Here is a 124,451-nt window from a genome sequence, read left to right as displayed (position 1 = left end):
GTGAAGTTATTGAGCCATCAATAAGCCCGTGGAACTCACCGGTTGTGCTAGTTAAAAAGAAAGACGGAAAATGGGGATTTTGTGTAGATTATAGAAAACTCAATGAAGTCACGAATAATGACAGCTAACCATTACCACGCATAAATGACGCTCTCGAGACTTTACCCGGCTCGACATAGTTTTCCATGTATGATTTAAAAAGTGGTAATTAGCAGATGGATGTGATGGAATTGATGATTACGATCGTAAAAAGACAGCATTCAGCATAGGAGATGGGTTGTGTCCATTTTCTATGATGACTTTCGGATTATGTAACTCACCAACAACCTTTGAGTGCCTAATAGAGCATGTGCTAAGGGGAGTCCACTGGCAAACATCATCATATGGATGACATCATTATGGGTAAAAAAGAGGTTGTCTGTAAAGTCGGTTTACTGACGATAGTTTAACGTGATAACGTCATAAGAAAATACTGATTGAATGGTTGCATTTTTCAAAAGAAAATTTTAATTTTATTTGTTTGATAGATATTTTGTATGGATATAGAGAATGAGTTAACATTAACATAACATAACATAACATAACATAACATAACATAACATAACATAAAATAACATAACATAACATAACATAACATAACATAGCATAACATAATATAACATAACATAACATAACATATCATAACATAACATAACATAACATAACATAACATAACATAACATAACATAACATAACATAACATAACATAACATAACATAACATAACATAACATAATATAACATAGCATAACATAACATATCATAACATAACATAACATAACATAACATAACATAACATAACATGCTGTTCAAGCAAGGTAACGACGCCTGAGCAAGATAACGACGCATTTTTTGGTGCGTGCAGCCGGCTACATAGAATTATAAGACGTTATCACGTCAAAAAATAATAATAACATTAAAACAACAGGTATTATTAACAAACTTGGTTTTTTTTTTAATTCTTCAAGTAAATCAAATTAATAATAATCAATAAGAAGGCATATGCAAATACAAATACGTGAATTTATATATGTACATATGCGCATATACATACACATATACGCTCACTTAAGTAGGAGAGAGCAAGATGTCGTTCGTTTGCTTTGTTTGCTTTGTCGTTCGTTCCGCGCTTTCGCTTGCAGTTCATTCAAGGTAACGGCAATGAGCAAGGTAACGACACATGAGCAAGGTAACGGCAAAGAGCAAGGTAACACTAATGAGCAAGGAAACGGCAATGAGCAAGGTAACACTAATGAGCAAGGTAACGACACATTTTTTCGTGCGTGCAGCCTGTTAAATCGAATTATAAGACGTTATCACGTCAAAAGTTTAGCAACCATCTGTAAAATTTAGAAGAATACCTTCAGCGCATTGCCTCCGCGAGACTTCAACTGAGACCGAGGAAGTGTGCCCTGTTTAAAACAGAAGTCACATATCTTGGATATATGGTAAAATAAAAGCAGTAAAATATTGGCCACGACTAGGAAATGTGTATGAAGTACGAAGTTTTCTAGGACTATGCACGTATTACCGTCGTTTTGTTCTAGGATTCGCAAATGTTGCCCGGAGTTTCCACAAACTCCTTGTGGCACAAGGAACAGGACGAAGCGTTTCAGGAATTAAAAGAGCTGCGCCTATGTTAGCATATCTGGTCACGGGAGAAAAATATGTTACGGATACAGATGCTAGCACATACGGAAGAGGTGGAGTAATATCAGAGATCGTCACTAAGTAAGAAAAAGTGATTTCATACTGTAGCAGAGTCCTCGAAGAGTCGGAGATGGATTACTGCGTGACCAAACGAGAATTGTTAGCTGTGGTTGAGTGCGTAAAACATTTCCACAAATATTTGTACAGTCAACGCTTCTAGAAGTCTACGACTTCGATGCTCGATCGAAAAGGAGAACAACATTGAAATGCTGATCCACTATCTCGGCGGCCTTGTGCTATAGAGTATAAGCATTGTTCCAAAGTCGGGAGATCTATGGTGATAGTTGACATCAGATTGAGAATTCACAATGACATCAATGTTAGAGGAATTCCACATTGGCCCAAGTGGTGGTAATCTGGGTATCATCAAAACACTGGAGAGGATTAAGCAGAGGTTGTTCTGGTTAATGAGAACGTAAGGTAATAACAAGGAAGAAGGGCTCTAAAATGTGTTATAATGGCACTTTAAATACTTAATTCGCCTTGCTGTGGATGCATCCTGCCATTGACTACCATCCGCGGTAACTTCGGTATCTCTTTTGCTTTTGCTATTTTGTGGGGGGTGGATATTCAAATTTCAATGATATCGGAAACGAACAAATGGAGCAACAAGAAGAAGGGCACCTTGAGATTTAAACCAGCAAATCGCAAGAAAAAACAAATCAGCTGCTATCGGGAACTCGTCTTGTGTGGATTCACCTTGCTCCCATCTGTCATCGTCATGACGTCATAAATGAAACATTTGGTATCGAAAATAAGGAGTTGACAATAGAGCCCAGAATGATAAAATACTAGACTGAGCCTTCCAAATTCTTTGCGACGTCAGAACCCGAAAGTATACAAACAGAAGGAAAGGGAATTAGTTTGTAAATTGTTCGTGAAGAAAAAGAGTAAGTGAAAATAACTAACAACCGCAGGAAATTATCTACATGCACTGCATTTGAAACTTTTTTTATAATTCGTGTTTTCACTATTTAACATGCGGCTCTTTCATTTTATTACTTTGTTTAGTTTAAATTTCACAAATCACAATATCATACTGTATTTTGTAATATACAAGTAATTTTTCCTCCTTTTGCTTGTTTTATTCATATTGATATTGTCAATAGCGCGAAAACTTAAGTACATACCATGATTCAATTATAGATCTATGATTGAATCATGCTTAAGTACCTGTTTTCGGAAGACATCACCGTCTGTACTCAATTCGCCTTGAAATTAGGCAAGTTTATTTCAGAATGATGCCAGGTTGACCTATTTTCCTAAGCTTTTAACAAGAATGATAGAAGAGGAGATATTGCCTTAAGACTTGCTCTAAAAACGTTAAGAAGGAGTATGATAAAGACATTTGGGAACGGTTGTGTTAAATTGTAAAATAAACAGTATTTATAAATGTATTATCTGGAAATATTGAAAGAAACATACCGTGAGTGCGAGCGGTGCTGTATATATATCTGGCCTAACAATGGAAAAATTAAATTTGTGTTTGATCACGATTTGATTGGTTTTCAAAATATTATTCATTATGATCAATTCACTTTCGCTTTCTTTTGAATCAATTTTCGAAGGACTTTGCCTCGTTTCCGGGGCGTTTATTAAATTGTGAGCGATCCAACTCAAACACACCTTTTATACCACATGGTGATAATGCAAAATCTTGTTGATGCTCGTCACACTATGTTTGGCAGTTAGCGTCTGACAACACAGGAAGTGCTCAATGCTACAATGATAACTAGCAATCCTTGTATGTGAATAGAAGTTACTTGAGTTGGCTGTGGATCGAGGCGAAGTGGTGTTGTGATTTTCCTTTTTTTTTTTTTTGGCGTCGCATCCAAGAATCTGAACTGCCAAACTTAAGCAGAATAAGATAGTAGATCGTTAAAAGCGTCATCTCTCTCTCTGAAACTCTGTTTTAGCATATTATGTTTGGCTTCACGCTGTGCTCATCCTTATTGTAATTTTCCCTAGAAAACTGAATCTTCCATAATTAATATCTTCAAATCAATATATATATATTTAATTACTTCTATGGTGATTTCGAAACTTTTTGTTTCTGTCGAATTGGACGTGCATTGTCTTAAAAACCAATTTCACTTTTATGTATTAGATCGTTTTGAGAATTTAACTCTCAAATCACGTTAATAAGGAAAATGTCAATATATATTAATGTTATAGGTTGTTTATGTATGTACATACAATTATTAATTCTGAAAATTGATCTTTTTTTCAAAATAAGTCAAAAGACTGAGAAATATAGTTTTAAATTTTTTATTTTGAGGAATATTGGAAATTTGTTGAATAAAAGTTTGGCAACACTTCATATCGGATCGCCGATTTTCGCTGTCAATCCAATCGTCGTCGGCAAAAAGAATGAATTCTGAAAACAAAATGGAGGTCTGTAATTTGGTGCGTACTTCTTTGTACAAGTAGTGTGAAAAAAATTGTGTAAACGGTAAAATAAGTGTAAATTAATTAATAAAATTAGCAAAACTTTGTGGTTGAAAATGCCAGTTATTACTTGCAATAAACCTATTGTGATTCGATGGTGTAATTACAGCGATAAATGACTTTGAAAATTTTTCGATATAATTCAGCCGCAGACACTTGGTGAAAATCGAGAATTAGGGAGAAAAGAAGAAGAAAAATTTCTGTACTTCGCGTTGACGATGGCCAACGAAGGCGACGTTGGTTTTTTCGTTTTCTGCTTTTCAACGTTTCTATTTGGCAGCGTTTCTTCAACAAGCGACAGCAATAATTTTTCTTTTGTTTCGTATATTTGAAAAAATATTTAAAAACTTTTGAACGCGCGTGAAAAATAGAAAATTAAAAAAGTGCAATAAATGACTGTGATAAAAATAAATAGAAAACTACAACATAAGACAAACGAAGAATAATAATAAAAAAGTATGCGAAAAAACCGCATGTTAAAAGAAAATATTGTAAATAGGAAGATTTTTGGAAAATTGTGAAAAAAAAGATTCGAAGAAGTTGCAGTGTGAAAGGGAATGAAATGGATTCATTGTTTCCTGCTAACCAAGGCGCTTTGCATAATTGAAATCGGTGGTACTGGACTTATGTATGCATAATTGGTTGTTGTATTTGTATATGTATGGTTGACTGTTTGCGATGACCGTCGTACAGTGCCCGTAGCATAGCTCCTCTTTCGCGACCGCACATCGTACCTTACCCCACTTGATTTCATTTCATTCGAACTGCTTCGTTTGTCTCCGCGAGATGGCGACGGCTGCGACAACTGCAGCGTCAATGATTATGTTTGTGTTTGTTAGCAAAGTTGAAAATTAGTTGATTACCTTTTCTTTTTTAATTTCTTTCGGCTTTTTCCTGTCTAATTTCATGGTTTTTCCCCATCGATTTTTGTGCTACATCTGCGAAACCATCGCAGTAAAATTTGAATTCAATGTACATTGTAAATCTTATTCAGATTATTGTTTTCATATGAAACGATTTAAAAAAAAAATCGCATACGGAGCTGTGCCGGTCCAAAAGTATTACATCTCGGCATAAGAGTTGAAAGAGGTGTTTGACAGTATAATTATGGGTAATTCTGCTAGATACGGCACCAGAAGTATCTGTTTTATTCAAAATCGTGTGTTCGCCAATGTTCGTATATATACATTCGTTATAAAGTGCATTCAAACCGATGAAGAGAAACTTTTTTGTGGCCGTCATCGGGGAAATGTCGCCGAATACAATATTTCGTTTGTATGTATGTATTACGTATTACTTGCACCTGCACGAATCGTGAGCATGAAGCTTTCTCTACTAATAGCTATTGACATTGTTAGTCCCTGTTACTTCCTTTTGAAAATTTGCTGTGCTGACAGACTTCAAATAATATCACTAAATATGTTTATTACTTTGTGTGGTTGTTGTAAGAATTTCACATTTTTGAATAGTATGCTCGGTACGTTTCTTTCTATGTTGCCATCTGCTAGAGATATACTGATTTATTCAGTATGTTTACAATACTGGTAGCACTGTCGATATTGCAACTTTTTCGATGCAACATATTATTCATAAAAACATTTTGCATGCATACATTTCAAGAGCATTCTTAGAGTGGGAAATGAATTTTGCTGGAGAAAAATCGAATGTTGCGGTGAATTGGAAAACTTTAAAAAGTAACGAAAAAACTAAGTTGAAACCTTATTTTAATGCATGAGTTCGATTTCAACAACAAAATGGATTTAAGTATTAAGAAGCGGTTTGCTTGTTCATACTTTTCGAAAGACAGATGCAAAAACCACTGTTTGTCACACAAATTGCTTTTACTCTATTTCATTGTTCAACACTCTTACACACCTCTTGAAAGTCAACAACAACATAGCCGTCACATCGATTTTAGCATCTGTACGCATTTTATAATATACAGAGTGTATGTGCGCGCCACGCTGTGACGCTTCTTGTGTAAGTTGGATGTGAAGATACACACGCCACAGTTTCAACTGCTGATGTATTGTCATACATACATACATATATACATATAAGCACACGAAAATGAATAAGAGATCGTTATATATGCAGCCACATTTTGCTGTTGATTTTGTACTTTTATTGTAGTAAATATGTATGCCTGTACATGAACACATTCATATAAAACTACATATACACTTCGCTGGATGCTTAAATTGTATAAAGCATTAATTCGTATCTAAAACCAAATGCAACAATAACAGCAAAAGCAAGAAAAAGTCGTGGCCGACACTGGTAAGACTACACAGCCAACAATAACCAACAGCAAGTAATAGCACCAATCACTACTGCTCGTGAGAAGACAAAATACCTGGCTGGATTACTGGATTTACATAAAATATGAAATGAATTGAGGGAGCAAAGAGAAGAAAGAATATCAAACTAAACTAGGTTCGCGCGGATAGGTGTATATGAATATATGCTGATATGTACATATTATTCTTTATATGTACTTGCATGTATGCGAACGGCTATTTTGCAAGCTGAGAAAAGACAGAATCAAAGAGAAACGCCATAAAGTGACAGTTGACAAGTCGCGGAATACAAATACCTGCGACAATTATTCGAGGTGTACTTACCAGTAGTACAAAAACAATATTTACATGTATTTTGGTTTTTATTTGCAATTTGGGGGTTTGAATGTCAAAATTTCAATCAGAAAGTAAACTAAAAAAACAAGTCAATATGACATTCAAACCACAAAATCACTAGAAAAAAATCAGCTGCCCTACTGATAACATCTTGCCTAGATTCGCCCTGTAATTGATTTGCAGTTTGCAGCTTATAATATAATCCTAGAGAACACCTACACAACGCATAGTGTTTTAAGTTTTAGGACATTTAAATTAAACAAGACAATTCATAATGAATTTGTGTAACATATATATAAAAAATTCATCAGCAAACTTTTAAAAGCAAATAAATGTCGTCCATCACACAAATGATATATATTTTGATAAACTTTATATCTTGCACTGCTAATATTTTCCTAAGCTGTATAAATTCTGCAAGTCGTTTAGTCGTGGAGTGCACCAGATCCTGGCATTGACCTAGAGTGATTTTGAGCCATTTCTCCTGGATGATATGCCATAAGGAACAACTACTTTCCGGTTTTTTTTTTTTGCAGCCACCGCTGTGTTTATGATTACCCACATATTCTCTATTGGGTTTGGCCCGGGGCTTGGCGACGGCCACGCGAGAGTTTTTACAAAATTGTAATTTGCTACGAAATGTTGATGTACAAGATTTCCTAGTACATAATTCCAAATCGGCGGCCGCCGTAGCCAAATGGGTTGGTGCGTGACTACCATTCGGATTTCAGAGAGAGAACGTTGGTTCCAATCTCGGTGAAAGACTAAAAGAAATAAACAAGTTTTTTCTAATAGCGGTCGCCCCTCGGCAGGCAATGGCAAACCTCCGAGTGTATTTCTGCCATGAAACCAAAAAAGGGTGTACGCACCAATTATATATATGTATATACATATTTATAATATATATATATATATAATTCCAATCATTTTGTCTGGGATTTGTAAAATCATAACCCACGGGCCACCATGATTAACGGTTTTTTTAGTGTACTTTGGGATTCATTTCCAGCATACCGAACTTCCTCATTGGTCACATCATTGCACAGTGTTTTTTGGCTGGTTGTGTGGTCTTGGTTAGATGTACCTCCTCCGAGCGCGGATGTTCATTGTGTTTCGGTGAATTGGGCAGTTACCTAACGTGGACTAGAGTTTACTCACAGCGGAGGCAAAGTTGCAGGTCTTTAAGTGCTTCGCACATTTTTTCTGCGCAAGTTTACCAACCAGTTATCCTTAATACTATGATTCCCGGTATGGACTGGGCGTAAATGATAACGCTCGTTAATTAAGAGGCTTCTTCAGCCATGAGCACCTTAATAAAACTCTGTAGACTTTTTTCGTGTATTATTTTAAAATAAAGAAAGTACAATATTTATTTTCGTCCGTTCGCATATGCGTGGTACTTTTCGATTAATTCGCGAAATTAAACTATGCTCTCCAAAAGCTCTTTAGGACAGTTTCAGTACTTACTGTGATATGGAGGTATTTTAGAATAATTTCGGTTGACACGATCAATAATTTGCGATGGAGGTTTCCCGATTATCTCTCTTGAAAACTATCTGCACGATTAACTAGCATTGTGCAAAGCATTCTAAAATATTTTGAAGTTAGTAGATAGAACTCAAGTCACGTTCACTTGGAAAGTATTCTGACTATTCCAGCCAATTGAAATCAATGTGAAACGCTCCGACCAATACCAATCCAAATGAAATAATTTTTTATCTTAAAAAACAATACTTTATGAGAACTTAAAGAAAAATAACTTTCATAACAATTTTAAGTAACCTAACTATATAAACTACATAAAATACGGTGTACATGCACAACGGTTTTACATTTCGACCAAAAGAAAAAAAAAACTTTATAAGATATATTTCTTACACAAGTCATTACCATCGTTGAAGTGATATTTGTGCGATAATATGTAGCTCGGTTTTTGTCAAAGAAGAGCAAAGAGATACAGAGTAAATGATAATATACAGGTAAGTTTCATTTAGAGATATTTTGATCAATTGAGATGTGTATCTACATACGCGATTATATATTATATGTATACACAAACTTGCATATACATATTATAAGGCATTGATATGAGCAGCTGAGTGCGTGTACAGTTTTCATACATTCGCTATTGGCAAACCTGCAATTACTGTTTGCTTAGGCGAATCGTAAAATTTCGAGAAATTTACGACAATGGTCAGGCAGAAGTTGCTTTTTAGAAATAATTATGTATCTTTAACTGTAGCACACGTATTAATAACAACAACTACAACGCAAAAAAACGACAACGATGAATAACATCAAGCGCAAGCGAGAAACGATGGTGGCAATACAAATAACAACATAATAGCAACAGCAGTAATGGCAAAGAACAGATATACAGACAGCTATATAAAACTGGCATTCCACACAGATACACCCCTACAGTCGTACACTGCACACTAAGGTGGTCCGAATAAAATAATTTTTTACTTTCCTTGAATATTTATATCGTGAGTCAAATGGATGTTTTTTGCCTTCTGCCGTTCTGATTCAATAAGTTGTTCTCTATATTCAAAGTCAAATACGCAAATTAAACAACTAATTATTGTAAAATCTACATATCTAAAACTTTTCATCAGAATCTTTCGAAAATCATTATAGATACAGACATTTTTATTAATATCTATAAATAAAATTTTTTGTTTTTGATTGAAGTTCATCATGACGATACAGATATGATTGGTTGGAAGATTAATGCCTGGTTGCCAAAAGGGGTTATATTTTAGAATTTTTCCCAAAACACAACTTTTCAACTCGTAATGCCATTTAATCATTGTAATTTTCTCGGGTATATTGCTATATTGATTATTTCAGACGATTACATTGTCCATGTTGTTTGCACCATATAAATTCGTACAATTTAAAACACTATTTAACAATTTTTATTTCGCAAACAATTTTGAATCACACTAGTATATATAATTTTATATATGTGTGTATATATGCCAGCGTATGCAACATACCCTGGATACACGTGTTTGTTTGTATTCGCGTTTATGTCTATATGCATACATACATATATACATATGCATGACTATGAAGCGCTATGCAGATATCGACAAAAATTGGCTGACTTACTGGCTGTTGCTTTGCCATTGTGAGGGGAAGGCGGGAATTGCTTGAAAGGCAAGTAGTAAGAGTTCGTCATAAATGCGGCGGCGCGCGCAGTGTTGGCAAAAAAATTTCAATCAACTCTTAAGATAAAAAACGGCGAAACAACAGCAACAATATTAGGCGCGACAGCAACGTCATCAAAGGCGACGTCGAAATTTAGCAAAATATGTACATGCATTAGTATGTGTATGCGGAGAGAAAATGGAGAATTAAAGATTAAAAAATAATGCTCGTATAAGTACGAAGATAGCCACATTAAAAGCAATAACGAATTGCGAGTCTGTTGCTGTGATATGAACGGCGGTGGTGTCGGAGACTTCGACTTGCTCAAGATAATCGACATAGTTGCTTTATCATTGTCCGGCTTACGTTGTACCGCATGAATGGTGAGTAAAACGGTCGGCGAAACCTTGTCGTTATCTTTGTTGATAACCTCAGTTGTTTGTAAATTTCCAAATCGAAGATGACATCTGATGTGATTGCCAAATGATAGAATTTGCAGGCGATACAAATGTAATTATAATATTATATTATATCTTGATAAGTGAAGACAATACTTTTCGTATAAAATCATCTCACTGTTGTGGTAGAACTGTTAATAAGTACAAAAAAGATAAAGGCATTTATGTAGTCGCATGAAAATAAACTGAAACTATAATTTGATTTTGTACATTTTGTAGCTGTTTATAAACCTTATCTTTTCGACACGTAATGGTTTTCATTTTAAAATTTTTCTAAAATTCTTTCCACCGTTAGGGTTTGAGTCTCTATAGATATAAATATGTCTTGGGCCCATTCAACCGCTCTTGTGACATCGTACTTCTTAAATACACTCCCTCTCACTTGATTAATGCCAAATATTTTCCTTTTGTTTTTGCCTTCTATTCAGAGTCGACAAAACAAAATTGTTCTGATAATTTAATTATGTCCTAAGAAAAGTGATTGTTAAAAAATCTTTTTTCGGTAGTGGTGTAAAATGCAATCCTAATTTGCCCGGACAAGTGATAATTTTTTATTCACTTGATTAAGGAAGCAGATGAAACTACAGCGCACGCTCGATAACGTGAACGCTCTAAAGCGTGAACATCACAAAACGTGAACAGACATTTTTGTGCATTGACTACTCAAAAACGTGAACAAACCCAAAAAGCTCTATAGCATGAACAATAAACGTTACAATTATTTGAATGTAGCTTACATTGATCTCAAGTAATTCTGAAATTGGTGAATCCCCTATTTATAAAATAGGCATTTTATTCGCAATTGTATGTAAGGAGTAAAATGTTTCAGTTGCGGTTTTGGTTTTGCAAAGAGTGTTTCGTCGAAAGCAAGAATAAATATGAATTAATTGTAACGTAAACAAGAATAAATATGAATTTAAATGTGAAAAATATATTTACTTAGTCTTTGTGGGCATTCCAAAACGTGAACACTTTTGCTAACGTGAACTGCCTTGGCGTGAATTAGTTCACGTTATCGAGCGTGCGCTGTATTAAGATAAAAAGACGGTTGTAAAGAGTTATTTTTTTTAACAATTACTTGAAAAATGTGATTTGGCATAGTCATGAAGTGATTTATGGGAGTTTATAGAAATTAGATGAATCAATGAATTTTTTAATTTAGGATGGAATTATCATGAAGACTTGAGTTATTATTGGGTAAAAGTGTTAAAACCCAAGGAGTATATATTTGTTTTAAAAATCTATCCTTTAAACTACAAATAAACGAATTTAAGAATGGATAGAATTATATATAATCGATAATGAGCGGAAACCGATTCAAACATTTTAAAGCGCTTTAGCAATAAACAAGCAATATTTTTTTGTTATACCAGTATCCAAAAAAGGTTATAAAAGTTGATAAAATTATTGAAGCGAAAAGTCACGGAAACGTTCGACAGAATTCCAATCATTCCCATGGCATCCGGTTCTACGTTACCGATTTGACTCGGGGTTTTTCCCGACAAAGAGCTGCCGCCTCAGTAAACTAGCCATGTTATTGTTGCTGTTGTAGCAGTATACTAGCGGCACTACCAACCGCCGTCACAAAGCAAACCTCAACCGTTAGGAACTTATCGGTGCCACACAACTCCCCCACCATCGACCAACTCCAACTCTAGTGCGGGGACAAACCAGCAACTCTTGGCCTCCTGCACTGTCTGCTCCGTGTGTCAGACCAGAGTACCTCGGAACTTGACATCAGTCAAATGCAGTTCATGTATGGGCTGGTGCCACTTTCAGAAATGCTCTGGCCTGCGCACCGCTGAGTAGACATGTGACTACGTTGCCCCTGCTGTTGAGCCCGCACCCGCAACCGCCTAGCATCATCAGGTCGCAACAATAGCGGAACACACAGCAGGTCCAACGCAGAGGTCCCTAACAACCCGCGTTACGACAGTCTTACCGATGAGCTTCAAGCTTTGTCAATTTAAGTGTAACGGACTTACGAGCAAGATAGATAAGATAGTCGACTTTATGAGTCGACACGGAATCCCAATAGCTGCGGTCCAAAAAACCAAACTGCACGCTAGCTCCTCCCTGATAACCAGGGACGGCTATAATGTGCACAGACAAAATCGCGAGCGAGACAGTGGTGGTGGCCTAGCGTTCATAGTCTACCACACAATGCAGTATCGTCTCATTGACGAAAGCATCGACCGCAGGAACAGCACCTTGGTATGTTTAGGTATAGCTTTCCGGTCAGGCGATGCCGAGCTCAAAATTTATAATATACGAGTGTATATACCCCCTGTCAGCTGCTGCCCAGCAGGATATAACCGTGATATTGGTGCGCTCATCGTAGGTGAAGACCGCCTGGTTGTGAGGAGGCCCCAGCCCCACAGCAGCATGGTTTCCGTAGAGTCCACAGCACCACCACGGCACTCGCCGTCATAAACACTCACGTAAACCGTGGTCTAAACCAAAATCGCCCCTGCGAAAGGACTGTCCTAGTAGCGTTGGACCTACAAAAGGCTTTCGATACAGTCAGCCACGCCACGCTACTAGATGACATTTTACAGTCGACACTCCCGCCAGGGCTGAAGAGGTGGACCGCGAACTACCTGAGTGGTCGTCACTCGTCGGTGATATTTCGAGATCAAACTTCAAAACAGAGAAAAATAAAGCAAGGAATACCGCAGGGTGGTGTCCTTTCACCCTTTATTTTTAGCTTCTATATTTCGAAACTCCCCCAGCCACCAGAGGGATTCACCCTGGTCTCCCACGCCGACGACTGCACGATGATGGCGTCGGGCAATGACATTGATGGCCTATGCACCAAAGTAAACGACTACCTCGCCCGCCTTTCTCGCTTCTTCACTGCGAGAAACTTAAAACTTTCTTCCACTAAATCCACGGCGACCCTTTTTACCACCTGGACAAAGGAGGTCAAGCTGCAACTTCAGGTCCACGTCGATGATACCCCAATACCGACGGTAAATAACCCCAGAATTTTGGGAGTCACCTTTGACAGCTTGCTCTCCTTCTCAGCGCACACAACCGCTATTGCACTTGGGGCAAAGACAAAGAAATGTTGCTGTCGACTTTCAAAGCAATAGGCCGACCGGTTCTCAACTATGCCGCGCCTGTCTGGTCGGCTGGAACCAGTGATATGCAGTGGACAAAGCTCCAGACCTGCCAAAATACTGCAATTAGGACCGCGACAGGATGTCTCCTGATGTCCCCAATTCAACACCTGCATGACGAGGCTCACATGCTCCCTGTTAAGGAGCACAACAAAATGCTCGGCAAGCAGTTTCTACTAGGGTGTCACCGTAGGTCTCACCCATGCAGACACCTGCTCGAGCCTGAGCCACCTCCCAGGCACATCAGGAGAGACTTCCTCAACTACGCGGACGAGATCCAGGACAAAACAGACAGGCCACTCCAGGATCAGACAGTGTACAGACAGGCCATTAACGACATTCATCGGGAGACCCGATCATTTATATTAAAAAATAGCATTTTTCTTTGAATATCAAAATAACACCTCTTGTTGGAAAACCCTTTAGCATGTATGTGTCTATGAGTAAATGCAAATGCAAATGAAATTGTATATAGGTAAGTGTTTGTATTTCAGGTAGCACATAAAAAAAATTATATTTGATTAAATTGTGTTTTTTTTATCACTTTTTAAAGTTTCGTTGCGTCTTGTGGAATCTCCCCTTGTGTTTCCGTAACTGTTGTGTTTGTAATTAAAACGTCTGCTGCAATTGTTCAGTGTTGCCATCTTACAATATAAACAAAATTAAACGAGTCTTATTGGAGCCTTATTTTGGAGTTTTATTTGAATCTTTCTAGAAGTCGTATTTGTGAATGTTTTGTATGTATTGGAATTTAAAAGTAATAATACAAATACATAAGTAATACAGAGACCAGATATTCACAATACGCCAGGTCTTGCACAAGACTCATGAAAGGAGAATCGACACACACCATCTTTTCGTCGACTTCAAAGCTGCATTCGACACTACGAAAAGGAGAGCTAAGAAAAAAAGAGAGACGTATTATTCGACAGAAGAAACGAGAGGCCGAAATACGTGAGTGCGAGGAGCTTAAGATGCTGGCCAATAGGAACAACCCCCGAAAATTCTACCAGAAAGTTCGGCGGCTTACAGAAGGTTTCAAGACCGGGGAGTTTTCCTGTAAGAACAAAGACGGCGATCTGGTGGCCGACATCCAGAGGATTCTTAAATTATGGAGGGAACACTTTTCGAACCTACTAAGTAGTGATAGCTGCACATGTCACAGAGAATGTGAAGACCCCGATACCCCAATCGTTGACGACGGAATTGACGTTCCGCTACCCGACCATGACGAGGTGCGAAAAGCGATAACGCGGCTAAAGAACAATAAAGCCGCGGGCGCCGACGGACTGTCGGCTGAGCTATTCAAACATGGCGGCGAGGAGCTGGTAAGGTGCATGTATCAGCGCCTATGCAAAATGTGGTCGGATGAAAGCATGCCTGCCGATTGGAATTTAAGTGTGCTCTGCCCAATCCATAAGAAGGGCGATCCTGCAATTTGTGCCAATTACCGCGGGATTAGTCTACTAAATATCGCCTATAGGGTTCTAGCGAGCGTATTGTGTGAAAGGCTGAAGCCCACCGTCAACCTTTAACCAACTGATTGGACCTTATCAGTGTGGCTTTAGACCTGGAAAGTCTACCATCGAGCAAATATTCACAATATGCCAAATCTTGGAAAACACCCATAAAAGGAGGATCGACACACACCATCTTTTCGTCGACTTTAAAGCTGCATTCGACAGTACGGAAAGAAGTTACTTGTACGCCGCGATGTCTGAATTTGGTATCCCCGCAAAACTAATACGGCTTTGCAAGATGACGTTGCTCAACACAAGCAGCGCCGTCAGAATTGGGAAGGACCTCTCCGAGCCGTTTGATACCAAACGAGGTTTCAGACAAGGTGACCCGCTGTCGTGTGACTTCTTTAACCTGATGTTGGAGAGCATCGTACAAGCCGCAGATCTTGCCAACAAGTGCTACTTTGGACTAAGTAGGCAATTGTGTAGTAAAGTCCTCTCTCGATGAACAAAACTAACACTCTACAAGACTCTCATCATGCCCGTCCTAACGTATGGCGCAGAAGCGTGGACGATGACAGCATCCGATGAAACGACGCTTGGAGTGTTTAAAAGAGAGATTCTGCGGAAGATTTTTGGACCTTTGCACGTTGGCAACGGCGAATATCGCAGACGATGGAACGATGAGCTGTATGAGCTTTACGACGACACAGACATAGCGCAGCGAATAAAGATCCAGCGGCTACGTTGGCTGGGCCATGTCGTTCGAATGGATACAAACGCTCCGGCTCTGAAAGTATTCGATGTGGTACCAGCTGGTGGTAGTAGAGGAAGAGGAAGGCCTCCTCTGCGTTGGAAAGATCAGGTGGAGAAGGACTTGGCTTCACTTGGTGTGTCCAATTGGCGCCGGTTAGCACAAGAAAGAAACGACTGGCGCGCTTTGTTAAACTCGGCCAAAATCGCGTAAGCGGTTATCGCGCCAATTAAGAAGAAGAAGAACAAACGTAGAAATTGAGATTCAGCTCGTACTTAACCTGATGAAGTTTCGGTTGCCGACGGCGTTTGCTGACTCAAATTCTTCTAACAATCTACAACTCGTGTCGATTTATACTTATAGTTGGACTGACATTTTGTTTACTGACGAAGTTGTGGTTCATATGGCTTTCGTTTGACATGAAAAAACTGCAAAACTTTATTTTGTTTTCTCCTCGTCGAAACTTTTCAGGAAATGAACATTTTTGTTTTTATTCCCTGATAATATAAGATATATATAATACACAAGAATGATGAATAAAAAGTTCCGCCTTCCTAATTTACTGCGACGTCAAGTTTCGAGAATATATAAACAAAAGGAATGGGGATTGCATGTTTGTGAAAATTCAGTTTGTTTTGTTCATTTGTTTTGTATTGCGAAGGGAGCTGACCTCAGAGTAAAGTAACTGTTTTTTAATGACGCCACCTTCAGTAATCAGTTCGCCTTGTAAATTTTTTTGACATTCTTCCCCTACAGTTTTTATCAATTCATCTGTCAAATTATCCACCCAATTGAATTATTTTTGCCTGCACTGGTGTCTACAGATTTTTCACATTTGTTCCATTTGCTATGCCTGCCGTTCGAGTGACGATTTCTTTGTCAATCTCTAACTCCGACGTCACCTGTCGTACCTGGCGTCATATTTGCTAAATGCCAGCGCCATTGTTCCATACCCCCTTTATCCGTTTCTGGGCTTGGAGAATCTCGTAGCCTTGCTTTGCCGTCGTTCTGGCCATCAGTGCCGCAACTTGCCGCTCTGTGTTTCATACCAGCACGTGATTGTTTATTTCATTTTTAATCCACGATTTTACCTCACACTGCCTTTTTTGTTTGCACGTTTTCTCTTCTCGCCTGTTCACAGTTTTTGTAACTTTACTATATTTTCTTATTCTCCTATTCTCTATATATTGCTGCCCGCTTTTGTTATTGTTGGTGTGGTTACAGCAGTTTACAGCCAGTTTCTCTTCTTACAGTTTGGATTTTCAACATGCAAAGATGGGGCTGGATCTCTCTCTTGCTTTGGGTACACGAAAGTACAAATTGTGATTGTTATTCTCACCTTCATATCAGTTGGGTTGACAGAGTTTTTGCACTCTTCTCTCGTTTGTTTCACATTCCACGTTTTGTGTGACCAATCTTTCGTCGCTAGATTGCCGGTCGTTGGACATTCGTTCAGTCGCTGCTAATGGTAGCGTTGTAGCGCTATTGTGTTTTGCCGCCGTCGGTGTGTCATTGCCATCTGTTTTGTCTGGTTAATTTTTGCAGTCAGCTCTGTTTTTGAGTGTTGTTTTGGTTTTTATTTTTCACTGATTTGTTATTGTTCGCACATTTAATTGATTTATTTTATAAAATAATGTTTAGTACAGTAAGAATTTGTTCTTTTGGAGAATGTTTTTAAATTACATTTTTGTAATTTGAATATATGTATATCCTTTATTTCAATTAGGGCTCTAAGGCAAAATTTTTCAGATTAAATGGTGTTGGTTATTCTGTACCGCCCCTTTACATTTATAATATTTCAATCTAGATTCTAGGCTACATGGATCAACATAGTCTAAATGACAATTTGAACTTTTTGCACTTTAAACAGTAATCATAACATGTTACCTGTATGTATTCTGTTAAGGGGCTTAAAATCTTAAAATCTGATATTTTTTCAACAAGCTAGTGCTGGTCACACGTTTTTTTCGAATTCTCTCCACTTCGTCTTGACCAATTTTGCACCGGTAACACGATTTGTTTCCTCTTCGTGCTCAATTGTTAGCAATGAATTTTGGTTTCTTCATGGTTCGTTTCGTATTGTCCTTATGGTTATCCCTATTATTGATCAGATTCACATGCTGATTTTAAACGCATTTTGAATGGGATATCACTTTCTGTTTATTGATATATGGTATGTAGTACGTGGTCTACAGTTCATGATTAACCCTTTGCGCTCGAGGCGCTTTTCTGTCGGCTGAACTAGTAACTCGAGTGTAATCTCACCCGCTCCCGCTTATTTCATGAGTTCGTATTTGTTAACTTAACTCATCTTCACTAGAAGTAATTTCGTCGTCGTGTTCCATTCTTATTGGGCTCACTAACTTTGAAAGAAGTATTGCGATCGCCAAGAAGGCCGAGTTCGAGCTGATGTCGAAGACAAAGTCCTACTTCGCTATAGGAGATGAAAGTGGTGCCGCAGACTAAATATCGTGGCGATAAGCAACCATTCATGCATAGTTTGGGACTTAAGTATTAGTGGCCCTGTTGGCTACATGTTTGTGACAAACAGTTTGCGGTACAGCTTTCATCTCCTATGGCGATAGAATCACCCGAGATAAGACATTTAGACACATCGATCTGAATGGTGCCTCTCAGGCACCGCTCGAGTTATTGCATCACATATAGTGGTGGCTGAGAGGCACCGCTCGAGCGCAAAGGGTTAATGAACTATATTTTCCAAATGTCCCCCATGTGAAAAATGTTTTTTTTTACAAAATAAATACTTAAAAAACAGCGGTTTTAAATTTGTACACCTCATAATTATTTAAGAAAATAGGGAGGATACACTAATTTATTTATTTATTTATTATTATTATTAAAGTCAAACATACAACCATAGTTTATTTTTACAATGATTGACCTTAAAAATAGTTTACATAAAAGGATTAACAGATGGAGAAAATATTAAAAAAGGAAAGTAGGGTAAAAATAGTAGTAGTAGGAGTACGGATTAATTAGAAAAGATTTAAATAATGTGGAGCCATTTGAGTACATTCAGCTATTTTCGGCAAGGTAGCGAAGCAATTTATTTTTGAAACACGAGCTTTCTTTTATACGTTTAATTTTGTAAGGTAAGGTATTCCAAACACGGACAGAGAACACAAAGTATTGACGTTCAGTCACCAAACAACTGCATTTCATCGGGACTAAGTTTAACGAACAGACGGACTTTGAAAACTTAAGTCGATCTTTGAGGTATCTGGGTTCCTGAGTGTTTATGATAAACATTTAAACCTAAGAAAGTCGTAAAAGGATACGGAAGCAATTTTTTTCGCAAAACAGAAATATGGTCATATGTAGTTTGAAGAATTATTGTTAATTAATTATAGTGATAACAAAAAACCAAAATGTAAAAGGCTTCAATGAATGATTTCAGTTTATTAGATTAGATTACTTCGAGACTTGCACTTCGACCTCATGGTCGGTATTTTGTGCCCTTTGCTCATTACAGTACCTCATCCAGACCCAGTTCCCTTATTAAACTCAGGATAGAGCTAGGTTGAACGTATGTGCCTTCTATATGTGCCGAGATGTCTCTACCTTTTCCGCGTTATCGCGCTAAATTCAAGGATAAAGTGCATTGGAGTCTCCTGGGATTGGTCCGCAGAAACGTCAAGAATAAGTGGACCATATCCCGATTATGTGCAGATAGCTATGCAGTCTCCAGTGACCGGTGAGAATGCCCGTAACCATTCTCAGTTTATCCTTGGGAAGGGTTATGAGTTTTTGAAACCTCTTTTGGACACAAATTAGCCAGATACGATTGTGCGTTTTATTAAGTTTCTCGATACACTCAAGAACCAGTGAGGACTTAATCTCACTGGATGATAGAGCCTTGAGTGCCGCCTGACTGCCGCTCAGAATGGTAATTTGCTCATTCCGGAAATTTCTGTCTAAGTATATCTATGCTCATAGACGGATGGTGTACATCTCCACTTGGAAGATGCTTGATAAACTACCCAACGGAACAGAACGCTTGATTTTGGGGCCATATATTCCAGCGCCTATGCCTTCTGGTGTGAAGCTAAGTTAGTGGTGCCCGCACTGTCAAGAGAGTGGCTCTCGATACCCAAGCGACCTCTCCATATGTTATAATTGGTGGGGTACGATACACTAGACAGGGCTAGTTTACTGGGGCGGCAGTCCCAGGTCGGGAAAAACCCGAGTCATTCCCGTAACGTAGAACCAGCTACCACGGAAATAATAATTGGTCTTATTATCATGATGTCCATCTATGCCAGGATTCTTGGGCTATAGCAACAGGATTTTCCTGCACTCCTAAATCGTACATTCGACTGCGATGAACTTTTCATGAGTGGTTTCGAATATGACCAAAATTTGGATCTTCCCTAGATGACTGGAATCGAAATATTTCTAAAAATCGATTTGAATAAATAAATTATGCATTTACAGCACAAAATATCTTTGGTTTAGCTGCACAACAAGGCGGCGGGGCCTTGTTTTGGCTAGTTATACTCGTATGAAACAGTCTGTGTCAGGAGAAAAGAACCGATTTGTTTTTTGTAACTTCAAGATATATGTATTTCGTTCGTTTGATGACTTTTCGGAGTGCGGCTTGAAGCGAGTGGCGACAAAAAAGCATGATAAAGTGATCGTCCAACTTTTTAAGCGGGACCCTTGTTTGCGACTACGCTAAGCACGCACAATTCTTGCTAAAAAGTGAATAGATGTGAGTATCAACACCATCGAACGACGACTGAAGGAGGCGAATATATCCTACTATCCCACATCATCAAAACCACATCTCTCAGAAAAACACATTGAGAAACAACAAAACAAGAATGTGACATCACAGTAATGGGCTGGCCTTCCCAGTCCCCAGACGTCAACCCCATTGAAAATGTGTGGGGAATTATGAAAACGCATCTTGTCGGAAAGCCATTATACGATTTAAAGCAACTCGTGCATCAAGTTCGCAAAATCTAGTCCTCTTTGTCGACGAGCTACGCAGAGAAAAGCTGGTCCAAAGCATGCCGAGAAGATGCCAGGCTATACTCGACAAAGATGGAGACTACACGGCTTATTGAGTAATTGCGACTCGTAGATTTGTACATGCTTTCATGTAAAAAAATTGTAAATATATATTTTTTATACTTAATGAATAATCGCGGTTCCTTTTTTCTGATGCAGACTGCATATGATACAGATAAGAGGCATTTGAACAATTGTTAGAATCTCCCAATTTATCATTTGTTTACTCGTAATAGGTGTGTACAATATGGCGACATTCAAATAGCAATGGTTCCGTTGTTGAGAAATATAGTATTTTCGAAATGCGTTTAAGATTTGCAGCTACAAATGCAATGTTGTGCAACTCCATATTGGATTCAGGTAAAGTTAAGTCACAAACCAGGTAGCGACATTTGGCTTTTGCTTACAGGCCGTCTCTTCAGCGATTGTTATGCTATAATTAGCTCTTTTAATGTCTGTTTTGGGTTGGCGATTTTGTTGTGTCGTTCGTTTTGGTGCTTCAAGCCTGAGGTAACTGAACTCTTACAGTGAAGCTGTGAATCTTCTCCACTTGTTGTTCGTGTTAGTTAGTGTATTCACTTAAGCAGATTGGCATTACTTGGCGGACTAGTTGTACGCTGATGTAGGATGGTTGTCAAGTATTATCCATCCATTTTTTATTGTCTTCTATTTCCAATAAATATCTACATATGTATGCATTGAATACATAACATATGAGTTTTACAATCCGTAGCAACAATTTCATTACAGAGTAACTATTGTAATTTCAGTTAATTTTTTGTTAAGAGTTGCTGCAAGAAAGGCCGGGTGAACAAACTGTTTCTTATTGGTTTTTTGTCTCATATTTTGCAATAATTGTTAAATCATGGTAGAAGTGATAGAGCGCCGGTTTGGCGAGTGAGAAATCCACTAATGCTTAATTACGTTCATTTGTATACAAATATGTATATATATATTATATATATAAGTATGTAGGTAAGCTGATACCTTTATAGATATGCTATATACATATGTATGTATTAATGCATATGTAAATGTGTACGAACATAGCTACATATATCTCTAGTCGCGCTCGCATTAACTACGAAATTACTGAGGTATACGTCGGTTCTTACTGAATGCCCGCCTGTCTGTCTATCTATCTATCTGCCTATTTGTCTGTATATGTGTTGCTGCTTGCGCCTGTGTAAGCATTCCGTCTGCGGGTATGTGGTTGTTACAACTATTTAATACTCTCTTGATCATACTTCTTTGGTTGTTGTTAACGCTGTTGACTTGCTTATGATTTCGTTTATTTTCTTTCGTTTGCATTTTGTAGTGTATTTATTAGTTATAACTGTGCTCAATTTCAATACCTCATGCCAATTTTTCTTGTTTTTTTTTAACCGTTACGATTGCACATTCGTGTCTTTCTCAGTGCTTTCTTTGTGCGTTTGCATGTACTACATACTGGTGCTCCTCAGCTAGTTCTGCCATTCAAGTGTTGCAGATATATTTACGTACATACAAGCATACACATATATGAACATACAGAAATATTTAAAAGGAGTTTGACTATTGTTTATGAAGAAGTGGGTTTGAAATAAGAAAAATCGTAGCAGTGTGACTAGATAGTTGGGAGTTCCGTGCGATAAAATGTCAACCTTTGGTATTTTTGTGGTAGATTTGTGCTTCAGTTACTATTTAAATCTGAATAACTATTGTTCATGTGTGTATGCATGTATATCTGGCCATTGACTAATATTCTTTTACTTTATAAGTGCATTTATAAAACAAATTTACATGCATAAATATGTATTACATATACGAACAAACGTCAATGTACATGTCACTCTTTCACCTAAATTAAGTATGTACATGAAACTTAAAAAGTTATAGATTTTAGTTGGGTGATATTTTTTTAGTTACTAAAATAAAAGTACAGTCAATCGCCATCGCTGTCATCGTAGACGTCGCCGGCAATTGGCTGAACCAGTGTGCACAATTCCAATTTCATTGGATTTCTCAAAAATATATAATTGAGCATGTCATGCCCATACATACAATAATTACAATAAAACAGTATTACACAAATAAAAAAGCTACCAAACGAATGAGAGAGCTGGCAATTTGTGATGTTTAGCAACAACAATTACAAATTAGTGGCATGAAAATACACATGTATGTATATGTGTACATTTGTGCTGCTATATGGATGTACTTGTATTGATAGATGTGTGCGCACTTATACCAAAGCAAGCGCATATACCCTGCAGAAAAATTCATTGGTGCTAAACTAGGGAATTTAGAATCATGACACCAGATCGCGTTTCTTTTGTGGATGAGTTTCATACGGCGATATTATATTCAGGTTCAAAATTCAAAAAATCAGCTGGCTGCGAAATCGCGTATCCTCTTTAAGCCAGTTTTTCAAGATCTTGATTACGCATGCTATCGGTCGTTCACGGCGCCCACTAAGAGTCTAAGGGTGTGAAATCGCAGCTCCTGGCCACCTCGCTTATTGGCATCGTCGAGACAGCTGATAACACGATTACTGAAACCAAAGATCGTCCAAGTTCTTGTCTTTAATTTCCGGCCTAAATATCGCAGAATTTTCAAAGTAAAATGGGCGAATTATAACTAATATTTATATTAATTATATAATATATTGGCTAGAGATTTTAAAAAGTTTATAAGATAACTAAGGCGGCCGCCGTAGCCGGGTATGGTGCGTGACTACCATTTGGAATTCGGAGAGAACGTAGGTTCGAATCTCCGTGAAACTTCAAAATAGTGAAGAAAAAGTGTTTTCTAATAGCGGTCGCCCCTCGGCAGGCAATGGCAAACCTCCGAGTGTATTTCTGCCATGAAAAAGCTCCTCATAAAAAAATATCTGCCATTCGGAAACTGTAGGTTCCTTCATTTGCGAAACCATATCAAGGCGCTCGGTCAAACACCCAAAAAGGGTAGGTAGGTAGGTGAGATGGCAAGAGTACCCCAGGTACGCTACAAGTAGCACTGACGTGCCGTTTTGATACCATAAAGTGGACCACCAAAAAGGGTGTAAGCGCCAATTATATCTATTTGTATACATAGCTATATAAGATAACTAAAATGATAACCATAACCTCTCTTGAAAAGGTCGGTTATAATGTTCCTGAACTGTTTTAAAGAGCTCAAACGTTAAAAATAACCGCCATATGATGCGCAAGAATCTAAGTAAATTTCATAATTTAGAACAATGTCGTACTAGTCTTGAGATGTCTAATTTAGTGCAGGGTATATGTACATACATATATGTGTATATGTAAGCGTAAATGTATAATTTTTATTTAAATTTAAGTTAAGGTATTACTGGTGATGTTAGCAGTTTGAAAAGTACAGCAATGTGTATACCTAAGTATCTACAGAAATGCATATTTATGTAAGTCCCTATACTTCATACATGCTTGTGTTGGTAATTAGGTATACATTTTTGATATCTTTGTAAATTATTGTACAAAAAAAATGCGCATATAACAAATGAAGCAAGTTGATTGCCACTGACTAAACAGTTTTTATACATCATTAATCGACCGAATTTTGTGTGCCACTAATAACTCCTTTCGGTTATATAGTCTTCAGTTGAGTGTGTGGTATTTGCTTTCAAATTCACACTTGCTATAATATATACATAAATTGAAATTATGATAAAATTACATATTTTTATTTTACTCAAATACTAGAAATATGCTTGATGTACATATATATGTATATATATGTATATGTGTATGTACATATATATGTATATAGATTTGCGAGTAAATATAAAATATATAAATAAGAACATTTAGTTGTTCACATATTTATATATTACATACACATGCATATGTATTGTACACACTGCATACGCTTTTATTTTTTATTGTTTGAGCTTTCATGCATACTGCAAATTAAATATGTCCACATACATATGTATGTACATATAAAACTATTCAGGAGAGTGAAAATTGCATTACCTTCAGGGGGCAATGCTGTGCGTTTATGTTAATTAAAATATTCATAAGCGTATAGCTTTTCCCCTTAAATGTAATTGCAAAGACTACAATCAGTTTAAGTGGTTACTTTCGTAAAATTGATATACATAACAAACTTTTTTCAAAACAAAAAATTTCAAAAATTCTAATAGCCCTTTTTGGTTCTTGCACATTATGTAATTGAAAATTTTGCTTTCTAGCCAGAATATTAATTCTCACACAATAATGTATTATAAGAGTAAATAGTGGAAAGTCTTGAAATTAATGCAAAAAAAAAATTACTTTAGGTATTTCCTTCTAATCAATTTATTTTAAAAAAGATATGGAAAAATGTAGTTATTTTTTGTTGTTCTCTTAAGAGATTTTTAATATACCGCCTCAGAATCAATAAATAAAAAAGCTGAACGATAATTGCAGATGTTGTCAAAACTTAACCGGAACAAAAAAAAAATCGTAATCAATAAAAAAAGCTCGATATTAATAAATTAGATTTTATTACTTTTAATGTTTGAAAATTTGTTATGTCACAAAGGTTATAAAGTTTGTAGGGCACGGTTCTAGTTTGAAACTTGCTTATAATAGAAATTAATATAATATTTTTATCTACATTAAATACAACACAGATTAAATATATTAGGTTCGGGAATAAGTTCGTAGCATTTTTACCGAAGACTTTTATTTAAACAAAAAATAATAATTATATCAATAAGTTAATGAATTATTTATTCGTCGTTGCTGTTTACAACCTCTTCCCACCTCTCGACCAATGTGTGCCAATGGTGACGATTTCGAATGAAAATTTAAAATATATATATATTTTTTTAATATTTACATGATTAAATAAAACTTCTTCTTCTTAATTGGCGCGATAACCGCTTACGCGATTTTGGCCGAGTTTACCAGAGCGCGCCAGTCGTTTCTTTCTCGTGTTAATCGGCGCCAGTTCGACACACCAAGTTAAGCAGTTAAGCCAAGTCCTTGTTGGCAAGAAAGATTCTACGTTGTATTTCAAGGCTGACATTGTGATCGATGTTAATGCTGGTTCGTAAATAAACGAAGTCTTTTACAACCTCGAAATCCTAACTGTCAACAGTGACGTGGGTGCCGATACGCGAGTGCGCCGACTGTTTGTTTGATGACAGGAGGTACTTCATTTTGTCCTCGTTCACCACCAAACCCATTCGCTTTGCCTCTTTATCCAGTTTGAAGAAGGCAGAACTAACAGCGCGGTTTTAAGTGGCGGGTCCCAAACCCAGCGCATAACCAGCTATTCTGGGGTGCTTCGCCTTCTCACGTTAGCTCACTCCCGAACTGGTGTTCGAAAGCTACCCAGAGAATACTTGGGCTAATCCCGGACGTTGTGAGCTGCTTGAACCATATGCAGAAGAATGGTGCTGGCCACTCCCAAGTGAATGGCGATCAGTAACTTTCCCCACTTGCGGGGTATTCTACATATGGAACCATCCATTAAATAAAACTAACTTAATAAAAGAAGTATTATAATTTCATATCTATAAGGGACTTAACTTGAACAGAACCGATAAGCACATGCTTTCTATCAATGTCTCATTGTAAATTTTTGCAGTCATTTGCAGTGTAGGATTCCAAGTTGGACAGCAAAACATTCTCAGACATGTCATCCCTACATTTCACCTACAAATCTTTAGGATTTTAGAGCAAACTTGTCGATATCATCTCGTTCCAGGATCATTGGGTCATGCTCGCTGTTGTTATGTTGGATGTGCACTCACTTGTTGCATTCTAAGCCTATCCACTTCATTTTCACTCACTCTAGAACGTAATTCCGACATATCAATACGACTATTTAGCTTTTCGCACTTTTAATTGACTTCGACGACCTAAATCAGGTCGTCTTCTCCTTGGCATTGTAAATTGTAATCAAAGTAAGTAAAGTTCTACCACATGTAACGACAAACGTTACCATCACAAAGAAAAGGAGGAAGGTCTTGAGAGGAATTAAAGGATCGACATTTATTTTGGTTGCAAAATATTATGGTTGCGATCAGAAATTGTTGGTTGTCAATGTCAAATGTGGGAAACAAATGACAGCTATTATAATAGATTCACTTTTAAATTTAGTTTGATTTCTGCATGACGTCAAATGTTTGAAAGGTAGGAATAGTTTCTAAGGGAAAACAAAATTGTTTTTTTACTATATATTTTCATATTTACTAACCTTTCCTGGTTGGTTTCAGATCTTCTGACCATACTTCGAGACTAAATCCGGTAAACACTCCCTTTACTCTTAATTTGCATATTCTGCTAATAACGGATTCTAGGCCCAGCCCTTTTTCTTTGCTCTCTTTTCCTATCTAGAAACCCGTGCCTTTTCTTCTTGCTTTCTTTAGACTACCGCTGTAATAAAGAATGCCATCTTTTTTTCTTATTTCTCCAAAGTATTCCCAACGTAATTCCTGTAGTGCTACGAAATACACTTTAAATTTTTTGAGTTGGTCTTCAATCTTATTAATTTTTCCAGCTTGTAGCATTGTTCTGATGTTCCAAGTGAAGTTTCCAATATCTTTTTCTTTTTTCGGTTCCTAGGGTGGTTAACGTTATCGAATTTCATTCGAAGCTTTTGCTCTGCTTTTATGACAATTTATTTCAACTAGAGGGTTGTCGGCCCTACGTCTTCTATGTTGATTTTTCCTACAATCTCGGATAGTCTGACTACGATTCGGTAATGCACAGGTTCGAATCTCTTCGCATGAACATCAAATAATATAAACATTTGTTATCTAATAGTGGTCGCCCCTCGGCAGGCAAGGGCAAACTTCCGACTGTATTTGTTCTATGAAAAAGTTCCTCATAAAAACCGTCTGCGGTTCGCAGTCGGCTTAAAACTTTAGGTCCCTCCATTTGGGGAAAAATGTCAGACGAACACTATAAATTGGAGGAGGAATGCGGCCAAACACTCATGAATAAGTTCGTGCGGTTTTTTTCGAAATTTGAAACTTTATTGACGTAAAATGGTTACAAATTTAATATTCAAAGTATTGTCCATCGCTTACTACTACTTTTTCCCATCTTTCTGGCAATTCACGGATTCCCTTTGTGAAAAATTCGGTCGGTTTTGCCGCAATCCACGAATCGATCCATTTTTTGACTTCATCGTAATTACGGAAGTGCTGGTCAGCCAGGCCATGTTGCATCGATCGGAAGAGATAGTAATCGGATGGCGCAAGGTCTGGACTATACGGCGGGTGGGGTAGGACATCCCATTTGAGCGTTTCTAAGTATGTTTTGACCACTTGTGCAACATGTGGCCGAGCATTGTCATGTTGCAAAATAACTTTGTCGTGTCTATCGGCGTATTGCGGCCGTTTTTCTCGCAGTGCTCGGCTCAAACGCATCAATTGTCGTCGGTAGACATCCCCCGTAATCTTTTCATTCGGTTTCAGTAGCTCATAATACACAACACCCAGCTGGTCCCACCAGATACACAGCATAACCTTCAGGCCATGAATATTCTGCGCCGACGTCGATGTTGAAGCATGGCCAGGGTATCCATACGTTGCCCGACGTTTTGGATTGTCGTAATGGACCCACTTTTCATCGCCAGTCACAATTCGATGCAAAAAACCCTTTCTTTTGTGCCGTTGAAGCAGTTGTTCGCATGCCATAAAACGGCGTTCAACGTCTCTTGGCTTCAATTCATACGGCACCCAATGGCCTACCTTTCGGATCATTCCCATGGCTTTTAAACGTTTGGAAATGGTTGATTGATCAACTCCCAAAGTTTTTGCAACCTCTTCTTGCGTTTGAGCCGGATCTTGATCGAGCAATTCCTCCAATTCGGTATCCATGAACTTTGGCGGCGCACCCTCGCGTTCTTCGTCTTCCAAGCCAAAATCACCACTTTTAAAGCGTGCAAACCACTTCTGGCACGTTCGCTCAGCTAGAGCATGCTCACCATAAACTTCCACCAAGATACGATGACTTTCGGCTGCTTTTTTCTTCATATTAAAAAATTCCCCGCAAAAACACATTATTTGGCACGAAATTCGACATTTTCAAGTGTGGTAAAAATATTGTTGTTTACGCTTCAAATAAAAAACTTATACTGACGTTTGTGCCTTACGACAGTAGCTCTCCAATGAATGTTTGGAAATGTGGATCGATGGAATAATAATCAAGTTACGCCATCTGTTGTAAAACCGCACGAACTTATTCATAGTCCTATTATATATATTATAATGTCTGAATGTCGACCCAATCTTTTAACGGATTCGATGTATAATCTCTAAATAGACATTCACTAAATAATATTCAATTATTGAAAAAACTGTATGCAACTTTCTGCCATAAAGTACCAAAAATATGAGTTAGGGCCCTTCTATATTACGGTAACTCATTTGCTTGTGAAAAAATGTGTGTGCACACGAAATGCTCAGTATTTAGTTGGCATTTACTTTAGATCTAACCCATATATTTTATGGTATAAACAATGTTTATTTTTTTTATTTTTCTTTCAGATACTACACTAATATGAGCGACAACGTGTGACTTGTGTAAATAATATTGAAATAAAATCGTTACCCCAATGATCTAAATTAGGTCTCACTCGCATCTAAATAAATAAATTCTAATTATATTTGAGATCAAATTTTGCTAATGCGTTCTTAAAACATACGTTTTTGCAGCTGTAAATGATGTGCAACTGCTAGAAAATGTCCAGGAAATGTCTGCTTTTTTTACATTGGAAAATAATCTCAAACTAAAAGTTCTGAATAATTTTTGAAAGTATTGAACAATTATTATATAGTTAAAAACAAACGCGGATAACATATAAAGAGAGAGAAAAGGTGACGATCAAGAAATAAGTGAATGTTGATTCCTCAATTTATAAAAGAAAGTGTGCAATTAATGCACTAACGCAACAAAATCTTCAGATGAATATATTGAAAAGGGGAAAAATCCCGAATTCCCTATAAACAAACAAAAAATCATATATATAATTAAAAGTTTGTCGGATACACATATATCTTCCTCCCACCAAATTTGGCGGGGTGGAAAAACCTATTTTGATGCTAGCTTCAAACGGATGAGCGTAATTTCAATTGGAGAGAGTGTTGAAACGATTTGCATCATCGCAACAAAAATCGATCAACAGGCTCCGAATTCACCACGTACCACGTAAATTGCACTAAATATTTTAACTGCAACAAACGTGGAACAAATAAGGATTTGATTTTTCACGTTGGAAAAATCTGATGGATGGAAATGCACAAAATATGTTTCACGGAAATCACCAAGGGTAAGTCAATAATACAAAAAAAAAAAAAAAAAAAAAAAAAAAAAAAAAAAAAAAAAAAAAAAAAAAGTTGTGGATAAAAAACAAGCAACCACTGACGTCAATTTAAGTGGAACCACCGGTTGTAGAGAGTTAACGCATAGTTGACGTGTAGTTAATATATATTTGCCTAATAGCTTGATCAACGGGTTTACTGATCTGAAAGCTATTGAATCCAGTGGTAGCTCCCCAGATTAGCACTTCCAGTATTTGTAGGTGATATACAGAAATGAACCCGTAGACGCTGAGGCAGTTATTCAGGCAATACATAACTTTACTTGGGCTGCTTTCTCAATACCTGGTTAATATCTTTAAACGGTGGTAATTTAACTGAATGATGGCTTGAAATTACAATTTAATTTTCATCAAAGGCTGGGTAGGTGACGTTGTGTTAGTTCGATCAATGTAAATTTTTTACAAAAGAATTTGCAAAACTACTGTGTATACACGAAACCTGAGTTTTGTTTCTAATTACTATATGTTCTATCGTTTCGCGTGCTGATCTAAAAGTTCTGTGACACCTATATTTTTATTTGTATTTCCTAATGATTTCATTTAATAATAATAATGAAAATAAAAGAAGAATTTAGATATCAAATTTAATAAAAAATTTTATAAAAGTATTGCAGTAGCATGGAACACTTTTGAATTACGCGGTTTACAATCGCCACACTCATTCTACAGAAGTTAGGTATAATAAAAAAAGCTTTTTAACATATACAGAAGTTGAATTCGTTCCAAAAATCCTTTTCAAATTTGCAGAACGATTTCAAAAAGCAAATGGATTTATTTTTTTCGCTGTCATCCAGCTACTAGTTCTGTTTCAATTTGCAGCTAATTAGAGATTGGAAAATCAGTTTTTACCCATTTACCGATTATGTTCTGAAATAGGGGGTTAATCAGAAATTGGAAACACGTCCCTTAATATCCACTAAAATGCTTTGTATTAAAATTTCCTTTATTATCTACTTTTACCTTGCAGAGACCCGTACTATCGCTATGATCCCACCGCAGCAGCAGCAGCCGCAGCGGCGGCAACACCGCGTGCGATGGGTCCTCCGGGCTCCTATCCACCACGTCACCGGGCTCCGCATCCGCTTCAGCAACAAGCTCAATATGCAACGTACCAACCGACGCCAGATAACATATATGGGCTCACGACTGCCGATCAGCACAATCTTGGTATGAGCGATTTAGGTGGTTGGGGTGCAGCACCAAGTCAGACCGGTGCCTACCCCGGTTCCGGTCTGAGTGCGTATGGTCATCCGCAGTCAGCACCTCCAACACAACAGCGGCAACCTACAGCGCAACCAAGGTAAAACACTTCACAACAAAAAAAAAATAATATCTTCCAAGTTATTGTCATATTGGGAACAAAAATCTAAATATTAACACCTCAATTGATGCCATTCGTACAATTAACATTACAGCTATCGCCAGCATATGCCCACCTACGGCCAACAGGATCAACAGAAATTGTCATATGCATCGCAGCAAATGGGCATCAGTGGATTGTTGCAGCAACCCGGCCCAAGTGTTAGTGCTGCAGGCTACGGCACTTTGTCACAGACACAACAACCGCAGCAGCAGCAAGCGCCTACTCCACAGCAGCAACAGCAATCAAACCAGCCAACTCGTTTGCCCCAACATTATCCACAGGCCCCGAGCCAACATCCACTATATCCAGTTGCACCGGCATCAACGGGACAGGCAGGTTCGTCTGTACCGGTGCCAGGTGGTCCTCAAGGTTATGCGCATAGCCCCTATGTCAACTCCATGCAACATCAGTCGAGTCGTGGTGCTCAACATGTTCCCTATGGGCACTTGGATCAGACAAATCCCTACGGCCAACATGTGCCAACATCGGGTGCACCAACCAGCGTACCAACGCATCACTTAACCGCCCAGCAGCAGCAGGCAGGGCAGTTAAGCGCGCATGGTTCAGCTCATATGGGACCCGGTAGTCAACAACAACAACAGCAGCAACAGCAGCAGCAAAATCCAACGGGTTTACCGCATGGTAGTAATACTGGAACAAGTCAGCCATCGTTACCCCCCGGCTTGGGTACGCCACAGCAGCAGCAATCCACTGCGCACATGTTGCAGAGCCAACAACAGACACAACAGATCCAACAACAGCAGCAGCAACAAAATCATGTTGGTCTAATACAACCGCCAAGTCAACATCAGCAATTGCCGGGTGCTGGGTTGCCTACACCTCATAACATAGGAGTTCCACCAAGTTATAGCAGTCATCATCAGCAGCAACAACAGCAACAGAACCAGCAGCAGCCAAACAGTGTACAAAGCGTACAATCCGCCGCCGCATCGTATTTGTCATCAACTAAACATCAGACCACGCCATCACAACTGTCATCGTCGCCACAATACCGTGCTCCATTTCCACAGCTTTCGCCACAAATGTCACCAAGGCCACCAACAATGTCGCCACATCCGCAAATGTCTCCGCGACCTGGAATGTCGCCGGCCAAGCCACCACCACAGTCGCAAGCCCAAGCGCAAACTCAACAAGTGAATTCACCCAGTCAACAACAGCCGTCGCATCACAGCATATCGGGCATGGTTGGCCTTACATCGCCACGCCCACAACTACCAAATACAGGACCACCAAGCTCAAAAGGTAACAGTGGTCCACCAGTTGTCAACACCCTACAGGCACTCGAGCAGATGGTTATGCCTACGCAGAGCGTCATGTCTGGTCCAGGAGGTGTACCAATGGATTATCCATCGGCATATCGCCAGGCGTCTAGCCATGCCACAATGTCACCGATGGGACCACGCATGCCAGTTTCACCTCAACATCACTTGCAGTGGAGTCCCCACTTGGGCTTGCCACAGTCACAAAACCCCACTGCATTGAGTGTGAACAGTAGCATGAGTACACAGTCGCAGTTGCAGCACCAACAGCAACAAATGAACTTGTATGCACAAGCACAGGGTATGACTCATCAGCAGCCACCGGCTGGACACCCATCGGCGATTGGAACTCCTCAGCAGCAACAGCCACCTCCACCCCAACAACAAACACAACCGCCGCAATCACAGCCGCAGCCACAGCATCAACAATTGAACGAGCAATTACAGCACTCGATTAATGATATTGTAGGCGGCGGACATCAGCATCAGCAACAACAGCAGCAGCAGCTGCAACAACAACAGTTACCATCAATGTCACCGATGCATGCGCAACAGCAGCAACAGGCTACAACATCTACACAACAGCAACCGCAACAACAGCAATTACACCATCAACCACCCGGGTTGCCTAGCATCCACCACATAGGTCATCATCAAATGCCACCAGCTACTGATCATACAACCGCTACACTTATGAGCAGAAACACACCAAGTCATGATCCTACAGCTGGTGTGGTACCGACTTCTCAAGCACAGCAACAGCAGCAGCCATCGTCTCATGCTCAGTCGCAGCTACAGCAGCAACCGTCGCCACATCAACAATCTATGCTCCAGCAGCAATCACCCAGACTTCATCCACAATTATCACCACACAATCAGCCCCAACAACAACTGCATCAATCATATCAACAACAGCACAACCAGCAGTTGCTTGGAGATCCGTTTGCTGCGATGCTGACGGCGACACAAGATCCCCCAACTGGTTTGCAGTCTGCGCTACAGCAACAGCAGCTTTCACAGTTGGAGCCACCACCCTCGCAAACGCAAACACAGTCGCAGCCACAGGCTCAGCCACAGCCGCAACCACAACAACAACCATTAGTACAGCACCAACAGCAGCAAGCACAGCAGTTGCAACAACGTGAACTACAACAGCCAACGACGCAATTAGTTATGTCACCAGCACATGCTTCGTCACCATTAGCTGTTACTCCAAATGTTGCCACACAACAACAACAACAACAACAACAACCGCCGTTGGCAATTCAGCAGCAACAACCACAACCACAACAGCCTACAACTCCTTCACACCATTTGGCTAGCATTCTTAACGAGACTGCAAATTCGAACGACTCTTCTACATTAGCGGTAGCAGCAAACGACAGTAACAACAGCAGCAGTAATAGCTCGACCAACAGCATAGTCAACAATCAGCCCACCTCAGTGCATGATAGTAATTCACAAAGTTCAATTAACAGTAGTAATAATCAGCAACAATCATTGTCAGGGATTGATAGTATCGGCAATGCGGCGTTGAACAGCAATTCGAATTCAGCCACGGCTACAGCACACGGCGGACTTCTAGACAGCGCTGGCGCAAGTCTTTTCGACAACAACTCAATGTCTTCAACAAGCGCCGCTGTAGCAGCAGCGTCCTCCGCCGCTTCAGCTGCCGCCGCAATGCTAGATAGCAATTCCCAATCCTCATTTATCGGCGCTGTCGCGAGTGTTAATGAGTTCGATAGTGCCAGCAAACTACAGCAAAAGATTCAGCAAAATATTAGCACTGCCGAAGAAGCACCGGCACAGCAACAATGTGCGGATATTGCTTCCGCGCAGTCAACTGATATCGGTTTCAAAACAAATGACCCAGTTACCGAGGTTGCAAAAACAACAGAAGAGGAAACAGTACCCGGTAATTCCTGCAATACTGCTACTGCAGTCGGCGCAGTAGTTGAAGAAACAATAAAATCGTCGGATGCCACTTTGCCAGATGTGCTTCTGGAGCAAGGAAAGTGTTCGGAGGAGACGTTGTCTGCTACAGAAACGGAACAACAAATAACAGTATCTGAGCAAACGACAGCACAGCCGCTCCAACCATTATCCGAACAGACTAAATCGCAGCCGCAGTTGCCTTTAGCGCCGACAACAACTCCTGGTGATACCATGACTCAGATAACTGCTGTACAGAATGTGACGACGGTTATATCAAATACTCAACCACAACCACTGTCCCAATCTCAGCCACAAATTGCACCAATGTTGCCACCAAGCATGCTGCCACATCATCCAATGGCTAACACACCTGGAATGACTGCTATGGGTTATGATGGTACTCAACAAATAATGTTACCTCCATATGGTCCACCAGTGCCACCGCCCGGCCACATATATCCTTCTTATCCAATGCTGCATCAACAAGAAATTGCTGCTTTACAACAGCAGCTGCAAGAAATGTATTGCATGCCACCGACGGGTCCCGATCACCAAGAGAAAATTGTTCGCTTGCAAGAACGTTTAAATATGTTGCAGCAACATGAGGTGAATGACCAATGTGCAGGCGGTGGACCGCAATGTGTACTCTACCAGAGTGGTAGCGTGCCTCCGATATATGGCGGCAGCAGTGTGCTCCACAGCCAAATGATGGTAGAGAGTCCACAAGTTTCGAGCACTACTGGACGTGGTCGCGGAAAGGGCGCAAACAAACCACGCAAACCACGCACTAAGAAAGGGGAAAAGGCTGCTTTGCAACAGTCACAGCAACCTACCTGCGATATTATGGATATAAGTGGCAACGTTGTGCCCTCACATGTAATTCCTACCACTCAATTGCCTGTGTCCGAGGATTGTGTGACACAAGGCGCCGGTGACACATCGGTAGTAGGAATGCTTGAATATAATGAAGGAAGTGGCGATCACTCGCAAGATATTGTGCACTCAGCTAATGAACTAGATACGTCCACAGATGATGCGGGCAAGAAGAAGAAACCTCGCAAGCCACGTGCACCTAAGGATCCAAACAAACCACCGCGTGATCGCACTCCTAAGGCAAAAAAAGTAAAAGATGGTGAGCTTAACTCCAGTGAATCACTTGCTTCAATACGCAGGCGCAGTGGTGCCAAAAAGAAAAAGACCGGCGAAGAGGAAGAAAAGGCCGATGGCAGTGAAGCTGAGGATAACAAACCTCTTTCTGTTTGTAAGTCAGATGCTGCAGAGCAAAGTGGTAATGCTCTTAATGAAAATTGTGAGGGTGCAAATAAGCCCGAAACTACAACATCGGATGAACCTGGTCTTGAATTGAAAGCTACCAATATAGACGGTGAAGCGCCAGATTACGACGATATACCGGTTTCAAAAATACCTACAACGCGGGCGAACGCTGATGATGAAAAGTCTACGGAGGCTGGCGATGAGACTGTTGACTCAGTGCCTGATTCTGCAGGCGACGCCACAACAACACCAAGTCGGCGAAGTAAGAAACGTTCGGGTGGACGCAATCGTGGTAATAATAGCGATGACGCAACGTATACAACTCGTCGTAGGGGTACGCTCTCTGCAAGGGCGCTTAAAAAGCGCCGTAATCGGGGAAGAATTGTACCCGAATCGGACGGTGAAGATGACACTCTGGCTAGTACGCCACCGCCGTCGCCACCACCCGACTCCGAAACGGATACGAATAAACGACGCTCTTCCCGAAACACCCAGCGAAAGAAGTATATTGATGATGTAATGCTGCGATTTTCAGATGACGATTCGTCCCTGATAACATCTCCAGTTAAGAAAGAAAAGAAGGGATCGGCTGCGGTAGCAGCAGCTCCTGTGACAGGTGTAGCACCACAGATCTCTGATGCTGAGAAGGTGGACACAGGTGTAGTAAACTTGGGAGCTGATGGTGAAACTGTTGGAAGCGAAGAGAAAGCAGTATCAGGTGAAGTTGAAGATGGAACTGCAACGGAGGCGAGTTCTAGCACGGCGACAGAGAAGGACAAATCAGTGCTAGAGCTTCTACCACCAATATCTTCTAAACCCAACTATGTATATATTAATACTGGAGATGAAGACAGCATGGTTGTACAATACGTGCTGGCGGTTCGTATGGGCCGACGAGAATTAATACCGGACCCACCTTCAGAACCGCTCAAAGGAGAGGAAAAGAACATAAAAGTAAATAAAGAAGAGACGCATGAAAGCCACGAAAAGTCTGAAGAGACTAATGAAAGTAAAGCAGAGGAAGAATTGAAAGAAGAGAAAGAGAAATTCGCGGAAAAAACAAAAATGGAGGTGGATGATGATAAATTGGAAAAGGAAAGTGAAAAGAACGAATGTCAAAAGAATAAGGGTATCCAAAATCCAGCGGACCCCGAAGTGGAGTCTGAGAAAATGAATATCGATGAAAATGAGCAAGACATGCCTGTTGCCAAATGCGACGACGGCGAAGTAGCAGAAACTGAAAGTGAAGAGCCGGAACGGCAGTCTGAAGAAAACACGTTTTCTAAGGAATTAGAAGTTAAAAGCAATGAAAATAAAGGTGATGATGTACCTATCAAAAATGCTGACCAACAGATAAAGGAAGAAGATAGAAAAGACAAAGATGAGAAAGATGGATCTATAAAAAGTATTGTTGACAAGTTAGATGAAACGGAAATGTTTAATGCAGTGGTAAAAAATGAAGGAGATGTAGAGAATTTGAAGAAAGTGGAAAGTATGGATGTTGATTCTGAACCTAAGATTGAAGAGGATACAGGCGTAGTGACGGCTAAAGAGGAATCAGAGGAGAATAAAACAGCTTCAAAAGATAGTGACAACGTTTCTAGGTCCGAAAAGGATACAACTGTTGATGAAAGCAAATGCAAAGGTAATGAAAATAATAAAGAGGAGGACAACAAAGATAAGAAAGGTAACACTGATAACAAAGATAAAGATGAAGATAATAGCAGAGACGCCGATTCGAGCTCATTTAAACCAGATCCTGTGTACATTGACGTGGAGGAATATTTCGTTAAATATCGAAACTTCTCGTATCTTCACTGCGAGTGGCGCACTGAAGAGGAACTCTTTAAGGGAGACCGTCGAGTAACTGCTAAGATTCGTCGCTTCCAGCAGAAGCAAGCACAACAAATGAACATCTTCGACAGCATTGAAGAAGACCCCTTCAACCCCGATTTTGTTGAAGTCGACCGCGTGCTGGACATGTCTGTCCATACAGATGAAAACACGGGCGAAACCACGAAGCACTATTTAGTGAAGTGGAAGTCCTTGGCCTACGAAGATTGCACATGGGAGTTGGAAGAAGACGTAGATGCAGATAAAATTGAGCAATATATGCGTTTTAATAAATTACCACCACGCCCTGAGTGGAAGAACAAAAAACGTCCACACCCTGAGCAATGGAAAAAACTAGAAAAGACCCCAGTTTATAAGAGTGGCAACACTTTACGTCCGTACCAATTAGAAGGTTTGAATTGGTTAAAATTTTCTTGGTATAACTCGCACAATTGTATCTTAGCTGACGAGATGGGCTTAGGAAAAACTATACAAAGTTTAACATTTGTACATTCGGTGTATGAATACGGAATTCGCGGTCCTTTCCTCGTTATTGCACCATTATCAACTATTCCAAATTGGCAGCGCGAATTCGAAGGTTGGACCGATATGAACGTCGTCGTTTATCATGGATCAGTGACAAGCAAACAAATGATACAAGACTATGAATTTTATTATAAAACTGAAAGTGGTAAGATACTAAAAGAGCCTGTTAAATTCAATGTACTAATTACGACATTCGAAATGATTGTGACTGATCACATGGATTTGAAATCGTTCAATTGGCGGTTATGTGTAATCGATGAGGCTCATCGTTTGAAGAATCGAAATTGTAAATTGCTTGAGGGGCTGAGGCAATTAAATTTAGAACACCGTGTACTACTGTCTGGCACACCTTTGCAAAATAACATAAGTGAACTATTTTCACTATTGAATTTCCTCGAGCCGAGTCAATTTTCTTGTCCTGATGACTTCATGTCGGAATTCGGTAGTTTGCGTACCGAAGAGGAAGTGAATAAATTGCAGGCTTTATTGAAACCAATGATGTTGCGACGTCTCAAAGACGATGTAGAAAAATCGCTTGCTCCAAAGGAGGAGACTATCATCGAGGTAGAACTGACAAATATACAAAAGAAATACTATCGTGGTATTTTGGAACAGAACTTCTCTTTCCTAAAGAAAGGTACAACCTCGGCGAACATACCTAATCTCATGAACACAATGATGGAGTTGCGCAAATGCTGTATACATCCATATCTTTTGAATGGTGCCGAAGAGCAGATACAATACGATTTTCGAGCGCAACATGGTGATGATCCCGAGTCGTACTACAAAAATCTTATACAATCAGCTGGTAAAATGGTGTTAATTGACAAATTGTTGCCAAAACTAAGAGCGAATGGGCATCGGGTGTTGATTTTCAGTCAGATGGTGCGCTGCCTCGATATCTTGGAAGACTATTTAGTATATAGAAAGTATCCATTTGAACGTATCGATGGTCGCATACGTGGAAACTTGCGTCAAGAAGCTATCGATCGCTACTCTAAACCGGGCTCTGATCGTTTTGTCTTCTTGTTGTGCACTAAAGCCGGTGGTTTGGGCATTAACTTGACTGCCGCCGATACAGTTATTATTTATGATTCGGACTGGAATCCACAGAACGATTTACAAGCGCAAGCGCGTTGCCATCGTATCGGTCAGCGTAAAATGGTAAAGATTTATCGTTTACTTTGCCGAAACACTTACGAACGTGAAATGTTCGATAAGGCTTCACTTAAACTGGGATTGGACAAAGCGGTGTTGCAATCAATGAATACCCAAAACTCCAAAGACGGTAGCAATCGGCAGCTTTCAAAAAAGGAAATTGAAGATTTGTTGCGAAAGGGCGCTTACGGTGCTGTGATGGACGATGATAACGCCGGAGATAAGTTTTGTGAAGAAGATATCGATTCGATTTTGAAACGACGCACACAGGTTATTACAATGGAATCTGAAAAGGGATCAACTTTTTCAAAAGCTTCATTTGCTGCATCTGGTAATCGATCGGATATTAAAATCGACGATCCCGACTTCTGGACAAAGTGGGCTAAGAAAGCGGATATTGATCCGGATGCTTGTGAACGTGATGAAACCGAAGATCTCGTGTTATCTGAACCTAGAAGGCGTACACAAATTAAACGCTATGGCCATGAGGATGTTATGGAAATTAATTCAGATGACTCTTCCAATGAGAACAGTGACGAAGAGGGAGGCATAAGTAAGTATGAAAAACGTTTTCAAGAATGCTTCAAATATACTTTATCGACATGAACAGCTAAAAATACTATTTTTATACTTTAATATCATTGTTGTATTTGGAAGTTATGCGATATTAAAAATGCAAGTTTTTAACTATTTCTTGTAGGTTTGCGTTCAAGACGCCGCAAAGAGAAACGAATGCGTGAGCGAGAACGTGAAAAAAAGACGAGCATTAATGATGAGTACATACCAAGGGAACGTGACGCCTTGGCCTCCCTAGGCTTGGATGAAATACAGTACGGCAATTGGGCCAAGTCTGAATGCTTTAAGGTCGAGAAGGGACTTTTATCATTCGGGTAAGTGCACGAAAAACTGATCGTGAAGGTCATGGATAAATATGTTAATATTATTTAATTATAAAAAATTATTAAGTAAGGAAATATGTAGTAATGGTAATCAACCATTCAACCTACAAACCAATATTGTGCCCCTTCATTTTTGTACAACGATTGTAAACATTATTTAGTTTCACATTTAATATGTAAATTTTTCGGTGCAACATTTTTTCCTCCTTTTCCAGCATCAGCAATTCGTCCTTCTTTTCAACATACTGATATACGCTAGGTGCCTGGTAGAGTTCCAATTGTTCCTTTAGTGTTTGGAGCACTTTCAACTCCTTCTTATTTTCATCTTCAACGCATTTGGTTTCCCTTTCAAGCTGCGAAACGTTTTTAATTACATCAATCGTCTTGTACGCAATTGATTTTGATTCTTCCTCAAGATTCATCATGATTTTCTTTTCTTCGGACATGGCCAATGACGCTTTACCAGTAACGCTCTTCAGTCCAGCCATATGTGCGTTTTTTTCGTCAAGTGAGTTCAGTAGTTCATTTCGCTTTATTATCAATTGTTCAAAATCCACTTCACTCAATATGCCGCTAAGGTCTGCCTTTGTAATGAGATCACTGCGTAGCTGTTGGCAACTTTCGTTTAGCGCTGTGATACGCAGGCGCATTGTGCTGAGAAGTGCACGAGCGTTTTTCAGCCAATTGTTAACGAACTTTCGAAACTTTCGTTCTACCTGTTTTTCACCAGCGGTCTCCAAAAATAAAAGATCTTGTTTATCGTTTAGAAAATGCAGTTGAAAATTCATGATTGTTTCCTCGGTTTCATTGTATCGGAATTGCAACTCCTCGATTCTAGCATTCAGCAATTTAATTCCCTGCATTGCTATACATATTCGTCGAAGTGAAATGCAAGTGTATTAAGGTGATGATCAATACAATTACTATTACTGTTACTATCCTGTTACTGTATGCTGTATTCGTACCTTTAGACTCCATCTCATTGACTCGTTTCTCAACTTCGGTTGTAGCCTTCTCCGCCATATCACATTTGGATTTGTAATTTAGCCGATAGTCCATTTGTCCGCCGTGTATATCTAGCAGTCCACCTTTCTTTGAAGTACCAGTGTAATTTGATTGACTTGTGTTGTAAATGGACATAGTCTCAGAGGGTCGGGAACCGACTGAACGCCGTGGTGTTGCGGTCGATAAATGTGTACTTGCGGCGGAGATTGAAGCCGTTGTCAAACGCCTTTGCTGTTCTGCAGTGGTACGTCTTTGTTTGAGACCGAACAACATTTTCGGATCGTTCCGTTCGAGAAAATCCGTAAGAAAGTGATTTTCTAATTTAACTGAAGCCAACTCGTGGTTTATTTCCTGAACGGCCGTGAACATATCTAAAGCATCATATTTTTCCAAATACTCGTTCTTTGCCTCTTCATTCATTAACCTATAAAGGTCCAATTGCAGATTGTTGATGAATGTTTCTAAAGCGAAATCTCCAGCGCTTTCATTATATTGAAAAGGTAGTTTCGCGTGTGCGTATATGCTGTTGTTGCGCAAAACAGATGATTCCTCCTCAGACTTATATATGGACATTATGCGTTCTATTTGTAAACGTAATACAGCTCGGTTTTTTTTCCAAAATTTTTTCAAACAAAAAGAGAATATTTGATTTTGATTATTTATTATTTTTGATTTTGATTATTTATTATTTTACTTCATTTGAAGATTAACTTCAAGGCGAAGTGATTTAACATACAGCCAAAACAAACATCTAATAAGTAGTGTTTTTTTTTTATTTTATGCATATTTTATACAATAGAAAAATGAAAAAAAAAGAAATTAAATGCAATAAGTATACACATAAAAATAAATAAAAAGACGCGTAATGCGTGAGTTAAATTTATCTTGAAATAATCCAATATGTTGCGTTTACACGTTGAATGCCACGCCGATTGCCCGTGGCGCCAACATGAATTTGTTAGTATGCGAAACATATTAGGTGCACATGAAATTTATATACGAGTACATTTAAATAAAATATTTTTGTATGTTCTATACTACATTATATCAATTACACTATTGCAATAACGTAAATAAAATTGAACATTTTAAAACTTTTAATTTTAGTCAAATTATGTGTTTCTTGCAATCCTTGTCACCGGTGCCGGCCACCGGTGACCCTCATGGCATTCAACGTGTTAACGTTGGTTTTAGATGGGAAAAAGTATGCGACAATTTAGATATTGAGTTGCTTCGTATTGTCATAGAGCATTTTTCAAAAACAAGATACAGTGCACTCGCGATAACTCGAACTAATTAAAACAGGCGCTGTTCGATTTATCGAATTCGTTCGACTTATCAATTGAGTGTGCTATGTTAAAAAAACAGTCATCGATATCGATTTTTTTCAATTAAATTTATTTATTTATTTACATATGGATATGAACATGAATATGTTTAAAATAATTAATTCGTTTCAATATTTTTCATCAAATATTTGGCAGTCTTTGTGTCAGTTACACAAAAAAAAAAGCTTTAACAGAAAAGTTAGGCCGAAAAGAAAGTTGTAATGTGTGTTTGTCTTTTCTTGCCTGCAGCAATGTTGAAGAGTGTTAACCTTTGCGGGGCTTACTTGTTCAGTTGTGGCCCACTGAATTACCTTATTGATAGAGCTAACTGCCTCCTCAGATGATATCCGCTCACATGTCTCAGTTGTGTTGTTAAACTCAGACTCAGAATCACTAGTTTCAATTATTACTTCTGTGTCGGTAAATTCTGCACCATCATTCCATTTGTTAACATCATAAAGCGTAAATTCGACCTGTAAATTATGTTTTTCATGTTATGTTCTTTCAAGATGAGTCCACTTATTGGGTAATTCTTTTTTCTTTGGGACAGAAACCATTTGTATAAAGCGGCTTTCATTTTAGGAAACTCAGAAGCTTTTAAATTTTTCCTCTTCCCAGGACCCAAAATCGTGTTGTTTACTGCTTTTAAAATTGCCTTGTCTTTCTTTTTTATAAGACTTATGGTGGACTTGGCTACCCCATATTCCTTCGCTAGAGAAGTAACACTACATCCACGTTTAATTTTGTTAAGGACTTCAGCCCTCTCTTTTAATGTTAAGCACTTCAACCTTTTACGATCCATTACTCACGTGCACTGATACACTACAAATGACAAATTTAAAGCAATTTGGTCAATGCAAGATGTTGTTCCCAGAAAACTAACGGGATATTAACGTCGAAATATTCATATGGACAATACACTAGTATACATATAATTTATATACATATACTATTACATATGTATGTATGTACAAAATGTACATGTTTGAAAAGAATGTGTGTACAAATAAATTTGTTTTTTTGTTCGAGTTATAGCGCTTTAATATTGTTCGAGTTACAAACTAGTCAATAGGGAAAAAAATGTGTTCGAGTTAGCACGTCGTTCGACTTAGCGGCTATTCGAGTTACCGCGAGTGCACTGTATGTACATACACATAGCCCATAAAGTCTGCGTACACTTTACAAATGTTTTTAATTTGCGTAAAAACACAATATATTTTATAGTTGAAAACATATTTATTTATTTATTCTTTCATTACATTCTTAAGTTACGAAAGCAAAAGAAATCAAAAAAAAATATGCTTCACTTCGTTGTTTTCATAACGGTAAGTTATTGCAGCATCATGGAAATATAGCAACCACAAAGTCTGCGTACAGGATTAAAACATATGGAAAAAGGTTTATAAATAATATACAAAAACATAAATTTAAATTTCGTTGCATAGCCTTAGGACTTCACTCAATCTATTTGGCATTGAGCTTACTAACTTCTCTGTTTCCTCAGTTGTAGTCTTCGCCCATTCGGGCCGCATAACATTTCGCAAAGCCACCTTACTTGTTACATATCGCACCCTAAATACAAAAGGGTCACAACTCAAAATTTTCCACACTCGAGTTTGACTTGTTTACAGTAGCACAGAAAACAAACTATGTGACATATCACGTTGAAATTTGCCATGTAAGCTTATAACAGTCCTACCAAAAAACAAAAAATTTATTTTTGCCATATGTCATCCGCGGACCGTTTTATTGATAAAGTCTCGTTCATATTTGAGCAGAAGGAACATTTTGAGTTGTGATCCTTTTGTATTTAGGGTGCGATATGTTAATGCCGATTCATTTTTCTAATAGATCCCACAAATGCTCAATGGGACTCAGATCAAGCGAGTAATGGGGTCTGTTGAACTGTTTAGGAGCGTTTTACAAGGACCAAAGCTAAACGATCTCAGCTGTGTGTTTTGGGAGATTATCTTGTTCGAACCAAAATGTTCTTGATAAGCCACGATTTTCAGCACTCTGTGTCAAATTCCTTTTTAAAATGTTCAAATACCCCTATTTATGCAGTGTCGAATCAATAAATTCTAACTGGCCAACACCACTTGCTTCCATGCATCGCCACGTCATAACTGCACCACCGCCGTGTTTGACTGTACCAACAAGATTTTGTTTCTCAAGACCAACATTTACTTACGTCTGAAAAAATTATTTGCTTCCGAAACTCTGACTTTTTATTAACGAATATATATTAGAAAAAATCAATGCGTTTTCTTCTGTTCACAACTGAAATAAACGGCTTTATTCGAGCGACTCTGCCATTATATCCAAATTTATGTAAAATTTCCGCATTTCCGCACAAATATTTTTTTTAAATGTTTGGTTTACGTTTTCAACAACTTTTTATGATGTAATTCGAGGGTTAACTTTTGTCATATTGATTATGCTGCGCTCTTCTCGGACCGATAGTGTTCTTGGATGCCCAGACCTGGGCTTAAGCAAAATCCCTATTTGTTTGTAATTGTTTACTATGCGCTAAACATAGCAAACGGTTCTTCAATAGCTTTGCCAATATTCCGGAAGCCACATAGATCCATCTTTACACAATTTCATACATATTTTTCTTTCTAATAGACTAATATCTTTTTTTTTGTTTCCATGTTTTCAAATTATTATTAAATAAAGCGTGCAACTGAGTTCGCTAGCCGATTAATCATAATAACAAATGATGAGAAATGCGCAAAAACAAAAAGGAAAATCCTAATAAAGTGATGGTATTATTAAAAAAAACTGTACGCAAACTTTCTGGTTGCTACACTTACATATTGCTGCAATTACTTACCGTTATGTAAACAATGAAGTGAGGAATCTTGTTATTTTCTTTTGCTTTTGTAACTTGGAATGTAATGAAAGAATAAATAAATAAAATATGTGCTTTTATTCAATTTAAATATATTTGCAAAGATACGCAGACTTTATGGGCTATGTGTATATCAAAACGATCGCAGTTACACAATTTTTTATTATAAAAACAGGTAATCAGAAATTCGGAAAAACATTCAATGCAAGAGTGCCAAAAATAGAAGACTAATTAGCGCCGTAGCCGAATGTGTTGGTGCGTGATTACCATTCGGAATTCACAGAGAGGTCGTTGGTTCGAATCTCGGTGAAAGCAAAATTAATAAAAACATTTTTCTACACCTCCGAGTGTATTTCTGCCATGAAAAGGCTCCTCATAAAAATATCTGCCGTTCGGAGACGGCTTGAAACTGTAGGTCCCTTCATTTGTGGAACAACATCAAGACGCACACCACAAATAGGAGGAGGAGCTCGGCCAAACACCTAACAGAATTGTACGCGCCAATTATTTATTTATTTATTTTTTTTTTTTCAATTAGCTATTACCCGTAAAATTGCAGCAACATTTAGGGAATTTTTATAGAGTAGTGTACAAAATATTGAATTTAATTTTAATAACTGAAATCTATTCCTTAATATATTATCTTTACTTTCATATTTCAGCAAATAATATTTATTGTATTTCATTACTCTTTTCTATACTTAAGAAATAATTATCTCTAAGTTCACTTTATTGTTTTTCAAAATGATGACCAACCATGCTAATATTGAGAAAACTTTAGGTTTTCGCTGAGTAAAAATCTTCTCAAACACTGATTGTTCTTTGTGACACCACAACTAATCAAAATAATCACTATTGCAAGTTGAAATATATTTCATTGTTTTTTTTTTTTTTTGTAATTTAAGCTGGGGTCGTTGGCCTGAAATTCTTGAATTAGGACAATTTAAGCGTGGTTGGCGTGAAATGGACGTGGAAGACTGCTCCAGAATAATTGTAATTATATTCATTAATATATTTTCTCCAACAACATCTGTACATTGGTTTATTTTTGCAGCTGCTCTATTGCCTGCAAGTTTATAAAGGTGATGAGAAAATAAAAAATTTCATTTGGGATCTGATTACTCCGACTGAGGACGGTGAGGTGCAGAAGATCAGCAGGGATCATAGTGGCCTACATAATTTGGTGCCACGAGGTAGGAATGCAAAAGGTATGGTGAAAAGACACAAACACGCACTCTAACTGCACGGACGTAGTTAATGCGCGCACGCACGCTCAAACCAATAAAAAATTAACAAAAACAAACATTTCTATTAATGCTCGAATACTGAGATGGACTTCACGAACATTTCAACGAATATAGGCTGAGCAATGAAACGTTTTCGCCGTGTGCAACGAAAAGAAAATTGTGTGTGTGTGTGTGAGCTGCTAATGGTTGCAAATTGCAGAAATCGCTATTTTCCTTAGTTGTATCTGTATTAAATTATAAAATTCCAGTCACTTATACTCTATTGGATTTTAATGAACGATGTGCGTGTATTGTTTCTTTATTTCCTATTAAGTATTTGTAGAATACTTTTTTACTAAAATAACCACATACTTTACATGAAATCGCTTAAATCTGTAGATTTTTGAAAAAACTGCTTAAAACTCCACTTGTCGAGCATGAAATTTGTGTTTTAATGTGATAATTAAACTATCATTCACAGCTGTATCTGTAGAATACATCTTAAAACAAACTAAATTAAGACAAGAATATATATCTAATGGCAAGCATTTTTTAACTCAATTATGTAGTTTTGTCAAACATCCACAGAAATGAAAATTATGTATATATTTGTAGTTGTATAAATAATGTAAATATTGTATATTAGAAGTGAATAATCCCTGTAGGTTTCAGCATAAAAAGTAGCAACTGTTTACTTGGGCGTCCGGACATTGTTAGAACTAATTGATGTTCAATTGCTAATCGTTACAGGTCGGAATGGCGGAAAAGCACAGAAAGAAATCGCAAATGCGGCTGCAGCTGCAGCGGCCGCCGCTGCTATAACAGCTACTCAAACTGCAAAAGTCGAGGGTGAGAAGGATGCTGGAGCCAGTACAAGCGCCGCCACATCAGCCACAGCATCACCAACTAATGCCAACACTCCACCGATGAATATATCAACACCGATATCAACTTCAAATCCAAATGCCAGCGCCAGTCAAAATGCGCTCACCGATCCAAATCACTGGAGCAAGCAGGAGAAATTCGATGCGGATGCATTTTTGGAATGTGCTTATAAAAAGCATTTGAGCAGACACGCGAATAAGTGAGTCGTGTGGAATCGAAAGCTTGTTTGCCCAAATTACTATGGAATTTTACACTAATGTCATTCTATCTCAATCTTTCTTTTTTCTCTCCTTTTGTAAACATCTTTACTGTGAACTTGTGTGCATTTAACGATTTTTCGGTTCACATAATTTCGTTGATTGATTTTCATTTCATTTGATTTTTTGTTTTTTACTTTATTGCAATGCATTGAATATGTTTTCAGAGTCCTTCTGCGCGTACGTATGCTCTATTACATTCAACATGAGGTGATTGGCGACTTAGTGCAACAAATCAAAGATAACACACCCGTCAGGTAACCGAAAATTCTAAAAAAAATTGTCTTCCAAAACGTTTTGTATTGCATAACTATCTACTGCTCTCCTTTCATATCATTTGTTAACTTTATTTCTCAAACTATGAATTTTTTTTAAATGTATTTTATTCGTTTCATTTTGTTTTAATTGTATACGCATTATTTTCTCTGCCAGAATGTTCCGAGCAAAATTATGCATTTTTTACAATGGCAACTTCATTTGCTTATTTTTTAAAGCGGTTTCTTTTGTTTTCACTATTTCTTGATTGATTTGAATAAGGTTTTAAGAGCTTAATGCCAACTAAAAATGTATTGCTTTTATTCATACTACAGAGCTTTATTTTGCAATGTATAATTATTAAATGTGCGTTTTCGAAAATAATAAAAAAATTAATTTATTGCCAAAATCACAAAAGAATATTGTTAAAAATACTAATATGCTACACCACAATTCAGTGATTCATCAAAAGTTAAAACTTATTACCAATTTAAATTAAAAGGTGTTAAAAATTATATATAATCTGCACTAGTGATGGATTTTCCAAACAAAAAATAGCAAATCTTAAGCTAATCAGTACCTTCATATACATATGTATTATGATTTTTTTTCTTCAATGCCTCACGCTATGTACTAAGATGCCTAAAGAAATTTGCATTACTTTCGATGTTCTCGTTCAGTGATACTTCATTAATTGTCTGTTCTGTGTTTTCCATTCGTTTAGTATTCGTATTTGCTTTTCTTTTTATGCATTTAAGATGTTGCTTTACCTTGTGAAATAAATATAATTTTACTACTACTACTATTTGAATTGCTACTAAATTAAAATTAAAGTGCTAATTGATTCAATCGCTTTCATGCCTAATACATACAAACCTACGTTATCAGTCGATCGCTTAATTAGTCCATCAATAACTGAAACAATAAATTTCTTTATTCAACGTATATATACAAATTCATCGTGTAGCTATCGCGCCTTCTCTCAAACAGAAACTAACATAAAAAGGTAATATGAAAAAGCGTAAGATATGTGACAAAGAGAAAATGTGCCAGGCGAACAGGGAATTCGAAGCTACGGATAGTGTTTATTGATTATTGAGATATTAAATAAGTTTAAAATTCTAAATCTTTGATACAAAAGTTGAAAATGTATTTATTTCTATTAAAATTTAAATTCGATAAAATTAATTATACTAAAATTCTGGTGAAATAATTGGATTGTTAGTGCTTTTGATTTATTTAGTCACATTTTCAAACTTTACGTAGTAATTGGCTTTGAACTCTTCAATTATTAAAACAAAACTTGGTTTATTTTTGTTTTTGTAAAATTTTATTTTGGCTTTTTTCAGTTTTGTTGCAAAATTTCTTTTTTTTTTGTTTGTTTTTGTTTTTTTACTTTTTTTTATACAACACATTCGCATTATGTATAATCACAAAAAATTTATGTTATTATGTAGCGAGCTCCCCATTCGCCCGCCTGCAACGCCAGATCAAGTGCCAGCATCATGGTGGAATCCCGTATGTTGTGATAAGAGTCTTTTGGTCGGAACATACAAGCATGGATGTGAAATGTACCGTCAGATACGTGCCGACCCGAACTTATGTTTTGTGGGTCATGTTGGTGCCGGTGATGATACGGCAGTGACGAATTTGCCGACGTAAGTGTCTAATACGATATATACTAACCATAAAATTGTACGAATATATTTATATGAACTTGCGCATTAAATACTAATCACAATTTATAGAGAGATTCAATTTGGTAGTGAGATTAAGTTTACATTAGAAAAAAGCTATAAATATTAAGCGAAAATATATTTATTCGTATGGAACACCACAAAGGTCCGAGATATATGAAAGTCACTTCTTATATGCAACAATTAAAATAATATAATATAATATTAGCAATGAAATATGACAGGAAAATCCAAAAAAGTATGCGTATATAGTTTTGACAGATTTAGTCTCGGTTGTGTAGCTTTAGGCTATCCATTCTCTAGCAGCATTTGATTTTTATGAGACACTGTTTCATAAGCCATGTGATCGGGCCTACATATATAAGTTTTGATGCTGCACGTCCAAAATAAGTACAATACTTCGAACCAACACCCGAAATTATTTGGATATTGCAACTGTTCCGCAAAAATGGATTTCGGTTATGTCTGTAATTTCAGTATATCAAACTTTGGCTATGTGATTATTCATTTTGTTAAGCATGACCCACTTTTGAATACGAGTAAACACTGAAAACAGTTCAATTCAAATTAATTTTCGTGTGCTACATAGTTTGGAGTCCTATCAAATTGAATGCTAAAAACGGTCTAATGACTCCTCAACCCTAAGCGCTACTGGAACAACCGAAAACGACGGAACGAAGTTGGTGATGTGTATATAAAGTGTATAAATATATGTAAAATATCAGCTTGTAATTTACATGTAACAGTTTAGAACTCAGTCCCTCGCGGTTTGTTTGAAGTTGAACTAGGGCAAGGTACTCGTATCCATTTTGCCCTAAATGCGTTATAAATTTTATTTCGTAAACACGATTCGAAGTTGTGGATCAGCATACCATTCCTTGATTCGATGCTCCTTTTAGTTCCAGTAGAGTGGTGTTAATTGGACGCCAAATTTTACTTTTATCATATCACATATCACATCATTATTATTTATGTATTATTAAAATTCATTAATCTCATTCCACTTAAACGTTTCAAATACTTGCATAGATCCACATTCAGAAATGTTAACTTGCTATCATGACAGTTGTATCTATTAAACATATCAGTTTTATTCAAATAAATTTTTGAAATCCATCTTCGATGTCATCTCTGTTAGCAAACTCTTGATGTGGTTCGAATTGTTATGCATGACTTACTGTGCCCAATTACACATATACTATATTTTTAAATATTATATATTATATCTTTATTAAGAAACTTAAATTTTTTATCAAATCTAAGACGATTTACTTCTTATTTCGTTCGAAGCAGAAACGAAGACGATGCAAACTCGAAACATGAAGATACAGAAGAAATTGACGATGATGGCACAACAACCAAAGACTCGGATTCCACCAAACTAACAGCAGGCGACAACAAAGACTCACTCGATCCAGAGCGACCTAGTTCATCGGGTAAGAGCAAAAAACAGGCGAAAAGTGAAGCCGCTGACGTTGGTAGTGTTGGTGTCATCGCTGCGAACCCTGTGGCTCCTGTCGATGGTACCGCCGGCACAGCTAATAAGGATCAGACAGTTGAAAAAGAAACGGAACAAATAAAAGAGTCTGAAGAAAACCAGGCAAATGTCGAAAACTTTGAAAATATTAAAAACTCTGGAAACCAAGATAAATCAGAAAAATCAGTTGCAATCGAACATAAATCAAACGAAACAAATGATGCAGATGCAGATGCCTCCGTTGAGGATGTTGAAAATGAATCGACAGCAATGGTAATAGATGGTGTTTCGTCATCCACCCCAACTGAGGCATCAACAACAACTGCACCAGTTGGGATGGAAACAAACGAAATAATAGCTGAGGCTAAATTGGAGATTGATACTGATGCTACTACGACAACTACTGTTGCCATTGCTGGTGGAGAATCAACTTCAGCTGATACAACGGCGCCCTCAGCATCGACGTCGCCTACACAAAGTGGTGATGGCTCTACTCAAGCCACCATTGCTAAGAGTGAAGCTGATTGTGAAATGAAGTCAGAAAATAAAACTGAAACTGAAAGCGAGCTGTCCATGCCGGTCGGTGCTGTCGATAGCGCAACAGCCACCAACACAAGTACTACCGCCACCGAACATGCTGCAAGCAATAATCGTACTGCAGCTACCGCTTCTATTACAACACCCACTCCTACTTCTAATACTTATGAACACACGCAAAATGACACTCTTAATTCGACCACCGTAGGCTTAGATGAAGAAGAAAGTGTTGCAAGTAGTTATCCGCCGACGACTATGGCAGTTGATGATGCCACAATGTGGCCATCTATGCAAGATTTGAATACGCGTTTGAGGCGTGTCATAACGGCCTATCAACGCAATTATAAGAAAGAAGAGTTGAAACAGCAACAGAAAGCCAAGGTAAGTGAAGCACTTTCCGTAAAATTATATGCCTCATTTCCATATAACCGTACACTCGTTCGGTCTTAACGGGACGATGTCATATCATATGTTATAATGAAAAGAGTACTAAAATTCGATGAAATGTTTATCTAAACGAGGTAAAGTACAGATTCTAACGAGTTGCACACATAAAAATATAATCTTATATATTTACCACTTTTGGGTACGTCTATCCTTTTTCAATTGTAGCTGAACTATTGTGTCAATTTTTGTCTAAATTGGGTAGTACTCTTTTGGATTTGGCTGTAAATGTTTTTAGTTATTTATTTAATACCAATCACGCAATCATAGTCTGACAGTTGTGTTCCTTAAACTAGTAGAGCTGCATGAGACTTAATTTGAAATAATATTCTATTGTGTTAGTGTTTGTGATATTTTTTACATAGCGGCCATCTGAAATAAATAAAACTCTTGAATATAAATGCTTTTGAGGATAGATCTCTAGATTTATTAGATTGCGGGACAAGAAATTCAAGGTGGTCCAACTACAAGTTCTTTTTTGTTTGCCCTAACGTCCAAATTCTGTGAAATTCTGAAATCTTTGACAAAACTGTAGCGTTCAAGGTGTCATAAATTCGGTCATAGTTGCACACAAAGTCTTTAAAATCGGCATCACACAAATTTTGTTTGCACGTTTGGTTCACTCGTTTCTTTGTAGTTTTTAATATAGTCATTAACCAGGAAAAAATTTGTAGAGAACTCCGTTATTTTTATTCACCTATATATGCAAAATAAATACCGAACATCACAAAAGACTCAGCCTAGGATTTGGCACATGGTTCATCTTCTTGATTGGCCCGACAACCGCTTAAGCGACTTTAGCCGAGCGTTTCTTTCTTTCTCGTGCTAACCGGCGCCAGTTGGATACACCAAGTGCAACCAAGTCCTTCTCCATTTGACCTTTCCAAAACAGAGGAGGCCTTCCTCTTCCTCTGCTACCACCAGCTGGCACCGCTTCGAATACTTTCAGAGTCGAAGCGTGTGTATCCATTCGGACGACATGAGCTTCTGAATTTATAAGTGCTGAAATACTGCCATACTGCCACTTTTATTAAGGGGTTAGGTGGGTTACAGAGGTTCAAAAAAAGGGTATTTTTACTATTTTTTTTTAATATATACAATCATATATTTTATTTAAACAATTCAGCATATCAAAGATACATATTTAAACAGTATTTTGTGAAATTTTTATTTAAAAATTCCGAAAACTCAGCCGTTGGTACCTCATCTCCCTTAACGTCTCACAAAAAAATGCTCTTGCCGTGGACAGCATAACTCATTATTGGGTCATTTAAAATCAAAAAACCAAAAATATTTCGTTAGTACATGGATAAATCTCGTTACTGGACGAAGGAAAAAAAAAAAAAAATTAATTTGAATTTTTGACAGACTTTGAACAAAAAAACACATTTTTTGGACAAATTTTCGTCATGTGTTGGCTCGAAAAAATTAGTTGTAATAAAAAAAAAATCCTTCGTTCAATAACTTGATAATGTTATTCCAAAGATGTGTGCAAAATTTGAACAAAATCGCTTCATAACTTTTCGAGAAATCGTGTCCACCGACTTAAAAATCGAGTTTTGAGATAAACGCGTATACCTGCGAAACGCTGCACTGACATGACCTGATGGGCGGAACTTCTGAAGGGTCTATCTCGTAGAATTTTACTCGGATCAATTTGAAATTTTAGGAGAATATTTTAAACATATTATACTATTTAATAAGACAAAAAAAAAATCGATTTTTTGAAATTTTCAAACCCACCTAACCCCTTAAGTGTCCCCGCAATATTGCAACACTGTTACTTTTTTGGTACTGTTGGTCTGCTGAAATATTGCAGAAGTTAATTTGCATAGAAGAATTAGAAGGAAATATGGATATTTTGACTTATTTTATAACTGATCAAATATAGGCTGAAACTTTTATTATAAAATTGTTTCCAAAGAATTGACCAGCATCTTTGATGTTGTAGCAGCATAAAAATTCCCCATACATATATGGGGAATGCTGCTGAAGTGCCAGTCCTTGGCCGGGTCGTTCCGGTAACGTAGAATTGACTGCCGTGGGAACGACCAGCATCTTTGTTCTAGTATCCCTTCATTTTTCTATAAAATCAGTAAATATCAATAAACTAAAGGATGATTTTTTAAGAGCTATAGGAAAGTTTTTCAAAAAAACACACGTTAAATTCAGAAAAATGCATGGAATTTTTATTTAAATCGATAGTAGATACAGTCCATATAATTTAATGTTTGAAGATTATTTCATGCAAATGTTGGCCGCGACTGCGCTTCAAATGGTCCATCCATTAGTCCAATTTTGGCATACTCTTTCCAATGTTTCGGCCGGTATCTCATATATAAATGTTGGCTTCCAATGCGTTAATTGAAGCAGGCTTGTCTGACTGGGCATGAGCTTTAACATAGACCCACAAAAAATAATCTAAAGGCGTTATATCGCACGATCTGCGTGGCCAATTGACAGGTCCCGAACGTGAAATAAAATGTTCACCGAACTCGCCTCTCAACAAGTCCATTGTTACGCGTGCTGTGTGGCATGTGACACCGTCTTGCTGAAACCACATGACATGCAAGTCAGGCTCTTGCATTTTGGGCAAAAGAAAGTCGGATATCATTTCACGGTAGCGCTCACCATTCACAGTTACGTTACGATTCGCAGCATCTTTGAAGAAGTACGGTCCAATGATACCTCCATCCCATAAACCGCACCAAACTGTGACCTTTTCTGGATACATTGGTAGCTCTTTCAATTCTTCTGGCTGATCTTCACTCCAAAATCGACAATTCTGTTTATTTACGTACCCATTGATCCAAAAATGAGCTTCGTCACTGAACACAATTTTTCGATAAAAAGTGGATCTTCGGTCAACTTTCCAAGAGCCCATTCACCAAAAATTCTGCGTTGCGGTAGGTCGTTCGGCTTCAATTCTTGCACCAGTTGTATTTTGAAAGGCTTCACACCTTTCGCAAAATTGTCCGCGTTGTTGAGTAACAGAGGCCCAATTGCTGCGAATGGCGACGAATCGATAACTGATGGTCATCATTAATACTGGCCGATACAGCTGTGATATTTTCTTCAGTTCGCACTCTACGTAAGCGTGTTGGTGATTTGATGTCGAATAATGTAAATTTGGTTCTAAATTAAGTCACAATAGCTCGAATAGCCGCTTCAATGGGTCGATTAAACTGACCATAAAATGGAAGAAGCGCGCGATAAACTTTCTTAACAGAACACGCATTTTTATAATAAAATTCAATGCAAGCGTTGTTCGTTTGTAAGACGAATTATGGTTCAATTATAGACCAAACTGAAGATGTTTGACAGTGAAACAAAACGTGCCTCCAACCAACTGTTTAAAAAGATAATAGCTAAAAAATCACCCGTTATATTTTGGTCCTCCGTCTCAATCACCCCGTTATTTTTTCGTTTGTATTTGCTTGCTAGTGGTTAAAAACAGTTGTCAACATTTTGTTGATCGAATGCGTGATGTTGCCAATGTTGCCAGTATATTCGCTTAGAACGCTCATAAAAAGTAAAACAGCAATTGTTGGAGCGCTAGCATACCCATATATAACACAGTTTAAACGACTACAGAATTCAGCACTTAAATTTGAATTCCGAAACTTGAGATCGTTAAGGCATGACGGGAACAGTTAGTAATAACTACCTCTAGCGTTCATCGTTGATTTGCTCTAATTAGAGGTCTTGGCAGTAGACGAGTCTCATCAATGCTTTCCTTACTTCCACAGCTGTGGGGATGCCCCAGTGCATTCAGGCCAATTATTTAAACTGGACTGATTTATTCTATATCGCCTGGTATTGGTAGACCTCAAGTAACTTTCATACAGAACAATTGCGAAGTTATTATCAATGAGTTTTTAGTGACCATCAGAAACGCTAGAAAAATCACTAATTTTAGGCTTCATATTTCAAATAATTGTATGAAATTAATATTTTTTTTACTTCCAATAAAAGTGTACATTTTGGTAAATAATATTAGGGTTTAGAATGCAAAAAAAAAAAAAAAACAACACATACACAATAATCTAATTGTTTATAGCAACAAACAAATCAATGCTCTGCTAATTCAATGAACACAACTTATTGCGCGAGGTCAAAAAGACCGTAGCAAATTTATTATTACTACAGTATTTACTTTGTTTTTATTTACATATTATACTCTCCACTATGTATTTTAGTGAACATAGTAAACTTTTAATTATTTAAAAAGTGCTGCTAAAAAAATCAAATGTAAAGGCTAATTTTTAAGATTAGTGAAATGAGAGCTTCATCGAGGTATACTGAAAACATTAATCTTTAGAAGTGAAAATGAAATATTTATTAGGGATTTCAGTTGAAATAATGGCGTTTATAAAAGTGTGCGCTAGAATCGAAAATATCAAATCATCAACCACATTAATCGCTTCACAAAATGTCGTTCAATAAAATGAAATTAAAAAACGTTTAAATTTCATTGTCCAAATTGCCAACTCCTTTCTTCCTTTTTTTATCGTATGTGAAAATGTTTAGCTGCAAGCATTGGTATCGTCAACACCGCCATTATCGGTGCCCACTACGCCGACCCTACAATCCATGCAAATGCAGATGCAAAATGCTGCTGCCACTGCTGCTGGCGGCGGCGGCGGTGGTGTCATCGCGGGAGGAACCTCTCAACTACAGCAGCCGAATGCAGTCGAGCCGGGCAATCGTAGCCTGCAATCACTGATCCAACAGAATAATAATATCCCTGGCGGCAGCGGCGGTGGTGTTGGTGGTGGAAGACAAACTCCGCAACAGTTATCAACAGGTGCCAGCACATCAGCCGCTGCCGCGGCAGCAGCAGCTGCAAATACCAGCTCTAATGTTGTTAACGTACCGAATATTGTTGGTCAAGCCATGTCAAGTGGTGGTGGTCAGCATCATTCTCAACCGCTTCAACACCCACAGCATACGTCACAGCCGCAAAAACAACTTGGAAGTCAACAACAGCAGCAACATCAACTGCAACAGCACCAACATCAAACTATTGCTCATCAGCAGCAACAGCAACAACAACAGCAGCAGCAGGCAGCAGCAGCGACGGTTGCAGCACAGATGCCCACTGCCGCTGATATTGGATTAATGTTGAGCTTCTTAAATACAACCGATGTCAGTCAGTTGGCTAATTTGGATCTGAATAAGCTGGCCATGTATTTGGTTAGTATGAACAATGTAATGATCGCCAATTTTTCTCAATATTTTTCTTAAATATTAAGACATGCAAACAACAAAGCCCTAAAAATAATTCAAGCTCCATCATATTTCACTATTTTACTCATCCCGCAATCGCTAAATACAACAATTAATAAAACAGCTCTCAATTTCGTGGTACCAAGGGCACATATATATACATACAAATGAAATTATTTATACTAACTTATCGCTTAGGATACAAATATTAATTTTATAATTTAAAATATTTACATACAAATATGGATATAAGCAAAGTATTTTTTAATTTTTTAGTGTCTGTGCGCCAATCAATTTAAAGATTTTTATCTACTTTTATATGATGGTATATACGAGGGTGACTCGGCATTTTCACTGAAAGTTTTAGAAATTTTGTTTGTCTTATCATCTCATGTCTAAGTTCTATAACTTAACAATTTTTTTTTTGTAAGTTTTCAGTGCATTTACTTCATTGCTTCTTTGCTAATCACTAAACCATTTTATTAAAAAGGATGACACAAACATTCCTTCTTGATTGGCGCAAAAATAAAAACATTTCGGCCAAGTTAAATGTAGATTTTGATTTCCTAATTGCTTAAGTTAGTCATACCTTTGCATGTTATTTATATTTATTGTATTTGTTTTTATGCTACACTTACCGCCTTTTCATTTAAGAATAAGTCACTAACAAAATGAGGTTTCTATGGGCCTAGCCAAAACCTATCAGATATACAGTCGCGGCCACACAAGCCGCACCACCTCACTTTCCACAATTATTGCAGTTTAACTTACCAAATCTTTCTAAAAATTAAGACATCTACAAAATGAATACATCTACAAATATTTTATTAAATACTCTTATTTGTAGTTAAACCGTATTTGGCATCAATAACTGCTTGGACCCGGGCAGGCATTGAAGCAACGAGGTTTTTAAGAATTTGGTTTGGAATTTCCTGTTCCCCTACCTTGTTAAACATTTTTTTCAGTTCTGCCTTAGAGTTTGGGCTGTGTTGAATCATTTTTTTTTTCATCATCTGCCATAGATGCTCAATCGGGTTCAAGTCGGGATAATTTCCTGGCGACGCCATATCCGATATTATGAAATCTGCAAATATTTTCTTTAACTACATTATGTTTCTCCTCCAAGTCCTTTCTAATTTCTAAAAAGTTTTCAAAACGGTCGTTTAAACAAACCCTAGAATTAACACCATCTGTTCGGGGAAATGTCTTTCTCCTAGTTTCAACTTTACTCTAACGCTTCAAACGATGATCCTGGCCCTTTTTACGAGTATATTTATTACTCGCTATCTCGCGAATTTTTTTTTTCTAAAGTAAAAACAACACATTTTTGATAGCGAGTTAATTGCTTATATTTAGCGCACATGTTTTAAGTCGTTATGGTTAACGCACGAGTTCTCACAAACTCCTAAAATGCATTTGTCAATTGTCAATTTTGCACTTCGATTACAAATAAAATGACCTGCATAGATCAAAATAAAAATTTAAATCATTTCGATTAGAATCGTCGTAATTTACAGTTGAAAAGCATTTTTAACCGGAAAAATTTACTGGTAAGGTTTGCGGGGCCATGGGTGTATACATATATGTACATATGTATGCAGAGAATAATGGTTTAAAACATATAGGCATGCATATATATATAATATATTTTTTGCGCATATGTTATTCTTAGAAATTTCTCCAAAACGACTAGTTTAATGAAGAACTTATCATCAGATTCTCCACATTTTGCTCGTTTAAAGTTATCTATGTACTTCTCGTTTGTGCATTGCTGAAATATCGGCATGTGTTTTACATGACAAAGCAAATTGTATGACCAAGTTTGCAAAAACTATTAAACAAAGTTCATGTCTACAGTTCGGTCGGTTCCGGGTTAGATGGAAAAAATTATTATAATATCGGTCGTCCCGTCGCCAGACAAACCTTTTAATGACTAGGTCATCATCAAAATGCACGCCATGAATTTGAACGGAATAATAATTTTCAGAGGATAAATCGAGTTTAGATAATGGAATATTTATCCCCGTGTGTGATGATAGGGGGATAGGCAAAAAATTGAGTCGATGACGTTTGGTCTAATTACCCATTCTACATACACTAGGCAGGAAAAGATATTAAATGTACACACACTAAATATGGGTTCAATAATAATAAAATATAGAAAATAAGCGCGGAAGTAGAAACAAAGTAGCATTGCATTCTGAAAATGGAATTACGCTCAATGGCTTAGCCGATGATCATCTTTTCTCTATGTTCCCGATCAAAGGAAATGAGGGAAGGGATGGTTTGACTAAGACCACAACAGGCCTGCTAAATATGGTATACCAAGGACAAACCTATTTAAATTTACAGCAACTGTTAGGTGACACTGGCCACGGGAAAGTTGTATTCCAAACGAAGGAATTCATTAGAGAGTCGAAAGAGGTGCATATGATACATGAAAAAGTCATTTAGATTTAGAATCTTCTCGCTATCTTATAATGCGTTTACATATGCATTAATCACTTATAAATTCACCAAATTAATCTATCCGTTCACATATGGCAGATTACAATCAGCTATCAATACTGCTTTGAGAGGTTTTTCTTCATAGAAATTATTTTGGTGGAATATTTCGGAGTTTTTGCTTTCTTTAATTATTACTAACGATATGAAGAAAATACAAGGAGAAGGATTGCATTATGGCAGCAATACGCATGGGAAATTCTATATTACATTTTATAATAAATAATAAGAGGACAAAACGTTTATGAACCCACGCTTTTTTCTGTAAAATTAATCCATAATTATTAATATTTAACAAACATTTTATTAGAATTATGTTTACAGACCTGCTTTCTTTGCCGGCATCCATCTCATTTAGTTTTTATTTTGATGTTTCTCCTTACATTCGTAATAATGATTATCGATAACATAGAAAACACATATTTTATAATCTCAGATTTTGGGAGAGAAATTTTGTATGGGAAATCGCGCTTTTTAATTACGGATTTTGAGTTAAGCTCGAAAAAGTAGATCATCTACTTATATGTGAACGTATTATTAATCATACTTGCAATCGTATATATATTTAAAGATTTACCAAATGGGATATATTGGGAAGATTTTAAAACTATCTCGTAATAAATATATTATGATGGGTTTAGCTTAGCGCCTCATGTTGGTGAAAAGATCGTGTGGTCTTTTTTGTGTTTAGCACAAAATTCTTTTGGTAACCAAATTCAAGCCACTCACATTAAAATTTCCAACGCGCTGGATGGATATGCGTCTAGGCAACTTAGTGTCGAAAAAAAATACTGAATTCTGATGATACTCATTTTTGTTGTTGTTTAAAAAATTAAAATGAAGTAATGAAAAAAAAATTGCATGGATTAAAAGGCTTCTTATAATTTTAACTTTTCCACAGCATTTAATTATCTTATATGTACTATAAAAACAACATGGCAACGGTTTAACCGGCTTTGTGATTGAGTGATTGAGTGATTTTTGTCTTCAAAACCGGTTTTCCATAGTTTGTTCACTTAATTTTTTTCTGAACGTTTGCAGTCACTATGAAGAGCAAAAAAATTAATGAACTAATTGTTACCAATATTAAACAAATTGAAGCCATTTTAATTACAATAATTTTTTCGTAGGAATACACTAAAATAAATCGTGTTACGCTCATCGGCTTAAAATAGAATTTCTATGTGCTAATAAAATACTTTAAAGGTACATATTTACACACAAATGTATATTTGCATTTCGATTGATATTTTATACACTAATTAGCATATTAAAATTTTATTTGGAAAGTTTATTTAAAAACAAAATTCAGTGGTTAGTGAATATTGCATTATAGTAAAAACAAAAATATTTTTGAAAATATTCAAAATCACCGTTCTGTTCTAGTGACGCCTTAGTTAAGTTTTCTCAAATATGTGACATAAGCTTTAGTGATATTCATTGATTGGCACATTATATTGCTGCTCTCTTTACAACATTTTGTAAAACAGAGTCGTTTTCTACACAAACCAACCCCTAATTTCGTGCTTGCTAATAATTATAAAAGAGATTCCACGTCGGCATAGAATATGAAATCGAACATTGAAAAACAAAGCAAAAAAAAATATGTATCAACGAGTGCGACTGGCTTGGCTTTATGTATCCATTAAATAAGAGGGAGGTAGAAGAAGGAGTAAATAAAATATGTATGAGCACTCTCAATTTAGAAAATTTATTACTTACTACGCCAAGTGGCACTTTCTATCTAACTGACACTCGTCGTATATACATACCTACGTGCATACATCTGTATAATACTTATATGTACTCTACATACGCACGCATTTGATATACAATCATACAAACGTGTACGATTTTCCTGACGCTGCTTGTGGGCTACACCTTTCTCGAGTCTTTTAGACAATCAGACATTTAGGCAATAAAACAGTGTATAATAGTCAATAAGCAGCGGCGAGTTAAATACAATGCAAACATCGCAGCTCATTGGCAACCGGCCATTTTAAACATCATCGTACGAGCATTCATAGCGAAGCAGCGACAAAAGTCGAAAGCGCAGCAGAGCGACATTGATGTGCTTTACATAGTGCTGTACTGTGTTGTGCTCTGCTCCACTTTGCTTTGTTCCTTGGGCGATTGTCGGGTGTCGATTATGTAGTGATTGGTTGGATAGTGTGTCTAAACACCTACTGTACTTTGGTAAAAAACCCACCATGGAGAACTGATTATGGTATTATGTTGGGCTGGGTTGGTGGGTTGTTCGCTTGGCTAAGTAAGTATATTAGTTAGGCGGCCCACCAGTAGCAATTACTATTGAGAATCTCTCGTTTCAATAATGTTAATTTTTTATTATTTTACGGTTTTGCGTGGATTTTCTTGCTGTGCTAACGTTGGCATCGTGGCGTGCTTTTGCTCTCACAGTGATATGAAATGTATGCATGTATGTATACATGTCTATGTATATGTATGACGAGGGTTTAATAAGTACCCATGTTAGAAATTAAGACACCATTTTTTTTTTCAACGTAGTCCGCCGTAGCCGTGACCATTTTTTAACCTTTATAAAAAAAAGGATTTGTCGAACTGTCCCATATGCGTCTCTGTCTCGGCGATAACTTCCTCGTTTGAGCTAAATTTTTTCCCCGCGAACCATCTCTTCATGTTAGGGATGAATACAAAGTCGCAGGGAGCCATATCGGAAGAATTCGGGGGTGCGGCAGCAATTCATGCAGTTAGGCGGCGACAATTCCGGATGAATGTGTTGGTGGAACGTTGCGATGAAACAGTTCCTTCTTTTTCGCCAAATGCAGCCGTGCTCCTTCAATTTTTTGTGGAACCGATCCATTAACTCACTGTAGTATTGTCTATTGATTGTTCGTCGCCATGACCTTTCCGGCCGATGGGACAGTCTTCGCCTTCTTTGGAGCAGATTCACCGAGAGAAATCTATTGTTTTGATTGTTGTTTAGTTTCTGGTGTGTAATGATGAATCCAAGTTTCCTAAACGGGACAATTCGACGCAAAAATTCCTTCGGATCTCGCTTAAATTGCTCCAAACACTGCTTCGAAGTTAACAGCCGCATCCGCTTCTTGTTGCTTGTGAGCAATGGCGGCACCTATCGTGCCGACAATTTTTTCATCGCCAACTTATCATGTGAAATATTAATAACCGTCCCAGTCGACACACCTATGGCCTCTGTTACTTGCGGACTTTTTGAATGATTTCCTCAGCAACCATGTCTGCCGGGCGTCCTGGTCGCTTCTCATCAAAAACGTATGTTCGCCAACGTTTAAATTCGTTGAACCAATATCTAGCTGGTCATAGATGGAGAAGGGTCCCCATAGACAGCATCCAACTTTGCTTTTATTTCCTCGCATTTTTCCCCATCTTAGCGAAAATCATGAAACACGTCTTACTCGAATAGCTGCCAAATCCAAACTAACCTCTTAGTCCGTCTGAAATTTGTTTTGACATCACACGACGGCAGCATCCGATGCTAACACCAAGTTTCCTCAGGAACGCTTTCTGTCATCACATACGGGTACTTATTTAACCGCCCAAGTATACATGTAAATATGTTTATATGTGGGCTACAATGCCAACTTGCTCCACTTCTTCAAATGATAAAATGCTAATTGTAGTTATTTCATATCGAAATCTACATATGCAGGTATATGTGTATGTATGTATGTATGTATGTGTTTACAAGTTAGTGCAAGTCGCTGACTAAAACGCAATGTGTTTGTCCTTTTCCAATTCTCGTTGCTTCTCTAGTTGTTTGCAAATCTTCGGTTATGGTCCCGATTTCTTCGGATAGAGTACACTATCGCTAACGCGTACTTATGGAAAATAAAATGATTTTTCTTACTGCCAATTAAATGATTGGAAATTGTATTGTTACTTGCGCCCTTCCCAATTATTGAGAGGTGTAAAACCTTTCATATACAGAAAATTAAAGAATTTAAAAGATAAGCAGTTGTTTTTTCATGAAGGCAACAGTTAAGTTCTAGCGTAAAATAGCCATAATAGCAGAAAATGATGCTAGATAGTGGCTGTTCAACTTGACGTGCGATCACTGTGCTAATTTATTTATTTTGTGTTTTTTCAACTCGCCGTATTTTATTATTTATCAAGTATATGTAGATACTTACATATCAACTATTTATTTTTATCTACTGTATTCTTTACTATATGTATTTGTGGTAATTTTGTTTGCATTTGATTGCACTCGAATTCGTTTGGAATGCTCAAACGTTGAGCGGAAAGTAATAAATCGAACATTTAATTATTTCTGTAAATATGTGGTTATGAACATATTTTTTTCACATCTACATATGTATGTGCGTATGTATGTATGTACGTATGTGTGCAGATGTAGTATGTACATGTGTACATAGATTTTTTAATTTAAATGTTTTTGCATTAGAATATGGTGGCTGGATTCGTCAAATCTTGCACTACAAAGAAAAAATACAACTTACACATATGAGAAAATATAGTTGTCTCGTGGTTGGCTACACTCCATGTTTTGAATTAAGGGGTTAATCTACTTTGTCACTTTAAAATTTTTCAATTTTTTTTTTTTTGCATAATTTGAAAGTATATATATCCAGAAATATTGTGTAAAAATTTTAAGAAAATCCGAGCACTCTAACTATTTTTTTTTTTACCTGAACATCATTTCGTCTACCTGCGCGTATAGCGTGCATTAAAAACTTTAAACGCGTTTTTCTCAAAACAACGTTTTCAAAATCTAGCTCCACTGTATCTCAAAAACTAATCAACCGATTTTCATAAAATTTGGATCACCTATTCTAGACATAATTTGCACCAAATTGACGCTCGGGGGTTTTGAAATTTTAAATTTTTACTATATATTTTTTTTAAATATGCGAAAAAAAAAACCGTTCTATCAAAAATTTTCCATTTTTATCAGCCATTTTTTTTGTCTTCATTAAAACCTAATATCCGAGGGTCATTTTGTAGCCAGCATCTTACTGAATCTGAAACATTTTGATTTTTTTGTTTCAGACAAGCCGTTCTTGAGTTCTGATGGAGCTGCCTCACCAACCCATGTTTGAGACGTTACGCTTCACTGCTATTTTTTTACTAAAAATACTATAAAATTGAATAAAAAAAAATTTATTTCTGAATTTTAAGACTTTATTTAATAAATCAAACAAATTTTATATTACTATCATTTATAGTTTTCTCAAAAAAAAAATCACGAATATAGCCTTTTTTTCGAGTCTCCAAAGTAGACTGACCCCTTAAGATCTTCAATAGAGAACTTATTTATTTCTGTCTACATCCGTTTTTTTCGGTTCGTGTTGGTTTGTTGATATTTTGGCTTTTTTGTTTAACTATTTGAAGAATGGTTGATTTCAGATGCAAGAGTGCAAAATCGCTCTTTGGCCAATGAATAAGTAGGATCACATTCTTTTTATGCAAGAATAGATATCATTGGCTAACAAGCCGATCCCTGACATAATTTTTTTACCTTTATTATCACAGATTTTGGTAGATGATTGGTATTGGTTTGCTACAATAACAACAGCAGCGTCATTTACCTTTTAAAGGTTTTTAGGCTAAGGTTCTCGAGCTAATGGCATGTTCTGGATGGAGTTCGAACGTACGTTCTTAGGTAGCCTCCGAACGTAAGATGGTTTTCTATACCAGAAGCTCGTTTAAAATATTTGTATTGCATTTTTAGTGTTTAATCTGCACAGTATACATTCTCTTGAAATGAAATTAAATTTGAAATTGCGTTGAGGTCATTATACATTACCTGGAGATGCATTAGAATAAAAGTGAGCTTTGCCTTCGTTAGTTAAAACAGTTTTTTGCTATTTTTATCCCTCCAGGTCTGTCTTGCGTTTCTTAGCGACACTATCCTGCTAGATTAACCACCTGTTATTTTATGAACTGTCTTCTCTTATTTGAGCTCTTTAATGGAATATTGCAGAAAAGATACTCGTGTGTTACCAGTTTCTTTAACGTGTATGTTAGTAGTTATAATAAATAAATAAGTCGATTATAGTTGCCTAGATTATTGATCAGCCCCCATTGTTTACCCCTTTAGCTTGATTTATAATAAATTTTTCGTCCATATATAATAACATAACTCCTTGTTACTATTACTTATTAGCTTATTCGGCATACATACATATATATGTATAATATGCCTTTCCATTACTGCTCCTTTGTGCTTGTATTTGTTCTCTTCTTACTTTCTCAGGGTCAACACTTGGCATACAATACCATCCATACCTTGACTGGCGCTCTCATTGCGACTTGGCCACATTTTATTGTGCACGAATAGGCATTATTGGTGGGTATACCACTCACTAGTCTACTACATGTACGTAAACATTGTACCTTGTATCTCTGTTCCTCTTATGCCATTTGTTGGCAATGCCGATGGCGGTGGCGGCATCTGCATTCATCCACATCATCAGCATCTGTATCGGCAGCGGCGACAAAATAATGCAGACAGGAAAAGAAAATACAACAAAGACATTTGTAAGCATGCTGAAGTGTAGCTGAAGCAAGCCATCAGCCATCATCAATGCTCGGTTCTGCAGTAAAATCGCCAGCAGAAGCTATCCCTTTATATCGTCGGGGGCAATTTTAAAATGTATTTTCGCTTGTATTCTTCATTTTCGTAGCTCATTTTTTATTAGTTTGTTTGTTTGTTTTCTTGCGTTTTTGTTTGTTACTGCTGCTGTTGCTCCGGCCATATTATCCTATAGGTTGATTTTAGTCTACTCTTACTGTTCCATGTTACTCTGTTCTGTTTCCGTTCTTAGGCTTGAATGCGTGTTACTTGCGGCTACTCTCATCGCATTTGCTTGAATTCGGTGATATGTGGTCTTACTTGTAGTACCTGATGTATGTTATGACGTGTGTGGCGGATAGTGAATGTGTGTGTGCGCGAAGAAGGTGAAGTTAAATGTTGATTTACATGTTTCGAACGTTTAATTTCGTTCGTTTTTCACTATCTTTGTAGCGGTCGCCATCGCCATCGTAATCAGCATTTTGCTGCTGAAATGCTTTGGTACTTTCTTTGTTAATATGAGCGAGGCATATACATGCATACCTTATTATGGATATTAACTTTCGTTTATACTCGTCTGCCATTCTTCGTATACTGTCTGATAGTCTAGCTGCATGTGGGCATTGTTTTACCTGCTTTTTATGTGTCATACATACATGCATACTTCATATAGTTGGAGCATGTGCAACACACAAATGGGACACTTAATAATTAAAAAAATGTATATACTATTTTTGTTTTTAGTCTATTGCAAATTATAAACGTTTTCTAGTTGTCAACTTCTTCATTGAACAAAATTAATTCATATAATACCTTTTTCCTTTTGCATGCCTGTGAGGGTATTTTAGTTACCTGGTCGGCATTTCCGAACATACCCATAGTGAATTATTAAACTTCTTTAAATCTTTACTTAATAATATCGTGGAAGCTATACTTACTCGAGCACAGTACTCTGAAACCATATCTCTATACTTTGCTTCATATTTGACCTTTTATATAAGGTCGTCTTTTATTTAAGTTGGAAAATACTTTGAAACGCGTTTCGGTGCTTTGATAGGTAATCTCTTCCCTATTTGCATAAAAAATAGGTAATCTTTTCGAGAAAATCACAGCAAAGCTCCGTTTTTCCAAGCCTAACGCGCACTGTACTTGAAACACAGCAAATAACCCACCCAAACCCGAAAATTGAGCAAAAAGTGATATATCCTTTTAATATTGCGTATACGTATGTATATATTTATTAGGGCGGGTCGATTTAAAAATCGCTCATTGCTCTGTGAAAATCGTATTCTAGGGATCAAAATAAGAAACTTTGCCGAAGGAACCATACCTCTAAAACAAATTCTGATGTCCCCCAATTTAAAAATATCACCATTTTTGGCCTTAACATGAAAAAATCAGCTAAATGGCTATGTTTTTTCTTTATTTTTATTTATTTATAATAATATTTATTATTTATTTATAATAATATCTATTTTTTCTCTTAAGAAATTTATTTAGTCAGAACATGTATGTATATGTATACATATGTAAATGAAAAAATTAATTTAAGTGAGTTATAGAAAAGAAAATAAAAAGTTCGACCCAAATTGGGGGGCATCAGAATTCGTCTTAGGGGTATGGTTCCTTCGGCAAAGTTTCTTATTTTGATCCCTAGAATATGATTTTCACAGAGCAATGGGCGATTTTTTTGCCTCCCCACAAAAGACACTAAAAGTTCGACCCAAATTGGGGGACATCCGAATTCGTTTTAGAGGTATGGTTCCTTCAGCAAAGTTTCTTATTTTGATCCCTAGAATATGATTTTCACAGAGCTATGGGCGATTTTTTTGCCTCCCCACAAATCGGCCCGGCCTAATATTTATGTATATAGAAATATCCAATGATCCTCAACTTTTCTATTTGTAAACCTACATATAAATATGTTTTATTTACTTTCCATTCATTCCATTCTTTTCCATTCATTCTTAAAAAATTAGGGTGAATGAATGTGTTTGGGTACGAGTTGCATGCCCAACATGAAAATCGGTTTGTTCGTAACTACTCTGGTTTCCTCTTTCATAAAATCACAGTTGATTTTCCACATATCAGAAAATATAGTTTTGTGTCTTCTATTAAATAATATAAAATAGTAGAAATACAGTCACATCGTGCCTTTAGATGCTCCATACAATTCCACACTCACTTTGTACTAGTGAAGTGGCCTACCTACAGTATCTACAGTCAACGTCAAAAGAAACCGTGCACCATATATTGGTAAGTTTCCACCATTTTTTTTTTTTTTTTTTAACTTTATAATTTCAATAATCTTTTTTATAAAAGTACATTCATACTACAACAAAAATCAAAAAAGTAAAGTTTCAAAATTTCTATAAAATTTGTAAGAAATCGGCTTTTTACCCAGAATTTCTGAAAATATTTCAAGCATGCAATTTCATAGCTCATTGAATTTTGGTATAGCAAGGTGGAAGTTTCAAGAAGGGCAAAAACAGGCTATCGATCTTGTGGATTTCCTCCATTTAACGACTGCTATAAATTTTGTATACCTCACATGTAGCTTCTCTATGACACATAATTAACTGTGAAATATTCACCAATTTTCTTTTGGTGGCTTCGATGTGCGAGTGCTAAATTGGTAAAGGAAAGCCCTGTTGTAACCAAAAAGTTATATTCGTATGGCTTATTTCTACCTATACCAAATAACCTTCAGTATTGCGTGTACTTAGTTTTGAGGCATAATCCCCAAAGGAAACGTGAATATCCCCTCCATTATCTTTGGCATCAACCCCAGATCATAGTATAGAGTACATATTGGAGTCGACAGTAACGATTCGATCTTAGTATTGGGACTAAGTAAAGCCTGAGCCTCCGGACAGCACTGTAGTATTCCTTCAGCAAAGGTATCTGTGGCCTAGAAAAAACAAGCGCCTCAATATACGTACCACCAGCAAATTCCGCTTCACACCACTCAGTGGCATATTCTAGTAGTTGTTTTTTAAAAGACTCAAAGTAGGTCAGTAGGTACAGCGAAGAGCAGCCCTAGCCCTTTTAGAGAAAGCATCTGCTTTTATCTCTCTACAGAAAATAGTCTAGAAATCTCCTCTGCTGTTTTTTTAACATGCTTTACATACATACTCGTATATGCATAAGGATAAAAACGCCTTTTATAATTTCATCGTGTCCTTGTCGATATCAGATCAAAAGCCTTGTTCTATAAATACTTTGAAGTTTACATAATTTTATATTTTTTAGTCATTAATTTACTTAAGGGGGAGGTAGGGTTTAGCGCTAAAAAAAAACACTTTTTTTTTGAATTTTTTACAGAAATATAGCTTAAGATACTTTAATAAAATCAGTTGCATGTTATTGTACATCTTTTCAACAAGTTTTTTAAAAAAAATTAATAATAAAATATTGACAAATAAGCCCATGACAGAGTTTTTTTGGAGATATGTTTTTCGAGAGGTGCTCTGCGGTGCCAATCGGCATTCGTCGTAGAATCATCTGAAACTAAAAAAGTCGAATTTTTCATTTAAAGTATGACGTAATGCTCCCCCCTACATTAATAAAATTTTTTTTTTTTCATTTTTGTAGTTTTGGTGGCAAAAAAACGTAAAACGAGCATTTTTGGCGAAAAATTTCGCCATATTTGTAAGTGAAAAACAACCTTAAAAACAAAAAAATTAAAAAAAAACAGTGTAGGGGGGAGGTATTTTTGATTTAGAAAACGTGTGCCAAATTTGAAAAGAATCGGTTGAATAGTTTCGGAGTTGTGATTGGCACCGACTTTTAAGAAGTCGTTTCGGGAAAAACGCGTTTGAAAAAATGACTCTGAGAAATTATCGATGCTCCGCATTCGAGGTAGAGTGCCTACAAAGGCTATAACTTTGAGAGTTCTGCTCCGATCCACTTAAAATTTTGACACAACATTCTTGAAATGATTTACTATAAGATGAGTGAAGAAAAAAAATTTCGATTTTGAAACCCTACCCCCCCCTTAATATATTCACACAGGCGGTCGCCGTAGCCGAATGGGTTGGTGCGTGATTACCATTTGAGAGTGCGTAGGTTCCGTATCCGTGCTTGAAACCACAAAATGATAGAACAAGATTTTTCTAATAGCGGTCGCACCTCGGCAGGCAATGACAAACCTTCGAGTGTATTTCTACCATGAAAGAGATCCTCATAAAAAACCATTTGCCATTCGGAGTCGGCTTAAAACTGTAGGTCCCTCTATTTGGGGACAACATCAAGACACATCCCACAGCTCGGAGGAGGAGCTCGGCCAAACACCTAACAGAAGTGTACGCGCCAATTATAATAATAATTAAATTCTCACAGTTTGACTTAGCTTAAAATTATTTTTATTTAAATGAGTACCTGTAAAAAATAGTAATGTAGTTAAATTTTCTCTACAGGGTATCGACTAAAATCAATTCACTATTCTAAATTCAATTCCATATTCGAGCCAACCGAAGAACTCGCGTGACTATTGCTGTGGATGCCACTTTTATCTATCACCCAAGTCAAGTGGGAGCGCCAGGCGTGAAGCGTATACACTGTCCTCACATCTTTGCCTATCCTCACAACGCACCTACATATGCATGTATTTACATCCGACCATGTGTCGTATTCGGCTTGGATTTCTCTACGGCGGGGTTCTTCCACATTTTATTTGCCTTGTTGTCGCTGTCACTTCGTGGTGTTATTGTTATTGTTGCATTCGCTATACATCGACTATGCGATGAGAGTACCGATTTTAATATGTAGATGTATATGTGGTGCTTATGTTAATTTTTATTAACGTAACGCTACTTGTACATCATATCGAGCTCGAAAAGCGACCAAAGAGCCATCTACCCAAGTTACCCGAACCATCATCCGTGCTCTCAACTAACAACTTCTAGTCGAAACAACGAAATTACCAAACCAAATCGGGTGCTCTCACACTCTGCTTAAACCAAATTTTTAAGCCTGCCATTGCTTATACATTGTTGGTTAAAATCTGCCACTTTTTCTCTCCCAAAATAAAAAAGAATCATTTACTCAATTCTCATAGAATATACAAAATCTTGGTGTTTTTATGCTCATTTAGATTGAGAGGAGCGTTCATTTTAGCTTACATAGTTCTGTGTATGGAAGTAGCACCACAAAGTCGCTAAGTCTTCTTCGACGTTGTTTGTTGTGTTTGCATTGTTTTTGTCGCCGCCACCGTTGCTGACAGTACCACCGGTAATACTGCTGCCACCGCCACCAACATTTAGTGAGCGCGAATACATTTACAAATCCTTGTATATGAGAAGGGAGTGCACTTGGTGGCTCCTATGTTGGCTTGATGCACAGTGTACTGTTTTAAATTTTTAGTGTAATTTGTGTAAATTTGCGTAAATGCTTAGATGTTGTTCTGTTATTCTAAACTTATTTCGTATTTTCGCAAAACGGAATGAAAATTGACTTTTTCTTAAGACACTTTCATATCCAAAAGCTGAGGTCGAATTACGTAATCCGTCGCCCATTCACGGATCGTCACTTAAAAGTGTGTGTTCTGTATTAAAAGCCTCACGAATGTACTCAATACAGCGTAAATGACGTTTGATTGCAAAACGCTATTCGTACGCACAAATTAATCAATGCCAAAAGGTAAAATTTAAGTAAATATTATTTAAATTTTGATAAACCTGGATATTAAATTTAATTTGTAATGCGACGAGGTTTATCTTTGAAATCCACTTGTGGGTTTTGTAGCACAGAAAACAGATTACCCCCATCCCTAAGCTGTTTTCTAACTAACAACTCGTTGGTTACTTCAATAACTTTCGTTCTCAGAACATTCTAGGCAAAATAATAGCTCGGTACCAAATTTAATATTTCATAGGTTGTTGTTTACAAACATCAAAATGACATTTACTTACACCCTTTGTGCATACCCCAATTGTAATAGTAGTTTTATTTTTTTGTGTCTGGCCAAAATAACACGGGAAAATTAAGCGAATTACTTGGAAAGCAACAACACAAAATATCTTGCTTGAGTTGAAGGCGTATAATTATTTGTGTGTTGTAAAGTAAAACAAAGAGACTATTATAAACGCACTCCTGAAAAGTGTTTGGGGGAAATTCAAGCAAATCATCAAACTGCATAAAACCGAAACACATCTATACTAGGTGGTAGCAGTATAATACCTGATTAAAAAAAATTTTTTTTTTTGACGATTTGGTTGGTGCTTTCACTGTCTAAAGCTTTTTTGTTGTTGTTTCGCTTGTTTATTTACAAGCAAACAAAATGGAACAACTGTTGTGAATTTAAAATATAACCGGTTTCAGGTGTTCTTTTCGGCTCGGATGCAAAATAATTTCAGGGATTGGTAATTTTTTCCGTAGAACCGTGTTAGATATGCCTGAAAGTCTCCCATGCAAGGTTGCCAATGTATAGTACACCAATTGAAAATACTTGAAGTTAATTAAGAAAATTTACTAATTTTTCCAAATATTAATTGAAGATAATTATAGAATTTTGGGATATGATATTGTTATATAAAAATTTTTTTTTTTTTTTATTTTTTTATTTTTTTGTTTAATTTCGTTCGTTGGTACCACGAACAGGTAAACAAATAGTAAAAATTAAATACAACAACAACAAGAGAAAAAAGTCTCATCAAAATTTTACTTCTACCTGTTTTGTGTACGTGCTCCGCCGCGTTTTTCGATAACTGCTTTGTGAAGTGTAATTTTGTACTAAAATCACACACTGTACAGCATGTACTGAATTCGCGTATATTACTTTTGTACCTGAATTTTAATCCATTTTAGCTAGGGTGTCTCTGCGCTAAGAGCGCGTCCGGCAACGCGTATCACGATTGACTTCAAATGCGTTTACATGTGTGCAATAGTATCTGTGTCTACCTTTTAGTGTACGTAGATGTGTGCATATGTATGGATGTGGTTGTGTTATTACTATTTTATTTTATTTTGTATTTTATCCCTTTATACATTTTGGCGTTTTCTCTATATTGTAGTTATACGGGGTAATGAAATATTTGTATGTATGTACATACATATGCATATGTAATGGAAGGGTATCAGCCAATACAAAAACAACGTGGTTGAGAGTAGGAACAAGAACATGCATATTTGTAGTGGCAAAAGTGTTAGGTTTCTTGTTTTATAGCAGCAACAGCATACAAGTAATAATAACGCTATTCGGTTTTTGTTTTTGTTGCTTTTATTGTCTTTATTTGAATATGTAGTATCATTTTTGAATATTGTTTCTTGCTGTTAATTTTTGTTGGGCCTATGGTTGAATAGCAGCAGCGACCAGTCATTGAGTTGTTGGGTCGATGGGTTTGTTGGTATGTCAGTTTGCTGATAAAAGAATGAATTTTCAATTCATTCTACTTTAGTGTAAAGTGCTCTTGATGCAGCTGCTGTGGCAGTGGCGTTGGCGCGCGCGTTCATTATATTTATTCACTCATTTTCATTTCGTTCGTCATGTGTACTTTTCCCGTTTGTCGCCGTGTTAGCCTCGCAGCCGCTCCTTCCGCATTTGATCCAACATCCATCCTCACCATGCTGTACTCATAAGCATTCGATACATATACCGATAGGTATGAGCTACATACCATTTTGTGCATACGTATGATTCCATGCCACATTTATGCCACCCGTGTGCTCTTTCAGTTCGATTACCGCTGCTGGCTGCGACTCGGTTGCTCCGCTGCTGGTGTCTTTGCCGCACTTCTCACTTTGCTTTGAGTTTACCTTATGTGCCTGCCTTTGTCGCTGTCTCTGCTTCGGTCTCTGTCTCGGCCTCCGGTTTGTGTTGCTTTGCTTATCTATCTCTTCGCGTACATTTTGGTTTAGCGTGAGTTGCCTTGGTGCTCATTATTTGTTTGAGCGTCGTCGTGTAAAGTTGTAAAAAGAATTTTCAAATAATACCTCTCTTCGTCATCGTCGTTGGCGCGCACTGGAGAGTGAAAGATGATGTGCACGTTTCACTCACTCAAAAAAAACAAAAATAAGACAAAATTCACAACAGAAATAACAATAATAAATGATATAAAATATTTAATAAGTAATAACCAACGATCGAAAAAAGAAAGAAGTGCATTTAGTGTCTAATAATATACAGAGCTGCGTTTGTACTTAGTGTATAAGTGTAGCAAATGAAGAAACAACATATATGCACATATACATACAAGAAATGGAAAAGGCATATAAGTAAACAAAAATTATAAAGCCCTAACCAAAAGACCAAACGTATTGACGCTTAAACTAAATCATCATCGACCGTTGTCACCATAGCTGAAGTCGTTGCCTCCGTCTCCGTATCCGCCGCTGTTGTCGAAGTCGAATTCGAAGTTTTACCCGTAGCCGTTGTCGTCTTCGTCTGCGCTTTTGCTGTTCGCGTACTCGTACCTCTCGCTCGCAATATTTTTATAGTGTACATAATCATTATAATAATAATTATTATTATTAGTTGTCGTTATTGGTTTTCGTTGTTGTTAGTGTTTTTGCCACATTTGTGATTACGATCAAAGCAATAAAAATATGCAAATAGAAAATAAAGAAAAAGTAACGCCAATATGAAGAAAAAAGTTATAATAAAAAATTAAGAAAAAAAAAACAAGACTACGTAGGCAAACAAGTAAAACAGGCAACAAAAAAGCAGAAACACTTACGAATAACAACAGGAAAAAAGTTGTACATTAATACATTCATACAATCCTATATTCGTACACTTATGCATATGTTGGGTGACTCTCGTCTTTGACGTCGAATAAATGATTTATAAGTAATTAGTGCAAAGATGAAGTGGTGTAGAGTGTATGATACTATACATGCATACGTACATACATACACACATATGAGAAACGTATTATAATTCAAATTAGTGTGGTATGCACATGCATGTATTTGAAATAAAAAGTTCAATTTAATTCAATGATGAGTATTGTACTGAGCTGGTGTTTTAGTTCGCGAAGTGTCTTTAAAAGCCTAAAGCGCGAAATTTTTAAATATATTTGAGATTATTAAAGTTTAAACTAAAATCTAGTTGCCGTGGTTTTTTCTCATGATTTCTTCTAATTGACGATAAACTTTACCACGGTGTGGCGGTGTAGATCACCATCTTGTTCCGCTTTAGCAGCACCGGTGGGCAAGAACGCTTCGGTAGCGTAACTAACGCGTCGAAATGGAAGTTATAAAACCAATGGATTTTAGCAGCTTTTCTGCATTTTGCGAACATTTGGATAAATCGACGAAAAAGACTACAAGCGCCACGACTGCCACGATAACTACAACAACAACAGCCATAATAGAGTCCACAACGGCAAACGGAGTTGCTGGTGCATCGGATACATCAACAACGCCACCCCCGATTTCAAACCTCATTAACGGCAACGCTAACAACCATCATCAGTATTTTGAGGTATTAAACGAGTATGATTGTGATAAAGCATATATTGCGAATTCGAAATTATTGAATCGAAACAGGTTAGGTTTTGAAAACGAAAAACGAAAGAAAAATGCTGTTCACTACAAACGGCTTTAGGGTCATTAACCCTGATTAAGTGATTAAAGTAAGTGTGTATGGGTAGTCTTCATTGTTGGGGGACGTGTAAAAATAGATAAACACATAATTATACGAATTGATACAAATTCTACGCACCATCAAAAAACGTACTATGACTTTACACATTTTTGTAGTTAGATCAGCGATCTGTTATGGATGAATAAACAAGAGCTAGAAAGTGCGACGTCGATTTAAGTTGCATTATGTAAAGTCCGCACAGAATAATTTTAAAAATCCAAATGCCAAGTTAACAAGCTGCTACAATTACTGCGTTTTCTATACTAATACTGATACTGAAACAAGTGGATTCTGTTATTTTGTAGAGTGTATGATACATACAGTAGCAGACTTAAAAATAACAAAAAGAAATCAGTTTTTGCTTGATTACTTTCATACATGCAAATGTTTTAATAATTTCTGTTTTGGGCGGGTTTTACTTTATGACCATAAAAGTTTTGCTTTTATTGTCTAAATGCCTCGAACAAATTTAAAACTTATCCTACAGTTAATAGATCGACCTTTGGTGGTTTACAAGCATTTTTATTATTTTTTCTTAACATATTTTATAGCAAATTTGCGTTAATAATAGTCACGTTTTTGCATACGCTTACAAAATTACTTATTTACTTATAAATACTGTTCATGGCGTAAATATTTTTTTAAAGAGTTCTTATTACAAACAGGTAATATTTGTACACATTTTCTCGCTACTAATTATACAAACCTTTCAGAAAATTTTAGGTGTGAGAAATTTAACAATTTAATTTGAATAACATCGGCCTTTGGTCTAGTGACTAGAGTTAAGAGTGAATGGTAGGGCATTCGGGGCTCAGTCCCGTATGTGCATAATACAGGGTGGGCCAAATAAGACCTACTAATGTTAAACACAAATAACTTTTGCAATGATCATTTATTTTGGTTAATTGTTTCTATATATTGAATATATTTTATGGAAATTATGTATGAAATATTACATCAGACAAATGTCTATCATTTTTCTCGATACAAAGATTGGCTCTTTTTAACGCGTTTTCCATTACATCACATAAGCTCAGTATTTCGTCTCGAATATTTTGCTTCAGCTGTCTAATAGTCTCTGGTTTATTAAGATACACTTTGTCTTTTAAATATCCCCATAAAAACACGTCGGGCGCAGGCAAATCTGGCGAACGAGGTGGCCAAGGGAAATCTGAATTTTTGGAAATCAGACGTTCGCCAATAATTTCATGCAGCAGGTCCATAGTTTGCCTAGCAGTATGCGCAGTTGCTCCATCTTGTTGAAACCACAAATTAGGATACAGTTCCGCCATTGACCACAAAAAGTTTTCAATCAATGTTCTGTAAGAAGCTCCTGAAATCGATTCCGGCGTTTCATCCTCATTTTCGAAGAAATATGGACCGATAACTCTAGTGGCCATAACACCGCCTGAAACAGTACATTTAAATGGGTGCAACTGATGTTGGTGTGTAGCCCTTAGATTTTCAGAGCCCCACAATCTACAGTTTTGTTTGTTGGCATAACCACTTAAATGGAAAAGCGCTTCATGCAATGTTGCCGATATTTAGGCTGCGTTAAAACAATTGATCGTTGACAAGAATAGAAAAACTCGATAATTTTAACGCGTTGTGTTGTACTGTTGGGTTCCATAATAAATTTCCAGCAATTCAATTATAACCTACAAAAAGAGAAAAATAAATGTCAAAAAATAAAAAAGTTATTTGTGCTTAACATTAGTAGGTCTTATTTGGCCCACCCTGTGTGAGAACGCCCGATTAGACAAAATTGATTTTTTAATAAATCCAAACTATTTCGGCATGGATGTTACTCTTTAACGCGCGGCTTTATTAAAATTTTCATTTGAAATAAAATAAGGAGTCGATCGTCGTGAATAATCATTCTTTAATTTTCCTTAAATTTAAATTTTCATTCATCTCACAGATATACATATACATGACTGTATGTATGATGTGATGGAATTTTTTGTTTTGTTTTTTTGTTTACTTCTACCTGTTATAGACAAGGTGACTTAGCTTTATCAGCTGATTTATTTTTTCTCGCAATTTGCTGGTTTGAATGTCAACGAGGAGTGCTTCTTCATTGTTGTCTTATTTGTTTGTTTACATTCTCATTGAAATTTTGACAATAAAACTACCAAATTGCAAAAACGAAATACATGTAAATATTGTTGGTGCTCTAGCGACGTCACCTATTAATTTGTCTTGTTACATACTGTATTTAATACATTTAATAGTTCGTTTTTACACTAGTTCTCTTCACGTGCTTTGTGCAGATAAAAAGCTGAGTTTTGAAAAATCTTTAGGGAAATAATTGAAATAAAAACAGATACCCAAAATGGCATTCTTTTTCTTTTAGATACAGTCTGTGTCAGAAGAAAAGAACCGGTTTTTTTCTTGCAACTTCAAGATAGATATATTTTGTTCTGCTTTTTGCTGCATAATAATCCCACTCAAGGGCTACCACGCCAGTGCTAACTCAGACTAGTGTTGTTCGAAACTTTCCCGTAAACGCAATCAAACAAAATTGAGTGAGAAGTACACGAAGTGGCTGCAAAAGTGATTAAAAGATCAAAAAAGTTTGTTGTGATGTGGTATCCGCGGTATAAGATGTACAAAACTGTTGATGACTTTTCCGAGCGCGGCTTGAAGCGAGTGACGACAAAAAAGCAGGATAAAGTGATCGTCCAACTGTCTAAGCGGGACCCTTCTTTGCGACTACGCCAAGCACGATGAGTTCTTGCTAAAAAGTGAATGTGAGTATCAACCCCATAGAACGTCGATTGAAGGAGGCGAATATATCCTGCCGTCCCACATCATCAAAACCACTTCTCACAGAAAAACACACTGAGAAACAACAAAACAAGAATGTGACATCACATTAATGGACTGGCCTTCCCAGTGCCCTGACGCCAACCCCATTGAAAATGTGTGGGGAACTATGAAAACTATTTGTCGACGAGCAACGCAGAAAAGCTGGTTCAAAGCATGAAAAAGATGCCAGGCTATACTCCACAACGAAGAAGATTACACGGCGTATTGAGTAATTGCGACTTGTAGTTTTGTACATACTTTCATGTAAAAAAATTTTAAATATATATCTTTTATACTTCATGAATAATCGCGGTTCCTTTTTTCTGACGCAGACTGTATATACCTTTGACAGCGAATGTCGTAAAATTCTTATAAATTTAGTTACCAGCTGATTCCTACTGGAAAACAACATGAAAAGAGAATATATTTTCGTACAACAAATTTAACGACCTCAGAAATTGTTCATTTAATACTTCCACGAGTTACTTAGGGACATGTAGGGGACTCAGAAAGTTGAACAATAAACGGCATTAAATCTCAGTCGCCCAAGTAACGATGATCTCATCGGTTAACCTGGCGAGATGAAGCAGGGTATCTCAAACCCAGTTGTTTCAAATGTCTTGAAACCACAGGGTTTAAAAAGATACAAATAAATAATTAATATTTCATTTCACATAGTTATATGGTACGAGAAAAAAATAATTGTATCTTGTATATAAATTTGAATTTTAATCATGTCCTGTCTCATTCTAGGTGATCGATTTTTTCACCTCATGCTTGCCAGGTTAGGATTGTTTAGATTACATAGGTATTGGAATACCCAGTATACGAATTGCAGGGTGATATTTTCCCTATTTGAAAGCAACACCCCATACACACATAGGAGTATACCACCATATATGTACATGTGCGTAAATCTCTGTACATGTGTTTGTATGTACTATTACCCTATTTGTGTGTAAATCCACTTTTCATGAATTTCTTAGAAATAAAAGAAACGGCGGGGATTTATATCCTGCCAAGGACTGCCCTTCAGCAGCATCCCCCAAAATTTTATTGGGAATTTTTTTCTGCTACAACAGTGCATGTCGCGAACATATTAGTTTCTCGGTATCTAATAGCGTTTTCTTTTCTCGTAATAATGTTGCATTTTTTCGGACCTGCACCAGGGATGCTAAATTTTCGTGTTCTTTTCTCAGAATATTCGAAGTAAGGGTGAGCATTACAATAGTTGTGCGAAAACTTTAATTGTTGCAAACCAATGGAAATGAATAGTTCAATTATAAAAGTACATAAAGTGGAAAGATAAAATGTTTCTTGTTTATTTTTCGTAATGTTCCTTTGCAATAGATGACTTTTCTTTTTTTTTTTTAAGAAATGAAAGTATTAATTTTTTTCAACCCCTTTGAACGAACTGCTGTTCTGCCAAAGACAGGGTTCAGGTATGTTTTCTTGGAAGATAACATTTGGTGCAAAATTGCCGATATAATAATAGAGTCCCAATTATGCCTTAATCATTAATAAATTATAGATCCTCCATTGCATATATTCAGTCAAATTGGTACGTATCTGCTGTTGGGCATTATAAAGCAAATTAAAATTTATGAATTCATGAACTAAAATATTTATTTATTCAATCCAAATCACTTTGAAATTAAAACTAACTTACACGATTAAAAAAACTGCGAAAAAACATATGGATCTAGAGTATCTATATATTATATTAATACGGAGAGCAAAATTTTGTCGTACCTTTTTTTAGTATTTATAGTCAGAGAAAAAAAGTTGAAACATATACCAATGGATAGCATATGTGGAGACGGTTTGCACAATGTATTAAAATAGATACATAAGTGAATAGGTGCAGGTAAAATTAATCACACTATTTTACGTGTATTATGATATATCATGTTGTAATATGTATCATGATATTATACAGTTTGTCAAGAATATATTTGCATAGTGAAGAAAAATTTTAAATTTTAGCTTTGATCGAGAATTCCAACAACGAATAAATAAGCAAACAAAAAATTTGTACACACATTCCACTGTCTACGACTATTAGGCGCCAACAGTTATTAAATAAACACACACATTACAAAAACAATAATAAAAAAATTGTTGGTTACTCTACAACTGCACCAAAGTATATACTTTTCTTTTTAAATGAATCCACATATTTTCGATTGGGTTAATGTCGGGACTTTCGGCGGGAGTATCAATAACTTTGGTGTAGTTATAGAGTAACCAGGACCTGCGTAAATAAGATTTATGTTTGGGATCATTATCTTGATAGTATTTGTTTTTAAATTTGTTCGAATTTCCCGGTCAATAAATCCGAATTTTGTAATACTGGAAGTCAATTCGTTTTTTAAAATATCAAGATATACAGGGTGAACGATATGAAGTGTTGCCAACTTCACACTGCTTGTATCTGTAAAACAGCTCATGACATCAACGTCAATTGTTCTAATGACAGTTCAATATATTGTTTATGATCCATCAAAAGCATTTGTGTCTCACTTTTGTTGAATTTTTTTTTCTGTGATGGAATTCTAACGTAATAGTGTGATTAGGTTATATTTGGCTGGAAAATAACAACCAGCCATTTTTCGTGAGCTCAGTCACCTCAAAGTGAGTAAAATGTTTGTGTATCGCACTATAAAACGTTACAATGATACTGGTAGCATTGCAAAACGCTATGGAGGTGGACCAAAAAAAACCACAACAACGCCAGAAATGGTTCGGAAAGTGAAAGCTCGACTTGAACGAAATCCACGTTGAAGTGGAAGAAAAATGGCCAAAGAACTGAAAATATCGCAATACAGCATTCGACGCATATTGAAAAATGTGCTCAAGGTCAAGGGTTACAAGTTACAAAAAGCACACGATCTTTCACCACAGCAAAAAAAAGTTCGGTGGGAAAGAGCAAAGGAGTTGTTGCGCTTGCACGAACGTGGCGAATTTCCTAACATTGTGTTTTCTGATGAAAAAAAATGTCCAAATTGAGCAGTTCATAAACACTCAAAACGATCGTGTTTACTTGACCGAACGCTCATATGAGAATTTGAGCCTACTCGAACTTGAGGCCACTCGAAGCAATTTTCCATCGCAAGTAATGGTTTGGGCCGCAGTGACCGCTGATGGACGCTCTCCAATCGTTTTTTATCGAGCCTGGTTTCAAAGTGAATGCGACTTATTATCGGGAAAATGTTTTAGAAGCTGCTTTAGAGCCGTGGACACGCAAGCATTTCGGTCGTATACCATGGACGTTCCAACAGGACTCGGCACCGTCTCATAAAGCTCGTGTGCACCAACAATGGTTAAAAAATCATGTTCCACACTTCATTTCATCCACACAATGGCTTTCGAATTCGCCAGACGCAAATCCGATGGACTATTCCATCTGGTCCATTTTGGAGAGCAAGGTGAGGACTAAAAAATATGCCAGTATGGATGTGCTGAAAAAAGCGATTATACGAGAATGGGCCAAAATACCTCAAGATCACATTCGTGCAGTATGCAACTCATTTTTTGACTGTTTGAAGGCTATAGTCAATACAAAAGGTGGTCATATCGGGCTAAAGTGAATATATTATATGTTAAAATTGTAATCATTTTTGAACAATTTTGTCTTTGAAATTAATAAAAACTAATTTCACACAAAAAAGTAATGGTGTTTTGAATTTGACACTTCATATCGTTCACCCTGTACTTCCTTGGTCATTATTTCGTCCAAAATTTTGATTTCGCCCACCCCAAATCATTACTGACAGTTTTCCAAACATTACGGTAGGGATAATATTTTTGTTTTGTAGTGCTGTGAGAGGCTTACGCCAAACTCTCTGGGGTTCATCATGGTAGTAGAGCATCATTTTCGTCTCATCTGAGAAAATAACGTCATCCCAGTGCTCTATGGGAAGTTATATGTGCTCGGTGGCAAATCGCAATCTTTTATCAGCGTTTTGTGCTGATATCAGGGGGTTTTTCCTAACAACTCTTGAAGAATATTTGTGTTTTTGCAACACTTTTCGAACAGTTTCATGAGAAACTCTTAACCCATAGTCTTTTTCCACTTGAAGAGCTAATCCTCCTTGTACTGCTTTACGGGCTATTATAAATATGTAGTTTTAATAATTTTACGTTCAATTCGCTGCGTCACTTCTTTTGGTCTGCCTGTAGATCCTTTCAACTCAAGTCTTTCTTCATTTTCACCACGGTTTATTATGTTATATACAGTTATAATTTTGAGGGACAACAAATCGGCGATTTCTCTGGCTGATTGCCTTTGTAGTGATTGAAATACACTACAATACACACAAATTGAATAATATTTTTGGAAACTCGTTTTCCTGTCATTGTTTTTATTAAAATCTGAGATCACTTGTAGCACTGAAGACAATCTTATAACTAAATAATTTCTTACCCCTTTCACATCCCATACCATTTGCAAAAAAACCCAAATTAATGAAATTCGCGGAAAATAACCGCATTTTTTGTTGTTTTCATCAGTTATGCAAAGATTTTTTTGACACTTTTAATTAGAGTAAACATCTTTTTTGTTGTTATTTTTGTAATGTGCGTGTTTATTTAATAACTGTTGGCGCCTAATAGTCGTAGACAGTGGAATGTGTGTATAAATTTTTTGTTTGCTTTTTTATTTGTTGTTGGAGTTCTCGATCAAAGCTAAAATTTTAAATTTTTCTTCACTATGCAAATATATTCTTGACAAACTGTATGTTCGGCCGCCGTAGCCGAATGGATTGGTGCATGACTACCATACGGAATTCACAGAGAGAACGTAGGTTCGAATCTCGGTGAAGCACCACAATTAAGAAAAACATTTTTCTAATAGCGGTCGCCCTCGGCAGGCAATGGCAAACCTCCGAGTGTATTTCTGCCATGAAAAAGCTCCTCATAAAAATATCTGCCGTTCGGAATCGGCTTAAAACTGTAAGTCCCTCCATTTGTGGTACAACATCAAGACGCACACCACTAATAGGAGGAGGAGCTCGGCCAATTATATATATACACATATATCATGATATAAAAGTTGATGAAACAACTGGAAACTGATATATTGTCAATCAATGCCAGTTTAAATCATGTTTTGACATATGTTTGGAATGACAACGAATTGGACATGTTCCATTCTACGTAGGGAAACATCACATTTTCTAGGATGCCTTTATACATAAATCTGACCATTTACTGTACTATTGATTCGATGTAGTGGCCTAATGTCATACCCGGAAAAGCCCCCATGCCATTATGTTCCCTCCTCCATACTTGACAGTACCGACAATCTATCCTCTTATGTTTTGTCGGCGCACACTTCTCATTGTATCCGAGTTTTTAAAAAAAAACTTTGGTTGATCAGAAAATAGGACAGTTTTCCATTCCTGCACTGACCAGCTTTCCGATTATTCTCAGAAATTAATGGCTTTTCGGCTGCCCTTTTTAAACCAGCTGCGCACGCTCTTCTCTGAATCGTTCGGCTGCTTACTGTTAAGTTAGGGGACGTAACGACGCTGATTGCTGATTTGTCGGGATATTTTTTCAATTTTTTTACTATCCTAGTGTCTTGGTGTTGGTATTCCTCCCCCGTAATGCAATGATTCGGCGTTTCCGTACTTTTTCAATTTGTTTAAAATAAAACTTCCTGTTGATTTGGGTAAGCAAAATTTTTAACAAATGCCCTTGCGGGTTAAGCCACTTTTGTATTTACTGATGATAAAATTCTGAATGTTTAATATTTCTTCCGGTCATTTTGACTATATTCAATCAAACGAAGGAATATATTTAATTAGTCTTTTTTGAACACAAATTTAGTATGACTGAAAAGAAACAAACTTAAATTTTTTTGTGTAATTCTTTGTGAATTTAGATACATATTTCAATATGTTTTTTCCGACACTGTACGTCAAGAAACAGATATGTATGAGTTCCCATTCAAAATACGTGTATGTATATGTACATATGTATATTCCTTTTTATTGCTTCTTTTGTTATTTGGTATTACAACTGGCTTGAGACATAAGTTATTATTATTAGGGTGTATGAAAGATGGCTACAAATTTAGGACCATTACCCTATAATTTGGTTTAAGGAATTTGTAGAAATGTAAGTGGAAATATTGACAATAATTATCTAATTCAGGTAGTTATATTTTACGAAACACATGAATCCCACAATCGATTGTGCATACAGTGGTGGCCACTAATTTAGCACTCCTATGTCAAGACAACTCCTTCTAGTTTTTCTCTTCTTTTCTCAATGATTACTAACATTTTTGAAAGTTGTTTACTTAGTAGGGATTATGTACTGCTACAATTGGTGTCTGAAATATTTCTTCTTTTCTCGTGTACTAATTGTTTTGGAACATGGGCTGGGATTTTAAATGGATCTACCAATGAGGCTATGCATACCACTCTAAGAATGGTTCTCGCGCTCTGTGTCATTGTGCCAATTTTTGCATTGCCATATTTCTGAATATGTTTAAATGCATTATAAACCATCGCAATTGCTTCGATATATCTAGGTTTGTGCTTCCATATGATTTTAAGTTCATAGTAAGCTGTCGCTGCGCTTCATAGCACCACGGATGACATTTAAAGTTAAAACTCACCACAGAATTTGAATGAGCTGAATTGAGTAACGTGAAAATAAATTTTCTTACTGCGCTAAATTCAAGCCCAGCTCTAACTGGTAGGTACTATGATACTTGCAAGTAAATGAGTTTTATGACGAAGAAAAAAAATATACATATGCATCAAACACTGATTGTTGCGGTACTTTTTCATTATTTAGTAAGTAACTTTCCAAGAAAAATGTTATTATGCTCAGAAAAAAAAAACTACTTTTTTCACTCTATGTCTTGGCATAGAGTGGTAAATTCGTGACCACCACTGTACTTAAACTTTTTTGTTGAACTTAATGACATAATTGTATTATACTTCCGGCTCAGACCTTGAAGTACTATATTTCTCATTCAACCGGAGCTAACAAATATTTTCTTTACACACTAAACAATATGAATTGAATCTTTACTTGGCCTTCTGTGATTTATGTAAGCCTATATTCTTATTTTCTCTCTAGCTTATAAAAATTAGAGTCGATGTGCCGAATCTCACAATTAATTTTTGGTTTGGTAAACAACATTTGTATTTATTACAAATATAAAGCGTTTCTTCACCCGAACTTAAACGGTTCGTCCTTGCTTTGTTCCAAAGAATTTTTATTTTCAACTTTTTTCGAGTCGTTTCTATATTGACCCGCGCAATTATTCATTGGTTTTCGAATTTAAATATACTTCAGATCTGCCGACATCTATGAGGACAACTCATTCATCATTTAGAGAGTGCAATAATATACGAGTATTTGACTTGGGTCTCCAGTTCCTAATATAATCACTAATAATAATCGTAATCAGTTGCATAGTATTGTTGGTGAATTTAGTGCTTATAATTTATATGCGATGGTTTGGTTAAATGCATGTGCGTTTTTGTGGTGTACTTCTATAATACATATCGTATGCATCGTTCGTATGCATTTTGCGTTCACACATGTATATTATCACATGTTTTTTAAGTATCCATGTATGCTTGTAGTGATGTGCGAGTTATGAGTATGTGATGTGCCGTATACCCCCTTTTCGGCCTTTTTGTCATAGTAGCACCACCCATCGGTGTTTACTTGTCTGTATGCTTCTTTCTACTCGTATTTGGTACGTATAAGCTTTCATATGCAATTGGCCTCGCAGGATTCATTTGTGTATTTATTTTATAAGCAAAGTGCCCACAGTCTTTCTCGAATATCCATACTTGTACGTACCTATATTAAAGAAATTAGGGGTGTAAAATGGTTTTTACTTTTATTTATTATTTTTGTATATCGTCGTTTTCTACTCGCGTTTATCCATAGTGCATACATCCCATACATATTACGAGTATTCGCTCATCATCATTATTCGTATAATATCTACATATGTACGAGTATTTTGTTCTATTTCATTTCATTTCCATTTAGTTTTTTATTTGAATTTCCTTCTTTTGCTACTGCCACTTGGGTTGGTGACGTCTCGACTCTCAGTCGATAGCGACATACATACATATCTACATAGGTACTGATGCTAACATTGTTCTTGTCGTTTGTCATTGGTTGTTTAAGATACCTACTCAACTCAACGCAACGATTTGCGAATATTCTTATTAATGGGGGAGGTTGTTGATTGACTACTAGCTAGCTAGCTGGTTCATAGCTGAATTGGGTAGTTGGAGAGCGAGCGCGCAGTTTTGGATATATTTATCTGGTGGTGCTTATAGAGATTCTGTCTTTGACTAACGTTTAGCTCCTTTTTATGTTTATTTTAATGTGTGCAGAGTGCGATTTGTGTTCAGGAAGGAGAAGCGAAACGGTGCTTTTCAGGCTCCTGGATATAAAATTTAAATTGAAATTGTATTTTGCGTAATATTCGTACTCGCTCCAATCCCCAATTCTTATAATGTTTCATTTTCTCGAATAACAGTGTAGGCCCTGCTATTTCGTATTACCTTTTGAAACCACTTGACGACACTAAAATTCGACAAAAATTTGGAATTTTTTACCCTCAGTTAAAAGAAGGATTGAACATTGCCAAGTTTCTTTAAAGATTTGTGTTTTTATAAAAATTATTTTCCAAAACTACTATTAGCTAAAATTATTAAAATAATAAAATAACTTTTTTTTTGTACTTTCCTCGCCTTTTTAGCAATGTTTCGGGCAGCCCGAACAGAAATCGGGGGCTATTGCAAGGATTGAACATTGCCAAGTTTCTTTAAAGATTTGTGTTTTTATAAAAATTATTTTCCAAAACTACTATTAGCTAAAATTATTAAAATAATAAAATAACTTTTTTTTTGTACTTTCCTCGCCTTTTTAGCTATGTTTCGGGCAGCCCGAACAGAAATCGGGGGCTATTGCAAAAAAAAAACATATATATATATATATTTATTTACGGCGGCCGCCATAGCCGAATGGGTTGGTGCGTGACTACCATTCGGAATTCACAGAGAGAACGTTGGTTCGAATCTCGATGAAACCAAAATTAATAAAAACATTTTTCTAATAGCGGTCGCCCTCGGCAGGCAATGGCAAACCTCCGAGTGTATTTCTGCCATGAAAAAGCTCCTCATAAAAATATCTGCCGGTCGGAGTCGGCTTGAAACTGTAGGTCCCTCCATTTGTGGAACATCAAGGCGCACACCACAAATAGGAGGAGGAGCTCGGCCAAACACCCAAAAAGGGTGTACGCGCCAATTATATATATATATATACTACTACAAATAAATTAAATATATATATATATTTATTTGTAGTAGTTTGTAATATATACATGGTCATATAAATACCACATTTAGACTTTGAAAGCAAAAAGTTGAATATGTTTTTAAATAATTAATTTTTATTGGGGAAAAAAGCAACCTAAAAAATAAAAAACTTATTTACTTCCACTTTAATTGATAACTCACGAAACCTGCTGGACACATAAATAGCTCATCCTAAAAAATTCCAAATAAAAGCAAAAATAGTAAACAAATCAGATAGTTGAGTAATAATATTGTTTTACTCCTCAACTGCGTTGTGGGCCGCATCAAAATTTTGAAAATTTTTGTTAGCGATTTTGACCTTAACGTCATTCCACAAATTTTCTATTGGATTGAGATCAAGGATCTGCGCCGGTCAATCCAGTACATTAATTTTTCTCTTCTGAGCTATTGCTTCGCTGTCTTTGCAGTATGCTTTCGATCATTGTCCTGCATAAATGTCCAATTTAATGGCATAAACTCAAACACAAATGGCTCCATTTTATTCTGGAGTATATCCAGATATTGAAATTTATCCATTTTATCAACCACGCGAACAATCGGCCCAACATCATGCCAGGAAAACGCTCCTCAAACCATGAGGCTTCCGCCGTCGTGTTTAATCGTCTTTTTTGTGAACCTAGGATTTAGCGCTTGATTTTTTGGATGACGTACAATTGTTTTTCCATCTAGTCCCATCATATTTATTTTGTTTCGTCGGTCCAAAGTACGTTTTTCCAAAACTGAATAGATTTGTCTTTGTGGGCTTCTGCAAAGGCAAGTCGGTGTTTGATATGTCTTTTTAAGAGGAGTGTTTTTTTCTGCTTATGCGGCCAAACAGCTGGGCTTCGTTAAGTCGCCTTCCTACAAGCTTTCTGGACACCTATAGACCAGATTCTTGGTTTATTTCAAGCATTATTTGCCGTGCCGACTTAAAAGGATCTGTTTGCTCTTGCGTATTATAGCTCTACCCACATTAACACCCGTTTTTCGCGGCTTTGGTTTTCTTTCCGTTTTTTTTGCTTAGATAGGATGAATCTTTCTTAATTAAATTAAGAGCATTATAAACCATTTTCCGAGAGCATATCATCATTTCAGCTATGCAATGTTTTCCACGTCCCATTTTTAGTAATTACGTTAAAATTTTATTTAAGAAACCAAAAATTATACTAAAAATCGCTGAAACAATATTAAAGTTTTACTTTCCGCTGCACAAGTTAAAATGTGCTATTTTTGTGTCCACTTCAAAACAGCAATAAGCATAAATAAAATAGAACGCAAAAAATTCCATCGAAAAAAAAAACGGTAAATTCCTCGCTTAAATGTAAGCTTAATAACGGTAATAAATATAAACAAACAAATTTATTTGATCAAATCAGAGTTCCTACTAAAAACTTAACATATGTATAAGGTTCACATTTGTGCTATTTATCTGTCCATGGCTGTATATTATATTATATATATATACAAGGCCGGGTCGATTTGGGGGGAGGCAAAAAAATCGCCCATTGCTCTGTGAAAATCATATTCTAGGGATCAAAATAAGAAACTTTGCCGAAGGAACCACACCTCTAAAACGAATTCTGATGTACGATTTTCACAGAGCAATGAGCGATTTTTAAAACGACCCACCCTAATATATACTATATTTTATTTAGTATGTTAATGTAATAGGTGCAAAAATCGGTCTTGGAAAATTTTATTTAGTACATATATTTTTTGCACCCATTACATTAACATCTCCAAATAATTTGAAAACATACACAGGAAAATTATCACATATGCTCCTTTTTATATTTTCTAATTCGAGTAATTCGTAATTCTCAAATTGCTCTCCAATTGAAGTCTTTGTTTGTCTTATAATTATTAAGCTTATATCAAATTTCAAATATTATGAAATTATTTTTTCCGATAATAGTAATATTAGTGTGGTCCTTGAAAGATATTCATACCAAGCTTCTCAATTTGTCGTGCGTGCCTTGATATTTTCCTGAAAATAGAAATAGAAATACGTCCTCCTTCAAATTTTTTGAGAATCTTAGCAATTTGTCAAGGGAGAGGGAATTAAATTCATATCAATGAGTCAATATATCCGAGCCAAAAATTTACCATCTAAGTCTGCCGAAAGCCGGTCTTGCAGTTACGAAAATGATCTGTACTTTCCTCGTTATCCAAACCAGATTTACACACTGGCTAGTCGATGATCTCTACGGTGACTATATGTCGTCCCCATGGATAGTGCATCTTAATTTGTGCTATCAAGGCTCGTAGCTCCCTCCTCTGTTCGATAAGGAATTTTGCTGCCACCTTGTTAGGCATTTTCAAAAAACATTTGGTTGTTTTACAGGTGCCAGTACTGCACCAACGGTTATCATGAGCTTTATTAATGAAAACCTTGATGTACACGATTTTTCTCGCTATTGGCTCCGGCCAATTTGGACGCCCTGAAGAAACGCAAATGGTCAGTTCAACCAATCCAAGGTCATTCCACCTGGACTATTTTTGAAAAGATAAGAACGGACGGAGCAGCTTGACTGTTACTGCAAACCTTGATTTTATGTCCTCGTCACCTTCAGCAATTATCCAGTATTTTAAGTATTGCAAATATTTCCGATTGAAATACTATTTCCGCATTCCGAAAACAGTCAAGTATCTGAACTTTTTATCAATTACCGTCGGCGTAGAAAGTTCTTATCGAGCTCTATATTGCTTCATTGTAGAAAAGGTTAGATTAGACTTGATTGATCCTCTAGATCGCACATAGACCAGAAATTGATCCATAGTAATACCAAGTGTTAATATGGAGAGTATACCTTATATTTTTTCTTTGATACACAGTTTGGATAATTCAAGTAGGCTGCTAATTTTTTTATCTGCCACACTTTCTAAGCAGTTTATTCGTATTCTGTTAAGTGCAGGGCAGTGGCAGAGTAGGTGTTCCAGGGTTTCTCTCGCGTTGACTACGTTACATATTGTGCATGTATCGTTCTGCACTAGCTTCAGTTTGGCCGCATACGATGCCAGCGGCCTGACTTGCATTTTTGCCTTTATCAAAGAAAAACTTTAAAATGTACCAAATTGTCTCTTTGTGAATGGAGCAAACAAAAAACAGCAAAATAATTTTTTTAGTGTGAATTTTTTCAGTGTAATATCGAGTCCGTATAGTAACATAAAAAAAACGTCACACCCTCTTTAAATGTCGTGTGGTTAGTACCGACAAATTACAATATGATCTTCTATAAAAATTAGAAAAAATTTGGACGAAATTAAAAATTTTTGAAACAGAATATCGGAAACAAAATGTGGATAAGCAGTTTTATAGCCCATTCAGTTTTAAAAGGCAAATAAAGAAGCTCAATACTCTCGTTGATTATTGATAATCCCCCTAATGTCGTGCATTCGTCGTACAATCGCAACCCACCCTTTACTCCTACTTTAGTAGCTTGCAGGTTTAGAATTTGACTTTTTGTGTGTGTTGTAACCACTGCTTTATAAACAGTATTTGCCTCTTTCCAATAAAACAATTCCTCTTACATATTAATAGAATATAATTTTCCTACTTGTGCATACATGTACATATATGTATATGTACATATGTGGCGCTAACAGTAGATAACTATTTGTATTATAGTTGTGTGTTTTATGTAAAAAAATATTATTTGGCGGTGGATTTACTAATACGTTGCACTTTAATTAACTTTGATTTCATTCGTAATCACTGCACAATTTCAACATAAAATGTTTGCTTAACTCATTCAACACACTTTGTATGCCCATACATCTCTTAATACATATTTTTATACCTGCAAACTCCACAAAAGACATTCGATTTATGTTAACCATAAACTACTAAACATTTTCTCACTTCAACAATTTTGCAGAAAATGGAGCGGCAAGGCAAAATGGAATTGGCAGCTAAAGAACGGGAGAGTCAGCGTCTCCAGCAAATACCGAAAAAGTGGAATAGACGCGAAGAATATGAATTTTTGCGCGTGCTAACCGGCTATGGTGTGGATCTTCAACCACCCACCGCTTTGGGCATTATTTTGGCACCAGATTGGACCAAATTCAAGCAAATGGCTCATTTGGAACGTAAAAGTGATGAGACGCTAAGTGATTACTACAAGGTATTCATAGCAATGTGCAAGCGTAAGGCTGGCATCAAACTTAACGATAATGAACGTGGCCTCGAAGGGATAATCGAAGAAATTAGCGAGGATCACGCAAAATTAATATTAGAGCGACTGGAATTGCTGTCGAAATTGCGCGAAGTAGCCCGGCATCCGCAATTAGAGGAGCGTCTGAAGTTGTGTCAGATGAATGCAGACACACCTGATTGGTGGGAACCTGGTAAACATGACAAAGAGATAATATCGGCCGTGTTGAAACATGGTCTTTACCGTTCGGAAACGTTCATTTTTAATGATCCAAGTTTCAGTTTTGCTGAATCAGAAAAGCGTTTTATACGTGAATTGGAAGCACAAATTCAGCGTTCAATAAAACTAGAGTCTTTTAACGCGGATCGCTTGCCATCGGCGGTACCAACTGTTAAGGGTGAGGTAATTGATCTGGATGATGAGTTACTCACAAAAGACAGTCTCATCAAAAAGGAGCAATTTACGTCAGTGAAAGCAGAAGTAAAAACTGAAAAGTCAGTAGATGTTGCTGACAAACTCACCAGTGACAAAGGTAAGACAGATACTGAGCCTTGTGCGGTTTCAGAGGAGCTAAGTGATAAAAAGACTGACCGACAAAATGAATCCAATGAAGATTTTAGCTTAAGCAATGCTTCATCAGTAAATAAAGAACCGACTGGTCTAGGCTTAATGAATGAATCCAATACTGAAGGTAAAGATTCCAATCTAATACACGAGATACCAAACTTTGATACAAAGAGTACGAATTTGAGCTCAATTGATAAATCTGATGAAGGCGTTTCTTCCAAGGAGCTTTCCGAAATTGACGCCGAGCAAATTGTGGAAAAGATGCCCAAAGACGGTAGTGAAAAAATGGACGTTAGCGAAAGTGCCGTCGAGAAAAAAGACTTGGACGCTGGTATTGCTGTTGTTGATAATGAAAAGTCTAAAGAACTGAGCGCATATAACGATGCCGATAAGGTCGGCGAAAAAATTCCAACTGCGGAGAAGTCGGAAGTTGCAAGCAAGATAAATGGCACTCCAACCGATGAACTAGAATCAAATGTAGAAAAGGAGTCATGCGAAGACGCAAAATTAATATGTCCTGCAAATGAGAGTGACAAAAATAAATCAGATGAAAGTGAAGACGAAGTTGTTACAAAGAAGAATGAATTAAGTAAAGGCAGTGAATTGTCTTCTAAGGAAGATTCTGAAAGTACAAAGCCAAACGCAGAAGAATCGATCTCGAAAGATGGAAGTGCTGTTACAGACGCAGCAGATGAAAATCCAAAGTCCACTGCCGATGAAGAAATACTCGATTTGGCCGTAGCCACAACAGGAGCCACTGATCCTGATGATGAGGATGTCATGAAAGAAAAGGAAAAAGCAGTTGAAGAAGAGTGCAAGAAGCAAGCGGCTGAATTAAAGGCACGTTTCCCCGACTTGGAGGTCATACAACCCTCTACCGTGAAGCAAAAGCAGGATAAGCCCAAATTGGAAATGTGCATGATACGCTGGTTCAAAGATTTCGCTCTTGAACGAAGAATTGCGCACATCGTTATCTGTGTGGAGACGAACAAATGGACAGTAAATAGAAATTATACCGCGTTTGCCGGCTGCAAGGGCATTGATCTTAATATTTGCCTGCATGAGGCTATACCACATCTGAAAAATATCGAGCGGCCGCCATCGACCCCTGATGTAATCACTATAACTACCGAACTGGGTGTTACAAAACATTTGCAGACATCACAGATGCCACAGGTCGCTGGTACTGTACCAGCTCCACCAGTTCCCGTTACAGCTCCGCCCGCTGTTAGCACTAATATTCCCCTTGGGCTGTTACCGCCGCCAACAACTGTCGCCGGTGTTAATAGCTCAGGTAAAGGCATTAGTAACATGAGTGTTCCACCATTGGATGCTAACAGTATAAATGCCGCAGTAGCAGCTGCAGTCGCAGCAGCTGCCGCTGGCGGAAATAATTCAAATTCGTTGTCTGCGAATACGCTATCAGCACTGTTGCCAGGAATGACCATGACACCAGCCTCAGCTGCCGCGACGACAGCGTTGAACGCCACTGCGCCGGTGGCACAGCCAGTCAATATGCCAAACAGTGTGCCGGCTCCTCTTCCACCTGCCACACAAAGTATAGGCAAGAAACGAAAACGCCATATAGCAATTGACGTTGAGACTGAGCGAGCTAAACTGCATGCGCTGCTGAATAGTTCACAAAATAGTGAGTAGGCCGAATATATATTCACACACATTTCAACATCCGTAAATAATTGTTTATTATTTCTAGTGGGTCTAAAAGATTGGGAGACTGAAATCGCAAATATGGAACCATTAGCTGCTACTGCACAACCATCTGGACGTCGCAGTGCTTCATCTGTTTCACCAGCAGCACCTACAGCGTCCGCTGCAAGCATGCCATTACAACCGCCACCTGCACATCAGCACGCATCACTTGCACGGCAGTCATCTGGCCAATTCAGCAAGCCGGCAGTACCACCACTTAAAACGCCACCAACGTCCATTAGTGGACCAATGGACTTGTCTTCAAGGTACATATATTAATACATTTTTCTATGATTTATTTATAACACATCTTTCTCCCACTCAGCCTACCACGAATGAACATGACAGATATGCTAAAATCTGCTTCTAACGTTTCCGGTGCCATTGATTTAAGTGAAGTACAGGATTTTTCAATGCCTTCAAAGAAGTCGTCTACATCGCATTTACAAGCTTCCCTGAGTTCCGCTTTTCCATCTATGGGCGGCAAAGGCAAACTGGATGATACTCTGAACAAATTAATGAAGAAAAATAATTGCGTAAGTTGGGCATGTTAATGTTATTCTCGCTTAGCAACAACGAAACTTATGCTGATTAATTTTTCTTGCAGACTATTGAAGAACCCGTTATTGGCAAAGAGAAGAAACGTAAGAAGCTAGATGAAATCGTATTGGGTCTATCAGCTGCCAAGGAACAGAAAACTTTCCCTGACCCATCTTTGCCGTCGTCAAAGAAACCACAAATACCACCGAGCGTATCGGTAACTCCTGCTAGTCTGCCGACTTCAGTATCAAATCAAAATCAGCAAAATCAAAAACCGTTCACTATCACTGTTACGACAGTGCCCGGAAGTGAGTTTGAGTCTCTGAGCCTATTTTTAGCCTAATTATATCACTCATATAAATGCAAATAATAACTCGTGCTTTTTTCTAATCGCTTGCAGAGTCCAAATCAGGTGGAAATATTTCAATGCCTTCCCCAGCGCCTGTACCCTCTACATCGAGCAGTGGATTGCCATTGATGAGCGGTTCTCTGTCCTTAAAAGACATTAATGCTATCGTTGCCCAAACCATGGCTTCAGATCCGCAAACTCTGCTTAAGCAACAACAAAAGATGATGCAATGCTTACCCCCGGCGCAACGCAAAGCCTATGAAGCTATGCTGGCCGAAATGGAACAAGCTATGAAGTTGAGGTAAGAAGCTACTTTTATATGTCCACTACTTTTAGCCATCTGGAAGCTTGAAATAACGAAAAATATGGTGTTTTTTTTTAATTTTTGATGTCTGCAGCGCTAAATATAACGTGCCTGACTTGAAGGTGAATAAGTGGCTGACAGACATGACCACGCCACTCACAGATCAACTGAATATAGATTTCGGTAACTCTGCGGCCAGTACCAGTACCAATACAAACAGTCGACGTTCGAATCGGCAACAAAGTAGTAATTCGGCACATCAGGCGTCTGTCTCTCAAATGAACAAAGCGGCTGGCTCACAATCTGCACAATCCCATGCACAACACCAACAACAGACAACAATGGCTGGCTCACAAGGACTGACTGGCGAGGAGCCCGTGCCTGTGGTCAATAAGCAAACCGGCAAGCGTATTTCTGGTAGCAAAGCCCCACAACTGAAGCGTCTGATGCAATGGTATGATAAATTATTGTTTGTTTTAGAAAGATAAAAATTGTATGTTTTTCATTTCTCAACAACTAGGCTGACTGAGAATCCTGCTTACGAGGTCGATCCAAAATGGTTGGAACAAATACAAAATCCAATGTCTATTCCATCGCCAAAACTTAGTTCGATGGATACTAGTAATTATGCATCGACAAGTAAATCATCACACGGAGGTCGACCATCATCAACTTCAAGCAGCTCGTCATCAGGAGCCCATGTACAACAACAACAATCTTCATCCACACAATCGTCACCAGCTCCATCGCCCACTGTGTCTTCCAAGAAGTCTTCACGGCAATCGGCTATCGATCAAGCGAATGCCGCCATGCAGTTTGGGACATTGGCTGGATTGAACCCAAATATTTTGGCCAGTTTGCCTGGACTAGGTACATTTGATCCAAAGAATCCACTTGGCGCCTTCGATCCAAAGAACCCGTTGTTATCAATGCCGTTTGCTGGCATGCCTGCTATGGGTAATATACCTGGACTGAATAATTTGAACAGTATGAATTTGTTTGCTAGTTTGGCTAGTATGGGAGGCCTTGGTAATTTGGCGACGATGGATCCGCAAACACTGGCTACTTTAATGGCTGCTGGATCGGCGCTGGCAGGTTTGGGTGGAACGAATACTAACACTGGGAATTCAGGCACTGGTAAAAATTCGCAATCCGGTGGGTCATCCAGCAAGAAAAATAAAAATGATGCACAGCAAAATGCTATGAACTTGGGTGCTTTGGCGGGCAACTCGGGCAATAGTGGTAATTCTGGTAGCAGCATTGGAGGTTCGTCCAATAAAAACGCCAACGCTGCAGCTGCTGCAGCATCACAATTGACAGGCTGTTTTCCGTACCTGTTCCCCAATCCGTCGTTACTTTATCCACCAATGGGCCTTGGCAGCTTGAATCCATATTCGCTGGGCTCATCGGGACTTGGCTCAGCTTATGATCAGTTGGCACAACAGTACAACTTATTGAATGGTGGTGCAGGAGTAACTTCATCGGGAGGCAGTTCCTCCACAACGCAGTCGAAGTCTCATCAATCTCAATCGAAATCAAGTAATTCGCGTTCATCTACGTCGTCGTCATCCTCAGCTGCTTCTGTGGCAAATCTTATGAATGTAATGGCGAGTATGGGAACGGCTGGTCAACCACCAACTAGCGTAAGTAGCTCTCAATCGTCATCACGTAGCAGCGGGCGTCAATCAGCGGCCAGTCGTGCTGCCGCCCAGGTAGCTGAAATGGCACAGCTCTCGAGTCTGCTATTGCCGGGCACGGATCCACATTTGCTTGAGTCTCTCAGTCGCATGGATTTAGCACAAAGTACACGCTTACTGAGTTCATTAGGAATCCCACAAATAAATGCGCCATCACCACAATCATCTTCTAGTGACAAACGCTCGTCCAACAACAATTCAGCTGCGTCGATCGCTGCTGCACAAGCGGCTCAGGCAGAAAAGCAAGCTGCCAAAGAGCAGCAAAAATGGATGGAGAGCTTAGCGCGAAGTCAATTGCCAACAGATTTGGCCACATTACAGGCTTTTTCACAAGGCAAATTCCCTGCCTCACTAACTGGCGGTAGCCAAACGACTTCCACGTCTTCGTCGGCGTCAACATCGTCGGCTTCGTCGAGCAAGAATGCCTCGAAAGCGGCAGCTGCTGCCCTAGCTGCACAATTACCGCAAATACTTGGTCTACCAAGCGACTTTGCACCAGCGATGATCGCCGATATGGCACAAGCATTGACCGCTCCTGGTTCGTTGGCAAGTTTGGCGGGCTTGACTGCGCCACCTACCAGTAGCGCGTCATCTATGGGTGGCGGTAGCGGCAGCAGCAGCAGCACTTCGAGTTCCTCGAAACGCCAACGAGGTGGCGCCGGCGGTGGCGGTGGTAGTAGTAGCAACATGATTGACCCGGATGCCTTGACCAAGGATGCCTTTAAACAACAAATGGAATACTATACGAAAACTTTAGGACTCGGATCTGGCATCTCTCTAATACCCACCTCAGTTGCAACGAGTATGAGCACCAGCGGTGTGTCCAATTCAATTTCTAATGCCCAAATTGATGATCATCACAAATCTAAGCGTCCAAGAATTGATTCACATGCCGCAGCGTTAGCAAGCGCTAAGGATGAATTATCCGCTGCTATGCTAGCTAGTGGGCTACCACTAAATCTTGGCGGTGGCATGACCAGCATAGAGAAGAGCTTAAGGAGCGTTAATGTTGGTATGGGTGGTAGTGGTGGTGGTGGTGGCGCTGCGATGCCCGAGGCCGACAAAGTCACACTGACACCGTTAAATTCCGCTGGCATTGCGGCCAACCTACCATCGCAGACCACCATTACCATTGCACCACCGATAAGCTCCGGTGCCAGTTCCAGCAGTGAGCGCTCTGAACGTAGTGAATCGCGCATTTCGTTGACAATCACAAATGCTGCTGATGCAGCTAAATTGCCACCACCGTATGAGGAAGCGGACGAGCTAATAATACAGCCAATACTTAAAAAGCCACAAAACACACCAACTTCGACTGTCCCAAGTGTGGCATCAAGCAGTCATGGTAGTGTAGAGGATTTAGAATCAGCAGTAGCTGCCAGCATGGCCGGAGGTGGCGGTGGTGGTGGTGTTACTAGTGGCAATACAACCCCTACCCCATCGACATCTGCTGCAGCTGCAGCTGCGGCAGCGGCAGCGGCAGCTTCCGCCAATGAAGAGCATCGACGTTCATCCAGCCGTTTGAAACGACCACGAACGGTCACTGATCATTCACTAAATGAACAGCCGCCTGAAAAGCGACGCGAATTGCGCTCAACACGCCATACACGCCAATCGAGCGGCAGCCTGGAAGCAACATTGAATTTGTCTACAAACAGCGAGGCGGAGGAAAAAAATGAATGAGTACTGCGACGTACTACGCGACTGATGACAAATAAATAGAACAAAGCGCGCAAGTAGCGAACGAGTAAAAACAAATAATATGGAATGTGAATAGAATGTATGAATTTATTGTATGTAGAGTAATGCAAGGATTAAGTGAAATTGGGGAGTGTGGGAGAGGAGTGGATACCAAGGGGTAAAATACTAGTATTAGCAAAGCAAAAATCATAAAACTTCAATCGCAGCCCATAAATATTGTGGTTGTAACAGCTAACAGATCCATAAATACTTTGATATACTGCTGTAAAATCAGACATCTTCTCCATTTAAAAGGTTAAGTGAACTTACTGCACAATTTTATTGTGTTCCTGCGGAGATAACCTCAAAGATTACAAGGTTTGCCAGTCCAAAGCAAAATTGTGAGACTAACTTGGGCTACCATGTCATAGAAGATTTGGCAGCAGAATTGTGGCCGCTCATTTCATAAGTAATCTTACGAGCTTCCAATGAGTTGTTGTTCAGACGACACCGAATTAACATGAGCAGTGGATGCGCTGGTTTTTTTTCTTATATCATCAACACAATCTCAGTTTTGTCATAAAGAAACCGTTGCCACATCCCCTGTTACGACAGCAAGTCAGCTGATTCCTCTAAAATCACTAAGATCAGGCTAACAGTGTGATGTTCACTACACCTAAATTCTCCACCATGCTCCTAAACACTATTCAATGAGAAAGTGCGTCGACCTTGAAAGCGCAAAATGGCAACTGCTGCAACCGTCGTTTTGTTGCTTCACAGCCAAAACACTTCTCTATAATTTTTACTCGAGCACTTGTCATTCACGCTGCTGCTGCATTTTCATTTGACAAGTTGCAGAACTTGTAACAATTTCGCAAACATACTTCTCTCCTTCCATTTATATAATGGTTTTGTATTGATCTGCTGCAATATAATGAAATTTGATTGGCTAAGCAGAAAGGAAAAGTAAATATATTATGAAAAGCGCTTATAATTATAAACAGATTATAATAAATGAAGAGTTATTACTATAAATTATTGCTAAAACAAAAAAGTAAAAAATACAGAAAAAATAAATAACCAAGTTAGCTCGTAACGACAATTTAATTTAATTGGATTGCTTAATAATTTACCTAAAAAAGTAAAATGCACAAGTAAATCTACAAACGGCAACGATAAATTTTGAGCTTATGACGTTTATTATAATGCTGATAATGATCGTTGTAATATATAATGATAATGGTAGTATTGTAATGTACTGGTAAGCGTAATACTCGAAAACGCTTGCAGAATTCAAATGAGAAAACACAAAGCGTATATAATTGAATAGACAACTTATATATAGATATATTTTCTTAAACGTGTGTATTTTATAAATTATATATATTTTTTTTTTGATATTCATCTAATTACACGTATGATTATATTATGCTAATTATTACAGTTTGTAGTTGTAACGAGAAAAGTAATAAAAAATTAATGCAAATTCAGGCAAATTAAGAATATGATAGTAAATTAATCTGTTTGTTGCCAATCAAAAATCTATGCGATTGTTTGATTTTATTTATCTTTTGGTTTTATTTTTATTCAGTTAAAATTGTGAGAAATCGATAACATAAAAAATTATCGCAAACAGTTTAGAGGAATATTTATTTTAAATTAGCGCTAACAGAGCATCGTAGTTAGTTTTGATAAGCCGTGCCCAGGCTTAACGCACCTGGACTAACAATGTTACTTGACCGTAAACAAGTTTAAGAATTTCAACTAATTGCCATGCGAAAATGATTGTCGTGCGCTTTAGTCAAACAAACAAAAAAAAAAAACGGCAAAGCCTTATCACCAAGATCTATTTGTTTATCTTAATACGCTTCATGGCAATAGTGGTTTCTAATATTTAGATAAAGCGAACGATTCGAATGCTCGTTAAAGTGTAGGATTTTCGATTTCGAATTTTTTTTCTGTTCAACAAACCAAATTTCATAAGAAACGCTTATGAACATGTGTATGTATTGCGTGTGCGTGAGCAAAGTGTAGTCTTTGCATATTGATATTCAATGCAAATGAAGAGCATAAAAAGCAAAGAAGAAAGACTACAAACAAAAATATACACACATACTTTATCGCAATTGACGATGTCTGCATGTTTAGTTTTTTTTTTTTTTTTTTTTATAAAATTACATTATTGCATTGATTCACACATATTTTATAAATACATTAGTAGGAATAACTTGTATCATACTATAATCGTTTTTAGTAATACTTTATTTTAATTTTATTTTAATAAAACAATTATAATTTAATTTTTATTTTTGAAAATAAAAATTTTTATAAATATTTTTTATTTATATTGTTTTTCGGCTTTGAATATGTAGGGTTTTTGCTCTGCCACTGCAACGTGCTGATTGGTTTTTCACTTAAAACAATATCTCGTATCGTGGTACAATTATTTTTGTGGAACTTGCATGTATAAAACATTATTTTTTTCGATTTCATTTATCTTGAAAGCAGTTTGAATTGGTAAACCTAGTTGGGGATCAGATGCTTTCCAAATTTAAGTCCTTCGCATCGTTTTGGCTGGAGATTCAGACTGGATTTTTAGGTATTTTAAATTAAACATTTGTTTGTCGGTTAGAAAAGGACATTTCCAAAATATTTTAGTCCGTTTTTATTTGTATGGGCGGCTGCTCGAGTTATGTTCGAATTTAGAGATATGCTTATAAAATGTTCTATCGTTATATCCGTTATATATAAGTAACATGTGTGAGTGGCGTGCAAATAAAAAGGCGCTAATCAATCTTTTGTAAAGCCTAATAAATATTTATTGTAAATCTAAATAAATTGTAATCACATTTTTCACCATTTAAAACATTAAAAGGAAATTTTGAATAGTAGTAAATTAAAAAGATAAAAATAAAACTAAATATATACTGAGGTGTTAAAATTATATGTAAAAGCACATTTACTTGAAATACGATCAAGATTTGGCTAATCAAATCATACGGGCACACACATACGTTAAATACTTAATTTAATGTAATGAAAATGCTATTTAAACTGGAAAATTTAAATTAAAAAACTTGTAATTATAATATTAACTTATTATTTATGTATACATGCATGCAAACATCCATACCATACAATACAAGCGGACATACATACATACGTATTACACACATCCATACATATATACATATATATGTCTTTATAAATATATTGTATGTATCGTTTAAGCAAAATAAAATAACGAAGCATCAAATAATTAAATAATTATTAGTGCATGCATGCATATTTGCATACAATAGCAAGCAACCAGCAAACAAACAAAAACAAAATGAATTACTGCATTCATAAATGATATTAACGTAATTAAGATCAACTACAAAAAGTTTAAACGTTTACTTATAAATAAATAAAAATAAGAAAATCTTACAAAATGCATATGAGCATTTGTTTTTTTTTTTTTCTTTAAACGGAAGAAGTTTTAAATTGGGATAGAACTGTGGAAATTATTCCAACTATAAGCGACCAGTAGAGGTTCTACAGTCGGTTCTAAGTAATTGGAGGCTTACAAGGATTGTCACTTCAGCAGCATTCCCCGTATATGTAAAGGGAATGTTTATGCTGCTACAACACCAACAATAACCAATAGAGGTCACTAAAAAGCAACGTCATTCAATTAATTATGTTCTGACTATCGGTATGTTCAACAATGCATTATAATGCGCAACATACCATTTCAGAGTGAGCAGTGCGTTCAAAAATGCAAATATGGCAGTACTGCAAATGCAACGCGTTCTTAAACGTCATTTTTGTATCAAAAGTCATGCATTATTTGCAGCAAAAATTTTCACACTGCCAATAAATACGCTAGTACAATGTCTGATGAAAAGTGGGTATTTAATTATTTATTTTAGCTTTTGGGTATATTCAGAAACGCATTATAATGCGCAACGTACTTTTGCAGTGTTGGCAATGCGTTCAGAAATGCAAATATGGCAGTACTGCAAATGCATCGCGTTCCAAAACGCCATTTTTGTATCAAACGTCACGCATTATTTGCAGGAAAAATTTTAATACTGCCGCTGATTACGCTAATATGATGTCTGATGAAAAGTGAGTATAAAACTAATTTTTTTAGCTTTTAATGCAAAGATATATTAAATATACGTTATTAAAACAATATTTTATTACATTTTTCTTGATTTTAGCGATTATCTAAGTACATCGGAAGTAAAGTTGCTTCTCAGAGTCCGACTGAGCATGGAAAGTGAATTTGCTTCAGGGAGGAGGAAAGAGTGTTTTGTGGAATACGGTGGCGGAAGAAAGAAAAAAAAGTGAAAAAAGATTTGAAAATAGACGGGCAAATCGCGCAGCGAAAATTTTCTAATTGTTTCAAAAAAAGATTTTTTTTTTTTTGAAAATTGGAAAAGTAATGAATTACAATCACAATAAAACAGCATTAGCGACTAGGAAAAAAAGATTTATTTTTGGGAATTTTTCGTTTTAATGAACATCTTACTATATGTAATCTTCTTTTTAGCTTTACATGTCTTTTTTTTCTTTAATTTAGCAAAAAACTATCACTTTTTACTTCAAATATATCGTCAACAACTAAACTCAATAATACTTCTATTTTAGTGTAAAACGCGTTCATAAATGCAAAAAATCTTTTTGCAAATCGTTAACAAATTTATCAATTGCATCACTTGTCACATTGGCAGTGTTGCCTGCGCTGCAATTACTGCGCATTTATAATGCGTTTCTGAATATACCCTTTAATACAAAAATTGTTGAAAAATACGATATTTAAACTTTATTTTATTATACTTTTCTTGGTTTTAGTGATTACTTTAGTACATCGGAGATAAAATTACTGCTCAGAGTCCGACTGAGCATGGAGAACGAGTTCACGTCGGGAAGGAGGAAAAAGAGCGTGCTCTGGGCTAAGGTCGTAGATGAAGTAAAAAAAGTTAATAAAGATTTAAAAATAGATAGAAACATCGCCCAGCGAAAATTTGCTAATTTACTCATCACATATAAGCGAATAAAAAAAAGAGACAATACATCCGGTAGAGAATCAACATCATGGCTTCACTACGAAGACTTTGATGAGGTGTATGGTACCAGGCACTCAATCAATGTGCCCACTCAAAATTTACAAAGCTCAGTTGAGCTGCCGATGTCGATATTAACGGAACCTAATGGTGTTGAGCCATCAAATTCTCCACAAACTTCAAGTCGTACAACCGCACAGTCTCGAAAAACTGCAAATAGCGAAATTATGAATTTTTTAGAAGATGAGGCGATAAAAGAACAGGCTCGTCACGATGAAGTCTTGGCTGTGGAGAGAGAAACACTTGCTTTGGAGAAAGAAAGAATAAAAGCGCTTTTAGACTTAAAATCAATTTTTTGATATTAAACTTTTGACAAGATATGTCCTTCTCTTAAGCTTTGCACGGTTTTTTTTCTTACATTTAATAAAAGACTATCGGTTTTTTCCTCACATACATCGTCCATGACCAAACTTAGTAACAATTCCATTTTACTGCACAGCGCGTTCATAAATGCAACAAATCTATTTGCAATTTTTCAACAAATCTATCAGTTGCATGAATTGTCACATTGACAGTGCTGCCAGCGCTGCAAGTACCGCGCATTATAATGCGTTTCTGAACATAGCCTATGCTGCACACTTATGGTCACCTGGCACCAGTGAACCGCAGTGGACAAAGCTCCAGACATGTCAAAATACATTAATCAGGAGAGCTGTGGGACGCCTTCCAATATCCCCCCCTTGCTCAGCAATTTCTGCTAGGGTGATACCTTCGGTAACACACACTGACGAGATCCAGGACAAACCACAACAACAACTACTGGACCGGGCAGTATACAGGCAGACAACGACATTCATCGGGAGAGCCTTACCATCTTCCGAAACTCCCGATCTCCGAATGCTATTAACAGAGTGCAACCATCACCTATTATAGACAAAGAATTTTGCTGCCTCGCGAGACCCGCGTAACGTTGGCCCAATTACGTTCTGGATATTGTAGTAGGCTAAATCGACCCCGACCTACTCATATATGTCCAGCATGTGAAGGTGCACCGCATAACACTAACCACTTTTTCATTGCACAATAGATCAACTCTGGTCGCAGTGCGTAATGGCCTTCTAATAACCACTTTTTCATATGCCCCACCAAACCTACTCATTTAACACCCCTCTCCTTCTGGACCCAACCTGTCGAAACAGCACGTTTCCTGGGTCTACCGCTAGATGAGTTAGACTAAGACGATCGGTGACTACACCACACTGGCAGGATTCCGTCAACTGCTACAACAACAAAAATTAAACAGGGTAAATCATAATCATAAGCTGGCGAAATGGGTACAACACACGAAGACCTACAGCTTCACATCTGGTGTGAGTAAGCTCTGACCCCCCGTAAGGTATCTACCTAACTCGACTAAACACAATGCCAGAGAATATGTTCGAACTGTGATATCATAATTGTCGCAATGTTACTTTTTATGATATATCACGTCCTTTCACAAAACTCCTACAGAAATGCCAACGTCACGAATAGAAAACAGGAAATTTTTCTTTAATATTTTGAAGTTTAATATTATTTAATTATAGCTTTTAGTGCAAAATTAGGTTCAAATTAAATGAAATCACTTGTCCTTATTTAAAAAAATAATCTTAGGAGGAAAATTCAAAGATAGAGGCGTATTCTTTTCTCAATACGCGTTGTGCAATTTATTAGATTTGGGAAAGATTTAGGAACTTTGTTTTTCTTCAAAATGAATTCCGCGTATGAAAAGCGATTTCAAGCAGCACCCTAAATGCCCAAAAATACCGCGAGCATCTGCGAAATGAAAGAAGAAACCGCTGCTCTCATAATCACACATTAAAAAGACTTGCATGGGCTAGGAAAATTGAGAACGGAATTTGGCAACGTACTACTCATGGATAAATCTTGCTTTTGGGTGACGCTGTGTCGTCAGAGCGTCTTGTGCATAAAAACGCAAAAAACTGCATTTGACTGTTTTATATTAATTCGTGCTTTCACAATTTAACACGCGTCACTTCGTTTTCATTAATTTGTTTAGTTTAAATCTCACAAATCCCAATATTACCAAGCCATTCACTGAATTTTCACAAACGTGTAATTTCTCCTCCTTTTGTTTGTTTTGTATTGGAAAGGGACTTGAAGTCAGACTTGTCAAAATCGCGAAAAATAAAGTAACTGCTTTGGGAAGAGGCCACCTATAATACTCAAATGGCCTTGGTTGTGGCTGCGTTAGTTTTTTTTTTGTATATCACCAACGTAATCTCAGTTTTGTCATAATCAAACCTTTCAACATCCCAAGAACGATAGAGAAGATTGCGCCTTCCTAGTTCGCCGTGTCGTAAGAGTCCAAAAATAAACGTTTCCGCGACAGTCGGTTCTACGTTACCGAAACGACCCGGACTTATATCCGGCCAAGGACTGTCATTTCAGCAGCATTCCCCGAATGAAAGTATGAAAGTGTGGGGAATGTTTATGCTGCTACAACAACAACAAAAGTCCATAAATAAATAAACCAAAGGAAGGGGAATTACTTGTTTGTGAAGAAGAGTTGGCGAAAGCGATAGACACAGCCAAACCCAGAAATTATACGCACACATACACACTTTCTAGCCACAGCGTCTTCCGCATACTCGTAAAAACGCAAACAAATTGCATTTGGAGGCTTTATATTAACTTGTGCTTTCACAATTTAACACACGGCACTTCGTTTGTATTTGTTTATTTAGTTTTAATCTCACAAATCACAATAGTACCAAGCCATTTACTGAATTTTCACAAACATGCAATTTCTCCTAATTTTGTTTGTTTTGTATTGCGTACTGTCGTTCGTCAGTTTGTGCAGCCTTCTGGTAGCACGATGCTTGGATCTGTCAGCCGGAGGATGCAGTATAAAAAGCCGACGAAGTACAACCGTTGAAGGTGATGGCCACCTTGTCGTCGTCGAGTTCGACAGGGACCTTACGGTGGGTCAGAGCTTACTCACACTAGATGTGAAGCTGCAGGTCTTCAGATGCTCTTCCCATTTGTTCCGCTTATGTCCGTTTACCAGTTGCCGAATCTCGGAATTAAGATCCCTTATCCGAGGATCCCCGGGATCGGCCTGGCGTAGGAGATCACGCTCGTTCGCCAGAACAGCTGGGAAATTGGGACATATATCCCGGATCCTTCTAGCGGGTATGAACACACACACAGCTGCACAGTGGCTGTGATCACCTTGCGGAATGCGCGTTCGCCTGCGCGCACATCGATGGGAATGGGGAGAGCGGCGAAGATGTCTTCGATAAATTCCGCGAATCTTGGTCCAATCAGCTTTGTTTAAGTTGTTTATGACCGGTGGTCCGCGGAAACAAAGTCGGTTTCTCGATCGAGATGATAATGGGCAAGTGGTCTGATGCAAGTGATAGCATAGGTCGCCAGGTTATGCTATTTATCAGACCACCGCTAGCAATTGTGTCGTCGTTTACAGTGCTGAATGTCGAATCGTCTATCTGCTCTGCCAATAGCTGTCCACTACGATCATTTGGCAGGCTTAAATGCCAAAGATCGTGATGCGCATTAAAGTCACCTACTTCCAATCGTAGTTCGGGCGGTGAGAGACGCGTGGTATAGTCTTCGTTGGTCCTGCTGTGTGTTCTGCAAAAGTTGTTGTGGCCTGATGTTGAGGGGTGGCCGCGCCACAGGGGGTGGCTGTGGGTGCAGAGCTCTGCAGCAGGGGGCAACGTAGTCGCGTGTCCCCTCACGGGTTGTGCGCAGGCCAGAGCACTTCCGAAAATGGCACCAGCCATTGCAAGAATTGCACTGGACTGTTGTCAGGTTGCGAAGATCTATGGTCTGACACACGGAACAGAATGCGCGAGGGGCCAAGAGCTGCTGAGTAATCGCTTCAAGTACCTCCTCCTCCGTGTTCAGGTCAGTGATAAGACCCTTACATTGGATTGTGATTGTATGCGTCTTCAGGTTCACCGATGCTACACCGTCCAGCGCTTTTTCAATAGCCATTTGGTAACTACTGGCCTCAACATCCTTGCTCCTTTTAAATTCTATAAGGAGGCCTCCTTTTTTTGTAGGTCGCATTGTCTTAACTTTTTCGCTAAGGTCCTTTAGTTCTTCGCTGTGCTTTACAGCTCGCAACATATCCGCATATGATGTACCGTCCGTCTCTTTCTCGATAATAATGGCGTCCGACATTGGCCTGATGGTACCTTTTCTGATTTTCAGCGATTTCTTTTTCTTCTCTACCTTTATCCACTCTTCCCTCTGCAAGGGTTGAGTTACAGTTTGTGGCCGAGAGGAATCAGTGTCGCTTTTCCTCTTTTTAGCAACTGGAGACTTTGTTGCAATCTAGGCTGCAGCTCTTGGGCTTTCTTTGGCTCGGGTTCTCTTAGCCGACTGATGAGTGTTTTCCCCTGCCCAATTTGAACCTGTTTAGGGGTGGACAATTTTCTTATGCACCGTTCCATTGAATCCGTTTCAATGAGAACGTCTGTGTGAGCTCTTTTGACAACACTGCACATTCTTCTTATGTCACCGTGAACACTACGGCGTGATTCTACGTATTGGATAAGTCCATCAATTTCTCTTCCAAGTATGTCAATCAATTCAAATTGTCTGCTTTGTTTTGAATCAGTACTGCAGGAAGTCGCATTTTTTTGCGACTTAGAAGCGTCAGTGACTTTTTTGATGTGATGGGTCGTCGGCGTCCCGGCCATGCCATCTCGGCCTTTCATCTCCAGCGTTGATACACCTGTTCGCCGCTGAGTAGTCGTTGCTGGCAAGCTGCTCTCCGTTGTATTGCCTGTTGTTGCTGCTGCCTGCGGAGGAGTCCTTGCAATCACGGAGCTCCTCCTGAAAGCCTCCATAGCTTCTTCTGTTACCATCTTGGTAGTGCTGTTTACATCGTTGTTTTTGTTTTTATTTATGTTTGTGTTGTCCATGCTGTATGGGCCCCAACTCACAGCCGCTATCTCAGCGCGTGTACGCAGTTACCGTAAGTTCCATGGTTATCTTTGTAAACAGCGAGGCCATGCGAGGGTTGACTCTGGCCCTTATGGGGTCCAGTGTTCAGTGCCAGACTTCCAACTGCAATTAATGGGGAGTAATCTCAGCCCAACCTATGTGGTCATTTAAGACTATGCGCTTTGTGAGACCTGCCAGGTTTTAACGGGGCGGAAGAGGCCATGAACCCTTCTAAAAGCCATTTTTACAAAATTCCACTCCGCATACTCAGGCTCATAGCCCCAGCTTTTTCGCAATACACGATTGGTACAGCCGCTCCTTACATGGAGAACAGACGCTGACCAGAGAGCCGCTCAATCTGAGGCAGACGCTTCTGGGTTTTGGTTTTTTTTGGATAAGTAGGTTGCTAGCCCTCCTACCCTAGCTTGGTGATAGTTGAACTATTCGCACCTCCAAGCAGGTGTTTTTCTGTTTTGGTCCGCGAGTGGTATTTTATTACCCACTTACCCTGCATGATGCCGAGCCTTCCCCGATCCGCCACCTGGGGACGCGTCCGATGGGAGACAGATAGACAACTCCACACGGATCAACGCCAGCCCTGAAGAGAAGTATTTGGAGCAAACCTGCTGCAAGGGACAGGGTACGGTACACTAGACTGGGGCGGCAGCTCTTGGTCGGGAAAAACCCGAGTCATTCCGGTAACGTACAACCGGCTGCCATGGGAATGACAGCTTAGAGTCGGAAATAACGTCTAAGTTTTTAATTTCTTCATTGGATTGTAGAGATGAGCCAGCAATACCAGTATGCAAAGTATTGGTTGATTTAGCAAATTTTACGTGAAAGCATTTGCTTATATATAGTGATAATCGTTTTAAATAGCACCAGTTCTGGATATTGTGTAAATCGGATTGCAACTTTTCAGAGTCACAAGCCCTGTTAATCACCGCAAATATTTTAAGATCATCAGCATAACCTCGTATATAATAGCTGTACGAATGTATGTACATATGTGTACACAGTTTCAATGAAGTAAAATTGGTTTCTAATAAATGGGCATTTGTACCCATATTTATATTATCCCACATGTTCGATTTGTGCGTTAAACATTAAGATGAAAAAAATATACTTAACAAAGGTACGGAACGCACAAAACGAAGTATAAAAATGAAACATCATTTAAGATCCGTGTAATAAAAAATTTGATATGGTTTTTATAATAAAATATAATATGTAGTAGATACAACTACAGAAGTTATCAATCTTAAAGATACTATATCTATCATAAAACATCTATACATTTCATTTTAATTCAAAATTTGAAAGTGTTTGTATAAATTTTTTGGAATTTTGGTCGACATAGTCCTTTACTGAAATTACTCATTTACAAATAAAAAAGTATATCATATTGAATTCATTCGGATGGTTTTAAGGTGAGTCACACAATTGTTTAAAACAAACCATTTATAAGCAGCTAGATTTTCTTGTTGTTTGTTTTGCTTATAAAACACTTAGTTCTAAATATATGTATATATATAACAGCTAATCAAATAATAGAATAAACAAAAGTTATCTATGTATAATTCAAAAACATTGAGCGTTCACATGCCTCGTCGAACTGCTCTTCTTGCCGCCGATCCTCCTCAGGCTTGTGCACTAATTCGTACATTTCATCTGCGAAATCATGTTCAGTTACATTTTCAGAGTTCTCGTCTCCATTATTTGAATCTAAGACGGGCTCTCCTATGATCTTTCGAATATCATTGGGCAAATCTTCTGCCGCTTTTATTTGTAGATAAATTGCTTCCGCGATTTCTAATGTACGTTTAACGTCGATGCACCCCGACAATTCGTTGATGTGTTTTAAAATCTCTGTAAACTCGTATTTGTTTTCGATTATAAGATCTGTTTGTTGGTCTAATATGGAGACTGATATAAACAAATGAAAATTTGGACAAGGCAACCGAGTCCAAAGGCACTCCCAAAGCTTGAGTACATCGTTGTTGGAGAATTCACGTTTATACCAAACAAGTAACCAGCGGAAGCAGAAAAACATATTATCTGAATCATGTGCGACCATATATTTAAATAGACGCGGATTCGAAAATTCGACTAAACGACGCAGTTGACGAAATTGAGTTTTCATACCTGCCTGGTCAATGTCAAAATTGGCGAATACCATATCCATAAAGCCAACAAAGCACCAAAAGGCATCCACCTCATTGCCCTGGAAGATTGAAATGATATATAATCACTATAAGGAGTTAAAAACATTTGATTTGTACCTGGATGGAAAGTATTGGTGCTAGCAGATCAGACATGCCCTGTACATAGCCCAAATCGAAGTTATACATTACGTAGGTCATGAGTATGCCTTGTAGTACCATCAAATTTGGATTATCTTCGCCAGCAAAAAACTCTAGCGTACGATCAGTGCGTTTCACATCTTTTTCGATTTGACATTTGCGATCACGAAAACCACTAAAGTTTTCTTCTTGTGTGGCTGTCATTGATAACCATTGTGCTTTCATTTTATAATATTCCTTATACTTTTGTTTGTGGTGTTGAATGCGTTCAATTTCAGAATCATTCCATCGGTAATAGTTCAGAAGGTACTTCCAAACATCAGCGCGTATATTGTAGTGAATGCCTCCGTGGAAAATAATTTCTCGAATGCGGGCGGCATCGGATATACGACCATCTGCTGACTGAAACTCCAACCACTGCGCCTCATTTAGCGGCTTGCCTGTAAGAGATACAAAAATCTACTTTAAACTTAAACGTATTTGTATTTCTACAAAAACGAATTACCCCTCTCTATAAATGGTCGTTCAGGCAACGTGTTTACAATCTTCTCATCCTCTTCTTTCACATTTTCAGGTTCGCCTTCAACTGGTGATTGATCCTCACTACTGCTGTGGCTGTAATTTCCGGCATTTCGATTCGTTTCATGTTGATGACGCATCGCATAATTTCTTGGTGTACTACCCTTGACACCGGATGCCAAGTCCGGTAAGTTTACAAGAAGCCCGGACCACGTATTTCTCACCCAACCTTTTTCCTTTTTTAATTCCGCATTTTTCATGTCATCAATGTTTAGCTCGGCGAATGTGCGTTTCAGCTTTTGTGTTTCCGTGTTAAGCACAGTATATTCGGCACACCCATCTTGGGTAAACGAGTGCTCAATAATGTGCAGATCACACATGGACTGAACAAACTGATCGGCATTGCCGTGTTGAAAGAAGAATTCACTATGGACACTATCGTCGCATTTATGTATGAAGCATATAACTTGTCCGCGATGTTTGACTAAAATACAACTCAGTTCATCGAATTGAGTACGTATTATACGTGGTTTATTAGCTGCCACAGTTTCTGGCGAGGGCTTAATGTCGAATGCTTTACATTCAGAAATAGTGCGCGAACGTCGTGGTATTGTGTCCACAACTGCCCAATCCTGGCTATCGTCAGCAATAGGTATATTATCGTTAGGTCGCCACTCAATAAACAGCCGACGTGGAGAGTCATAACCGATTATTGTTAATGAACCGCTAGTATTCAGGTCGGCTATATGCTCCACATTTGCCTTTCGGAGCAGAACCCCATCATGAGTACACATTATCTAGAAAAGTAATACCGATAGATGTTAATAAGGGTAAATTGAATACATTTAAATGCAGTTCACGAAACGGGGATTTCTTTGTTACTGCTATGAAACAGTTAGGTCAATGAGAATATTGGCAATTTTTTCACAATCTCCAAATATTTTCAAGTCACGCAAACAGATATAATAAATATCTACATAGAATTGCAGTGCGATATGATTAAAAACATAATATATAAATTATTATCTCAAATGCCCATTTTTCTTCAAATTAACATCGAACTCACTGTGCCATTTGTGAATTGTGTCGCCGTTGGTGAACCATCTGTTCCAGGGTGTACACTTTGGCTGTTTTCATAATGTACAGAGTTTATCATTTTACAAGTTAAAGACTTGTGCAAAAATTCACGATTATGCTGTAATTTTTACAAACTTTACACCTTTCAATCCAAATTGCTCGTATTATTATCAAATTTACGTCTGCCTTCCTCACCGACTTGACTTTTCTTAAACTTCGTAAAATTAAGCAGCTGTTCTAGCTGACAGATTTAAAGGCACAGCATGACGTAGATATTTGAGGAGCAGTGTACGTTGAAGAAGACTAGAGGTATTCAAAAATAAGGTACTGCACTAATAATAATAGAAATTGTTATATATATTTAATTGGTGTGTACATTCTTTGATAGTTGTTTGGCCAAGTTCTTCATCCTCTTGATGTGGTTCCCCAAATGGAGGTACTTACTGTTTTATGTCGCCTCCAAATGGTACATGGTTTTTAATGGGTTAAGGAGCTTGTTCATGGCATACACTCTTACTTGGAAGCTTGCCATTATCAGCCGACGGTCGACCGCTATTAGAAAAAACCTTTTCTATCTTTTGGTGCTTTGTGCTCACTACCAAATGGATGTCACGCACCAATGCATTCTTTTCGGAGAAGAATTATTGATAGATAGGCAGATAAGTGCATTTTAATATGACGTTGTTGCAATAGTCTTGAGAATCAGAGAACCGAATTAAAAGTTATACTGTGACTAAAAACTGCATCAATTGTTGTTTGTGATGAATACTACTTTACCGCTGACTACAAACCTCTCTCTCATTTTTTTGATATTGGCATTAAGAATGTGATCGGAACTTCTATTTTCTGACATTTGGCAGCCTTATAGAAACAATGTTGCTTATTAAGGTTTTTGGTAACCGTATTACTTTTAGATTTATTTTTGTTCATATTTTTATTTTCATTTGCAGGCATCCAAATGGCCCGATGATGCCGCCAGACCAAAAACCCCACCAAACAGTGACTCGTTGTGGATGCATTTGCTTCTCTACAGTAACGTGTGGATTTTCTGAGCCCCAAATCCGACAATTTTGCCTATTGACGTAGCCACCGATGTGAAAATCAGAAAAGAAGAAGAAGACTCACCACTTTGGAAATAGTTTTTCAATATTTCCCAATTTTGTTCAAGCATATAGCGTCCCATTTCGTAAATGCCAAACCTTTAAGTAAATTATGAATACATTTGACATGTCATTTGTGTTACCATTCTCAAGAAAATAGGTCGTTCAAAAAGCAGACGCTATATGGCCCACCCGTATAAGAGGTTACGAAAACAAAATTTCAATTTATAAGAGGTTTAATATTCTATGAGTTGTGAAAAACACTACGAATTAACGAGGGGACCAAAATGTATGGAACTTTTACAAATTATGTAACGAATTTTTTTCAAGGAGATAGATTTTTTTTGATTTATCGCGATTTTCAATTTAGCGGGTTACAAATGATCGATACTAGACTGTATATCCACTTGTTGTTTTTGTTGTAGTAGCATAAACATTCCCCATACTTCTATGAGGAATGCTGCTGAAGTGACAGTCCTTGGCCGGATATAAATCCGGGTCGTTCCGGTAACATAGAACCGACTGTCGTGGGAACGTATATCCATTTGTATTAATTTGCCCTTATCATTATATTAATGGCTGCATAACTTTGAATTGTGGTGTATTGACTAATTCTAAATAAATGATTTTTCTCTACTAATACTAAAACAAATAAAATAGGCAAAAAGTATGCGGTGGCGCATTGTTTTTGTTGTAACAACATAAACATTCCTGCATAAGCAGTCCTTGGCTTGACTGTTCATTCCGGTAACATTGGTCCGACTGTCGTGTCAAGTTGTTGTTGATGTAGCAGCATAAACATTCCCCGTACTTACATGCTGGAGTGATAGTCCTTGGCCGGATATAAATTCGGGTCTTTTCGGTAACGTAGAACCGACTGTCGTGTCGTGTCAAGTCGTCTGTACTGCTCTTCTTTCGCCGTCTTCAAATCGCAGCATATCCTATATATCAACTTTCACCTGAAATACTCGCACTAGATCCAAGTGCATGTTCTTTTGCATTTTCACTTGTAATCATTTATTAACGCTTTGACATTCTTAAACAAATGAAATATTAATAATGATAATAATAAAAAAACTACCAATGGGAACATATGAACATTCTTTTCCAGGGTTTTTTCCTAAATGTACTTAGGAAATTATTTCAAAAATGTAGAGCGGACTTTGTTTGCCCCCTATAAACCACGAAAAGTGAGGAACGAAAGTCTATTTGTAATTTTAACTATAAAAATATAAGTGTATGTGTATTAACAGTGATAAACACAAAGTAATATACAATTTTAGGGCATAGAGTATGCTATAATTTACGGCCCCATTTTAGACTTTTTGGCTGCTTTAGCCACTTTCGCTTTTAACGCCTTAACATCTATTTTCCTATTATCATTTTCAGCTGACCTTTTGCGGCTTGTGGACGGTCCGTCTTCTATAGGTGGAATAAAATCTTTGTTACGGCGCTCCTCCTGTTTCTTGGCGGATTCGGATTGCTTCGTATTGCGCTCCTGTTGTTTTCGTGCTTGCTGCTGCTCCTTACTAAGGAAATATTCTCCTGAAGCAAGTTGCTTGTCGACTTTGCTTTCAGTCTGCGCAGGTGGGAATGGCGTGTATTCCTTCTTTGGTTTCTTCACCTTGGGTTGCTTGCGTTTGCTGATATTTTTATTTTTGAATTTCGGCAGAAACCGTGACCAATCCTCGTTAGCTAATTTTGGATCTTTCATTAGTTCACGCTTAATCATTAAAGCCTTGATATTGTAAATAGGGTGGACATTGTTCATAGTATCTAGTACAATGTCTCGGACTTGCTGCAAACCTTTGTAGGGGCCTAAAGCTGCCACCGTATTACCCTGCACCAATACATAACAATCAGTAAGAAGCTCTATTGATTTTAGCGTAGCTCCATTGGGTCCAATTAAACGTTGACGACGCTTTACGAACTTATCCTTTTTATGAACAAGATTTCCAGTTTTAATAATGTCACAGCCGATCTCATCCTGCAATACACGACGAGCCTGCTCGAAAGGAACGCTGCGGGCCATCAGCTTAATCATATCGCGTGCCTTGATAATAATATAAGGGTCCCATGTTTTACGCGTAGTTTTGACCACCATGCTACCCTCTATCAAGTCCAGTTCTGCTTTAAGATCATGCTCAGATAGAGCCTGTTTCACCAGAGGCCATACTTCCTTTAGATATTTTTCCCTATACTTTGGGAATAGTGTTGCAAATGTGCTCTCTTCTACTAAGCCGTTGGGGTTATCTTCAGGTTTAAACTGCGGAATTTTTAGGTTCCACGCATTGTCGACAGGTTCAGTGGACACTATTGTACTTTCTTTAAGCTCGTCGTCACTCATTACAACGTAATTATAAGGAAAAAATTGTTTATTTGATACTACGCACCGCACGTGTGTTTGTTTTATTTTGATGTTCATAAATCATTCACAATAACACTGTTGCTGATCTTAGGAATGAGCCAATAAGTTGGCTTCGATTATTGGTAGTGTTTTTGCACTCGATTTTTTTATCAATTGTTATAAGCTATATTGTTGACTATCGTGTCGTCAAATTTCAGAGGAGAAGGACTTATGTATATATTTTTTATTTTAAGGTTTAACCTCTTGGGCGCGTAAAATTCGAGTATATACAACAAAAGTATTCTATACCTATTACTGTATTCTATACCATATATGTTGGATACCCTATTTAAAAACTAAGCATGTGGCAACACTCAACATAACTCGGATGATTTTGACAGCGATGTGCGAGAAGAAGAACAGAAGCCGAGGCAGACGATCTTGATATACGCATTTTCTATAAATTTTAATTCTCGTGTAATGTATTTTTATTGATTAATGAAATAAGCTAATTTGTATTATCGGAATAAGAATAAACGCGTGACACGGTCACAACAATATATACTGAGGAAAAATTTTGTATAATGTAGGGGGTAGGGTGGATGTCGTAAGACAAAAGAAGATTGTAAGGGGTTGATAGAAAGGTATATCCCCATCTTAAAACTGAAAACCACACCCTCCAGCGCTTATGGTTTTGAAGTAATTTATTGTTAAATTTATGTAATTTATCGAAAAGTTTGTGTTGCCAGACACCTGAAATAAGAACGAAGTTCACATGCAGACGTCTTTCACTGAACATTGTTCGCAAATCTGCAGTTTTTGCTTTAGTTTAGAATTGAGAAACATTTTCGAGAATATAAACAGGAGCGTCGACTATATGGATTTTTAAATTAAATATTCCTTCTTCATATTGTTAATAATAATTAAAGAAACCAAATACACCGTAATATCCCACCTAAATAATTTCTATGAAGAAAAACCTCTCAAAGCAGTATAGACAGCTGATTGTAAATTTTGCAGGTAATCGCCATATGTGAACGGGTAGATTAATTTGGTGGATTTATAGGTGATTAATTCGTATGTGAACGTATTATAACGTCGGTTGTTAAGTGACAGACCGTTAAGTCCAGGCGATTGTTGCTAAAGATTCGACTGCAAATCGCCTCATGTAAACACCCTATAATTCACTTGATACAGAGTGTCACAATGAACTACAATTTAGTGTTGCACGTCTGTGTAGAACATTTGAATTGTTGTGTTTGTTGCATTGTGAATTAAGAACTTTAAGCCAAACCTTTCAACTAAACGTAAAAAATGAAAAGTAAATCAGTTAGGAATCGGACACGCAGGAGGCTTTCTAGGAGAAATGCGAAAAAGCAAATCCATACTGAGGGATTTTTGACTTCAGCTCCATCGAAAGAAATACCAAAAGTTAACAATTATACCGCCAGCAAAGCTGCAGGTGTATGGCGTGACTTGTATGAATCTTTTGTGATGAGACAATGTCAAGCCCAGATAGAGTATTGGAAGCAACGTGCAACGCATTTGGATCAAGAAAATGAAGAGCTGCGCAATCAGTTAATGGCAACCAAGCCAGTTTATGAAACTTCGTCTGAAGAAGAGGAAGAACAGTCATACTTGGATGGTGAAGATATGAGCAGGTATGAAGAAGCAGAAATTAGTCCCGAGTACTTGGAATTTAGATCTGTGACACTTAAACATCGTGAGGAGTTACGACAAACTCGAGAAAGAGAACGCATGGAGAGTGAGGTTGATATACACTTCGGTTTACTTAATCTTGTCACCCATAAAACTTATTCTTACTATTTAGATGCTGAAAATATGAGCAACCATGAATAAGCAGAGGTTTTCCCGGAGTATTTGGAATTTAGATTTGTGACACTTAAACATCATGAGGAGTCGTGGCATACTGGCGAAATTCAACGCATGGCGAATAAGGTTGATTTTATATTCCCCTTTTTTTCTTTTCAGCCATAAAGCTTTCAGTATAATATGTGTAGGTAGATGAAAAAACTGGATCAGTTTAAATTTTTAATTTGTGTGAAAGTGTTTGATCGGAAGCAACAAAAAATTAGAGTCTGAAAGAGAGATTAGTTTCTCTTCCAACTTGAAATAATGTTTCTACTTTCATTTAATTTACTTTTACCATAATATCGTCCAAATATAACTTTGTTGTGACAATAATATAATGTTTTTTCTTTAACTCCTGTTATTGGATTCCAACTACAGCTCAGACGATGAAAATTAGCTCGAAATGAAAGGAATTTCCGTGTCTTTGATATGATAATTCAATTGATTTTAGCATTATGTGTGTTAAATCAATAAACCATCCACCACGCCCATTAGAAAGAGCAAGGTCACACCATTATAACTGTGAAAGTCCCAACCTCCTAGTGTCCCTATGGAACCCCCAGGAGAAGTTTAAAAATTAGGTTTTTTCCGACCGCATTTGCAGTTTGTACTGAAATACAGTTAAAGAGAAGAGTATATAGCAGTCGTCAACCCAGCAAGCATTTAAATTAGGTTTTATATTTCATAGCACTTATTAAAACGCGGTTTTATCGTAAAAGTTATGAGTGCCGATGGCGAAAATTTAGGTCAAAAATTGTCCGATTTTGCATTATTTCACTATTTATAAAATTTTTTTTTTTTTTGTAAAAATATTTGTTTTTGTAATATATATGTATATTTGAAATCAAAAAAGCGCCGCAGGCGAAAATTTGAACTAAAAATCGCGCGATTTTTATTCCAAATTTTCAGTATTTGTAAAAATATTTGTTTTTGTAATATATATGTATATTTGAAATGAAAAAAGCGCCGCAGGCGAAAATTTGGAATAAAAATCGCGCGATTTTGTATTTGTAAAAATATTTGTTTTTGTGGCTGAGCTTTCCTTTTCTACCACGATATATTTGCTTATAATGTCTAAGTGCGTGGACCGAATTTAAAAATTATAACACGCAAATGTAGTCACTATATCAGCCTTTTGATTTATATTACTTTTTATAAATTAAAATTAAGAATTAAAAGCAATATTTAACGTTAAAAATGCACCTTTTTTGCATAAGCTTGAAAAAATGCCCTATTACAGACGCTTATTTCACTTAAATACAAACACAGAAAAGTAACGAATTCACTTATAAACACTCTTTATTAATTGAAGATTTGATTTAAAGCTATTTTCACTAAATAATACTACAAATTCTATTAGAATTTTATTATTACAAATGTTCTTCTAAACGTTTGTAATGCCGTGCAGAATAAATGTGAGGAGCGAACTGTCAAACAAACGATGAGAGAGAGAAGAACAAAGCGAAATGAGAAAACCCAGTCAACATAAAGGGAATAACTCTTATATTATTATCGCGCGATTTTTGGTCCAAATTTTCTGTATTTGTAAAAATATTTGTTTTTGTAATATATATGTATATTTGAAAGCAAAAAAGCGCCGCAGTCGAAAATTTGGACTAAAAATCGCGCGATTTTTATACCAAATTTTCTGTATTTGTAAAAATATTTGTTTTTGTAATATATATGTATATTTGAAAGCAAAAAAGCGCCGCAGGCGAAAATTTGGACTAAAAATCGCGCGATTTTTATACCAAATTTTCTGTATTTGTAAAAATATTTGTTTTTGTAATATATATGTATATTTGAAAGCAAAAAAGCGCCGCAGGTGAAAATTTGGACTAAAAATCGCGCGATTTTTTTTCCAAATTTTCAGTGTTTGTAAAAATATTTGTTTTTGTAATATGTATGTATATTTGAAAGCAAAAAAGCGCCGCAGGCGAAAATTTGGACTAAAAATCGCGCGATTTTTATTCCAAATTTTCTGTATTTGTAAAAATATTTGTTTTTGTAATATATATGTATATTTGAAAGCAAAAAAGCGCCGCAGGTGAAAATTTGGACTAAAAATCGCGCGATTTTTTTTCCAAATTTTCAGTGTTTGTAAAAATATTTGTTTTTGTAATATGTATGTATATTTAAAATCAAAAAAGCGCCGCAGGCGAAAATTTGGACTAAAAATCGCGCGATTTTTATACCAAATTTTCTGTATTTGTAAAAATATTTGTTTTTGTAATATATATGTATATTTGAAAGAAAAAAAGCGCCGCAGGCGAAAATTTGGACTAAAAATCGCGCGATTTTTATACCAAATTTTCTGTATTTGTAAAAATATTTGTTTTTGTAATATATATGTATATTTGAAAGCAAAAAAGCGCCGCAGGCGAAAATTTGGACTAAAAATCGCGCGATTTTTATTCCAAATTTTCAGTATTTGTAAAAATATTTGTTTTTGTAATATGTATGTATATTTGAAAGCAAAAAAGCGCCGCAGGCGAAAATTTGGACCAAAAATCGCGCGATAATAATATAAGAGTTATTCCCTTTATGTTGACTGGGTTTTCTCATTTCGCTTTGTTCTTCTCTCTCTCATCGTTTGTTTGACAGTTCGCTCCTCACATTTATTCTGCACGGCATTACAAACGTTTAGAAGAACATTTGTAATAATAGAAATTTAATAGAATTTGGACTATTATTTAGTAAAAATAGCTTTAAATCGAATTTTAATGTAATAAAGAATGTTTATACAGTGGCTCACAGCTTATTTCAACCAGCACCCTGAAAAAAGTTTGTCTTCCTATAAAATCTAAACTAAAAGCGATATCAAAAAAATTTAAATGCAAGTAGTTAATATAATGTTTCAAAATAAAAAATATGAATTCATTTATTTTTTTAAATGTATTTATTACGTTTTTAGAACTTAAAAACTAAAAAATCAACCAAAAAGAATGCCACAGCTTATTTCAACCACATACTTTGGCAGCTGAGCAATGATACGTTATTTTACTTTGCAACGGTAGTTTGTTTTTCTACGCTTTAGTCGCTCTATTCTTAGAATTTTAGAATATATTTCTAATGAATTTTGAGAGTAGATCTTGCACAAAAATTCATTACGCAAAATGGGACCACGCACAACCATCGAGCAGCGAGAGCTTGTCCTCAGCCACTATAAATCTGGTCATTCCCGCAGGAAAATTGGGGAGATGGTTGGACTTAGTGATTCCACAGTCCAAAGCATCATTTACCGATTTGTTCGCGAAAATAGAACCCATGACAAGGGTAGAAGTGCTCCCAACAAAATTTTTAATTCATCAGACGAGCGCTATATTGTTCGCAAAATCAAGGCAAACCCAAGATTATCGGCTCCAAAAGTGGCCAATGAAGTTGAGGAAGAGCTGGGCAAGTCATGCCACCCAGAAACGATTCGCCGGGTGCTTCGGGAGCATGACTTCAATGGCAGAGTAGCGCGCAAGAAACCATTTATAAGTGACAAAAATAGGAAGTGTCGCCTGAAGTTTGCCCAGGACAATTTGCACAAGGACAATGCCTATTGGAATACAGTGTTATTCTGTGATGAGTCGAAATTTAATATTTTCGGATCAGATGGAGCTTCTTATGTGTGGCGTAAGCCCAATACTGAACTGCAAGCTAAAAATTTAAAGGCCACAGTAAAGCATGGCGGTGGCAGCGTTATGGTATGGGCCTGTATGTCGGCAGCCGGCGTCGGAAACCTCCAATTTATTGAAACGACTATGGATAAAACTGCTTATCTCGAGATATTGAAGGCCAATTTGCTTCAAAGCGCAGAAAAACTTGGTATTGCGGACGTCTTTAGGTTCTACCAAGATAATGACCCGAAGCATAAGGCGGGCATTGTGCAGACGTGGCTCATCTGGAACTGTCCTCATGTTGTCCATCCACCAGCCCAGTCACCAGACATGAATGTTATTGAAAATTTGTGGGCCATTTTGGATACAAACATCCGAAAAAGGAAAATTTCGAATAAATCGGACCTTAAAACGGCATTAACCGAGGAATGGGAGAAGATAACGCCACAAGTGACCCAAAAGTTGGTCGAATCGATGCCAAAAAGGCTCAAAATGGTAGTTGACCAAAAAGGTGGTCACACCAAATATTAATATTTAAAAATTTTTTCATATATTAGTTTAAATAGTGTAATTTTCTAGCTGGTTGAAATAAGCTGTGACCTTCTTTTTGGTTGATTTTTTAGTTTTTAAGTTCTGAAAATGTTATAAATACATTTAAAAAATAAATGAATTCATATTTTTTATTTTGAAACATTACATTAACTACTTGCATTTAAATTTTTTCTATATCGCTTTTAGTTTAGATTTTATAGGAAGACAAACTTTTTTCAGGGTGCTGGTTGAAATAAGCTGTGAGCCACTGTAAGTGATTTTGTTACTTTGCTGTGTTTGTATTTAAGTGAAATAAGCGTCTGTAATAGGGCATTTTTTCAAGCTTATGCAAAAAATACGTATTTTTAACGTTAAATATTGGTATTAATTCTTAATTTTAATTTATAAAATGTAATATAAATCAAAAGGCTGATATAGTGACTACATTTGCGTGTTATAATTTTTAAATTCGGTCCACTCACTTAGACATTATAAGCAAATATATCGTGGTAGAAAAGGAAAGCACAGCCTCAATAAATCTTAATCTCTTAATGAAAAATGTTACATTTAACTAAATTTTTAGGAAGATGTATTCTAAACTCACAACAACATTCCAAAGATGTCAAAGATTTAGGGACAGGAAGGCACTTGGAAAAGTGAATATGATAGTAGCTCCAGACCCGGTAAATCTACCACATTTCGGACGTTGTCAGTTCCTGGAAAATGCCCTAAACGAACAATTCGACACTAACTATCCACGACAGTCAGTTCTACGTTACCGAAACGACCCGGATTTAAATCCGGCCAAGGACTGTCACTCCAGAAGCATTCCCCGTATGTAAGTATGGGGAATGTTTATGCTGCTACAACAACACTATCTATCCCGTTTTGTTTGTTTGTTAACAGTAATAGTAGCCCCCCCAGTGTCGGGCATATCACCGGTCGTCTTCGTCTAGCTCATCTAGAGGTAGGCCCAGGAAACATGCTGTTTTGACAAGATGCGTCCAGAGGGAGAGGGGTGTTAGATGAGTCGGTTTTAGGGGGCATCTGAATAGGTGGTTAGTGTCGTGCGGGGTGCCTTCACATGCCGGATATATGTTTGATATGTCGGGGTCGATTCTAGATAAGTAGGAGTTTAACCTGCTACGATATCCAGAACGTAATTGTGCCAGTGTTACACGTGTCTCACGAGGAAGCTGGAGCTCTTCATCTTCTATAGGTGGTGGTTGGACTCCGATTACGGCATTCGCAAGACGGGAGCTTAAGAAGGTGGTGACGGTCTCCCGGCGAATGTCGTTTATTGACTGTCTAAACACTGTCAGGTCCAGTAGATTTCGGTCAGTTTTGTCCTGGATTTCGTCAGCGTAGTTTAAGAGATGTCTTCTGACATGCCTGGGAGGCGGCTCAGGCTCAAGCAGGTGTCTGCAGGGGTGAAACCTGCGGTAACATCCCAGTAGGAACTGCTTGCGGAGCAGTTTGTTATGCTCCATTACTGGAAGCATTTGTGCCTCGTTGTGTAGGTGTTGAACCGGGGACATCAGGAGGCAACCGGTCGCTGTCCGAATGGCAGTATTTTGGCACGTCTGTAGCTTTGTCCACTGCGCTGAGAAGGAGAGCAAACTGTCAAAGATTACACCCAA

The 124,451-nt window shown here is 37.4% G+C and overlaps 5 protein-coding genes across 17 annotated transcripts; 2 read left to right on the top strand and 3 right to left on the bottom strand.

Moving 5' to 3' along the window:
* Positions 1-4,118: 4,118 nt before the first annotated feature.
* On the top strand, positions 4,119-102,864 carry LOC129249348 (mucin-19). 12 transcript variants are annotated; one of them, XM_054889126.1, is made up of 20 exons: positions 4,119-4,200; positions 29,476-30,089; positions 31,108-31,440; positions 31,556-40,083; positions 40,231-40,420; positions 46,522-46,609; positions 46,671-46,824; positions 47,593-47,926; positions 48,152-48,241; positions 49,697-49,897; positions 51,230-51,372; positions 52,159-52,331; positions 56,925-57,605; positions 92,304-94,794; positions 94,861-95,122; positions 95,182-95,392; positions 95,464-95,704; positions 95,797-96,046; positions 96,144-96,503; positions 96,570-102,864. In XM_054889126.1, the coding sequence occupies exons 2-20, from the start codon at positions 30,046-30,048 to the stop codon at positions 99,427-99,429; spliced, it is 17,634 nt and encodes a 5,877-aa protein (XP_054745101.1). In that variant the 5' UTR covers positions 4,119-4,200; positions 29,476-30,045; the 3' UTR covers positions 99,430-102,864. The 12 variants fall into 12 exon arrangements, with proteins under 12 accessions (XP_054745101.1, XP_054745100.1, XP_054745097.1 ...); XM_054889125.1 differs by having other exon boundaries at positions 51,227-51,372; XM_054889122.1 differs by having other exon boundaries at positions 46,671-46,809; positions 51,227-52,331.
* LOC129249349 (girdin) lies at positions 40,450-42,133 on the bottom strand. Its single transcript, XM_054889130.1, has 2 exons — positions 41,395-42,133; positions 40,450-41,294 (listed from the first exon to the last, which is right to left on the bottom strand). The coding sequence occupies exons 1-2, from the start codon at positions 42,005-42,007 to the stop codon at positions 40,534-40,536; spliced, it is 1,374 nt and encodes a 457-aa protein (XP_054745105.1). The 5' UTR covers positions 42,008-42,133; the 3' UTR covers positions 40,450-40,533.
* A 7,994-nt stretch (positions 102,865-110,858) lies between the features above and the next one.
* LOC129248232 (TBC1 domain family member 15) lies at positions 110,859-113,557 on the bottom strand. Its single transcript, XM_054887700.1, has 4 exons — positions 113,346-113,557; positions 112,266-113,076; positions 111,740-112,200; positions 110,859-111,681 (listed from the first exon to the last, which is right to left on the bottom strand). Exons 1-4 carry the CDS (start codon positions 113,433-113,435, stop codon positions 111,028-111,030), a joined length of 2,016 nt encoding a protein of 671 aa, XP_054743675.1. The 5' UTR covers positions 113,436-113,557; the 3' UTR covers positions 110,859-111,027.
* A 2,107-nt stretch (positions 113,558-115,664) lies between these two features.
* LOC129249103 (KRR1 small subunit processome component homolog) lies at positions 115,665-116,904 on the bottom strand. Its single transcript, XM_054888736.1, has one exon. The coding sequence runs from the start codon at positions 116,879-116,881 to the stop codon at positions 115,760-115,762; it is 1,122 nt and encodes a 373-aa protein (XP_054744711.1). The 5' UTR covers positions 116,882-116,904; the 3' UTR covers positions 115,665-115,759.
* A 1,121-nt stretch (positions 116,905-118,025) lies between these two features.
* LOC129247693 (uncharacterized) lies at positions 118,026-119,008 on the top strand. 2 transcript variants are annotated; one of them, XM_054886933.1, is made up of 2 exons: positions 118,026-118,568; positions 118,635-119,008. In XM_054886933.1, the coding sequence occupies exons 1-2, from the start codon at positions 118,118-118,120 to the stop codon at positions 118,661-118,663; spliced, it is 480 nt and encodes a 159-aa protein (XP_054742908.1). In that variant the 5' UTR covers positions 118,026-118,117; the 3' UTR covers positions 118,664-119,008. The 2 variants fall into 2 exon arrangements, with proteins under 2 accessions (XP_054742908.1, XP_054742909.1); XM_054886934.1 differs by having other exon boundaries at positions 118,028-118,573.
* Positions 119,009-124,451: the final 5,443 nt, after the last annotated feature.

The sequence above is a fragment of the Anastrepha obliqua genome, chromosome 5, assembly GCF_027943255.1.
Source record: "Anastrepha obliqua isolate idAnaObli1 chromosome 5, idAnaObli1_1.0, whole genome shotgun sequence".
In the NCBI taxonomy this organism is placed as follows: domain Eukaryota; kingdom Metazoa; phylum Arthropoda; class Insecta; order Diptera; family Tephritidae; genus Anastrepha; species Anastrepha obliqua.
Note: the sequence above shows the minus strand (reverse complement) of the source record. Positions and strands in the feature narration are given on the sequence as shown.

What these genes read in the sequence shown, in the direction of transcription:
- LOC129247693 (XM_054886933.1), top strand. Translation starts at nt 118,118, where the DNA reads ATGAAAAGTAAATCAGTTAGGAATCGGACACGCAGGAGGCTTTCTAGG. An exon ending in AGAAAGAGAACGCATGGAGA is followed by an intron (nt 118,569 to 118,634) that starts GTGAGGTTGATA and finishes CTTACTATTTAG; the next exon opens with ATGCTGAAAATATGAGCAAC.
- LOC129248232 (XM_054887700.1), bottom strand. Translation starts at nt 113,435, where the DNA reads ATGATAAACTCTGTACATTATGAAAACAGCCAAAGTGTACACCCTGGA. An exon ending in ACGACCATTTATAGAGAGGG is followed by an intron (nt 112,201 to 112,265) that starts GTAATTCGTTTT and finishes TATCTCTTACAG; the next exon opens with GCAAGCCGCTAAATGAGGCG. An exon ending in CACCAATACTTTCCATCCAG is followed by an intron (nt 111,682 to 111,739) that starts GTACAAATCAAA and finishes TCAATCTTCCAG; the next exon opens with GGCAATGAGGTGGATGCCTT.
- LOC129249103 (XM_054888736.1), bottom strand. Translation starts at nt 116,881, where the DNA reads ATGAACATCAAAATAAAACAAACACACGTGCGGTGCGTAGTATCAAAT.
- LOC129249348 (XM_054889117.1), top strand. Translation starts at nt 30,046, where the DNA reads ATGGATGGAAATGCACAAAATATGTTTCACGGAAATCACCAAGG. An exon ending in AACAGCAACAGAAAGCCAAG is followed by an intron (nt 52,332 to 56,924) that starts GTAAGTGAAGCA and finishes GAAAATGTTTAG; the next exon opens with CTGCAAGCATTGGTATCGTC. An exon ending in TAATGAAGAAAAATAATTGC is followed by an intron (nt 95,393 to 95,463) that starts GTAAGTTGGGCA and finishes TTTTTCTTGCAG; the next exon opens with ACTATTGAAGAACCCGTTAT.
- LOC129249349 (XM_054889130.1), bottom strand. Translation starts at nt 42,007, where the DNA reads ATGTCCATATATAAGTCTGAGGAGGAATCATCTGTTTTGCGCAACAAC. An exon ending in CAATGAGATGGAGTCTAAAG is followed by an intron (nt 41,295 to 41,394) that starts GTACGAATACAG and finishes GAATATGTATAG; the next exon opens with CAATGCAGGGAATTAAATTG.